Source organism: Sus scrofa, chromosome 13 (assembly GCF_054392235.1).
Source record: "Sus scrofa isolate SSC_HxYL_T2T_F1_AM1 chromosome 13, Sscrofa_HxYL_maternal_Yorkshire_Landrace_v2.0, whole genome shotgun sequence".
In the NCBI taxonomy this organism is placed as follows: domain Eukaryota; kingdom Metazoa; phylum Chordata; class Mammalia; order Artiodactyla; family Suidae; genus Sus; species Sus scrofa.
Window position 1 is genome coordinate 103,970,357 of NC_139395.1, and position 142,608 is coordinate 104,112,964.

The window sequence follows — 142,608 nt, forward strand, 5'->3', positions numbered from 1 at the left end:
TCCGACTAGGAACCATGGGGTTGCGGGTTCAATTCCTGGCCTTGCTCAGTGGGTTAAAGATCCGGCGTTGCCTTGAGCTGTGGCTCGGATCCCGCGTTGCTGTGGCCCTGGTGTAGGCCGGCGGCTGCAGCTCCTATTAGATCCCTAGCCTGGGAACCTCCATATGCCACGGGAGCGGCCCAAGAAATGGCAAAAAGACAAAAATAAATAAATAAATAAATTTAAAAAAATATATATAATTGTCACATTTAGAGTCAACTTATTTTCAAAAAAAGTGCCAAGATAATTCAATGAGGAAACATTGAATAGTCTTTTCAACAAATGGTGCTGGGACAATTTAAGATTCACATGCAAAAGAAAGAAGCTAGACCTCTACTTCTATACCACTCACAAACATTAACTCAAAATGGATTACAGAATTAAATTTAAGAACTAAAACTTTAAACTGCTTACAAGAAAATATGGGAGTAAATATTCCTGACATTGGGTTAGGCAATGGTTTCTTAAATGTGACATCAAAAGTACAAGCAAAAAAATAAAAATGAATAAATTTGACTATGTAGAAATGTAAAACTTTTGCTACAAAATGTACTACAAGAAAGTGAAAAGTAAGCCCACATAATGGGAATAGATAGACAGAAAGCTAGATAGATAAAGGAGTTGTATCCAGAATATATAAAGAATTCTTATAACTCAATAATAAACTCAGTTAAAAATGGATAAAGACATTTCTTCAAAGAAGATATTAAAATGGCCAATAAGCATATGAAAAATGCTCAACATCACTAGTCATTAGCAAGTCAAAACCACAACATGATACCACACCAAATCCACTAGAATAGCCATAATAAAAAAAAAAGATGATAACAAGTATTGGCTAAAAAATGAAGAAATCAGAATCCTTATACTAGTAGGAATGCAAAATGATACCCGCACTTTGGAAAACAGTCTGGAAGTTCTCGAAATGTTAAACACAGAGTCACCGTGTTATCTAGTAATTCTCTTCTTGGTATATATCCAGGAGAAGGAAAAATATATATTCACACAAAAACTCAGAAACAAATATTTACAGTAGCATTATTCATAGTAGCTAAAAAATACATACTACCCAAATGCCCATCAACATGTTTATCCATGAGATGGATAATTAAAATATGGTATAACCATGTAATGAAATATTATTTGGCAATAAAAATGAATGAAATGCTGATAGATGCTACGACATAGAAGAATCATGAAAACATTTTGCTAAGTGAAAGAAGCCAGTACAAAAGACCACATGTAGGCAAATCTCTATAGACAAATCTACAGAGACAGAAAGTATATTAGAAGTGGGCTGAGGAAAAGGGAGAGAATGAGCAGTGATTGCTGATGGGTATACATTTCTTTTTTGGGTGATGAAAATATTCTAAGCTCAGGTTGTGATACTTACACAACTCTCTGAATAAACCAAACACCATTTAATTGTACACTTTAAATGACTGAATTTCATGGTATGTGAGTTATATCTCAGTAAAGATTTTTTTTTTTAAAGCAATGTAACTAGTCACCAGCCCTCACTTGTGGAGTATGGTATTCCAGCTCTCAAGCAAAGAACAGGCTACTTTGAAGTTCGTATTTCAGCTCAGCGGAAATGAGGATGTGGGCCCTGCTCAGAGGGTTAAGGATCCAGCATTGCTGTGAGCTATAGTGTAGGCTGCAGATATGGCTCAGATCTGGCATTGATATGGCTGTGGCATAGGCTGGTAGTTGCAGCTCTGATGTGACCCCTAGCCCAGGAACTTCCATATACTGCAGGTAAGGCCCTAAAACTAAACAAAATAAAACAAAAATGGGCTGCTTTGGGCCTCCAAGGATAATATTTCTGGAAACTAAGTTTCCAGTTAGAAACAGACAGGACTGTGACCACTAGCAACAATTCTGGGTATGGATTTTGTGTGCCGTAAATTAAGGGCAAATTTTTAAGCAGTTAGTTAACTAGGTAGGCCCTATGTCCAGCCAGGTGTGGTATGTCTATTTCATGGACTGCCTGTGGGAACCGTTTGTGTCTTGGGCCAACAAGTTGCCCTCTGCTCTGGAATACATTTCCAGGTCAGTTGCTCTCACCATCAATTGTGTGTGTTCAAGGGAATGCAAACTGATTTCAGCATTATCTTAAACAAAACATAATTATGAAGGTAAGTGTCCTGCCAAAAAATTACATAATGCATTCCAAAGCTAACTAAAAATTCATTCGGACCAACCATGCATTTAGCATAGGTTTAAATGGCTAATGGTTATGTGTAGAGTATAGCTTTCCTTTTTTAATTTAAATCTTTCTTTTAAGAATCAGAAACTCTGCTAGTTTAAATTTCACAGGAAAAAATCAACAAATGGAAGTCTCAAACATTTGTCTCAATACAACATGTATGTCTGTCTACTACCTGCAAAGTTTTATAATCCAGAATATTTGAATACCTTGCTTTTCAAAGTTGGTCCACAACCTGGGCATCACCTGAGATCCACCCCAAACCACTGAGTCAGAATCTGCATTTTAACAAAATCCCCAGGGAATTCATGGTCACATTAAATCCAGAGACGACTTGATCCCATGAAGCTCTATGAAGAACAGCCACAGGAAAACTGGTCAGTGGATCACTATTAGTAATCTCAAGTAAGACAACATGCAAAAGTATATTGTAGCAAACTTGAAACATCTGTTTGATTCAGTGTGGTAAAAGCTATAAACTTTGTGTTTCTGTAAATATACATGAAACACAAGAAAGAAGACTGTGCTAATTGATTTTACTGAACCATGCTAGGGGGTGGGGCAGAAAGGAGTCAGTTCCTAAGGGAAGCTTGCCAGTTCTTGTTGTCCCTAGCCCTTCTTCCAGGCTACACTCTTTTGGCCCCAGAACCATACCCTGCAGAAGCCCCGCCTGGAAAACTAGGCTTACAGCAACATGTGGTTAAGGGTCACTGATGGCAGGAGTGTTCCTGGTTGAAAGATGGAAACCTCATTCATTCAGGTCCACTTCTCAATATGGAAAAGAGCAACTCAGACCTGGAAGCACCACTCTGTTTTTCCCTCCCCACGTAGGTGGAATTCAATATAGCCTTTATATTCCTTAAAGAGCTCCAACTCTTCTAAGCCTACAGGCTTTGAATAAGTGCAAACTCATCCATTGCACCTTCACCCCCACATTTCCACTTCCTGCAAAGGAAGTTTACAATACCCAGAAACCAGGCAGTCTTCCCAAGTGATTCAGTGGTCTCCATGCCATGGTGGGGGTGAGGGAAAAGATTCAAGACAGTTTCCCAAAGGGTGGCATTTAAAATGCTGATTCTTGGGTTCTACATTAAGATTCTGATTCAGGAGTCTGGGCTTGGGACCAAAAAATTCGCATTTTTAATAAGTGCCCCCAAGTGATTCTGATCCAGGCGGTCCAGGCCTACACTTAAAGACACAGTGATAGAATTGGTTTGAGAATGCAATACCACCTTTACAAACAAATCATCTTCTACAGCATTGATTTCATTTTTTCACCTGATTTTGTCAACTTCCTGTTTGGTTTCTATTCAGCATTTACTGAGCAACTATTGTTTGCAGAGAATTGTACCAGCAGCTGCTTTCCCAGTGTGTTTGGGCTGGATGGAAGACATTGGGAGAAAAGTGTAATCACATCAGTGAGCTATTTCTCAACTTCCCGGAAAAAATGACAAATTCACCTTTTCACATTTTGTGAAACAGATAAACCTAAACAACTGTATTACCCAACTACATTTACCATAATTTACTAAGCTTTAGGGTACCAGTCAGTATATGTCAGGGCCTTGCTGTGAGAAGGTCACTTTTGTAAGGAACTGCTATGGTTCAAATCCTACCTTCTCCATGTACATGATATGATCATAGACAAGTAATTTAACTTTTCTGTGCCTGTTTCCTCATCTGTAAAATAAGGCTATAGAACCCAGTTCATTGAATTAACCAGAGAATTAAATGAAACTAAGTGAGGCAGAGGACTCTAAGAATCTAATATACTGAGGATTTATTCTGTTTTTCGGTTAAGGCCTCAAAACCATTGTGAGAACACCAAGAAATGCCCCCAGAGGTTGATTTGGAATTCTAGGTGAAAAAAGTGGAATTAAACTTTATGTTTAACTCAAGCAACTCAGGTGAATTATCCTAACTAGACTGATGTGGAGTTCTTGTTTGTTTTGTAAGATTCCCTAACGCGATTTCTTTGGGATTTCTGTCCCAGTGATGCCACACTCCGCCCCCAAATCCCCCTCCACAAGCCTGGTTCATGTGGGACACGGAAGCCAGTGGTCCTAGGCAGGTGCCCCAGGGGATAAGGACCGGGACCAGGCGGGCTGGGGAGGTGGACCCGGAGCCCAGGCCCAGGGGTGGAAGGGTTTGGTGATGACCTGGGTCGCGCAGCCCAGGGGCCGCCTCTCCCCAGCCGCCCGCTCTTCTGGGAGGATACCAGCGGGCGCCGGGAGCGTGCGCGGCCACGTGACGGCCGCTATAAGAACTCTCCGGGCGGACGCTAGGCTCCAGCCGCGCCTCCTTGCTGGCAGCACTCCCTCTCGGCGCCTGGCTTCTCCAGTCACCAACCTGCGGCTGCGGCGGCCGCCGGCGCGCCCGGGAGCACCATGACAGGTACGCGCCGCGCGGCCCACCGCCGCAGCAGCCCCGGGACCGCGGGCTCCGCGCCCCGCGCGGCCCCTTCACCCCGGACGCCTGCCCCTCCGCCGCGGGGAGCTCCAGGCAGGACGGGGACCGCCGCAAAGTTGCAGGCTGGCCGCAGCCGGGTGTGTCGCTTCCTGCGTCGGCAGCTGCTCCGCACCGCAGGGGCCCGAGCGGCCGTCCAGACCTCGGGGCGCGCCAGGCAGCGCCTGGGCCCTCCGCCGCAGCCCCCGTTCCTGCTTCCGTCTCCTTGCCCTTCCTCCTGCGATCACCGTGAAGGGCGGGTGGAGCAGCTGCAGCGGGGTGCGTGGGGGTGGGGAGCTGGCTTCCTGGGGGCGCCGGTCCCGAGCTCCCGAGCGCACCGGGGTCCTGGGGCGCCGCCCCCACCGCCCGCGGGCAAGGACCCCTGGAAGGGGCGGTGCGAGAAGGGGACTCGGGCGGCCCCGGCTCGGCTCCTCTGCCGCCCGCCCCGGCGCTGGCCGCCACACCGAGCCTATTTTTAGGCCTTTGGGGCTGGGCTGCGGGAAGCCGGAGCCCGGCGAGCGCCCCCGCGAAGCCGACCCTGTGCGGTGGGAGGGCGTCGGCTCACTTGTTGCAAGGTTTCGCTTGGCGAATCTGCCCCCAAGGACCGGGGGGCCCCGAAGTAACTAGTCCTTCCCGTGCTCTTGAGGCTGATAGCGGGGTTATTGCAGCAGTTGAACTGCAGAAGGATTGCAGATGTATCTCAGAGTTCGGCCTTCTCTAAAAAGGTGAACTCCTACTCAGCTGTCATTAGTCTTTCCTGTTCCTTTGCTAGGTCTGGCGATTTAGCTTCTGCTTCTCAGCATTTGTCCTGCTTCATTTGGGCAATCATCCGCATCCCTGGTTCCTGAAATCTTTGAATCCTGCTTACCTTATTAAACTTTTCCCCATGATCTCCTGGAATCAGGACCATTTTTGTATTAAAACATCATTATGCCCCAGATTAAGTACCCTTGGGGCAGGCTGACTGATATGTTGCCATTTTGTGATGGGTTGAAGGAACAAGTACAGGCAGAGGTTGATGGGTATGTCAAGGGACTGATGACCCTGTCCTGAGCTTTCCTCGAGCCGGTGGCCCTCCAGTGTTGGGGAACACCAGTCTTTCTACAGCTCAGCGGAGAGTCCAGTGCTATGCGTGAAGATGGCCCTCATATCCGCAGCTGGGGGTGTGCTGGCCCACTTTGATAACCTCTCACTTCCCTTCACTTCTCAATGGAATTTCCACTGCTTCTAGCCTTCACTTTGGAAAATGGACAAAGAATGAGAAAACCTAAGACAGAGAGTGACTTCATGACAAAATGTCCCAACTCCTGTTTTGGGCAGTGGTACCCCAAATGAGCCCTACCAGAGCTTGATCCTCAGCATCCTGTTCATTTAGATCCTCTCAACTTGCTAACGTTAATGTTTGGAGATGGAGTGTGCCCTAGAATCATCCCAGGGAACGACTAGAGAAATCCTAAAGGCTGGGCTGGTGACCTGGGGAGGGTGGGGTTTGTCCAGGAGGAAGAATAAGCCATGTGTTTGCCTTCAGTTAACTGATTATTGGAGATTGAGTTTTGAGTGTGTGTGTGTGTGTAAGAGAGAGTTAGTTGGCAGGCCCCAGGGTACAGGGTAGGGAGTACTGCTTGCTTCTCCAAGGAGAAGGAGGCTGGCTTGCTAGAGCTTGTGAGGTGCTCCCTGAATCTATTTAACAGCAGTAAACCACTCTTTAGATAGAAGCATCAAGAAGGGAAGACCTCTTGGGGGAGGTGAGGTCTGAGAGAGGCTCAGAGTGACTCTTGAGAGGTGGTTGGGTGGCCATGAAGTCTTTGCTCCAGGTTGATAAAACAGTATAGAGAGCCTGAGGCTTGGCAGATACAAGCACCAGAATGAAGAATATAGCCTCTCCTTTCAGATGCTTTCATTGGAGGCTGTTGGCTGGATTTGTGCTTGGCTGAAAATACTGTCTATGGTACCTTAACAGGAGAAACAGAAAATGCAATTCTTGATCTCTTCATTATTGCCTGTTAATTGCCTGAGGTTCACCCTCTGGGTGTTAAACTACTGTTTAGTCTGAGAATTTAGCATGTCTGGACTCTAAAATGGGTTGAATTTTTATAGCTCAAACACCCTCTTGAAGGTTGCCAAAGATTTCCTGCTAAAGAATGATCTTGAGCCATTCTTAAAATGGGCATTGGGGCTCTCCCTCACCACTCCACCCTCAAGAGGTTGCTCTTCTATTAATGGAGCAAGTGGCTCTAAAAGAGCTGATTTTGCCAAATTCCTGGTTGAAAAGGGTCCTGGAGTGGAGTTTTCTAGGTAGAATAATGTAACGAATGTGTTTTGTTTTGTTTTTTTCCTCCTTGTATTAAGATCAGGCCTTTGTGACACTGACCACAAATGATGCCTATGCCAAAGGAGCTCTGGTCCTGGGCTCATCCCTGAAACAGCACAGGACCTCCAGGAGGCTGGTTGTGCTCATCACCCCACAGGTCTCGGACTCCATGAGGTGAGGACCTCACTGCCTGGCTGTTGGTGGGACTCTAACATCCCTCTCCCTTGTTTCTGGATTCAGCAAGCATGGAGGCCATATCCTTTCCAGCAGTTAAGGGCCTGTGGAGAAAGATGAGAGTTGCTGAGTAAAAGATTCCTGGGTCTGAAACCTCTTCCTGGCTCTTGGGAGATGTTCCCACCAAGCTCTCTCTGAGAGGCAGTGGTCTGGCCCATGTGCTTACTGATTCCACCCAGGAGTGGTGCTCTGCTATAGGCACGTCCTCTCCAGGTGATCCTAGTGAGTGTCTCAGTTGGGCCATTCTCTTTCTGTCCTCCCCCTTCACTTGCATGCCTTTCCTTAAACAGCAGTAGAGCCTGCTTTGTTCCTATTTCCAACCAGGGAAACCTCCCATGACTTTGAAAGTAGCAGTTTTTTCCACTACTGTTGAGATAGTAACCTAAAGATCTTTATTTACAATTTAATAGACTAGAATATTTGCCAAAGGGCTCTCTGAATTAGGGGTCCTGCCTGGAGAACACCGCAGGGGGCACCAGCTGCTCCTTGATTGGATTAGTTCATGTTCATTTGTTGGAATTAAATTTTGAAGAATCTGAATGAACTGCCTCGATTCTAATACTAACTTATTTAAAAATATTTGAGCACACTAGCAGCTCTGTATTGTGTTTTTTGTGTTCTATCCCTTTTGAAATAAAAAATGACCTTTTTGTGACTTTTAAAAAAAATGTAAACACATGCCAAGGACCTCTGAAAAAAGAGGCATTATATATATACATGTAGCTGTATCTCACACTAACAACCTTGTTCCTAAAGGGTTATTTGGGAAAATACTCCCCCCCCCAAAAAAAGTCTCTTCATGTGTAGGTGCTAGTCTATAATCTCTTTAGTGACGATTGTGTAAGAAGGCAGATGTAGTCTTAGAAACCAACCCCCCTTTACTGTAGTAAATAGTACCACTAATGATTTCTTTCAAAAAGATCAAGTTTACTGTGTAAACTGGAACATATTTTTATGTAGCTTTGGAGACAGATAATATCAGTTTTATTATTCAGGCTTGATAACTGTTTTAAACTTTCGATGATTATCTGTCTTTATCATACGTTTTCCTTGTGATGAGTTTAGTGTCTTCTCTAAGTACACTCCACTTACCTCACCTCAGGCTTGCTTTCTAAAATACGTCTTTAGTTAATTCTGGGCATGGAGAAGTATTGTACCTCACAAACTAAAGTGAGTCTCTCATTATGTCAGGAGTGCTAAGCACCTAATAAATGCTAGTTATATTCAGTGCTAAAAAATGGAAACCAAATAATTGAGTTATTTAACTTCTTTTAGGACACACAGCTTCAGAAAGTTCTCTATCAACTGCTTTAGCAAAAATTGTTATAGGCTTCATGGAAGATATTATATGTACTTAACTCAGCATTATTTGTAAAAGTATTCAGAGGTTAACAAGAAATGGTTTCTAATAAAATATTGTTAAAGACATAGGCTGTTGCGAAGATGTATTATCAAAATCAGTCACATTTTTTACAAGCTATTTCACAATTTTCCTGATATTCAGTGGTGCAATATAACTTTGAAAATTTCTTCTATGATAATGTTTTAAGACTAGTTCATCCTCCCCATAAACAGTCATGTTATTTTAGTGAAGTTAACTGCACATGCAAATTAATACAGTTTGTCCTGAAATAAATTAGGACATATTTAAGAGATTGTAATATACAAAAAAAAAAAAAAAAAAAAAAAACCACGGATTGCTCTAGTAATCGCTAGGCTAATAAGAATGCAGTCTCACTTTCAATGGGTCACTTGTTCTGAAGAGACACTGAGAGCTGCTTTCTGGATTCTATTTTGACAGGAAAACTTTAGAGACGGTCTTTGATGAAGTCATCGTGGTAGATGTCTTGGACAGTGGTGATTCTGCTCATCTAACCTTAATGAAGAGGCCTGAGTTGGGTGTTACGTTAACTAAACTCCACTGCTGGTCACTTACACAGTACTCAAAATGTGTATTCATGGATGCAGATACTCTGGTGAGTATGGCTTTGATGGCTAGAAAGATGGATATAGTAACGAGACCAGTTAGGTATTTGAAGAATGCTGTCAAGACTCAACAGTAAAGTTTAGATAAAACCACTGTTGTAAAAAGTGTCAGGTGTTGAAGGAGAGTAGGAGCAGCCTGCCTCACAGCTGTCATCTGCGCAGTTAAGACCAGCAACAGATTGCGTCTTTTGTGGTGGATAACTTAAGGAGAACTTAAGAAGGGTGTGCTGCAGCAGAACAGTTCTGAAATGCTTTCCCTTCTCCCTACCCCGCCCCCTTGCCCTTGAATCAGGTCCTAGCAAATATTGATGATCTTTTTGAGAGAGAAGAATTGTCGGCGGCACCAGACCCAGGGTGGCCTGACTGCTTCAATTCTGGAGTCTTTGTTTATCAGCCTTCAGTTGAAACATACAATCAGCTGTTGCACCTTGCTTCTGAGCAAGGTAGTTTTGATGGTATGTATCTGTTTTCTTTCTATCTGATAAGCTGCTAATAATTTCCAGGGGCTGCCCTTCTCAGGGAGTTGCTATGGTTCCTTGTGCCTGGGAGACAGTGATGCGTGAGATATGGCAAGCAGTTTAAGTTGTGTTGTTCTTGGAAATAGTGCTGTGTGTTTGTGTGTGTACTTGCATCTTTTTCCTGTAGGTACATAGGATGTTTTACAGACTTGCCTTTCATTGGCCTTCCTATGTCCAAATTAGAGTATAATGAATGAACTATGATTACTCAGGAATTCAAAAGAATTAGACAAATCAAAAACTTCAACAATTGTCTTTAAATCTGAGTAAATGTAAGTACAAAAGATAACAGGAGGAACAAGCAATGTCTCCATGGAAATGTTAGAAATAAACTTAGTCTCCCATTCTCTCAGGAGGCATTTAAAAGTAGAAAGACTACATGAATAATCTTTGTCACCAAATTTTCGTTCTCTAAAAGACTCTGCATCACAGAGAGTGGTATCTCTAAGGCCAAAGAGGAGAACATTAGCAAAGTCACCATCCATTTTCCATAATGCATAAGTGTGTTAATAGCTGTACGTTAATACAGAAAAGTTCTGACTATTTGTGATTTAGCACCTCACATCCTCTGGAGAATTTTGGTTAAATTAATTAATAAGTGTGCTTCTATTTTAGGCCAGTCTCTAAAATAATACAAAGCTTTTCTTTTTAAAACAACAACAGCAAACTACACACAAGACAAAACTAGTGTTAGTATGCAAAAGCAGCTCTTTTAAAAATTAATGTTGATGGGTCTTTTGAATCAAAAAAACCCAAAAACCAAAAAACAAACAAAACCCCAGCTCTATCTAGGAAGAAGAATTTGCACTAAGAAGACATCCTCTTGGAGTTCCCATCATGGCTCAGTGGAAACTAATCCAACTAGGAACCATGAGGTTGCAGGTTCGATCCCTGGCCTCGCTGAGTGGGTTAAGGATCTGGCGTTGCTGTGAGCTGTGATGTAGGTCACAGACATGGCTGGGATCTGGCGTTGGCTGTGGCTGTGGTATAGGCCATCAGCTATAGCTTCAATTTGACCCCTAGCCTGGGACCCTCCGTATGCTGCGGGTGTGGCCCTAAAAAGAAAAAAGGGGGGAAAAAAAAAAGACACTCTCTTAGCAGTAACACTATCAGATACTGGACCTTGTGGCAGAAGCCCAGGTTAGGAACATGGGGATGGGCCAGAGCCCTGAACAGTGTAAAGAGAATCCAGTTTCTAATCTAGAAGAGTATTAGATTTATTGTTGTGAGGTGAGCTTTTGGATACCAAACAGGTAGTATGTCATGGTAAATCACCCAGGTCACAATTTCAGAATATAAAATGGATTAACTGGTAGAGACCAATCTGAATCATCTCCCTTGTTCTAGAATCAAGAGGTGTTAGAGGAGTTGATGAATTCATTGTTATGAAGTAAGAATGTATGGAAAAGTGCTCAACTAGAAAGCTCTTTCTGCTTTTTCAGCCAGAATCTGAAACCACCAGGAGTTTCTCTGTGTATCTGCTGGCATATTCATTATTCAGCAGCAGGGTTTCCAGGAGCTGGCCTTTCTGTAAGGGATTCCACTTACTGGCTTATTGGTGGCGAAGGATTAAATTTTTTCTGTTCATAGAAATGCTTAATTGAAGGAGTTGAAAATTCAACTATACGATAGGAACGTAAAGTTATTCTCAGTGTATTGTTTAAATTCAACTGAAGCATAAAGCAGAAGCTCTTAAATGAAAGGTTGTTTCACTTGATGTTACAGATGAACTTTACTTACTCATCAAAGGAGGCTCGCCCCATACGATGGCAGCCTATTCCCCTATGAGGAATTTACTGTCTGTTGAATCCATATTTGAATAATGTAAAGACTTGTTGAACTTAACACTTGATGAAATATTTCTTTATGGGCAACAGCCTTTTCTAATGCTTTGCTTCAGATTCTCAAGGCAGTACCCAGTTTTGTTTAGATGCCACACTGTAGGCACCGAGACAGACACTTTCAGATATTCCCTTTCGCCTTACCACACATTTTCTTATATCCTCAGGTATCTTTCCCACCCCGACCCGCAGCCGCTCCCAAGCCGCCCATCCCCCAGTTTTACTGAACAGGGGTCTTAAGTCCCGGAATATTTAGACTATTAAAGAAAACCTGTTTGCAGATGACTATATCTCAAGCCCTTAGAAGTCCTGCTTAATCTCTTGCATACATTCAGCAAGAACTGATGGGGCTTGGTGTCCACTGACAAGCCACACAGGCCGCTGATGGCTGAGCCTTTGCAGCTGCTTCCACAGCCCTTCTAATGCGAAAGAATGTGGCTGTCAGGCTCCTAATCATCAGCACTCTAATCACACCCCACCCTTGCCTCTGGCCAAGAGAGTAATCCTAATATGGCAAATCGTGTTCCTGCCTTGACGTCTCTTTTCTTCCCCAATATCTAGAGCGAGCATTCAAATTTAGGACTAGTGACTTCATACCTAATTCATGGCTGGCATTTCATTTCCCACCATGAAGTGCCAAACTTCCTATACTGTTAATGTTTGCAAACTGTCTTGGCACTTACTTCATAACTGAAGTTACATGTTTCCTGAACAGTTAGTTGTACAATAGCTGTTGTGAAATACACATACACTAACTTTTTTATAGACTGACCAGATAAGGTCAAATTCAGGACTTAACAGTGAGAAAGGAAGAGGAAGGTCATGATTGCATAGATACTAATCAGGACTTTTGTCTCCACATAACTCATGTACAACAAAGCTGATGCCCTTAACTCTTCATTTGAATAAATCAATCGGAATGTAGGTTGAGATTTATTTCCTTTTATGCCATGACTCCAAAGTATCCTAAATTAAGAATGCTTGTACAGTTGAGAACAAGAGCTCAGTGCTTGAAAATTGCTGTCTATTAAATTTTGTCTCTATATGTTAGTTTCAAAAACAAAACCTAAGTAAAAAATAGAGAGATTCATATTTTCCAAATTGAAGTAACTACTTAAAAAAAAAATCTTGGGATTCATCACCATAACCTAAATACTCTAAACTTTTTTTTTTTTTTTGAAGTAGTGAAATTTTGACCTATAGTGAATTTTAAGAAAAAATAGAAGAAAGTTGGTGATAGAATATTAGGTATGTTTTTCTTTTAGTAGAATCTAATATTTGCTGCGAGGCCATTAAAACTGTGTGTTCTAATTCTAAGAGGTCAGTGAGACCCTTAAACTGAAGATCTTTTTTCCTGCAAGAAAATCAAGAGAGTTCAATAAAGTTTTAAAATAATTTCTAGCAGAAAAGATTTGGTGCTAAGTTCTATTAAAGTGTATTGACAGCAATGCTCCCTTTCCTAATCTTTGTTATTAGTTAGGCTTCAGACTGAACTTGCCCGAAAAAGGAATGAAGGAGAGAGGTATTCTCAGATAGTACTTGTCTTATTCAAACGAAATAAGTTCAGCAGTTCAGGTGTCCCTCACCTGGTTCCCTGACTTGTTAGGATCCACTCTGACAGCTGCCCAAACACTATGCTTTCTCCAGCTGCCCAAACACTAGGCTGCTTGTGGCCCTTAGACTGTTTTATCAATTGCTTTGAAAATTATTCTGTTACCTTGCATTAACATCATCTTGAATAAGATGAAAGTAAAAGTCGTAATGTGTAATGGCAAAATTAATGTGTACACACAGGTTTTTATCTTAAGACCTGTTTTTAATCTCATTGTGCCCATGAGTTTTTTTGGGTTTTTTTGGTTTTTTTTTAACTTAGCCATCTATCTGTTTCTATCCTTGTAACCAGCAGAGATCATGAACCCTGTGAGAAAAAGAGAAGGGGGAAGGACTAACGTGTTACATGGGTACAGGCTCTTAGGCTGGCCATTTTACTTTTTCACTTATTTCTCAGCGGTTCTGTGAAGTAGTCATTCATTCATTCAACTCATTAATGAATTAATTTAACAGATATTTACTGAAGCCCTGCTATGTAGTTAGTACTGGGCACCACAGTTTGCCCAGTGTCCCTGAGCTGGTAGCCGAGCCAGGTCTGAACCAGTCTTTCTTGACACTGCAGCTGGGTTGTGTGAGGATAGTTTTCTCTCTTCTCTCACAATTATCCCACACTGCATGCAACATTCACAAAAATGTATCCTGAGAACAATAACAGGATAGAGGAAAATCTCTATGACCCTGGCTTTATTAGAGATTAATTACTTAAAATGCATCTCCCTGAGTAGAGAGAGCAGCTGATATGGTCCTCATTTTAGAGATGAAGACACAGAGGCTTAAGCCTTCTATCTCTACAGCTGCTGTTCTTCCTCTCTGAACCATAAGATCTAGAAATATTTTGTCTTTTTATATTTTTTATAGTTAAAATATTGGATGCATTTTATTTTATTAATGAAGTAGAGTTGATTTACAATATTATGTAAGTTTCTGGTGTATAACAGTGATTCACAATTTTTTTAAAGGCTGTACTCACTTATAGTTATTATAAAATATTGGCAGTATTCCCTATGCTATGCAGTATATCCTTGTAGCTTTTTTATACGTAGTTTGTACCTCATAATCCCTTATCCCTCTCTTGTTCCTCCCCCTCCCTTCTTCCCAATAGCAGCCACTAGTTTGTTCTCTATATTTGTGAGTTACTTTGTCTTTTTAAATCAGCAGCAAAGTTGATAGTCTTGTATTATTTTGTGGGTCTGGGAGTATTCTTGGAAATGATTATTCTTGCCTACATTTCTATAATACATTCCTGTAGTATTTTTAAAAAACCATTTGAGGGAGTTCCTGCTATGGCTCAGTGAAAACGAATCTGACTAGGAACCATGAGGTTGTAGGTTCGATCCCTGGTCTTGGTCAGTGGTAAGGATCTGGCATTGCCATGAGCTGTGGTGTAGGTTGCAGCGGCTCGGATCTGTTATTGCTATGGCTCTGGTGTACGCTGGCAGCAATAGCTCTGATTAGACCCCTAGCCTGGGAACCTCCATACGCCGTGCATGCGGCCTGAGAAAGACAAAAAGACAAAAAATAAAATCTTTTTTTTTCCGAGGGTGAGAAACAAAAGCTGTAACATGAAATGGTAAAATAAATAAGTTGTTCTTGGCTTAAATGGATTGAGGCCAATGATGCTGGGACTAGAACTCTGGGTTCATGGATTTCCATGAGCTACCTGGGGTTAATCCGATGATCCTGAGTAAACCTCATGGAAATATCCCCAAAAGCTGGGCCATTCACAAACCTTGGCATGCTCACTATAGGAAGTCAGTGTTAAGGAGTGAGTCATGTTTTCATTTCAGCACTTGTCTATACCCCTCTTATAGTAGTAAGCATATTTTGCTTTAAATTATTTGCTTGTTATATGGTCCTCTGCCCCCTTATCAGATTGAGAGCTGGAACCCATCTTATTCATCACCCACTGATGCCTGTACCCAGTTTATATGACCTCAGATATTTTCTGTAGAAATGACCTTTATGAGAGATCTGTTTTCTGATACAGTAAAATAAGAGTCATTCTCTAAAAGACTCAGGTCAGTCTCCCAAAGCAATAGAAATTAGAGCAAAAATAAACCCATGGGACCTAATCAAACTGAAAAGCTTTTGCACAGCAAAGGAAACCAAAAAGAAAACAAAAAGACAACTTTCAGAATGGGAGAAAATAGTTTCAAATGATGCAACCAACAAGGGCTTAATCTCTAGAATATATAAACAACTTATACAACCCAACAGGAAAAAAGCCAATCAATCAATGGAAAAATGGGCAAAAGACCTGAATAGACATTTCTCCAAAGAAGATATACAGATGGCCAGCAAACACATGAAAAAATGCTCAACATCACTGATTATAAGAGAAATGCAAAACCAAATTTTATTTATTTTTTTTATTTTCCCACTGTACAGCAAGGGGATCAAGTTACCCTTACATGTATAAAACATTACAATTACATTTTTTTCCCCACCCTTTGTTCTGTTGCAACATGAGTATCTAGACAAAGTTCTCAGTGCTATTCAGCAGGATCTCCTTGTAAATCTATTCTAAGTTGTGTCTGATAAACCTAAGCTCCCGATCCCTCCCACTCCTTCCCCCTCCCATCAGGCAGCCACAAGTCTTTAATATGTAAGCAGATCACCTGGGGATTCAGTTGTGGGTTCTCACGCTGTAGCTCTGCTTTTGCATTTCCATTGAGCTCTCAGGTGATGCCCCTTGCTTCTGGAAACCTGAATTTTGCTTGAGTAGCATGGTCCTGGGGGAACTTTCCTTGTGGCTGAGCTACTAGGGTTCATGTTTAAACCAACATTGACCTGCCTTCCCTGCTATCCACAGTAAGCAAGCCAGCTGCCCAACAAACTATGGAAAAGCACACACACTACATAAGCATTGGACAAGTGCCCAGATTTAAAAGACAGCACTCCATTTCTGTCTCATAAAATAATGGGCCCAGTTTCTGAAAAATGCTGTGCTATGTCCACGTTTACCAGGTTCATGACTCTGGTCAAAAGACCTGGAAAGTACCGAATGCTTGAAAGGTTATCACTAGCACTTGACCAGCCTGGGGCAAGGAAGATAGGGAACCTGGTTATTTGCTTTTGGTTGCAAAACATGGACCATGTGTCTCTTATTCCATTTCCTTTATCTCACCTGTGTTGCCACACCCTGGCCTGCTGGATCACAGCTGCTGGCAGGTCTGCTAATCATGCTTGTGGTTTCTAAGATGATTGAGATTAAAAATGTCATCACCTGTCAAAATAAATAAAGTTGCCTCCAGAAGTCTGAATGTACTGGACAGAAGTCATAGGGTTTTTGTAGTGAAAATTCAGCAGTCTTCATGGCATCCTTGTATGTTTTGTAGCACAGACATGCTTAGATTTGCATTCTGCTTTCAATTGTGCTCTAATTTAAGGATTTCTAAAAGAGGATATTATAGCACCACACATAGATTTTTCTGGTAAAACTAAAACATTTGCCTGACCTTGAGGTGTGGAATTGTTGGAAAAAAATGGTTAGAATGTTGAATTTAAAATTTGTTTATGAAGGCCCAAGCATCTAGGTGGTATTTAATCGTATTTTTAATCCACAATTTTTGGCTAAAAGGTGACCCTTCATAGTCACATAATGACGTCAGTGGCCATAGAAGATTCATGGTCTATATGGACTGTCCACTCCAGAGGAGTGTTTAAGGACTTGCCAATGGAATGGGTACCCTTGATGCACACGTCAGCTGCTCTGCCTCTTCCACTTCTTGCTTGTTTCCTGTTCTACCGGTGCTTCTCCGCCCTGCTGTGGCGCACGAGAGAGGGAGTGGCAGCATTTGTAGGGTACCTGAGGGTGAATGGAAGCGGCCTTTTGTGGCCAGAGGCAGCCGGCCAGGGGCTCTGAGGGATCAACAGCTCTGGCTCCTGTTTCCCAGACTCACCCGTCAGACTGGGAAGTTCTCCTTTACAGCTGCTATTCCGACCTTCATGGGATTAGATTTCTTCAGTGCATGTAGTTGTCATTTTAAGCTCAAGTGTTTAAAAAAGATTTTTAAAATCAACTATACTTCATTTAAATAAATAAAATAAAGCTGAAGGTCTTTAAATGTGGCATTAAAAAAAACAAGTAGTAAAAAACTACATAGTGTGATACCCAGTTTTGCAAAGTTCAAAAAGAAGTGAAAATACATGCATTGTCTGGAGATACATACATACATGATGACGGAAAGCAAGATAATTACAAAGAAAATCCATGGTACGTAGTTACCTCTTGGGGGGTAGGCAGTGAGATTGGCTTGGGGAACCCACACAGAGAATTTAAACAGTCTTGGTAATGTTTGAGTTTTTAAATGGGTACTGGGTATATTATTTAGTTTTATTATTAGTATATTTTATAATCTACACATATGTGTTTTTGATAATGTTTCATAATGAAAATAAATTAACAAGTTAAAACTGGAAAGAAAAAGCCTTTGTACAGTTCTCATTCCTGCCCCTAATTATATTGTTAATATTTTAGAATTACAAAAAATAATATAACAATATTAAGGGAAATTTGGGGGGGACCATCTCTGACACCCAGTCCACTTAACACAGTTACTGTTTTTTGATTTATTTTCTTCTGGTAGGAATGTTTATGTTCTTAGTTATATTCATGATGTACGTCATTGTATATCTTTATATTACACAGTGGACTGATGATCTTTATAACCACCAGTCTTAATGGCTGAATAATGAATATTCAGTGAGTGATTTGTATCACAGTGTACTAACCATTCCTCCATGGTACAGTATTCAAGTTGTTTCAGCTTTTTCTGCTGCTAACAAACATCTTCAAGGTTCTTGTGTCCATTCTACAAATAACTTGCCTGCGTGTAAGGCATTTCACACTGTGCTATAATTACAGTGGTAAACAAAAAGAGCCATAATCTCTGTCCTTGTGGAATTTAGACTCTAATGCTAACAGTTCCTGGTGGTATTTTACGTTTTAGCCACATTAATCCTTTAGACTTAAATTTTTTTTTTTAATTTTGAGACAATTATAGATGTTACATGCAATTATAAAAACAACAACAAAACAGTATAGAGTAGTCTCATATATGCTTCACCCAGTTTTCCCTGATGGTAACATCTTGTATAACTTTAATTCCACAACAGGAATTGATACAGTGAGGCAGTCCACCAATCTTATTCAGACTTGACCAGTTTTGCATGTATGCATTGGTATGGGTACATGTGTATATGTTTTCTATGCAGTTTTATCAAATATGTAGATCAGTGTAACCACCACCACCATCAGAGTACAGACCAGTTCCATCACATGAGTTCCTCTTGTTCCCTTTTGAAGCCACCACCACCCTTCTCCCTCCCCCGCCCTGCCCCGCCCCACCGCAAACCTTGGCCATCATGGGATCTGTTCTCTGTCTTTATGATTTTGTCATATGAAGGATGGCACATAAATGGAGTCATACAGTATGCAACCTTGTGGGACAGGAGTTTTTCCCTCAGCATAATTCAGAGATCTGTGTAAGTTGCTGCAGTATCAATCGTTTATTCCTTTTTATTGCTGAGTAATATTCAATTGTGTGAAGGTATCACATTCATATACCTGTGGAAGGAAACTTGGATTTTTTCCAGTTTTGCATTATTACAAATAAAGCTGCAATGAATAGTTCCTGAACCTATATTTGATGTTTATGTGTAAAAAGAAATTTTGTAAGACTTTAGGCCTCTGTACCTTAACCGTCAGTTTCTATGATTTGGGGTATCTTCATAGAATCCAAAATAAGCCTTTGATGAATGGTGTGGTGTTTTGGCTTTAATATTTTGTGTCTCAAAATGCATTAGTCTATATAGATAAAATCTTCTCTATAGCTAGAGGATCATATAACAAATAAAGCATGTCCTGATGCCATCTTTATTGTCCTTTAGAGCTTTCTTTTTTTTTTTTTTTTTTTTTTCATTTTTGGCTGCCCCACAGCATATGGAGCGCCCAGGCCAGGGATCAGATCCAAGCTTCAGTCTCGACTGAAGCTGCAGCAACGCTAGATCCTTAACCCACTGTGCCAGGCCAGGGATCAAACCCACGTCCCAGTGCTCTCAAGATGCTGCCAATCCCTTCGGGCCACAGTGGGAGCTCCTGTCCTTTAGAACTTTCAAAGGTGAAACCTTGACTCTATGTTGAGCTGTTTGTCCCTTGAGGAGTGGGGACCTGTCAGAGCCTCTCTACGAAAAGGTTGCCCCATGGACATTTGTTCAGTGAACACCTTTGATCCAGAGAGTTGATCAGGGTATTTAGAAAGGATGAGATACACAGAGGATAGGTAAGGTACATATGGACTTTAAACCTAATGCCCCAAACTTAATACTTATTTAGTTCCAAATATTAAATACATCTCCATCTTTTAAAAGTCTCTTTCAAAACTAAGAAAAATGGATAATAATGACAGCTGCTACATGTTTATTTAAAATTTTTTTTTTAATTATAGTTGATTTACAGTGTTGTGTCAATTTTGCTCTGTATTTAGAAAGGAAACTAGGTGTCAGTCAAGGCAGACCAAGAAGGGAAGTAACTGCCGTGTACCAGCCTCGCACTTTCAAAGGGCAGGATTCTCCTTGACTATCACCCGCCCCCACCCATGCCCATGTGCACACATATGCACACCCACACACCCAAGCTGCTGTTCTGCCGCATGGGAGAATCTGGTCCTGTGTGTGTGTTCTGAAATCTCAAGAGCCTAAGATAGGAAGCACATGGACTCCGATGGTGGGAGGTGTTTTGCGGTGGCTTAGTGACCTATCTGGTTACCTATGTGCTTGTGATTTAGGCCACATACTTAGCTATTTAGATTTTTATTCTTTTTATTGCTTTTGAATGAATGGCCATGGTCCTCACTCTCCAAGGAAAGTGTGAGGGAGTGAAATCCAGGAACCCCAAGGTCTCAGCAAGCACTGTGCTGTGTGGTTGTGGCTGATGTTGGCCCTGTGAGAACCAACCTCCACCTGCCCAGAGGTGTGGCCAGGGCAGGAGGGCAGTGTGGCCTTCTCTCCATGAGCCTTATGTCAGTGTTGGGGGCTCCAGAATCAATTCCATTTTCCCAGTTTGCTCTCTTCTGCTTTTGACTTCTTTTTCTGTTCCATTGCTCTTAACAGAAAGTCTAAAATCTTTCACTGGGAATAAAATCCAAAATCCAAGTCCGGCATGGTCGAGTTGGTGCCTACCTTTTGCAGACTACCATGGTTCCATGCGACCCCTGCCCCACTCTTCAGTATACTTAGCCAGACCACCTTCCAGCTCTTCTTTCTGAAGCTGCATTTCTGCCCACCCCCTCAGGTCTTTGGTGCTGTGTGTTCCACCTGGAATACTATCTGCTCCCCTTCTCTCCACCTGCATTTGTCAAATCGCCTATGTACCCCTTAGCTTAAATACAGCTTCCTCCTGGCACCCTTCCCCAACCCATCAGACCAGGTCTCAAGCCACCTCCACATGCTTCATAGCACCCCATTCATGATGGTGTTATTGCCTCTTGATTTGCTGATAGCTCGAGCTCCACCTCCACCTCACCCAGACCATCATAAAGATGATGACTATATCTCTGTCTATCATTGACACTCCAGCACCTGGTGCACATTTATTGAGGAGCACACAGTAGCTTCTCAATAAATATTTGTTGAGTTAATGAATTAACTCAGGGAAATGGCCATCCCCTAAAATGTCTTTAACATGCAGTTTCTTATTTTAAAAATGAAATTAGTATCAATTTGTAAAAGATCAATTATGTATTCCTATTGAATTATTGACTGTCCTTGAAATCTGACTGTGATTTTTTTTTTTTCTTTCAGGTGGGGACCAGGGTTTACTGAACACATTTTTTAGCAGCTGGGCAACAACAGATATCAGAAAACACCTGCCATTTATTTATAACCTAAGCAGTGTTTCTATATACTCCTACCTCCCAGCATTTAAAGCGTAAGTGCAAATGGTTTAACTCTTGTGGGGAATGGTAAGGGCAGGAGAGTGGGGTTTAAGATTTTGGGGGTGCCTCATTGTCATTTTGAGGGAGACTTTGAGGGAAGTCTTTTGTGGGAAACGTGGCTGTAATGAGTAAAGGCCTTAATGTTACCCATTACTTTGTGTTTGGAATAACCCGGAGGGCACTTAGCTGCTTATGGGAAAAGGTTCCCATTGGTTCTTGCTGTGCCTGGCCCTCTGATGAGTCATCTCTGTGTCACAGTCAAGAGCACTGATTGAGCACAAACCCAACTTCTGCCTCATCCTAGCTGCTGAGCTTCAATTTTCCAAAATGAGGGTGTTAACTGCTCCCTCCGTGGTATTGGTGAGGATTAATTAAGCAAGATGCTGGCAGCAATGTGGTGTCATGGTCAAGAGCAGGGCCTGTGGAACTAGACTACCTCTGTTCACATCCTGGAAAAGCCACTTCCTGGGTGCTTACTAGTTACTGAACTTGTAGTTCAGTAGAAGTTGGGCTTGTTTCTGAAGGTCTCTCTGCCTCAGTGCCCTGCAAAGGTCCCTGTGAGCATGAAGGGAGGCAGTCATGTGAAGAGGTAGGAAGAGGGCCTGGCCTACCCTTCACACTTTGTGAACATGAGGTGCCGAGTCCTCTCTGTTTGGGAGGTGGTCTGGCAGTACGAGCAGTCTCCCAGCCAGAGAGGCCAATGCAGCCTCTTCTGCCCTTTCCTCACTGGGCAGTTAAGGCTCTGGGCTGCAGGTCCAGCATATGCCAAGTGAGAGGGAAGCAATACCTCCCTCGCTGGGCTGTCAGAATGAAGAGAGTTCATACACATAAAGTGCTCGGTGGATGATTGTTGTTTTTGGCAACATGCTTATTTCTCACTTGTTCTGGGGCATTCTGATTCAGTGAGGAATACAGCCTAGTTACAATGCTTGTCTCACTGTGAAGGCCTGGGCCCTATCCTTTGCCTCTGACTCATTTGTGCAAAACCAAGAAAGATGATTCAGGTTTCTTGAGTGGAGGCCAAGCTGTCAGGTTGATCCTGAGACACAGCCGTGAGCAGTGAAGCTCTTCAACTGAGTGGGGCTGGGCTCTCCAGTCTCCATCCGGCACAGGTACTCCTGAGTGAGCAGGAAACAAAGGGCCTTTCACTCCTCATATTTCTTTATCCAAAGTCTCTCTATAAGTCTTGCTCCACTGGTAAGGGTGCGTGTCTGCCTTTTTGTGGCAGAAATGTTTCCTTTTCTGTCCTTTTCTGGGCATACTCTGTCAACATCCCCCAGATAAAGATTACAAGAATCTTGTGTTCTTTCCTCCCTGTTCTCTTGGCATATGTCTCTGACATATTACAGCCTCTTGATTCACTTCCCTTTCTAGAAACAAAACAGGCAAATTCTCAAACATACCAACTGTGGTCTGAGTAAAGCAAAACAGAACAAGATTCCATCCCTTGATATCAAGGGATGGAATATGAGAAGCATTATTTTTGCCACTGATCTTTGGCCTTGTAAAGTACAAGCCTGTCTTGCTTGGAAGTGTATGGCCCTGATTCTTTTTTTTTTTTTTTCCTTTCTTTTTTTTTCTTTTCTTTTTTTCTTTTCCAGTTTTAGGTGTACAGTAAAGTAATTCATTTATTTTGTTTCAGATTATATTCCAATGTTCATTATTATACAATATTGATTTTAATTCCCTGTGCTACACAGTGTATCCTTGTGGCTTATCTTTTTGTGTGTGTGTAGTAGTTTGTACATTAAGTCCATACTCCTAACTTATCCCTCCCTACTCCCTTTCTCCTTTGGTAACCACAAATTTGTTTTCTGTGTCTGTGAGTTTATTTCTGTTTTGAATATAGATTCATTTGTATTATTTTTTAGATTCCACATATGAGTGGTATCATACAGTATTTGTCTTTCTCCATCTGACTTACTTCAGTCAGTATAATATTCTCTGTGGGTCTGATTCCTTATAATCCTCATCGCATCATAACCACCCCTGCCAGTTTGAGCAGTGTTCCTACCAACCATGGTAGCTTGACTCTCTAGAACTGTATTGGTCTGTAAGAGGGCAGTGACTTAATTTCATTGACCAGATTCAACTGAGCAAACAAAAATATGAGTGTGCAAAGGAGAAAGAATCATTAGTGAATGTGAGCAGTTCTGCAGCAGTTCATGTGTAGAGAACATGGGTTCTGAGATGGATACGTTGAGGAGATGTTACTCTGGCATCTTTCCTGTTGACCTTAGTTCCCAAACAGTCCACCTAGAGTTTAAAGACTCACATTCATGTTTTTCATGTAACATGGCCCCTTCTCCCCTTTGGTTCATTCAGACTTCCTCTGAGTCTCACCTTACTACATAAGGTGAAACACACTGTCCCTTTCAGTGATAACCTGATTTGCATTTATTTTATTTTGATAAAGAACAAGAAGCAGGTGGTGCAGAGTTAAGTGATTTGGGGGTTGGGCTGGGCAGGAGATATACTTATTTGCTTGAGCCTCAGCCCCCTCTCCCAGGAACCCAGTTGTTTTTATATCTTTTGAATGAATAGCCCGGAAAAACGGTTTGGGATCTAAATTATCAAAATGGTTAGGATGGTTTCTTCTTTCTGGATCAACAAATGAGTGCTAATTTTGGAAATCTGCTTGATGTATTGCTGTAACCATAGAGTAGATGATGCACTGGGGAAGCTGGGAGCGACCTCATCCATTTAGCTGGACGTCAGCTGGCGTGGGGCCTAACAGGAGGTAAGGCTCCCTCTGTGTATCTTACCCTCAGGGGTGTCAGTCCTACATTTCGGTGATGAGATGCCTCAAAGCACTGCCTTGCCTCACCCCATTGCCGCCTATTTAGGAAAGTGGAAACCAGATCCAGAACTCATTTTCCCCTTCTCTTTGCCAGAGAAAGCTTTTGTTTTTCTTGCAGATAATCCATCTCCACAGACGTTTTTCTTACAATCAGGAAGAGGTGAAAAGGCAGTTCGCATTTCTTTTTTGTTTCAATATAAAATTGTGGCCCAAATCTTTCAAGCTGAAGTGGATGGTCATGAGCATTTGGGCCACCATCGCCACCCAATCAAGCCCCACTATTGGGCTCAGGCTAACCTTGGTGGCCTCCAGGACCAAATGGCTCTGTGGTGTGTTGGCCTTCCCTAAGGGCCACACAGGTGGTAGCAGGTAGAATGGCCACAGAGTAGTTTAGAGGGTTGGTGGAAGAAGGGTTGATAATTTGTCTCACCAGCTTCTAGCAACCATGTGCCATGAGATCACCAAGGCAGTATTTAGATGCCCCAGGATCTTAGTACTTGGACATCTTAGACCAGTATAGCCTTTTGCTATTATGTGATGTTTTTTCAGCTAAGGGATGACCTAGCATGAATCAAAAGTAACAAAATTTGAGCCATGAAGGTAGCATAGCTAATGCTTTTCTCTGCATATCATTTGGATAGAATGAAACACAAAGGAAACACACTTACTGGTTTTACCACTTTCTTTTTTGTAGCAAATTTCATGTATGCAATTTATTATTACTACTGTAGTCACCATCCTGTACATTAGAACATTAGATATCTAAAACTTTGAGATATATATTACACTGTATATAATGGAATTAAGTTTCTTTATTCATTCTTCCACTGACAGACACGTAGGTTGTCTCCATATCTTTAGTTTTACCACTTAGTTTTTGAAAAACAAAATTAGTAATATTTTCTGTAATAAAAGATACTGTTTAACATAGCATAATTGGAGAACTAAAATCCTTGGCTTAGTAGCTTCTTTTAAGTTAATTTGTAATGTATGCATTGAGAAACAAATTTATAAGTGCATTTCGTATGAAATAATATTTCTGAAAGAGCCTAGGATAATGTTTGGGAAATAGCAGGCTCTTAGTATTCATTTCTTTATGTTTTCTCCATCCAGAGGGCCTATTCTAACCGTATAGCATAGAATGTGGCTTGCGCATAGTGCTAGGCAAAGTCTCACTAGCCTTTTTAAAATCAGCCCCTTAGTTCCATTTTAGTTCTCTATTAAATCCACTGACTTAAAGCTGTTTCTGTTATATTGTGCTATATGAAATGGGCCCAAAGCAAAGATAAAAAAGTCTCTGTTGTTGCTTCAAACTGCCATACAATCTAATGGGTCAAATTGACAGACTTCAGAGCTTGATTTACCAAATAATTTCCCAATAAATATTTTAACTTATCCTTTTACTTGAGTTTAGATATGATCTGAGACCTGACCTGGTCTAATCTCAGGAGCTAGATCTAGAAACCCAAAACATTTTTTTTCATTTGTTTACTGCTTTAAACTTTTCTGAGGGTGTTTTCTCATAGGCATTATTTCTTTTCTAGAAATGTGGCTTATTCACTAAGAACTTATCAAACCTCTTTAAAATCAATATTTTCAAAAAGTGAAATTGACCCTTCAGAGTCCTAATTTCTGTTGTTCCTGTGTGTTTCTGATTGATTGTTTTTCCCTGATCTCTGAGCTGCCCTCAGCTGTAGCTCTCCCCGGACCGTTGTCATTGAAGCAATAGTCTTGCTGTGTTCATTCCTTTCCACACTCCTACGTTTTTGCTTAAAACCCCAAGGAGTTGTAGTTTGTGTTGCTCTTGTTTTTCAGCCACTTGTTGGTCCACTCGCCTGTTCATTCAGTGGGCAGGCCTGGGGCACAGAGAAGCCACTTCTCATTCTGCTCACCAAATACCACAAAGATGAAAGAGTAGGCGGTAGTTCCACCTACCTGGCAGATGCTTATGTGTGCAGAGCTTCCTGTGCAGCCTGTGGCACAGCCCATGGCTTGAGTGTTGAAGAAGAGTCAAGTTGCAATTGCAGCCTTTCTGAGTGATAATGATGCTGTAGGGCACCAGGTGCCTTGTTCCTCAGCATGGCCATTGTGTCACTCCAACTTCACCTCTCAGCATTTATCTCTATCTGATGATCTGGCCTAAGAGCTTACTGCTGCTGCCTATCCTGCTGCCCTTCTGGATCCTCATGACTTTTCTCCATGGAGGGGGAAAGCTTCCATGCCAGACCCACCCCAGCCTTCAGAGGCTACTGTGGCAATAGGCACAGAGGGCACAAGGAGTGACATCATGGGCAGAAGCCTGGGTGAGGAATGCCACCTCAGTAGGAGAGGGAGCTCACAGGAGGGGATGCCTGTGGATTAAGTGAAAGCTGCACCCTCCTCCAAGGTCACGAGCTGGTGGGCTGCAGACTGTTATTTGTCACAAGATGTATTTTGTCTTCCTCACAGTTTTCTTTATTCTCTCAGTTGTCAGTGCTTAAAAATTAGGGAACTTCACACGAAATGTAGACTTCCAAGCTCTTTTGAAAAATCAGATGTTTGATGGGATGTGGGAGAAAAATGTCAAAGATGATTGTTACAACTATGGGGCCTAAGCAGCTGAAATAAAGGAGCTGCCATTTTCCTGAGATGGGGAGGATTGTGAGCAAACCAGGTTCACGGGGGCAGGGACTGATCAGAGATGTACTGAGTGTATTACATTTGAGATGGGTATTAAACATCCTAGTGAAAATGTGGAAGATATAAATAGCTGCAAGAGTTGGGAGTTCAGGAGAGAGGTTGGGTGAGATAGCTATGGGAGTGTCAGCATATAAATGATTTTTATAGCTGTGAGACAAGATGATATAACCCAGGAGTTCCCCTTGTGGCTCAGCGGGTTAAGAACCCGACTAGTATCCATGAGGATGAGGGTTTGATCCCTGACCTCACTCAGTGGGTTAAGGATCTGGCATTGCTATGAGCTGTAGTTAGGTCACAGACACGGCTTGAATCCAATGTTGCTGTGGTTGTGGCATAGGCCAGCAGCTCTGATTTGACCCCTAGCCTGAGAACTTACATATGCCGTGGGTGCAGCCCTAAAAAGACCAAAAAAAAAAAGATAATTTAACCCAAAGAGTGATTCCGATAGAAGAGACTGAGCCCTGAGACGGGAAAATGTGGAGCAACAGGAACAAGAGACTGAGAACAGCAAGGCAACAGGAAACCCAGCAAAGTGAGGTGTTGCACAAGCCAAGCAAAGAAACCACTTCAGCTAGGGGGAGTGATCCATCGGTGTCAGATCCTGTGGTCAGAGGACAGCTGAGACCTAGAGCTTGGAGGTCACCGGGAGCTTTAGAAGGGTCACCTCTGATGAAGTGTTGGAGGAGAAAGCCTAATTGCCTTGGATCTAAGAAAATGGAGAATTGGAACTCTTCTGAAGCATGTTCTTTAAAAGGGAAAAGAGAAGTGTATTGGTAGTTGGATGGGGGTGTAGGATCAAGAGAGGACAGTGGTGGTAGTGGTGGTGGTGGTTTTTAAAGATAGGAAAAGTTATAGCATGTTTGTATGCTAATGGAAATATCAGAGAGGGTGCGTGAGCACTAATAATGCAGAAACCTGGAGGGAGACTGGCAGAGTGACAGGATGCGTCCCTGTGTACAAGTGGAGAGGTTGGCTTCAGAGAAGAGGTAGGATGGTTGTGTAAGCACAGATGCAGGTAGGTGGGTGTATTTTTTTATTTTTATTTTTTGGATGAATGAATGAATGAATGAGCAAGCAATCAGCCAGGGAAGACTGAAGGACACACTATCCCCAGTAAAGTCTCCCTAGTGGCCTGGCATCCTGGTGCTGGGCCTGTTACTTTGAGAAGAGAGGCCAAACTAATAGGTGGCATAGTTGACTAGGTCCAAGTTGGGGTTGCTAAAGTCTGGATTTGAGTATTGATGTTCTGACTCCCGGCCCATGATTGGGAGGGTTATTTAGCTTGAAAGGTAGGGAAGAGTCGAGTGGGTCCCTGGTGGCTGCAGTTCCTTGCTGCTGGTGATGGGACCTGCATTTGTCCCATGGACGCCTGCCCTCCCCTTCATCTCTGTGTGACCAGCCCACCCCCTGAGCACTTAGGTTTATGGCACTTGATTTAGACTCTGAGTAGGTAAGAGGAGGAAATTTTTAGTGAGAGAAGATTGATTGGCTGTGGGAGAAGGTTTGTGTAAAAGAGGGAGCCTGAAAAGGTACACAAGTGAGTGGCCACAGACCAGAGAACATGAGTCACTGAAATGGGTGGAGGATGGTTGGCACGGCTGCCACATCTCCCAGGGAAGGGTCTCACCAAAAATGCTGAGTTTCTCTTTCTTGGTACCAGATTGAGTATTGCACACAAAGAGCTTCGTGAGAACCAAAAGTGCTCCTGTGTGCACTGTCATGGATGAGTTTGTTTTCTGCTCTGACCGGTTCTGTCGTCTCATGCACACGTTGCTGGCTACATTTCTCAACTGCTAAACTAGTCATGAAAATTCTATCTGATCTTTTGGTAACACCGGGTCACAGGGATTATTTTAACGGCTAACATAAGCAGTATTATTGCTGGCTCCAGTTCAAACTATGTCTTGTGATCTGGAAGTCTCTTTTGAGATTCTATCAAGTTAAAATTAGAATGCTTATTTTAAGACTTGTATGCAAGCTGAGACAAATCCCCATTAGTGGGTCAGAATGAATGGCTCTCAGTAATTTAGAGACAATTGTGATATGTACCCAACTTTTTTTTTCCTCCCTGGCTGGTAAAGTTTGGAGGATAAATCAGGCAGTGAGTCAGTGAATCTTCTGGTTATCCTCACTGTGAGTGGAGGTCAGTTGAACTTGATCTTCTTGGCCTCAGCATTTCCCCTTCTCGTTCATCGGCTGTTTTGCTTTTACTCAGAGGAATGTAACTTCTGACTATTTTGTTTGTTGCCTTTGGTGAGAGAGAGAGATGCCATCAGAAAATATCTGGAGTTCCCGTCGTGGCGCAGTGGCTAACGAATCCAACTAGGAACCATGAGGTTTCGGGTTCGATCCCTGGCCTTGCTCAGTGGGTTGGGGATCCGGCGTTGCCATGACCTGTGGTGTAGGTTGCAGACACGGCTTGGATCCTGAGTTGCTGTGGCTCTGGTGTAGGCCGGTGGCTACAGCTCTGATTAGACCCCTAACCTGGGAACCTCCATAGGCCGCTGGAGTGGCCCTAGAAAAGGCAAAAAGACAGTGATTGGCCCTTTTCCTTATGACCTCTACTCTTACTTCATTTTGACATGGTTATTTGGGATTTTTCATAAATGACTGAAGAGTAAATTGATAGAAAACGATTTTTTAAAAAAATGTTTCTCAGGGAACATGATTGTGACAAAAATAATTATATGAAATCATATCTAGATTAATTGAAACTCTAGATAGAAAAACAAACCTTTTGCAAACAAAATCAATCTTTCTTTCTTTTCTTTCTTTCTTTCTTTCTTTCTTTCCCCACACCCATGGCATGTGGAAGTTCCTGGGCTGGGGATCAGACTCTCGCCACAGCAGTGACCCAAGCCACTGCAATAACAACTACAGATCCTTAACCCACTGTGCCACAAGAGAACTCTCAAAGTGTTTTATTATGGATGCTAACAGAGCAAGCTTTTTAGACTACTTTGTTGTGTAAATGAACACTGTTCTGTTTGTACCATAAGAACAGAGTTATATAATTTTAACTCTGTAACTCACAAACCTTTGTATGTGGCCACCAGTGTTAGGCCTAATATTAGGCTGCTCTTTACGTGGAGCCCAGGGCAGCCTTAGGTGATTTCCAGGAACATCCTTGTGGGCAGCTCCCATTTGCAAGACTGCTGAGTCTGTCTTTGCTTCTTCCCGCTTTTCAGTCTGAGATCCATGTTTCCTACTCAGCAACTGCCTTTCTCCCCACCCTCAAAGGGCCCTGGGGCTGGCCAAAACCTTCCTCATTCAGTGGCTCACCAGGCCTGCTCTTCTCATAAAGCATCCTTGCTCTAAAACTTATACTCCTCCCACCTCTGTTCATTCCCATAGATCTGTCAGGTGGGTGGCACTTAGATTGAAGTAATACCTCAACACCTAAAAAATGAGTCCCTGTTCCTTACTATACAGAAATTGGGTTGACTGTAGCCTAACCCATGACATCTGGGGCCTCTGCTTATGGCTGTAAACACCAGCATCATCCTTGCTTCCTCTCTCATGCATCTCTCTGCTGTCACATTCGTGAATCCTTCTGAGCTCCTCTGGTCTTCCCCTCATCACCTCAGCGCTAATCATTTTTTTCCAAGACACCTCTCACATTGTACATTTTGCGATTTATTTTGTTACTGGAATTCAGGTAGCTGTTGGGAGGGCCCATCTCACTGTGGATCCTTTGGAGCAGGACCTTCTGCAGTCCTGCTCACCTCTGGACCCTCCCCACCTGCCCCACCCTCCCCCCATCTTACTGGCACTCAAAGAACTCCTTGCCTTTGCGCATCAAGAGCAGTTCTACCCACATTTAGGGCCCTCTGAGATTTCAGTTTCTACCAGAAATAGACTTATCAAGAACCTTCTTAAAATCAGAACTGCTCTGTCTATGAAAGGATTGTCCAGTGGATAGGACTTTTCATGTTGGTGGAGTAGAATGGGTAAGAAGGTAATTTTGAGAAAGGAGGATCTTTCCCCTGCTCACAGAGGGTAACAGTGAGTTAGCATTAAAGAAACATTCAGAACAACCTAACCTACTGTTTAAAAGAATTAGAAAAAGAAAAACAAACAAAACCTAAAGTCAGCAGAAGGAAGGAAATAATGAAGATCAGAGAGGAAATAGAGAGTAAAACAACAACAACAATTGAAAAAAATCAATAAAACCAAGAGCTGGTTCTTTGAAAGGGTAAAAAAAAAATTGACAAACCTCTGGCCAGGCTCACCACCAAAGAAAAGAGAGAGAATCCAAATAAACAATATAAGAAATGAAAAAAAAAAGCTCAATCGATAGCGCAGGAATACAAAAAATCCATGAGAACACTATGAACAATTATATGCCAACAAATTTGACAACCTAGAAGAAATGGACAACTTTCTAGAAACATACAGCCCACGAAAATTGAATCAAAAAGTAATAGATAATTTGAACAGACCATTTACTAGAAATGAAATAGAATCTGTTAAAAAACAAACAAATAAAAAAACAAAAACCCTCCCTACAAACAGAAGTACAGGACAAGATGGCTCCACAGGTGAATTCTGCCAAACATACAAAGAACTTCTCCTGATCTTTCTCAAGCCTTTCCAAAAGAGTGAAGAGGACAGTATTCCCAAAGACATTCTGTGAAGCCATCATCACCCTATTATCAAAACTAGGCAAAGATAACCACCAAAAAGGAACATTATAGGCCAATATCTTTGATGACTGTAGAAGCAAAAATTCTTTTATTAAATTTTTTATTAGAGTTGATTTAAGATTTTTTATTATAGTTGATTTTCAATGTTGTGTCAGTTTCTGCTGAACAGTAAAGTGACCCAGTCGTTCCATCTTTTTCTCATATTATCTTCCATCATGTTCTATCATAAGAGATTGGATATTGTTCTCTGTGCTATACAGCAGGAACTCATTGCTTATCCATCCTAAATGTAATATTTTGCATCTGCTAACCCCAAACTCCCAATCCACCCTACTCCCTCACCCTTGGCAACCACAAGTCTGTTCTCCATGTCTGTGAGTTTGTTTCTGTTCTGTAGATAGGTTCATTTGTGCCACATTTTAGATTCCACCTATAAATGATATCACATGGTGTTTGTCTTTTTCTTTTGGACTTAATTTCACTTAGTATGAGAATCTCTAGTTGCATCCATGTTGCTGCAGGTGGCCTTATTTTGTTCTTTTTATGGCTGAGTAGTATTCCATTGTATATATGTACCACATCTTCTTAATCCATTCATCTCTTCATGGACATTTAGGTTGTTTTCCATGTCTGGGCTATCATGAATAGTGCTGCAATGAACATAGGGGTGCATATATCTTTTTGAATGAATGTTTTGTCTGGATATATGTCCAGGAGTGGGACTGCTGGATCATATGGTAGTTCTACATTTTGTTTTCTAAGATACCTCCATAATGTTTTCCATAGAGGTTGTACCAATTTACATTTCAACCAGCAGTGAAGGAGGGTACACTTTTCTCCACACCCTCCCCAGTATTTGTTATTTGTAGACTTATTAATGATGGCCATACTTACTGGTGTGAAGTGGTACCTCATTGTAGTTTTGATTTAGATGCATACATTTTGTCTTTTTGCCTTTTCTTGAGCCGCTCCCACGGCATATGGAGGTTCCCAGGCTAGAGGTCAAATCGGAGCTGTAGCCACCAGCCTACACCAGAGCCACAGCAACGCAGAATCCAAGCCGCGTCTGTGACCTACACCACAGCTCACGGCAATGTCAGATCCTTAACCCACTGAGCAAGGCCAGGGATCGAACCTGCAATCTCATGGTTCCTAGTTGGATTTGTTAACCACTGAGCCACAACAGGAACTCCAGATGCATAAATTCTTAATAAAATTCTAGCAAACTGAATCTAACAACATATAAAAAAGATCATACTGCCACAACTAAGTGGGATTCATCCCAAGTTCACAAGGATGGTTCAACATACTCAAATCAATGTCATATGCCACATTAACTAAAGGAAAGTTAAAAACCACATTATCATCTCAGTAGATGCAGAGGAAGCATTTGACAAAATTCAATATCATTTCATAATAAAAACTCTTACCAAAGTGGATATAAAGGGAACATACCTCAATATATTAAAAGCCATTTAATAGACAGACCCACAGCCAATATAATACTCAATGGAGAAAAGCTGAAAAGAAAGCCTTTCTGCTTAAATCTGGAACAAGACAGGATTGCCCACTTTTACCACTTACATTCAAATTAATATTAGAAACCCTAGCCACAGCAGTCATACAAGAAAAAGAAATAGGAGTTCCCGTCATGGCTCAGTGGTTCACAAATCTGACTAGGAACCATGAGGTTGTGGGTTCAATCCCTGGCCTTGCTCAGTGGGTTAAGGATCCAGAGTTGCCGTGAGCTGTGTTGTAGGTCGCAGACGTGGCTTAGATATCCCACATTGCTGTGGCTCTGGTGTAGGCCGGCAGCTACATCTCCAATTAGACCCCTAGCCTGGAAACCTCCATATGCCATGGGTGCAGCCCTAGGGAAAAAAAAAAAAAAAAAGAAAGAAAAAGAAATAAAGCGTATACTAAATTGGAAGGGAAGAGGTAAAATTGTCACTGGAAACAGATGACATGATACTATATATAGAAAACTCTAAGGACTCCACACAAAAACTACTTTAGCTGATAAAGGAATTCAGAAAAGTAACAGGATAAAATATTAACATTCAGAAATCAGTTGCATTTCCATACACTAACAATGAAATATTAGAAAAGGAATATAAAAAAATACCTTTTAAAATTGCACCAAAAATAAAATACCTAGGCATAGAGCAGACCCAGGAGGTGAAAGACTTATACACTGAGAACTATAAAACATAAATAAGGAAAATTAAAGAGGATTCAAAGAAATGAAAAGATATCCCATGATCTTGGATTGGAAGAATTAATATTGTTAAAATGGCAATACTACCCAAAGCAATTTACATATTTAATACAATCCCTATCAAATTACCCATGCTATTTTTCACAGAACCAAAATAATCCAAAATTTTATATAGGATCATAAAAGACCCAGAATTGCCAAAGCAATCCTGAGGGGAAAAAAGAAAGCTACCGTAATCAAAACAGTGTGGTATTGGTATAAAAACAGATACACAATGAATGGAACAGAACAGAGAGCCCATAAATAAACATACACACCGATGGTAAGTTAATCTTTGACAGATGAGGCAAGAATATAAAATGGGAAAAAGATAGTCTTTTCAGCAAATTATGCTGCAAAAATTGGTCAGCTGCATGTAAATCAATTAAATTAGAACACACCCTCACACCATGCACAGAAATAAACTCAAAATGGCTTAAAGACTTAAACGTAAGACATGACAACATAAAACTCGTAGAAGAAAACATAGGCAAAGCATTCTCTGATATAAATCGTACCAGTGTTTTCTTAGGTCAGTCTCTCAAAGCAATAGAAATAAAAACAAAAATAAACAAATAGGACTTTAACTTATAAGCTTTTGCACAGCAAAGGAAACCATAAAAAAAAACAACTTGCAGAATGGGAGAAAATATTTGCAAAAAATGCAACTGACAAGGACTTAACCTCCAAAATATACAAACAACTCATACAACTCAACAACAAAAAAATAAACAACCCACCCAAAAAATGGGCAGAAGACCAAAATAGACATTTCTCCAAAGAAGATATACAGTTGGCCAGTAGGTACATGAAAAGATGTTCAGCATCACCAATTATTGGAGAAATGCAAATCAGAAATGCAATGAGGTAACTTGTCACACCTGTCAGAAAGGCCATCATTAATAATCTATAAATAGCAAAGTCTGGGGAGGGTGTGGAGAAAAGGGAACCCTCCTTCACTTTTGGTGTGAATGTAAGTTGGTGCAACCACTATGGAAAACAGTATGGAGGTTCCTCAGAAAATTAAAACTAAAGTTATCATATGATCCAGTAATCCTAGTCCTGGGAATATATCTGGATAAAACTATAATTCAGAAAGGTACATGTACCCTATGTTCATAGCAGTACTATTTATAATAGACAAGATGTAGGAACAACCTAAATGTCCATGAACAGATGAATGGATTAAGATGTGGTACATATATACAATGAAATATTACTCAGCCATAAAGAAGAATGAAATAATGCCAGTTGCAGCAACATAGATGCAACTAGAGATTCTCATACTAAGTGAAGTAAGTCAGAAAGAGAAAGACAAATACCATATGATATCACTTATGGATGGAATCTAAAATATGACATAAAGGAACCTATTTACAAAGGAGAAACAAACTCATAGACATAGAGAACAGACTTGTGATTGCCAAGGTGCAGCCCCAGGGAGGGAAAGGGAAGAACTGGGAGTTTGGGGTCTGGGAGTTTGGGGGTAGTATATGCAAATTATTAGAATGGATAAGCATCAGGGTCCTATCGTTTAGCACAGGGAACTATATCCAATCTCATGGGATAGACCATGATGGAAAAGAATATAAAAAGAATGTGTGTGTATATGTATATAGACATATATTATATACATATAATGGAGTAGCTTTGCTATACGGCAGAAGTTGGCATAATATTGTAAGTCTACTATAATTTAAACATTTTTTTAAAAGCAGAAATACTTAGGCATCCTGGATTCCTGAAGGTAGAGTGCAGGCTGCAGCCACAGATTGTCCCCAGTGGCATTCCTATTGACATACAAGGAGAAAGCCATGGCCACATGGGGAAGAATCCAGCTGGCATGAGGCCGGTATCCAGGGATATGGCAGAGGTCCCTGAGCCACCTCGGGGCGCAGACAAAGCCAGAGAGGAATGCTCCTGCCTCACGCAGAGACTGGACACTCTCACAGTGTAGGCACTTCTGCTGTGTAGTGGTATTCTGCTGTGGATCTGACTGTTGCCCCCTTCTATATGGGCTCCGAAGGCCCAGCTCATGGAGTGAGGTGCTGGGGAGCATAGTCTAACTGTGGGTCCTAAGAAGCACTGTCCAATTCTTGCTCTTGTTTTCCCCCTTACATCCTTCTGGGAACAATCTTCATACAGGGCTAAGTTGCTTGCTTGTAGCTTTCTTTCCTATTGATTACTTTCTGTTGTTCTGTTCATGAGGTGTTTCCAGGGCTCATAAGTGAGGCACACCTTTTCCAACTTTGCTGTTAATCCATGGAGTAGCAATGACACTCTCAGATGATGTCCTTAGAGTTCTCAGAGTGTCTTACAGTTATAGCCTGGTTGTGGTTAAGAACCTTGGCTCTGGAACCAGACTGCTTGGGCAGAATCCTAGCCCTGTCACTCACCAGCCCTGTGATCCTCTACAGGTTAGTTAACATCTTCCTGCCTTGGTTTCCTCACATAGTTGTTTTGGAGCTTAACCAAGGTCAACCATGCAGATGTGAACCAGTGCTGGGCACACGTGTATAGGTTAGCTATTCCTATGACTGCTACTTAAGCACTTGTGAACTGTCAGGAGAGTGGGTTAGAAAGGAATAGAGTTTATGCTATGTTCATATTTCAATTTTCATTAATGTCTCTCATATAATGAGTGCATGTGACATTTACATCAAGCTCAGCAGATTATGAGTTGAGACTTCTGATCAGTTAATAAAAGAGAAGCAAACAAGTGCTCTCAGTCCAAGGCAGGGAAGTCGGAGCTAGAAGACTGGATGTCTGAGGATGTGGAAGTGTCACCTCCTCTTTCACGAGTGCTCTATTCTGGTTTTAGGCTTAAGTGTACCACTAGTATGAGGCAGTGCCGGTTGTCCCTGCCTGTCCTGTCCTCTACACCGGCCCCCCCCCCATCTCAGCATACAAATAAGTATCAGGTCTCTAGGATGGGTTCCCTCATTATTGTTTGAAGGCACTTCTCTTAACTCCACTCATCTTTCTCAGGCCTTGTCCAAAGCCTCTTCCAAAAACCCCCACCTGCAGTAATTGCTTTGGAACGTCCGTAGCACTTAATGTCAGCACTCCTCTGCTGGCCCTGACTTGTTGCCTTGCTTGGGCTATTGTTTCTTATTTTTATGTAAATGACTCATCCCTGTTTAGATAGAGCCTCTTAGGGCTGCACACTGACTGTAGTATAGTGCCTTAAATGTAAAAGTTGCTTGTATAATTGATAGCCATATCTATGCACAAATTTGAGCATTATGATTTATCTATCCTTTTAAGGATAAAATTGAGAGTTCTTGTGTTTATAAGTGCACTAGTATGTGTGTACCTGTAAAATATACCATGAGTATAAAATAAAGAGTAAGCATGGGGATATCAAGTATTTACTTCATCTTTAGAAGAAATGCTCTGAAGGATTGTTAGTAACCCTTACAAGGAAATTTCCAATAGGCTTTCTTTTTCTTGCAGGGTTTTGGAGTAGCAGTGTGGTAGGGATGGTAAGAGCTTAGGCTTAAGAGAGGCAGAGCTGTGCTGAATCTCATTTCTCCCACTAAATAGCTGTGTGGCTCTGGGCAACTCAGCATCTAGGAGCCTCCTAAATTTACACATTAGTAAAATTTACCTGGCAGGACTACTATTATACCCAAATGTGTTCTAAAAGAATTTTGACCTTAAACATAGTAAACTATCAGATAATGAGAGCTATATAACAGGTCTCTGACATAACAAAACTTTAGGAGATAATAAAGGTTATATGAATATAACCTTTTGATCTGTACAGCATGCTCAAATACTTTAGTTGCCTGTAGGATAAGCCCACTAAAATTTAGCACTTGAGCCTAACTCCCAGGGATCTGTCCCATTTTACCTTCTCTCAAAGTTTCCTCTTTGCCTCTAATTGGAGGACACTCAGTCTTGCACACACCTGATACCTGCATCCCCCTGCCTAGAATTCCCTGTGTTAGCACCAACTACCCAGCTCCTATCTGTTGTACAAGTTATAAATCACATAACTTAGCTCTTAGTGACCTCCCTGCCTCAGAATTCCTGGGGCACTCACTGTTCCTATCTTCCTTTGGGCACTTGAGTTTACCTTTATTGTTATTTCTATTTTACATGTATAGATTTCCTCCCTGCCAGAATAGGGCCACCCTTAAACTTTTTATATTATGGTATTACGGTATAATATAGTGTATATACAAGAGTATATACAAAAAAGTCTGGTTTAAGTATCCACCACCCAAATTAAGAAATGGACCATAACTGGTATCTTAGAAGCCCATTTTTGTCCCTTTCCCATCAAAGCTTCTCCTCTCCTCCCAAGATAACCAATATCATGGAATTTATACCAGTTACAGTTTTCTAATCTTTAAAAGGTATTTTGTTTTGTCCTTATGTAAATTGATTCATACTGTGTATTTCTGTTTAAATTTGCATGTTTTTCTTTTTTTTCATATTTTAAAAAGTCATCTATTTGAAGTTCCCTGGTGGCTCAGTGGGTTAGGGATCCAGCATTATCACTGGTGTGGCTTGGGTCTCTGCTGTGACATGGGTTCAGTTCCTGGCCCAGGAAATGTCCCCAGGCATGGCCGAAAAAAAAAAAAAAGATCATCTATTTGCTACATGATGTTTGTGGCTGTAGTTCATTCACTTTCACTCCTATATTGTATTCCATAATATGATATGAACTTACCAGAAGTTGTCCTTTCAAAAAATAGAATGGATAAATAACCATTGAATCTCAGTGACATTCCACAATCAAGCATACATTTCTTGGTCATATGTTGGTGAATAGGCTGGAATAGCTCTGATCATCTCAGCTGAGTTTGGGGCCAAGCCACAGTTTTGATCCACATCTATTGCAATTTTCTCATTCTTCTGGAACCAGCAGGCTCCCCAGGGCACATTCTTCTGCTGGCAGAAATTGCAGCTTCTCAGGGAGGGTGAACAGAAACAAACAGGGCTTTTCTAAGGCTCACTGTCACGTCTGCCCACATTCCACTGGCGAAAACAAGTCATATGAACACCCCAATATCAGTGAGGCAGGAAACCCTACTCCCCCTTTGAAGACTGGGAAAAGGAGGACAGTAATCTAACCTTCTGTGTGTTCATTTCAGTTGTTTCCAGTTTATGACTATTTTAAACAGTGCTGCCACTATGAAAATTTTGATTATGTCTCCTGTTGCACATGTATAAGTGTTTCGTCAGGGTTTGGGTCTAAGAGCTGAGCTTCCTTTTGGGGTGTAGAAGATAATATCAAATGGTTTTCCAAGTGGTTCTACCTTTTCTTTTAAATTATAGTTAATGGTTTTACCTTTTATATCCACAGTGGATCAGTGCTTGGTTATTGCACTAATCCACTGCTACTTTTGAATTTTGTGTATATTTAACACAGAATTGAATAGTTTTAGAAGTATGTCTAAATTTTTTTCTTCCAACCACTCCACAGAATGGAAGGTGCTGTCAGTGCTCAGGATCCACTAACCGGTTCAACTTATGTTCACTTGGCAGATTTGGTGCAAATGCCAAAGTTGTGCATTTCCTAGGACAAATCAAACCGTGGAATTATACTTACGATCCTAAAACAAAAAGTGTCAAAAGTGAGTCCCATGATCCCAGTATGAGTCATCCAGAGTTCCTCAGCCTGTGGTGGGACATCTTCACTACCAACATCTTACCTCTGCTTCAACAGTTCGGCCTTGTCAAAGACACTCCCTCATACGTACACGTGGTAGGTTCTGTTTTTTTCTTTCAGGTAATTTAACGCTGTATTTTTTAAAACTTGGTAGACAAGTAGAGATGGAATATTTAGTGTTATTTTGAACAAAGAGATAAGTAAAACTTTGTAGAAAGAAAAAAGTCCTTTTATGGGGGAGGAATATTACCAGTAAAGATTAAATCAGAAGTAGATTTTATGGCAAATTTTATTAGATCTGAGAGCATGAGACAGGTTTTCAGAGGCATTTAAGATATATATAGGCACATTTAGAGGCATATGTAGATATATATATATAGTTAGAAGATATATAGAGGTATATCTTATAACTATAAAATTCTTAGCCCACTGTCCTGCCTGAAAAGAGATATTAAGATTATTCCTAAAGTAGTGGTTTACAAAAACAAAGGATGCCCTTTTCATGTTTTAGAAACTGCAAATATTTAAATATACCTGTTTAATTTTTGCCATCCTGCTTAGAAGAGTGCATTTCCTTTGAAAACTACAATAACATGAACACACAACAATTTTCTAGAATTATTCTGATTTGCCATGTTGTACTCCTGTGGTTATAAGATCTTGAAAAATAAATATCTTTATAAGAGGAAGATGACATATTAACATTTATAGTAACAACCTGCTTAGCATCTTTTCTTAATGTAAAGCTTTTCCTCTGAGGTTCTATTGGAAGAGGATGAGAAATTAAAGTTTCAGGTTACATATTAATATACAAAGAATAAAACTGAATGGGTGAATTGTAGCAAGTCTAACATCAGTTAATTACCTTGCTGTAATTACAAGCAACTATAAGAGATCCTTCTCTTTGCTCTGGTATAGATTTTACCCATTTCACTTATGAGCACTTGTGCCAAAATATAAAAAAAGAGAAAGCTAAAGTAACACATGCTTATATTAATCGCTGTATATGGATCATGCAATAATACTTAACACAATACCTGGAACATTGCCTGGCACATAGTAAGTACTTAAGAAAAGTAATCTTTTTTTTTTTTTTTTTTTTTTTGTGTCTTTTTAGGGCCACACCCACAGCATGGAAGTTCCCAGGCTAAGGGTTGAATTGGAGCTGTAGCCACTGGCCTACACCACAGCCACAGCAATGCCAGATCCCAGCCGCTTCTGCAACCATGTTACACCACAACTCACAGCACCTCTGGATTTTCAACCCACTGAGCAAAGCCAGGGATGGAACCTGCATCCTCATAGATGCCAGTCAGACTGGTTTCCGCTGAGCAACAACAGGAACTCCCAAGTTACCTATTCTCATTTAACCCTTACAACCACTCTGTTAAGCAAGTATTATTTTTGTTAATATCCCCTTTTTATATATTAAAATTAACTGAGGCTCAAAGAAGTTACCTAACTTGTTAGTTATGTAACAGATTAGTTAGTGGCAGAACTGGGACTCATATCCAGGTCTAAGAGACAGTTATCCTTATGAAGAGTATTGTGAGCAGAGGGCTCTTAAAGAGTCCCCTTGTATTACTCCTGTAGCAAGTGGAAGGTAGAGGCAGGACTAATCCAAAGGAAGGACTTATGTTGCCTCAGCTATAATATAATATAATCTCATAGAACCTACCCAAATACCTTGGAGTTCCAGGATATTTAAATATGTACATATAGACTTGTACTTTCACACATATATAGCAACAAAAACAGGTGATTAGAGTTCCCGTCATGGCTCAGTAGTTAACGAATCTGACTAGGAACCATGAGGTTGCAGGTTCAATCCCTGACCTTGCTCAGTGGGTTAAGGATCCAGCATTGCCGTGAGCTGTGGTGTAGGTCGCAGACTCAGCTCCGACCTGGCGTTGCTGTGGCTGTGGCACAGGCTGGCAGCTGCAGCTTCGATTTGATCCCTAGCCTGGGAACTTCTATATGCTGTTGGGTGTGGCCCTAGAAAAAGAAAAAAAAAATCAAAAAAAAAAAAAAAAAAGCAAGTGATCAAACATTTTTTTCTACCATTTTTTCTGTTAAATGCAATACCCGTATGTATTCATATGGCTTCCTTTTTCCTCTAAGATTTCTGGTACTGTCACACCTAGAGCGTTTTAAAGGATAGCTTTGATACTGTTTCAGGATACAATTGAATTTAATTGCCCGCCTATACGTAACAAGAATTGAATGTAATATAGCGTAGGTTTGCTCCATTTCCTACACATTTACCTTGTTCCTTCTACGACCCAGGGACTGAGGGTTACAAACCAAGGGAAGGTGAAGATGGGACGTTCAAAACTAAGCAAAGTAAATTAACAGAAACCATCAGAATAGATGCTTCTTGGTAATAAGCTTGAATAGGCAGATAAGTTTGGTGTATAGTCTCAAGTTGTTTAGCTCTTGCTTTTATACTGTGACAGTTATGTGGTGCGGCTCTCTGCTTAGGTTCTTTCTGAAGTGTAGCCTCTGAGGTATCACTTTGTTTAAGTTCTCAACCTTTCTGAGCCCACGCAGATCAAGAACTTATCGTGAGACTTGTGTTCCCTTGTCCATCAATCTTACACTTTCTAATGAACTGTTGCAGCTTTCAGACTTGGTCTATACACTGGCTTTCTCTTGTGGCTTCTGTAGAAAGGTATGCAGAACTTAAACATTAACCCTACCCAATTAATTTGTTCTCCCAATGTTTTCACCAAGTCAAGAAGTCTTCATTTTGTTAGGAAAAAAAAATCATACGATCCTTGTATTTCTGTGTCTTTTATTGTTTGTTTTGTTTCATGTAATACTTTTTAGTTTTTGCTACTTTGCATGATAATTCATCCTGGCTTTTCTCACCTTCAATTTATTGCAGTCTTTAAAATGATCTTTCAGCTCTAAAGGAGTCTCTGGTTATCCTCTCCTTTCTAGGAAAATGTCTCAGGAGCCGTATCACAGCTGTCCCTTGGGGAGGTCCCAGCTACCACACAGCCTTTTGTATCCTCAGAAGAACGGAAGGAGCGGTGGGAACAGGGCCAGGCTGATTACATGGGAGCAGATTCCTTTGACAACATCAAGAGAAAACTTGACACTTACCTCCAGTAGAAACACTGCCATTTTCCCGTGGACACAGGCACTTGTCTCTGATACTTAGTTTCTTAAGCTGGGTTAAGAAAGGTCTGTTAGAGTTGCTAGAGGCTTTCACTAAAATTCATCAGATGTGGGGATTTTGCAGGACAGCTGGTGAGATCTGGGCAAAAGTTGTCAGGTAGCAGTTCTGTTAAATGCACGACAATGTTCTGCTTTTTAACCCTAGGCTAATATGTCAGAAAATCTCATTTATGTAGATTGCCAACATATGTGTAAGGGAAACTCAATCTTAAGCTGTTAAGATGGCTCTATCAGCTCTTAAAATGTGCCAAGCCGGGCTCCAAATCACTCTCCCTTCAGAAGGAGACACGGTATCTGTCTCTTGCTTGCTTGTTGTACTCTTCACTAGACCTGTATTTTAGAACTGCCCAGAGGCTGCCAGAGTGATTGTAATTCTGCTTTCAGGTAAAGACAGCCTACAGTAACACTGCTGAGTGATTCATAAACATCAACAAATGGTGTTGACCCATTTTATTTACTATTCTTAGTATCTGAAGATGTTCACCAGTTTTGTGTACAGTAAGACGGCATGCTAAAATGCATTTGTTCAGTTCTGTATATCTGAAAACAACAGTGTGTTCCCTGATGCTTACCTGCAATGGCACCTTGTATGAAAAATAAAGACTTATTGACATATCATAGTTGTCTAATTAAATTAATGACTCCCACTCCTCTTGGCCAAAAAAAAAAGCATTGGGGAATTTTTCATAATTTGTGAATTTGTGTTTTAAAAACCAGTGTAGGAGTTATTTTGTAGTGTAGTGGGTTGGGGATCCAGTGTTGTCACTGTAGGGTCTTGGGTTGCTGCTGTGGCACAGGTTCGATCCCTGGCCTGGGAACTTCTGCATGCTGTGGTCATGGCCAAAAAAAAAAAAAAAAAAAAAAAAAAAAAGTGTAAAACTTGACACTGGGATATATGCTTTAAAAGTTGGTTTCTGGGAGTTCCCGTCGTGGTGCAGTGGTTAACGAATCCGACTAGGAACCATGAGGTTGCGGTTTCAGTCCCTGCCCTTGCTCAGTGGGTTAAGGATCTGGAGTTGCCGTGAGCTGTGGTGTAGGTTGCAGACGTGGCTTGGATCCCTAGTAGCTGTGGCTCTGGCGTAGGCTGGCGGCTACAGCTCCAATTCAACCCCTAGCCTGGGAACCTCCATATGCCGTGGGAGCGGCCCAAGAAATGGCAAAAAGACAAAAAAAAAAAAAAAAAAAAAAAGTTGGTTTCTGGATATCTAGAGATATCTGTATCTAGTGTTCTCCAGTGATGGTGACGGATCTGATCTGATATATAGAGAAAAGGGGGATCAAATTTATCTTCACCCACGTTTCATGTCAGTATTACATAGGTATTCAAATTTTAGAATATTGTAACCTTAAAACCATCATAGGTCCAGTCTCTAAACATACTCAATAATCTTTCAGAACTATTAGAATCAGTACCTGAACCATTGTCTTGTAGTGTTTTTTTTTCCCATGACCTAAGATGATAGAAGTATAAAGCATATTTATTAAATTGTTCAGATGATTCTAGATTGCAAGGATGGTAAGCTAGCAAAGGGTAGATCTAAAAATGACTTCTTAGTTGGGTAATCAGAAATCATTCTATTGAAGAAAACAGGAGAGAAGACCATGACAAGAAGAAACCTTAGAGGTTTAGTTGGCCAGAAGCTGCAATGGCTTTTATCACCTAGCCTTCAAGGTCACCTTCCTTTATTTCCACAATATCCTATTGGTTACACAAGTCAGCCCTATTCAATAAGAGTGTGAATGAATACACAGGGGTATGAAAACCTGGAGGTCATAATGGATGGAGGCCACCTTGGAGGCAGGCTACTGGAAGTGCTTAAGAAGAATCAGGATTTACCTAAAATTGTAAACTGAAATGATAAATGATTTCTGAAGATAAAGTAAGCTACAATTATTTGGACTGGTGGAGAATGAGTTGCTATGATCTTCAAGTGCATGAGGCACTGCTAAAAACAAAGATTTAAATGCCTCCATGTGTCAGATGCTGTGGTACAAAGACCCCTCAAGATACTCCTAGTTCAAGGACCTCTGCATCGAGGGATAAGAGCTGAACTCTTTCCATGAGAATTCAATGCATAGAAAACTAACTAAACTGAAATTAAATTTATTAGTGTAATTTGCAAGTCATACAAATGAGTATTTCTGGATAATCTGTGCCCAGTTTCAAACTTCATTTCAGCCCTATGTTGCTTTCACAGCCTTAGTCATAAATATATGTTTGGTTTCAAGGAAATACTTGAGCTTAGTCCAGAAATTACATCTACCAAAACATTTATTCAGTTATCTTAGTTTCACATCAAACACAATTTGGGTTGACATACGTATTTAAGACAGATAACACTGAGTAATTTATTCAACAAGCACTTATTAGGTACCAACCATATCACATATGTGACAGGCATTAGAAATATAGGAATGTGCAAGACACGTAGTTCCTTAATCTAGCAGGAAACAAGACTGAAAGAGAAACTGACAAATATAATTGTGAAGTATGCTAAATAAAGTACACTGACAACAGGGAAAGTCCAACCTTAGGGTGGTCAGGAAAGACCTCCTATAAGATGCTGATTAAGCCAGAGAGAGAGGCTGTGGGATCACCAGAAGGGAGTGAGGGCAAAGAAGAATATTTCCTTCAGAGGAAATTGTGTGCACAGGGTGCCTGGAGCAGGTGAGAACTTGGTGGAAATAAAGGTTTTCAAGAATGGAGAGGTACACCCTGGTTTCATAGGCCAAGGTATGGGCTTTGGATTTTATTCTAAATTCTATAGAAATTGATGAAAGTTTTATTAATTTATATTTAACTTTTATTAATGGGAACTTATATACACATAAAAAGGTAAGCAGAATAGTATAAAGAATCCCCATCATCCAGCTTCAACAATTGTTTCACCTATATCCCCACTAAACTATTTGAGAGCAAATCCGTTAAAAAATTTTATAAGAAATATTCCCATATTTATCATAAAACATAAGGATAACAAGTAATCACACCAAAAAAAAACCCTATTAATTCCAAATGTCCTTTGATTATTTTGTTTTATTTCTACCTTGATCTTATCAGGATTCAAGGCCCATACAGTGCAATTGGTTTATATGTAACTGATTCACTTTGTGTTTCCTTGCCCTCCCTTCTTATTTGTTGTTTCCTTGCAGCTTATTTATTGAAGAAACAAGATTGTTTGTCCTGAAGTCTCCCATGTTCTACATTTTACTGATTGCAATTTGATGTTTCCTTGTATTCTGTATTTCTTAAAAACCAATCAGATTAAGGTATGCTATTTTTTGGCAATACTTTATAGTGTTATTAGGTACTTCCAAATCTCTGGTTGTCTTGTGATGTTAACTGCCATTGATGATCACTGCCTAGATACATTATCTCATTGGGGTTGCAAAATGCAAATCTGCAAAATGGTGATACTCTCACTTATTAGCTGAAATATTTCTATATATTTTCATTCATCAATAGTTCAATTATTCTAATGTTAAGTTTCTACTAAAAGGGCAGGATAAATGCTTCTTTCCCTTCACTCACTAATTAGTATGTAAAGTAAGGAATTGGCTTTTAGCATCCTCCAAAGGTGGTTTGTTCTAGTACCATTATGAATTGATGAATTTTAATATAATTTGTTTCAATCTGTTGCAGTCCTTCTTAAAGAGGGTCTGAATGTCTTTTGTGATTTATATTTTAAGAATACTGCTTTTCAGCTGATGGAAAATTAAATGAGGACCAGAGTTGATAGGAGGGCAAGTTAGTTTACCATAGTGGTCCTGGAGAGACAGTGGCAATCCAACATACCTTCCACCAGGGTGAAGGCACTCAAATTGCTGATGGATTGGATATGAAGAGAGAGGAAAAGGGAGTTAATTGAAAACCAGAGGCTTGAGCAACTAAGTCTCCAACCCAGCTGCTCTTGAAAATACTGGAGACTTAATTAAGTAGTTTCTTGGGCCTCATCACAGTATCTCTACCCCAGTAACTATCAAACAATGACCGTGACCCAAATGACATTTCAAAACCACCTGATACGTCCAGAAAGTATTTATACTAAATACAACAGGGAGTCAGTCTTTAGCAGAAGATGCATGGAAAGGTCAGGTGTTTGTTACACAGCAGAGGATTCAACTTCTAATTAGTAAAGGCTTTCCCGAAGATAATCTCAGCTTCTCGAGTGATATAGGAAATATTATCATAAAATCTCTAGATATAAATATATTTACCTCTTTAATGTTACTGAGACTTGGAGCATTAAGCTAAGTAAGACTTGGCTTCTCCTTAAATAAAAGTATGTCTCAGTTTGCTTTTTTCTCTGCTTACTATTACAAATAGATTACAATTTACTTTTATACTTGGGTATGTTATTTGATAACTTATTTTTCTGAGTTTCTGATGCTGAAATTCAATCTCCTTTAAGTGAAAGCAATCTGTAAGAAAGCAAAAAGAGGAAAGACAGTATTTATTAGGTATTTGTATCTCAATTTTCATATCAGTCCTATAATGTATATATTCTCATTTTGCAGATAACCAGAGAATAAGAAAAATAAATAATCTGCAAAAACCTTTGATTCAGATTTGTGTATGCTCTAACTCTAAAACTATGCCCTAACTCTAAAGCTATGCCCTGAATGAAACAATGTATGATCAAAACAAAGGAGATCAGAGAAATGGGCAGACATCAGAGTAACCTCCATATATGACCAGAAATATAAATGCCAGAAATCTAGGAAGTAACAAAATTACATCATAGAAAAGCTTTCATATTGCTTGCTATGAAGATAAGGACAGTGGCCTTTAAATAGAACTTGGAAAATACTTTTTTACAGAGCCTTTCCTAAATAGGTTGCCTGAAATTGTAATACAAAAATAAAGTTAAGAAAATCCAGGGATAGAATTAAGTCATGAATTTTGGTTTGGATGCAGTTCAGCTTCACAACATAGACTTTGTATCATAAAAGCCTATACAGAATTACCCTGTTTTCTCAAATATTTTATTGGCTCAGAAGAGGCAAAACTTCTGTGACTATACTCTTACTGTGATGTATTCATGGTCAACATTCCCATAGAGGTAAGGGTTCCTTATACCTATACTAAGCTGCTTGATTCTTCTGATTTATTCCCTGTTCACTTTTAAGTTTCTGAGGTGACTTTGTTGATGTCCAGTCTATCAGCTACTTCTCACTACTGTTTGCCTAAAACAAAAATAGGAAAAAAGTCAAATGTTCAATAGTAGGGCCTTTGAACACTAGTCTTTCTCTACTGAGCCAAGTATATGGACTTACTGAAATCCATAAATCTAATTTTGGCTTCTGGGCCCGTTGAGATGAACAGAAACCTAGTCTTCCGATAACAAATGCTGCCTTATTGTTGTGGCCATGTAATATGCAATCTGAATAATTAAGTGTATTATATGGAACTCTTCATCTGTATCATAAGAGATCACAAGATTCAAAGCTTTTTTTTAAACAATTGAGGAAAGGTATCAAAGCATCAAACTGGGGGAGGGGTGGGGAGAATTAATCATATCACCTGGTGTTAACTGTTTACTTACTCCCTTCGGTTTTCTAATTTTTAATACAATATAAGAAAGGAAAGCGCCACAGTGAAAAGGCTTTATTTTAAATAGTATATAGCAAAGGCTACTAACTTTTGGAATCAGAGTGACAAGTTTACCATAGGAATAAGTACATAATGTGCACAAAAGTCAGTGAATTAGACTAACAGATTTCCTTTCCTTCCCTGAACTTCCAAGGAGATGCCTTAATTAAGGTGAAGTATTAATAAGCAAAGTTGTGTAATTATACTGCAAAATCTTTTCTAGGGAGCCCAAAATACTAGGCCACTTAGTAAGATGTGTAAATAGACAACTCAGATTATAAGAACATACATTTGTGGAGGAGATCATTGTATCAATTTGCTTACACAAAGGTCAGATCCACAGCTTTGGAGGTTAGCTCCAAGTTGTAATCAAGGTCTATGATTAATGCATAAAGTGAATGTTTATCTAAATTCCTGTTTTCACCTGTATCTGCAAGAAACATATTAAGTGTCCTTCATTAGACCATTTCTCATATATACTTACCTTTATCAATATATTGATACCAATGCAAAACTTCTTCCAAAAAATCTACCATAAAGGAATAACTCTTTTCTGCCCTAACAAAAAGAGTAAATTATCTTAAACATTTGGGAAACTGTATCCTAATTAAGTTTATCTGCCTTTATTTTTTAAAATAAATTTTATTGTAGCTGACTTAGAAAGTTGTGTTAATATCAGGTATACAGCAAAGTAAATCATTTATACATATAAATATATCCATTCCTTTCAGATTTTCCCATACAGGTTATTACATAGTATTGAGTAGATTACCCTGTGCTGTACAGTAGGTCCTTGTTGCCTGCTTTTACTTTTAATAAATTAAAATGCTCACAGGACAGCAAACTTATTTCAGACTTCCCTAAAAGATCAGTCCCATCTCTGCTTTAGCAAATAGAGCAATATATACATATAACAATATATAATCTCTTTGATGACTTTGAATATCACATCTGATCACATTAAATGAAATACCTCTTGGAATAGATAGACTGGGTTTCAAATATACAAAGACATGGCCTTGAGTTTGTTTTATCTAACAATCCAAGAAATCATTTTGACATTTGCTTATCCTTCTAAATGAAGTCCCAATGTAGCCTAGTTACTATAACTTTGGTTCAGGTGTCTTATTCCATGTACATTAAATTGTGTATATTATGAAAACTGTACTGTTTTCACAGAGAAATCAATTTTCATACTCAAAGATAGAAACAGGATTATATTTGTCAGAAAATTCTTATTCAGGAAGGCTGAGAGCTGGGAAAGAGGTATTTTTTAAATCTCATTTTAACCATTAAGAGGTCTGATTAGGAAGAAGATGTCATTTACCCTTTCGAAAGCAGTAAATTATTTTGTCTTCATCTAGAAGACTGTTCTCCCTTACCACTCTCCTGTGAGTATTTTAACATGGAAGAAACATTATGTCTGCTTACAGGGTTTCTAATCAGCAGAGCTCCCCCTCTGAAGTAGACATTACTGCAGGGAAGCATCCCAACCATCATTAACAGCTATCAGTATTTTGGGGTCATAAGTACCAAATTCCAGAATGTAGAACCTATAAAGTTACTACATAGTTATTGATGACTTAAATGAAGGAAAACTGTTGCAAATACTTTGTAAGGTAAAGCATTTGAATTCTTATTTATAAGCCAAACATAAAATGTGTCCTTATGGTGTTTGCTCTTTTTTTTTGTTTTTTAGGACTGCACCTATGGCATAGGAAGTTCCCAGGTGAAAAGCTGACTCAGAGCTACAGCTGCAGGCCTACACCATAGCCATAACACAGGATCTGAGCCGCATCTGCGACCTACATCACGGCTTATGGCAAAGCCAGATCCTTAACCCACTGAGCAAGGCCAGGGATCGAACTCTCATCCTCATGGGTACTAGTCGGTTCATTACCACTAACTCACAAGAGGAATTCCAACATCCTTATGTTCTTAATGAATCTTCCTTCAAATACTCATGAACAGAACTTTGGCAAGCACTATAAATGCCTTTGGTATCCCCCAAGAGAAAACATACACTGCCTGAACATAATTCTATTGTTACTCTCTGGTATTAAATATGATTATTTTATTTCCAATCCTGAAGCTGTAATTTAGGGCAAAACCTACAATCCAGAATCTTATTAGTATACCCCTATACTTAGCTATTATTACAACTCTTCTTTTCTCTGGCAGATGAGAAAATAAAAATACTTTAAAACAATATTTAAGACTAAGACATTTAACATAAGATTAAAAATATATTCATTTATTTCTAAATAAAAAAGTCAACCACTTAAATTAAAATTGAGTAAAATTATAAAGAGGTAAGGAGTTCTTATTGTGGCTCAGTGGGTTTAGAACCTGACACATTGTCTGTCCATGAGGATGTGGGTCTGATCCCTGGCCTTGCTAAGTGGGTTAAGGATCCCATGTTGCCGAAAGCTGTGGTATAGGTCACAGAAGCAGCTTGAATCTCGTGTTGCTGTGGCTGTGATGCAGGCCAGCAGGTGCAGCTCTGATTTTACGCCTAGCTTGGGAACTTCCATATGCCACATGTGCAGTTGTAAAAAGGAAAAACAAAAACAAGAGAGAAAAAGAAAAGGAGAAAAAGACAAAAAGACAAAAGAGAAAATGGGTAGGAATATGAATCAATTATTCTTAGTTACTCATAGTACTTTTTATGTACTGTGAGTAAAAAATAATTATATAATCTAGACATTTTACAGAATTGTTATAAATATTAAATGTTCTTTAAAGAAAAAGTACTCATTAAAATTATGGCACTGAGCAAACTATTAATTTTTGAAACTTTTATTGATTTTAAATTTAAAACAAAATCCAGTTTGAACCACAAGTGGAAATACAATGTTTTCAAGATATTCCTAAAGCTATTACTCTACATAATAATGAAACAGAGTTAAGAGCATAAATATAATGTGAACTTTTCATTCCAATGGTTTATATCTTCTTAGGATGAATTTGTTGCTTTCTATTTAATACCAAATTTGTTGTCTTTTATTTAACACCATTTAATATAACTGTACAAAAACAGAAAGGTATTTTCTAAATAACCTGCCAAATTTGTCATTATGAATGTGTTTAAAAACACAAGACTGCAAATGTTTGGGTAAAGCAGCAAAGTCTTCTTTATAGTGAGTTTGCAAGGCTCTGCCTTTGTAAGGGCAGACTGTGGGTTTTTTGTTGTGTTTTGTTTTTTGTTTTTTGCTGCAAACTCTTTCAATACTTAATCTCACTGGAGTATTGATATATAGAAAATTCACGTACTATATTTTATGAAACTCGATCAACCTGATATTTTGTGTAATGCTAGTCCTACAGGGTTAAGAACTTCCCTATTGTTCTTTATGCTAGCAGACCAACCTCAAGTTATTATTCTACTCATCCCTGCAGAAGGGTCTGTTGGTCCTTTTCATCAGCCCTCTGCCTTACCTGCTGTAGAAGAGAAAAGGGACTGGGAAGATTCCTGCTATCTAATCCACTGTTCCCTTGGAGTGAAGGACAAGGCACAGAGAGGGAAGGATTTAGCTGCTGATAAGGTATGTGCTAAATCTAAGATGTGTGCCCTACCCTATAATACGATACTGCCTCCAATTTACTCTTATCTTTCAGTCAAGTCACTTCTAATACTATAAGTAAAATATAAGGTGTTCTTTAATCTGTATAATCAAACATGAAGCTCCTCCTGTTACAGTAATCAGTTTCTTCTTTCTCTGTATTTAAAAAAAAAAAAGTTTCCCTTCAGGAAAAAATAACAGACTTACCTAACCTGATTGATAAATTTCAGCTTTAAATGTGACTAAAAGAGTCATCCAGAATTTTGTGGCAACTACTTTGAGTTTGATTAACAAAAAAAGTAGGGAAAAAATGACTACTTATATAGATAGATATAAGGATGAGTTACTGAAGTTCCAAAATCAAATTCTGATTCTAAACACAACACAAAGAAAATTTTCCATTTAGGGATTAAGATGTCTTTAAAAGTTGAAACAATTTTGGAGGTTATCCAGCCCAACTTCCATCCAGATATCATGCCTCTCACATATATAGTAGTCTTCTGAATTATAAAAATTTATACTTATTTTTTAAAAAACTACATAAATAAAAATTATCTATATATAGAAATATCTATTCAGCAATACCATAATTTAAATATTCAAATCAAATTGGGTAGAATTGGCTCCTTCTCACCCCCACAGACTATATTTACATACTAACACATCGAGTTACATTTAACAAAAACAACAGTACCCACCTGACCAAAATGAATAGTGCTGCAACACAGTCCCTAATTTTTTTTCATGAACATAAAATTGCAAGTCACTTCTGGAAATTTTATCTCAATGAAACTGTAAAAACAACAACAACCCAAGAAACTTGCTAACTTGGACTTTGGTCTTTCAAGATTCTGAATTGTAAATATGGTTTTTGAAGAACCAATAAAATCAATCTCTTCTATAGTCTGTGCACATATTAATCATTCCCAAGGACTGTGAATCCCTTGCATCACAAATGGGGGGCTTTGGTGAATAACCAAATGTGTCCAACATAGAAAATAATTATTTGGTCAAAAGTATAAAAGGTTTGACCTTATTTGAAGTATGAAAAAGCTGAGTACTTGGAAGATATATGAAAATACTCAGCAGAGATAGTATGAAAAGCTGAATAATAAAGTAACTTTTTTTTCCTCAAAAAATTATTTTAGGCCACAGCATATAACAGAACTTATTGCTATTTGAAGTATCATTAAAAATACCTTCATATATAAAAGGAGATTATGTATTAGTAATACTTCTTCACTAATATAAAATGTTATGGCCCCTTTTAGAAGACATACTCTAGACCTCATTTCTAAAATGGCATTTTTCTCATTTCCAAAATTTCTGTATATATCTGATCAAATTGACCTTACCACAAATTATAAATCAATTAGAGTTCTGATTTCATTAATTTTAGCCTGTTTCATTTCACTAGCATTAGTTTTTTTAGTTCCAAAGGCTCCAGCTGCAAGTTCTCGCTTTGTGTTTTGTATTTTCAGCATATTTTCTTCAACAGAGTCCTTCACAATGAACTTTAAAAAGAAAAAAAAAATTAAATTGGTTAAATACTTTTTAGGTAACAATACTTTATTTAATGTTAAAAAAAATTAAGACAATGAAAATGATGTACTATTAAAAAGGATCTGCTTTCTTATAATGTAGCTTTCAAAAATGGTCAATAATAATCTATGAGAAACTGTTTAGCTCTCCTTTTTTTCTCAACAGATAGTGTGAATATTTAGAACATTATATAATAGCTAGAGATGAGCACCACTTTCCCTTATCACTCAATATAGTTTTCCTGTAAAGAATACAGCTGTAAGGACCTAAGTTACATATTACAACTCCAACATCAGATAAGAATAGCACAGGCAGGGAGTTCCCATTGTGGTACAGCAGAAATGAATCCAACTAGTATCCATGAGGATGCAGGTTCAATCCCTGGCCTTGCTCAGCATGTCAGGAATCCAGTGTTGCTGTGAGCTGTGATGTAGGTCACAGATGTGGCTTGGGTCCTGTGTTGCTGTGGCTGTGTCATAGGCCAGCAGCTGTAGCTTCAACTTGACCCCTAGCCTCCTTGGAACTTCCATATGCCTCAAGTGTGGCCCTAAAGAGCAAAAAACAAAACAAAACAAAAAAACAACACAGGCAAAAGTCAAACTTTATAGATAACTGTGTAGCTGGAATATTAACAAAATTACTTCAGCATATTTAAAAAGCCGAACAAGATTTTTCCCAGAAATGCAACAATAAAACTTCATCTAGTATAATTCATAACATTAAAAACTAAAGAGAAAAAAAATCATCTCAATAGATGATAAAGAAGCATTCAATAAAATTCAACATTATTCCTGATAAAAACTTTGATTAAAAAAAATACTGGCATTTTTTGTGGTACAGTAAGTTAAGACACTGTCACTGCAGCAGCTTGAATCGCTGCTGTGGTACAGGTCCAATCTCTGGCCCAAGAATTTCCATATGCCATGGGCACAGCTAAAAAAAGAAAAAAAAAATCCTAATTAATGCAGACACATATGTCCTCCACCTTATTAAGGGCACGTACTAGAAACTTACCAAGAACAACACTTAATGTAAAACAAAATATTCCCAATGAAGATAGGAGCAAGTCAAGAATGATTACTATCACTACTACTATCCAACATTGTCCAAGACGTCCCAGTTACTATAATAACAGGTTGTGTTATAAAATGCTACTAATATACACAAAAGACCTAAGTAAATAGAGAGAGATATTAAGTTCTTACATGAGAACATTCCTTATTTATAGAGAAGACAGTTCTCAAATTAATCATAAATTCGATAAATCCCAAAAAAGATTTCTTAAATGAGATTTGGTAACCTGAATCCAAAGTTCAATTCAAAAGTAAATAATAATAACACAGTTTTCAAAAAGACAAGCAATAAAAGCATTCTGCTCTACTAGATACCAAAGCATACTTTATAAAACCATAGTAATTATGAAAGTAATATTTCTCTGGGAATAGGAAAAGAGATCAATGGAAAAGAACAGAGTCCAAAAAGAGACCCATGTAATATATATAAATTAGTTTATGATAAAGTTACATTTCAAATCAGTTTTTATAAAACACCACTCCCAGTTTACATAATTTATAGGAGATTTATTTTTAAAATTTGAAGATAAAGCCTTCTGTTCTAAGCAAGGCCTCAAAATCCAGATGGTATAAAGAAAAAGGCTGACATGATTTAAGTTATAAAAAAATCACAGAAAGTTCAAAGATAAGCAAGAGTCTGGAACAAAAAATTTCAAATATATATAACAAAACATTTAAAATCAGAATTTTATACTATATTTGTACTATAGAACTACATTTGTACTTCTGAAAACTGGGCAAAAGATATAAACAAGCAATTCACAGAAAAATTATTCATGAATAAGAGATATATGAAATATGTTAAAGTTTCTAGTTAAATGAAAATTAGAAGGGTGCTTTTTTGACCACCTCATATGCATAAATTTACATTAGTCTCATATATCATAAGCCTATTTTAAAAACAACTTGAGGGAGTTCCCATTGTGGCTAAGTGGTAACGAACCAGACTAGTATCCATGAGAATGTGGGTTCAATTTCTGGATCCACTCAGTGGGTTAAGGATCCACCACTGCTGTGAGCTTGGGTGTAGGTCACAGAAGTGGCTCACATCTGGTGTTGCTGTGGCTGTGGTGGCCACGGGCCAGCAGCTACAGCTCCAATTGTACCCTTAGCCTGGGAACTTCCATGTGCTGCTAGTGCACCCCTAAAAAATAAATAAATAAATAAATACAACACAACTTGACATTTATCTAATAAGATTATAAATCCAGAATTCTAGTTTTCTTAACCTATCCTGAAGAAATACCTCTATACAGGCACAAAGATGCATATAATATAATGCTTATTGCGGCATTATTTTTATTAGCAAAACCTCATCTGGTTAAATAAATTAGATGTAACTATAAGTAAGTGTTAAAAAGAATGGATTTGTAGAGTAGTCAAATTCACAGAGACAGAAAATAGAAAGGTGGTTGCCAAGTGCCGGGAGAAGGAAGGAATGCAGGTTATTGTTCAATGGGTACAGAATTTCAGTTTGAGATGAAAAAGTACTGGAGATGGACAGTGGTGATGACTGCACAACAATGTGTACTTACTGCCACTGAACTAAAAACAGTTTAAGTGTAATGGTAAATATTATGTATATTTATCATGATAGGAAAAAAAAGTTTTATCTATGTGTTTTTATATGGTAGTCTCCAGCATATACTGAAAGGGGTGGGGGGGGTGAAATACAGGTTCAAAATAACAAAGTATGATCCCATTTATCCTAGAAGAAAAAAAAATTTTTTTTTAAATTTACACATACACATTAAGTATGAATGTATGTAACCATAGAGAAAGAAACTTTGAAAAGCATACGTTAAATTACTGACGATGGTTTCCTTCTAAACAGCAGAATAAAGATGACCTTTATATTTTGCTCTACATAATTCTATTTCAATCTTTTACAATAATATGGTCATGTGTTATTTGTATAACTTTTAAAACTATATCAACCTAATTTTAAAATAGATGTCTTAAAAACTCACTTTTGTGATAATAACTTCTTGCTTCTGGCCGAGTCTATGGCATCTGTCAAAGCACTGATCTTCAGCAGCTGGATTCCAGGCCTAATAACAATGAATTGCATTATTACCAGCCAGATCAGTGAGTGTTCTGCACAAGTCCTTTTGCTGCAGTATTATTCACCTTTTACTGACTGAAATCTTTCTGAATAAGTTCAGATACTGACACTTTAAATGCTCTGGGAGGAAGTTCCTGTAAGGTACAACGGGGTAAGGATAAGGCATTGCCACTTCTATGGCACAGGTACCAACTGCTGCATGGGTTTCATCCCAGGCCTAGCAACTTGAACAGGCCAAGAATGTGGCAAAAAAAAAAAGGCTCTGGGCAAAAAATATGCACATACCTCCTGACCACCTCCCTTAATCATTACTATGATAGGTATTCTCTCCACTGTCATTTCACTCCACCGCCTCTAGTGTCTAATACAGGGCCTCATATATAGAAAGCACACAATATAAATGATTACATATTAATACAATAATATCTTTCTAGGCCCCCTCCATTTTAAAGTCAAACTACCATCTGCTTAACAGAGGAAAATAAGTTTACACACACTCTTAAATGACTTAATTTACATCAGAAAAGAAAGGTAATTGAGTCCATTTATGAAAAATTTTTCTCCCTTTTTGGTGGTCTTTGGTTCTTTTTCTTTCATTTTCCCCCATTCATTAAGTGAAAGCACAAAATGATTTCACGGAGTTCTTTTGTGGCACAGCGGGTTAAGAATCCTGCATTGCCACTACAGAGGCTCAGGTCACTGGTGTGGGTTTGATCCCTGGCCCAGGAACTTCCATATGCCATGGGTACAGGGGAAAAAAAAAATTCAGGAGTAATCAAAAGTCCCCCAAATTATTTAGGACTTCATTGATACAATTTCCAGTATCTGTATTTGAAATCGGTTTGACTTCAAAACTGAACTAAAAAAGTAACATCAGCTAATTAATACAGCCATTATCATGGAAACTGTCTTAAGATAAAGAATAAAACAATGAAGCACTGAAAAGGAAAGAATAAGCAAAAAGGTATAGAGCTCTTCAGTCTAGAATGATAGGAGTCAAAAATGGTTTTGAAATAATATCATGAACTGTTAGGGTAGGGATCATTAAATTTTAAACTATGGGATGATTCTTGAAGCTGAAAACAGGGTGATTCAGAGAAAGGAACATTTATACAGAAAAGTACCACATGAAAATAGAAACAAAATTGTAAATGCATATGTAGATGACAAGTTTATAGCATGACTTATATACTCAGGCAGTTTTTTTTTCTTTTCAAAGTTCCTTTGAGAGCTAGAGAAAAAGAGATTTTATTATTGCCATAATTTGATTTGGGAATGTTTTCAGTATAGAAGCTTAAGTACTTATTTAACTTACAATTTTTTAAAACTAAAAGTTGTATTCTGTGACTATTTCCTATTCTACAACTGGACACATTTTGAAACCATTACACCAAAATCAGATAAAATCCTAGAAAAATAAGATTCAGTCAAAAAAAATGCTCATGGAGTTCCCATCATGGCTCAGCAGAAACGAATTTGACTAGCATCCATGAGGACACAGATTCGACCCCTGCCCTCGCTCAGTGGGTTAAGGATCTGGTGTTGCCGTGAGCCGTAGTGTAGGTCGCAGACGTGGCTGGGATCTGACATTGCTGTGGCTGTGGTGTAGGCCAGCAGCTGCATTTCCAATTGACCCCTAACCTGGGAATCTCCATATTCCTCGGATAAGGCCCTAAAAAGACAAAAATAATAATAATTGCTCATGAAAATCTTTTACCTCTTCATAGAGTATTACATAAAAATTAAGGTATATTTTGATATTCCATTATGAGCTTCTGATAAAGCGAACTGCTTCCTTCATTACTACATATGAGAATGGGAGCTATCAGTTTTATGCTATTATGAAATGTTATTATACATCTAGTCATATTTAATGTATGCTGCCAGCTCACCAAAAGGTTCCTAGACAGAAGAGAGAACATTTTTTTTGACAGAATCTTATTTTTCTAGAGCCTGGCTTTTGTTATAAATTTAGAAGCAATATCTGAAAGCTTGAAATGTCAATGAAAAACAATTTAAACTGCTAAAAAATTCTGTAAGTTTTCTAAAAGTATAATTATTACTGAGTCACTTTGTACAGCAGAAATTATCACAATATTGTAAATCAACTATATTTCAATAAAACTTTAAAAGATGGAAAAAAGTTTAGTTTGATTAACTTTATAATACTAATTAAATTACTGTACTTGGTATTAATATCTTCTTTTTTTATCAAGTCTAAGATTATAACCAAAGAAAAAAATACTGAGGGTCTGTTCCAAAAATCAACTTCTAGAATAATCACTAGGTTAGCTAGCACGTGACTTAATCTGTAGTTACAATGAATATTTTTCAACCATACTACTAAACTCTAAAATAACAACCATACCATTTAAACTCAAGCAAAGATTTAAAACTTCATCCACAGAACTAAGGTAAGAAGACAGACCATTGCCATCTATCACCGTGGCATTAATGTGAAATCCATGAATATGTAAGTATGGCTCTGGTTAAAACATTACAGGAAAGGTTACCCTCAGGTGAGGAAAAAAAGCCTAGGTAACAGGTACATGCTTCAACTAGACAGCCTAACCATAGTAACTTGAAATCTGTATTTCAGTAATCTCTTTATGTTATGAATTTTCTGAGTTTCAAGCAAACTAAAACCACAAATCTTAAATCACTGAATACATAGAAAGAGCACAAGGTTGCCTGCCTCTGCCCCAAACAGTACCTAGTACAAATTAGAAACTGAATTAATTCAGAATGCTTCTAGTCCAAAAAGCCCCTTTTTACAATTACAAAAAAGTGCTTCTATGTGGCTGTAGCTCTAAGTCACACAGTTTGATGAGTGAGTCAAGTTCACAGTGAATCTGAGCTCCCATTCTATGACCAGGCCTGTGTTGCACACAGTGCTTGCACTGTATTAGACCCTAAATTTTACCCCAAACATTCAATTAATGATATTTGTTTAAAAAATTGTGATGCTGGACCACCTGCAGCTGTATTACCTATGGTCTATATGCAACTTCCTGAACTTATATAAAAACTCCTAAATCTGAGGACTGAGATCAGAAATTTCATTTACCTGGTTCTTATGCATATTAAAGCTTGAAACCATTAGCACCATGATAGTGGCTATCTATCTTGTTTATAGCCAAATTTCCAGTGCGTGTAAAATTCCTTGATACCAAACAGGATCTCATTATTCATTGGCAGAATCAATGAAAACACTTCCCTAGAGCATGAGAGTTCATAGAAACTTATTCTGTATATGGAAGAGCAGTAGAAAAGCACAGCATAATACTTATGAATGTGGACTCTGATTCTAGTTTGTATATTACTAGCTGTGTGATGAGACAAGTTATTTCACTTCTTCATGTTTTAGTTTCCTCACCTATAAAATATGGATAGTAACAAAATCTCTCATAGAGATGTTGTATTTCAGTTGATGTATGTAAAGCATTTAAGAGAAAGTCCTGAATACATTTTTACTAAGTTATTATCTATTTCTAAAGTTTGCCTAAAAATGTTCACAACTAGAGTTCCTGTCGTGGCCCAGTGGTTAACGAATCCGACTAGGAACCATGAGGTTGCAGGTTCGATCCCTGGCCTTGCTCAGTGGGTTAAGGATCCGGCATTGCCATAAGCTGTGGTGTAGGTCACAGACACGGCTCGGTTCTGGCATTGCTGTGGCTGTGATGTGATGTAGCCCAGCGGCTACAGCTCCAATGAGACCCCCAGCCTGGGAACCTCCATATGCTGCAGGAGCGGCCCTAGAAAAGGCAAAAAGACAAAAAAAAAAAAAAAAAAAAAAAAAAAAAAAAAAAAAAAATGTTCACAATCAGTTATAACTATAAAGGTATTTACCAAATAGCTTTTGGGTTTTATTTTTATTTTTTAAGAGGAATTAACATACCAAAAAGTCTACAAAACTACTTACTGGATCCATTAAAAATACTCGAGAAGCTGCAGAAAGATTCAAACCAACTCCACCTGCTTTTAAAGACAGAAGCATTATAGTTGGAGATCCTGCTTCAGTGTTTTGAAAACACTGAATTGATTCAACTCTTTTCTTTTGGGCCATGGAACCATCCAAACGAGTAAATACAAATCCGGAGGCTCTAATGGAGGGGACAAAAGAAACAACACTACAATATAAAAACATGTTAAGTAATTGTAAATCTTTTCATTCAACCAACTCTACCACTCATTCTGACAAATATTCACTAATCATCTACTAATATGTTAGGATCTGCAGTCAAATTTTTCCCTATAAATTCAGGACTTAACCTTTACAATTCTAAGTTCCCAGGAATATCTTTATTGTAATTGTTATTTTAGATAGACAAAATAAAACTGGTAAGACATAAGAAAGTTTTGCTATCCAAATTAAAACATTTATATGAAATCCTTTCGCTCAAAGTGAGAAACACTATTGAACTTACCTGAGTGGTGTTTCTATTAAAGACAGGAATGTTGTAAACTGAGAAACAACTAAACTTTTTATGTTGGGGTTCTTCTTTCTTAAGTCAATCAATGCATGCATTAAGGCATTAATCTGAAAAGAATTAGGATACCCATTAGATCCCATTTTGAATTGGAAGAGAAAAGTCCTGCCATATTACTTCCCTAAAATGCAAATGTAAAAGATCACTAGGTTTTTTTTAAATTAAGACTAAAAGAATATTATCATAATCTGAACCCTTTCTCTTTCCTCTCAAATTCACCACTAGAAATAAACAAAAAGCCAGTAACCACTAATAGAGTATAATACTTGAATGACAGGATTAAAAGCAGAATTATTATTTCTTATGGTATTTCTTTATATAAATGTAAAGCAAATACTCAAACATTTGTACATAAATATTTTACCTTCGAACTGGATGTCCACTCCATGTTAGATTTCTTCTCAGTGTCACATGCCAATTCTTCTGGAGGACATTCTAACAAATTGTCTCCATGTATATCATTTCTGCATAAAGGGCATTTTGCATGTGGCTATATGAGAAAAACCAAAGTAGGAGTGACACTCAACAAAGTAACAAAAATATAAATTTGCTTAAAATTTTTAAAAAGCATGATAAATTCTGTATCCTAATAGCCACCATTTTATTAATAAGACTTTTATTTGATTCATCCATTTGAGATAAATCTGTACATGCTAAACTCCAAGCAGATATAATATTCTAAGGTAGTAAAGAGAATGGGTAAAAAAAGAAAGCAAAAGTATATGATCTTGACTAGTGGCAAAAGCTTGAAACAATAAATATTATATGCAGACAAGTAAAGAAACCATGAATGACATTTTCTTGAACCTAATAACTACAATATAGCATATTAGTTGGAACTATTCTTTAGAAGAAAAAAAAAAATCTCAATAGCTTATAAAGTAGTTGAGTCCTATCAGGTTCATTCAAAGCAATTATCTATTATGTCCATTTTGTACTGAGGCATATTAATATGATTATCTCTAAAATAACTACATACCAAATACCATTACAATAAAAAAGATTCTGAAACTCAAACAGTGTTATAAGTCAGTATAGTGGAGTTACCTTTAGAGAGGACGGAGAGAGTAGTGACTGGATGGAACACAGGAAGATCTGGGTATGTGGATGTGCTTACTTCATAATTCACTAAGCAGTACAATCATGACGTGCATTTTTTCTTATATATATATGTATCTCAATAAAAATGTTTTAAAAAGTATACCTCAGAAGAACTGCTTAAAGGATTATTCCACTTCACATGAATCTCTTTCTCTATCAAGAAATTCTATCTGGAATCTAATACATGGCACAAAGAACCTTTCCACAGAAAAGAAAATCATGGGCTTGGAGAATAGTCTTGTGGTTGCCAAGGGGGAGGGAAGAGAGTGGGATGGATTGGGAGCTTAGGGTTAATAGATGTAGACTATTGCCTTTGGAAAGGATTAGCAATGAGATCCTGCTGTGTAGCACTGGAAACTATGTCTGATCACTTATGATGGAGCATGATAATGTGAGAATAAAGAATGAATACATGCATGTGTAACTGGGTCACCATGCAGTAGAGTAGAAAACTGACAGAGAACACTGTTAACCAGCTATAATGGAAAAAAATAAAAATCATTATTAAAAAAAAAACTGCTTAAAGGATTACTCCACTTCACATGAATCTAGATCTACGTAAACACAACAGCCAATAGCCATACATGGCAATTATGCACTTGAAATATGGCAAAGCCAAATTGAAATATGTTAATAAGTGTACAATACTAATGAAATTTGAACACTTAAGTTTAAAAAAAAATGTAAAGTATCCCAATAATTTTTGTATTTTAGGTATACTGGATAAATAAAAATGTAAAGTAAGAATTATCTTCATCTGTTTTACTAGAAAATTTTAAATCATCTTTATGTCTCACTTAACAATCTATTTCTTGGACAGAGATGATCTAAAGAGTTAGTGGAACTAGAATACTGACTATGAAAAGTACCTCCAAAAATATGTCTTTTTTATGTTAAAAGGGCTTAATTCTAAGAAATATATCTATTGGAAGTTCCCGTAGTGGCTCAGTGGTAACAAGCCCACTAATATCCATGAGGATTCAGGTTTGATCCCTAGACTTGCTCGGTGGGTTAAAGGATCCAGTGTTGCTGTGAGCTGTGGTATAGGTCACAGATGTGGCTCAGATCTGACACTGCTGTGGCCGGCAGCTGTAGCTCTGATCCGACCCCTAGCAAGGGAACTTCTGTATGCCGCAGGCTTCAGCCCTAAAAAGCAAAAAATAAAAAATAAAAAAATAAAATAAAAAAGAAATATATCTATTTAAACACTGATATAATTAACTATAAAGGTACACTACTAAATACAAGTGCAAAACTCTGCTGGACTTGGGTTTTCATTATACTCAATACTGGAACACCACTCCATCAAACATTGAATCTGTACTCAGCTTAAACTAACCTGCTCATTCTGAATGACTTGGCAAATACAGGGTTTACAAAAGACGTGTGCACAGTGTGTTATGACAGGAACTGTTAAAGAATCCAAGCAGATTGCACATTCTTCATCAGAACCTGAGCTCAGAATTAACTTCATCTTCTTTATTAACTTCTTTCGTAGTTCCTCAGGTGTATCATTTCCTAGAGAAAAGGCTGAAAACTTAATCTCAGGGCAAGATTTGTACTATGATTAGACAAGTTCATCTTCCTTATATAGGGAAAAGTTTTGCTTGGGTGGTCTGTAGTCTTTTTTTTAACCGCAGGAAAAAAACATGATTTAAATTTGAAATTTTAAGAAAAAGTCACAGGAGTTTCTGGTCAGTGAGTTAAGAACCCAACTAATATCCATGAAGATGCCAGTTCAATCCCTGGTCTCACTCAGTAGGTTAAAGATCTGGCATTGCTGCAAGCTGCAGTGCAGGTCAGAGATGCGGCTCAGATCTAGTGTGGCTGTGGCTGTGCTGTAGGCCAGCAGCTATGGCTCCCATTCAACCCCTAGCCTGGGAAACTCCATATGCTGTGGGTATGGCCCTAAGAAGACAAAAATAAAAATTCCAAAGCTCTACATAACATACCTTACAGAAGCATATCATCAGAACACAAAGTGCAGATACTACTATAGAATAAAAGGCTTATCCAATGTGAACCTATCATCTAAGACTACCAGTGGAAATCTTGGAAGACCTTATTTCCATTTCATTAAGATATTCTTGAGTGTAGTCCTAGTCGAGTCCTATACTACAAACAATGTCCATTTGACAAACTAAATTTACATCATATGAAAAATTTCTCATTTTGATTTATAATATCTCTAGTAAATATGATATGTAAGCCAATCACAGTTACCTACCTGAGGGACCACTGGAAGACACTGCATTTGTAAGAAGGTGAGTATGACAACAAATCTGCCGCAGTCTAAGCAAAAGACCCAGGACATCTGCATAATGTGCAAGGACCGTCCCTTCATTAAAATACCTAGAGGTAAAAATGTTAAATGTTATGAAGCCTCTAAACAGTAACATTTCCTATTCTACAACAGTGGAATAAAAATGGCATTGGTCTCTTCTTTGGAAATCACTTCAAAAACAAGAATGGAAAACAGAAAAGTAAAAACTCTAATGAAACCAGGAGAGATTTGTAACAGGAAAGCAAAGTATATGAGAAATGGCTTGCCAACTGCAGTAAAAGTCAAACAGAAAGATGCTGAGAGATACAACTGGAGATCTCAAGCAGACTTGCCAGAGCACAATTTTTCAATAAACAGTATGCCCTGAGGAGAAAATCACCATCTCTTACATGCAGAAACAAAATCAGGGTGCATGGCTCATGGCTTGAACGTCCCTGGGCAAGTTTTTATCAAGAAAGAAAGAAGGCAAGCGGAATAGGGAAACACATGGAAAAGACTATGAGGACAGTGTTCCATACTGTAAGGAAGCCTAAAGCTTCTGATCTCTGTTTTATGAGCACAAGTAAAACCTGAAAGAACCCATATGTTGTAACCCTAAGTCATAATTAAATAGGGATATATTTCCTGCTGGTTGGGGATATAGCTATGACCCCTATCCCTTCATATGACTCTCTTAGAAATAGCTAGTCCCACAAGAACTCAAGACATTCATATTTGAGTAACAATCAACAAAAAGCAAAGGAGAGAACAAATGGCAAAGAAAGAAACCTCACCAGAAAAATGTTTCTTAGAGCAAATAAATAAAAATTACGGCCAAGAATACTGCCATGATTCAACACCACTCAATAAAATAGTTCCTCCTAAAAAATCCAATAGCTTAAAGCAGAGACAAAATTTTGAAAAGCTATGGCAAAACAAAATAGAAATCAAAGATGCGCTGGTACTACTAAGAAGTGTGAAAGAGTAAAGTGAACTATTAGAGAAAGCCACCAGGAAACTAACATAAAGGGAACTAGTCACTGATTAAAAATGTAGGAAAGAATGTGAAAAAAGATTGAGAAAAGCAAAACTAAAGATGTAAAGGATTAGAATAAAATGATACCTATGGAAAACAAAGAATATCCAACATAAATAGAAATAAAATAATGGAAAAGAAAACAGTATTTTAAGAAAACTTTCCAAAAAGGTATTTGAAGAGAAGCCTGGCATCTACAGATTTTACTGCATGTTTTAGGGGAAAAAAAATCAACAGAAGTCTTGGTCAAATTGCTGGACTTAAATACTATTATTTTTTTCTTTTGGCCACCCCGCAGTATATGGAGCTCCAGGGCCACAGCCGCCAACTAAGCCACAGCTGCAGCAATGCCAAATCCTTAACCCACTGTGGCAGGCCAGAGATCGAAACAGCGTCCCAGACAATGTCAATCCTGTTGTGCCACAGTGGGAGCTCCAAATTACTAGACTTTAAAAGAATAAAATAAGAGCTTCTATAGGAATATTCAATATAAAATACAGTAGAAGAAAAACAAGTTCTGAAGGAAGAATGGGTGATCCAAAAATTATATATGAGGCAATCTAATATTCAAGTATTAATGCAATAGAAGAAATACAGCATATGGTTAAGAGCACAGACTCTAAAACTAGACTGAATTCAAAACCTAGCTCTGCCAATTTAACTGTCAAATCCTGAGCAAGTTTCTCAACCAATACCTTGAGCTTCCTTAGCTGTAACAGAGGCATAATATGTACCTCACAGGACTGTGGTATCAAAAAAGTTAATACATGCAAAGCATTTAGAATAGTGCCTAGACTATGGTAAATATCTATCTGCTAATAGTAAGGGTAGTATGATGATAAACAAATGCTGCTCGGTATTCAAGCATGCAAGGAAAATAAACAATAAGGTCCTAACCTACAGCAAAGGGAACTATAGCCAATCTCCTGGGATAAGTCATAATGGAAAATAATATTAAAAAAGAATGTATACATGTGTATAACTGAGTCACTTTGCTGTACAGCAGAAATTAGCACAACACTGTAAATCAACTGTAATTTTAAAAAAGAATAAGTAACATAAAGATTATACTTACAAGTTCTAGAACCAAATTGCCTGAGTTTAAATACTAGCTCTGTTATTCAGGAGCTGTGTTACACAGTACCTAACTGCTCTGTGCCTCAGATCTGTCATCTGTAAAATGTAAGTAATCCCTGTATTGACTTAAATAAGGACTGTTGTAAATTAATATACATAAAGCACTTAGATGAATGCACAACACCTAGTAAGTGCCCAATAAATGTTTTAGTAAATGTATTACTTATTAAACTATTTTTAAAGTAATTTTTCCTCTGAGAACAGTTTCAATAAAGTTATTCTTTTTCAATCTTTTCAAACAGAGTAACACTTACCAACAGTCTAATTATTCCCTGTCATGATCATTTCCTACACTACTAAGCAGCATTTCAGTTTAAGAAATTTCTTTTGGGTGCTAAATATTGAAATAGAAGCCTCCTCTTACCTCATCAGCTACTCCTGTCTTGCTAAAATCCTTCTCTAACTTTGCTCACTCTCTTAGTGATCTTATCCAGTCTCCTGGATTTAGTTACCATTTACACACGGGTGCCTTTCAATTTTACATTAAACCAAGAACATTCCCATGAACTCTATCTCACATCCATCTGACTGTGACATCTCCACTTGGAAATTGCACAGGCATCACACAATGAGTCCAAAGCTGAATTTCTCATCTTCTCTGGAAAAAACTCTGCTTTTCCCATAGTCCTAATTCTGCAAATGGCAATTCTACCTTTCTAGTCACTCATGTGAAAAACCTTGAAATTATCTTTCACTCCTTTCTCTCACATCTCAAACTATAGCAACAACCAAGTTCTGCTGGTTCTACCTTCAAAATATAACAGAATCCAGGCATTTCTCATGCCCTTCATCACTACTATTGATCCTTATCTACCAGTCTCACCTTTTTCTTCCTTTTAAAGACAAACTTCATGAGAAATGGTCTTACCCATACTGCTGCTACTTCTTTGCAATCCCCTTGATCCTACAATTTGGCTACATATCTCATTATTCTGGTGAAACTATTTTGGAAGTTTAAACCAGGAGCTTTTGAATCACCGAATTAAATAGTCTTTACTAAGTATGTCACTATGTGACACTACTGACCACTCTTTCTTACTGTCTTTACTGGAATTCTATATAGTTTTCTCTACTCTCTTCATACTTCTCAACTTAACAGAATCTCTTCCAATGGCTCCTCTTTATTTTTCCTATGTCCTAAATGTAGATGTTCCCCCAAGTTTTGGTTCTTAAAAGATTTTATCTATATATACTTCTCTCAATGTTTTTAATCTTCTCCCATGACACAAACAGGAGTTCCCGTTGTGGCTCAGTGGGTTAAGAATCCAACTAATATCCATGATCCCTGGCCTCACTCAGTGGGTTGAAGGATGCAGCACTGCTGCGAGCTACAGCTTAGGTCACAGCTGCAGCTCCAATTCAACCCCTAGCAAAGTCTATGACTAGCAATTCAAAACTTGCCGTTTCATATAAAATTTTAACTATTTCCTAACTTAATTACTTACCTGGTGAATTATAATATTGTTTCACTCACTTCAACTGTTAATTCATAAAAAGCAGTTTAAATAATGAAAAAAAACTTCAATGTACTTAAAACTTCATTTCTAACATATCTAAAAAATGCTATCTAATTAAATGTTAATAAAGAAAATAAAAATTAATTTCTAAAATGATTTTCTTTCTCCATACCTTCCAATAGTAGCTCTGCCATCATTCTTCACAGATTGATAAATCTTTCTCTCTTCATCAGAAAGTGTAATATGCTGAATAAATACTTTACGTTCTGGTAGCTCCAAAACAGGTTTTCCTTTAATTTTGCTTGTCTTTGTTCTTCTAAGTGTAATATTTTTAATTAGGGACTGTAAACGCCTAGTCAAAATAAAACAAATAATTATATAACTTATTTCTATATGAACTGATTTAACTAGAACAAAAAAAGAATATTTTAATCTATTACTGTTTTAACACCTTTCAAAAAAATCCCTTATATGGTGTTTTGTCCAATCTTGTAATGGATAGACATATACTACAAAGATAAAAGTACAGCAACAAAATGCATTTAAATTTTCCCTCAATCCAGTATCTGTCAAAGTTTAATCTTTTATCCTTTTCTTATTTTTAAGCTCTTTTTCTAATTACTCACCTTTTTACCTCTCAATTTTGTCAAGCTACAACACCCAGTGTCTGACACTGAAATTCTTAATAAGCATCTATTAAATGTAAGGCATTATACTTAATACCATGAAAACATAAATATGAGTAAGATCTTACCTTTGAAAAGTCTCTCCAATAATATAAAAATCAAAGTACATAAGTTAAGTAATTTTTATAAAATAATGAGTGCCAAAAAAATAAATAAAAACATGATATGACAATTCAGAAGACAGAGAAATGTCTTCTGGGTTCTACAGCCTTTACATTCCCTTTTCTCAATAGCAGAAAAAAAGGATACCAACTCTTTTAGAAAAGATTCTTCCTAATGATGAAGTATAAATACAATTTCTTAGATTAGAATTTAAACTTTTCCACTATAACCCTACAGTAAGAAAAACCTTTTACTCTATCCAACAACCATGTATACAAACACATGCACATATAACAGAAACAAACATTTCACAAAATAATACTATGTGTGATACACTCTGCTGTTTTTTCAATCTTCTACTGTTTCATTTTCTTTAATGAACAGCTATAATGCTAGCTGTCATCTTTATAATTTCACAACCCACTAATAAATCCTAAACCCTTTGTTTGAAAACCACTGCTCTAGGCAAAAAAATCTGAACTACATTAGCTTAGTACCTTGCAAAATGGCTATCACCAAGTTGACTTTTATTTACGTTCTCAACTTTTATCTATCTCCACCAGAAACAACTTTCTCTTATAAAGCTTTTGTTGATGCCACTGTATTATCATATTATTCAATTGTCACTATCTAAAACTATATAAGTTATGAAAATTTAATGCATATTGGATTCTATGAGCATATGTTTTTCCTGCCACTGGTAGTTTTGAGAGTAAAACCAAAAGACAAAGACCTAAAGCTCTGCTTTTCCTTCAGTTTTGACTAAAATCAGGGTAAAGGAGAGTTAACCTTTTTGTGGTTAGAAATTTTTATTCCCCCCAAGCAAGAATCATTAGATTTTTGACAGTCAAAAGCATTAACCCGTAAACACTTTTTGGAGAAGAAAACCAACAGTCAGGTTAAAATGGTAACACAAGCGGCAACTGGTTCAAGCTGCTAACAATTATTTGTGGCTAATATTGGGAGTTCTCATTATGGCGCAGTAGAAACTGACTAGTAACCATGAGAATGCAGATTCGATCCCTGGCCTCGCTCAGTGGCTTAAGGATCCAGGGTTGCCATTTGCTGTGGTGTAGGTTGCACACTCGGCTTGGATTCTGCGTTGCTGTGGCTGTGCTGCAGGCCAGCAGCTACAGCTCCAATTTGACCCCTAGCCTGGGGACCTCCCTATGCTGCGAATGGAGCCCTAAAAAGCAAAAAAAAAAAAAAAAAAAAATCCAAACAAACGAAAACAATTATTTGGGGCTAATATTAATCAATTGTCATGAAATTACTTACCTAAGTCCTCCTTCATCTCCCATTGTCACAGGACGCTGTATTGTTCTATGCCACCATTCTCTATCAATAAATGGTTTAAGTTTTAAAAAGGAAAGGAGAGACCACAAGTCTTTTAAAGAATTCTGGATTGGAGTGCCTAAAAAGAAGAGAATCTATTACAATTCTGCAGCCAGAGTACATAATCAGAATATCCATCTGGCCAACCAATGGAGACAACAGTTGAAAATGGGCATTTCATTCTAAGCACACTACTAAGTTGTGACTGTAATTCTCTGTTACACATATACACAATTTCAAAATATAATCTGGCTCTTGGGTTTTAGCTCTCACTTGCCATACCAGCAAAAAGACTACAGACTCCATAAACTCAGCTTTCCCCTTATCAAGAACATTTGCTTACTTGATTTTTAAATCAGCAGCATTAGTAAGAAGGAAACAATCTAAGTTTTGTTTTGCTTTTGGCTACACCTGTGGCATGTGGAAGTTCCTGGGCCAGGAACTGAACCCAAGCCACAGCAAGCAACCCGAGCTACTGCATTGACAACACCAGATCCTAACCCTCTGCACCACAAGAGAACGCTGAATCTTAGTTTATATTCTCTTCCCCATCTTCCAGTAAAGGTTCACGAGTAGCATATAGGTTCCAAGATGAGAATTAGAGAAATCAAGATTCTCACTGGAGGACTGAAGTGTCTAGAGTTTTTAAAGTTCAAAAAAAGTCTGTTGACTATTCCATAAATGAACTATAATTCAAATGTTGCCATATCATGGACAGTTATGGAAAAAAATCAAAATATTTTATTAAATGATTTAGATGACTAATTTGGGAAAGATTTTATATCCACTTGAAGTATACAAAGATACCTTATAACTTACTTAATGATACATATTATGGGGATTAATTTTTTAAAATATATGCTATCATTACCTGTCAATACCCATCTTCTTTCTGCTTCTAAATCAAGTACAGCTTTTGTCTGCTGAGCATTTGGATTTCGTATGGCATGTCCTTCATCCAGGATCACTCTTAGCCACCTTATGCTATGTAATGGACTATCACCTTTAGTCTAAAATAAATGTTTCATATGAATTAAAAACACAGGAAAGTAAAATAGTACTTTATATAACCTGATAAGTAATATTTGAGTTATTATTCTTTAATATCAACACTTACTATATGGTACATACTGCTTTAAGCAAAACATACATTAAATTATTGAATGTTCACAAACTTATGAAGTATTATTACAATGAGAAAACCCAAGCACCAAGGTGTGAAGTATGTTGCTCAAAGTACCACAGCTAGGAAGTGCAGAGCTAGCATTCAAACCCAGGTTGCCTAGCCCTCTACTGAGACCTAGTTCAATACACTGAACTATTCGCCTCAGATTCAAACATATGATGATATTTGAATATAACATAATCACTTTCTTCTGTATAAAATTTATTGTTTTTACTTGAAAACTAAAATTTTTACAATAAAGTATCTTAGAAAATATTTTAACAACTGGAATTACAGGCAAACAACAATTAAGATTCTAAATAAATCAAGAAACTCCCAAGTTTTCAGATACAAAACAGCTTATTTTTAAACTGAGATAATCAATTATCAAATCATTGTGATAGAAAATAATATTCCAAAATATAAGAAAAAATAAGAATTCATTTATACATTGCTATATACACTTAATTACAATTCAAATTTTAAAATTTAAGTGTTATAAATGGAAAATATTCCTAAATTCTTATCTAAAGGAAGTCCAACATTTTTTTGCAAAATATTTCAAAAAATTCCTTTTCCCCCACCTGCTTTTTAGGGCCACACTGGCAGCATATGGAATTTCCTGGCCTAGGGGTCAAATTGGAGCTGCAGCTGCCGGCCTACACCACAGCCACACAGGATCCAAGCCATGTCTGCAACCTATACCACAGCTCACAGCAACACCAGATCTTTAACCCACTAAGCAAGGCCAGGGATCAAACCTGCATTCTCATGGATACCAGTCAGATACATTTCTGCTTAGCCACAATGGGAACTCCCCAATTTCCTATTTATTTCTAATATATTAAATATTTAAAAAGAAAAAAGGGAAAAGTACAAAGTCTGAATTTTAGAACACTTTAGAAACCTGAAGCAATTTCTTAAATTCAACTTCTGAAACCCTTGAGTATCAACATACTTACTCCATAGTCATGAGTTAAAATATTGTATGTAGTCAAAACAATATCCTGTTTTGAAAGCAAGGCTGGGTCTCTAACACGATCAGGACCATAGTAAACATAAAAATTCAAGTGCACATCTGATTTTATATGTTGTCCAAACTGGTCCTAAAAGAAAATTAGAAATATTTTAATAATAAGTAAATTAATGTCAAGTTTAATATGTGTATAAAATGTACTGTTTTGGAGTTTCTGCTGTGGTACAGTGGGTTAAGAATCTGACTGCAGTGGCTCGGGACACTGCAGAGGTGTGGGTTCAACCCCCAGCCCTGCACAGTGGGTTAAAGGATCAGGTGTTGCCACAGTTGTGGTGTAGGTTGCAGCTATGGCTCAGATTCAGCCCCTGGCCCTGGAATTTCCATACACTGTGGGTACAGCCATTAAAAAAAAAAAAAAAAAAAAAAAAAAAAAAAAAAAAAAACTACTGTCACAAATTAAACTACTAAAATTGCATAAAAATCAGTTTCATATAATCCAAACTAAAATAACCATATAATAACAGTGGTAATTATTATTTTGGCAGGGAAATATATATATGTATACATTATATAAATTTTGCCTGGCCCTACTGCTTCATTTTTACTGTGGATTTTTTTAGGGGGCCACAACCAATGCATGTGGAAGTTCTGGGCTAGGGATCAAACCCAAGTCACAGCAGTGATGACATCAAACTTAACCAATAAGCTACTAGGGAACTCCAGCTGCTTCATTTTCAGAAGGAAAAAGCAACCAAAACTAAAAAAAAGAGTAATCATTTTTTTTAAATTTAGTATTTTAACAAAAAGAATCTCTAATGCTTCCAGTTAGTGACTTAATAATATCAAAATTAAACAGTAAAAAACAATAAGCAATATTTTCATAAATGTAGGCAGAGACTCAAACACTTGAATCTTATCTACTTTCATTTATTTATAACAGGCCTACTACTTCCCAGGTATCAACCAGAAAGGTGGTACAGCTAAAAAGAAAAATAAGACCTGGTACCTGCCCTCCTTAAGAACAAAATCAGTTTAAAAAACTTGAAAACAACAGATCTGGGAGATTCTGAGCAGAAATAAATATCATGATTAAATTGGAGGCAGAACATTCTAGGAACACACAGCTGTGAAAATATTAAGTGAAAGATGAAGACCTAAACTAGAATGGCAGAGGTAAGAATAGACTGGAAAGAACTGGTATGAAAGAAAGGGGCTAATGGGACTTGAGGACTAATTAAATATAGGATGCGATAAGAAGGGAGAAGACAAGAGAAGCCTCTGATACTTAAAATAACTGTCTAGAGGAAGTATGTGATAAAGATATAGGGAAGGTTTTAAAAGAAGGAGAAAGCAGGCATAAAGATGTGAAAGAAATAATAAATATTATTATTTTAGACATTTACAATTTTTGGTCACTAGAGAATATCTGACTAGAGAAATATACTACAAAAATTTAAATACTGGCCTGTAATGCAAGTGTAAATATGGACTTGAGAAAGTTATCAGTAGACAATATATGAAGCTATAAAAATGAGTAAGATTTTCTAAGGAGAACAAATACAGTGAGAAAAGGGGGTAGGGGAAGAAAATACAGAACAGCAAAATTTAAAGAGCATGTTTATCATCTATTGGGAGGTAAGACATGTCTGAGATATGACTTAAAATATTTCAGGAGTTCCCACTGTGCTGTAAAGGGATTGGCAACATCTCTGGAGCACTGAGACACAGGTTTGATCCCCTGCCTAACCCAATGGATTGGGGATCTGGCATTGTTGCAGCTATGGCATAGATTGCAATTGTGGCTCAGCTCTGATCCCTGGCTCAGGAATTCCATAAGTCACAGGGTGGCCAAAAATGAAAGAAAAAAAAAATTCCAGCAAAGAAAAAAAAAAATAAAACAAATGTGGTGAACTTCTAGATGCCTAAATGGACATCTCACTACAAATTTTTATAATACTAAAAAAAAAAAAATGCTTTAAGGGAAAAAAGGACAGATTCTAGGAAGCGTGGAAAAAAAACAAAGAAAAACAATGGTCAGAAAGTTGGGATAGCAAAAAAAAATCTTGGCCAAGGGATCAAAGAACACCAAAGTTTGAAGAATGAATGTAAGATTGATTTTTTTTAATATGGAATTTATGTTCATTCCCCCTCTTCACCAAAAAGATTAAAGACGATTTACAAAATAAGACGTGATTAAAAGGAAACAAAGTCAGGGCAGAGGAAAAGAAAAAAGGAACACACTGGACATGGCAACAATGAAGTCATGGAAGGCCTTCACAAAGAGAGTTTCCATGGAGGGTGGGAGCAAAAACTGGATTTACTGTGGGCTAGAGAGAGAGTAAAATCTAAAACAGTAAAGGCAAAAATTCAGAAAAGAGAGGATAAAACATGAAAGAGTATAGGTGAAAATGCAGAGAATTTTATCAAGAATTCTCGTGGGAAAAGAAAGGAGAAAGAAAACAATGTGAGATAAATTAATCAACAGGTTGCCTTGAAATGTAAACAGTGTATTTGTGGAAAGATTAGGCTTGATACAGGAGAAAATTAAATCTTCTGGAGAAAGAGAACTATAATTTCTAATCACTATGCTAGGTTTTGTGTATGTGTCTGTTTGTGTCAATGAAATAGGTGTTATTTCACTTTCCATTGGGAGTATAAATAATCAGTCTAAATATCCAGAAAAATTATGTGGTGGAAGTGGAATTTACTCCTTTATCGGGATTATTTCCCATGTTTGAGGACAAAGAAGGGGAGATAAGATAGTTCTGGCCTGCTTATTAGGGTACCAGGTTATGTTACTTTGGGGCATGGAAGAGGGCAGCTTGTTGACTGCAACATTCTAATTCTTACATCTACATGTTCGAATATCACTCATTCCCTTAAAAATCAGTTTTTCTATAACTTCAGTAGGTACGATTTTGCTTTGCTTTCTGAAATTTATATATTACTAAACTTTGTTGTTATCCAAATATAAAATTATAATGAAATACTGATTACATATTTTAAAAATACACATTGTAGTTCCTATTGTGGCTCACCAGGTTAAGAACCTGACATAGTGTCTCTGAGGATGGAGGTGAGATCCCTGGCCTAAGGGGGTTAAGGATCTGTGTAGGGATCTGCATAGGTCACAGATGTGGCCTGAATCCAGTGTGGCTGTGGTATAGGCCACATAGAATATCTACTGAACCTGGCAGAAGACTTCAGATTTCCAAAAAGGCAAGAAACCCTCCACATAACTTGGTAGAACAAAAGGAAAAAAACAGAGAGAGAGAAAGAGAAAAAAGAATCAGGGCAGGACCAGCACTCCTGAGAGGGAGATATGAAAGAAGAAAGGAATCTGCATCTTGTGAGGACACCTGACTGGGAGATCATCCAGGACAGAAGGGGAACCTCAAAGCCTCAGAGAAAACCAGCCATACTTAAGAGAACTACACAGATCATCAATACCACGGCCAAGGACACCAGAGTCTAAGACACTCTGCTGGGGGCTGGGTGCTGAGACTCGGACTCTGGAAGTCAGTTCTGGGAGAGGACTAGGGTTGGCTGTGTGGAAAGAGCCTGAGGGGCTAGGGAGCAGTGCGCCAATGGCTGGGGAGCAGAGTGCCTGAGCCAAGAGAGTATGGGAGCAGGCCTAGGCCTGCAGGAGAAGCAAGGAACCTTTGTTTGGGAAGAAAAGAGAAAAAGAGACAGGACCACCATAGGAACATTTTTCTCTGTGCATGTGCAGGCTCTCAAGCAGAAGGGCACCTCTTATGAGGGTGATGTGGGTGGGTGCAAACCACTGCAGCCATCTCAGAACTTTCCAATACTAAAGGTGCCATGAACAGGCACTGCCTGCAACCCCAGTCACCTCAGGGGTCCCCAGTGAGGAAGGCCCTGCAACTGAGTGCTACCTGTTGCCCTCACTCCCATAGGAGCACACACATGTGCCCCACCAAAGGCTCTGGGCACCACCTCCACCTCCTTGAGGGTAACTGCCACTGCCCAGGGCCTAGTAACCAGGCAGTGGCTACAGGCCCTGCCCATTGCCCCCATCTCCCTGGAAGCATGCCCACACCATTTTATTAAGGAGATAACAGCCAGCACACGTTGAGGAAAGAAACAGCAAGCATCCAAAGTAAAAGTAGGCCTCACACCAAAAAAAAAAAGTAAGCCCTCACAAACTCCCGTATATAAATAGTCCTCCAAGACTACAGCAGGTAATTGTTTTCCCTAAACTCAAAGAATAAGAAAAATGTAAGCATAATGAAGAAGCATAGGAACCATATCCAGGTAAAAAGGACAGAATTCCCCACAAAGAGAAAACAATGTAACAGACCCTCTTCAGTCTAACAGACACCAAATTCAAAAAGGAGGAAATAAAAACACTAAAGAAGGAGTCCCTATTGTGGCTTAGTGGGTTAAGAACCCAACTAGTACGCATGAGGATGGGGGTTTGTTCCCTGGTCTTATTCAGTAGGTTAAAGATCCAGTGTTGCCTCAAGCAGCAGCATATGCTGCAGATGCATTTTGAATCTGGCATTGCTCTGGCTGTGGCATGGGCTGACAGCTGCAGCTCTGATTTGACTCCTAGCCTAGGAACTTCCATATGCTGCAGAGGTGGCCCTAAAAATAAAAAAAAAAGGGCAAAAAAGAGAAAATACTGAAGAAATTAAGAACAGATATCAATAGTAATGTAGATTACTTTAGAAAGTAACTAGAAACCATGAAGAGCCAAGAAAAATTAGAAAATTCACTTGCAGAGACACAGGTTGAGGTAAAGGTATTGAAGTGCAGTATGAATAATGCAGAGGAATGAATAAGTGACCTGGAAGACAGAATAATGGAAACAATTCAATCAGGACAGCACTCAGAAAACCAAATTAAAAAAAAAGAATATGGGGTAATATAAAGCAGACCAATCTACACATAACAGAGATTTCAGAAGGAAGAGAAAAAGAAAAGGGAATTGAAAATATACTTGAAGAAATTATGGCTGAAAACTTTATAAATCTAAAGGAAACAGATATCAAGATGCAAGAAGCACAGAGGGCCCCCAACAAGTTGAACCCAAAGAGACCTACAGCAGGATGTGGATTCAAAGGCAGCATGAGAAAAAACAAAGTTAATTATAAGGGAACCCCTATAAGGTTACCAGCTGATTTCTCTACAGAAACTTTACAGGCCAGAACAGAGTGGTAAGATATATTCAAAGTTCAAAACTCATATGATCACCTCAACAGATGCAGAAAAAGCATTTGACAAAATCCAACATACCTTAACATAATAAAGCCATTTATGAAAAACCCACAGCCAATATAATACTCAACAAAGAAAAGCTAAAACCCTTCCCACTAAAATCTGGAACAAGACAAGGATACCCACTCTCACCACTTTTATGCAATGTAGTTAAGTGTTGGAAGTCCTAGCCACAGCAATCAGACAAACAAAAGAAATAAAGTGTATCCAAACTGAAAGAGGTAAAATTGTCACTTTATGCAGATGACATGATACTATACATAGAAAACCCTAAAATCTCCAGACAAAAACTACTCAATCTGATCAACAAATTCAGAAACATAGCAGGATACAAGATTAATATTCAGAAATCGACTGCATTTCTGTATACTATCAATGAAATATCAAAAAAGGAATATTAAAAATATCTTAAAATCATACCTCAAAAAAATCTTAAAGAAAATAAGAACAAAAAATAAAATCAAAAAAAAAAAAAAAAAAAAAAAAAGGAGTTCCTGTCGTGGCGCAGTGGTTAACGAATCCGACTAGGAACCATGAGGTTGCGGGTTGGGTCCCTGCCCTTGCTCAGTGGGTTAACGATCCGGCGTTGCCGTGAGCTGTGGTGTAGGTTGCAAACGTGGCTCGGATCCCGCGTTGCTGTGGCTCTGGCGTAGGCCGGTGGCTACAGCTCTGATTCAACCCCTAGCCTGGGAACCTCCATATGCCGCGGGAGCGGCCCAAGAAATAGCAACAACAACAACAAAAGACAAAAAGACAAAAAAAAAAAAAAGACAAAAAGACAAAAAATAAATAAATAAATAAAAATAAAATAAAATCATGCCCCCAAAAATTAAATACCTAGGAATAAACCTGACCAATAAGGTGAAAGTCTCATATGCTGAGAACCATAAAACGTTACAGGGAAATTAAAGAGGATTCAAAGAAATGCAAAGAGATCCTATGCTCTGTTAAGATGGCAATACTACCCAAAGCAATCTATAGATTTAAGGCAATCCCTATCAAATTTACCCATGAAATTTTTCACAGAACTAGAACAAATAATCCAAAAATTTATATGGAACCACAAAAGACCCAAAATTGCCAAAGATATCTTGAGGAACAAAAGCTAAGCAGGAGGCATAATTCTCCCAGACTTGAGACAGTGTTACAAAGCTACAGTAAACAAGACAGTGTGGTACTAGAACAAGAACAGACATACAGATCAATGGAAGGAAATAGAGCCCAGAAATTCACCTACAGTCAATTAATCTTCAACAATTAATCTTCAACGAAAGACAGCCTCTTCAGCAAGTGGTGCTGGGAAAACTGGACAGCTTGCATGTAAATCAATGAAACTAGAACACATTCTCACACCATGCACAAAAATAAACTCAAAACGGCTTAAAGACTTAAACATAAGATATGACACCATAAAACTCCTAGAAGAGAATATAGGCAAAACATTCTCTGTTATAAATCATACCAATGTTTTCTTAAGTCAGTCGCTCAAAGCAATACAAATAAAAACAAAAATAAACAAAATGAAACTTAAACTTACAAGCTTTTGCATAGCAAAGGAAACCATAAGAAAAATGAAAAAAACAACCTACAGAATAGGAGAAAGTATTTGCAAACAACACAGTGGACAAGGGCTTAATCTCCAAAACATATGAACAACTCATGCAACTCAACAACAAAAAAACCAGGAGGTCCCACTGTGGCTGAGTAGTAATGAACCAACCAACTATTATCCATGAGGATGCAGGTTCAATCTTCAGCCCTACTCAGTGGGTTAAGGATCCTGCATTGCTGTGGCTGTGGCATAGGCCTGCAGTTACAGCTCCAATTCAACCCCTGGCCTGGGATCTTCCATATGCCACAGGTGTAGCCCTAAAAAAAAGGAAAAATCAAACAAACAAAAAAAAACCAACCCAACTAAAAAATGGGCAGAAAGACCTAAACAGACATTTCTCCAAAGAAGACATACAGATGGCCAGCAGGCACTTGAAAAAATGCTCAACATCACTAATTATTAGATAAATGCAAATCAAATCTACAATGAGGTACCACCTCACGCCTATCAGAATGGCTATCATAAATAAGTCTACAAAAAACAAAAGCTGGAGAGGGTGTGGAGAAGAGAAAACCCTCCTACACTGTTGGTTGGAATGTAAATTGGTACAAGCACTATATAAAACAGTTTTCTCAGAAAACTAAATGCAGAACTACCATATGATCTAGCAATCCTACTCCTGGGTATATATCCAGACAAAACTACAAATTCAAAAAGATACATGCACCCCTATGTTCACAACAACATTACTCACAATACTCAAGACACGGAAACAACATAAATGTCCACAGTTGAACGGATTAAGAAAACGTGGAACACATACACAACGGAATACTACTCAGCCATAAAAAAGAACAAAATAATACCATTTGCAGCAACATGGATGCAACTAAAGATTCTCATACTAAGTGAAGTAAGTCAGAAAGAAGAAGACAAAAACCATATGATATCACATATATGGAATCTATAATATGGCACAAATGAACCTATCTATAGAACAGAAACAGACTCACGGACATGGAGAACATACTAGTGGTTGCCAAGGGGTGGGGGGGAGTGGGACAGATCGGGAGTTGGGGATTAGTAAATACAAAATATTACATTTAGAATGGATAAGCAATGAGGTCCTATTTTATAGCACAGAGAACTATATCCAGTCTCTTGTGATAGAACATGATGGAAGATACTATGAGAAAAAGAATGTATATATATATATGAATGAGTGGGTCACTTTGCTGTTCAGCAGAAAATGACACAACATTGTAAATCAACTATACTTCAAAAATTTTTTTAAGAAAAGCAAGAAAGAAGTTCTCTTGTGGCACAGTGGGTTAAGGATCTGGAGTTGTCACTGAAGTAGCTTGGATTGCTGCTGTAGCACTGATTCAATCTCTAGCCTGAGAATTTCATATGCCATGGGGACAGCCAAAACTAAAACTCATTTTGGACCTAAGAGGAAAAATGACACAAATCAGAAGGTGTAATTAAAAAAAAATAATACACCAAAAACTTATAATAAAAATATAAGAACCAAAGAAGGAAAGGCTACATAAAAGTAAAGAAGATATGAAAGAGGTCACAGAATTTGACAATTAGACAATAAATACTAACCTTTTTAAATGAAATTTAGAGAACTGGTGGCAGAAACCAAATTACAATGAGCTAAGGTGTTAGTAAGTAGAAGCACAGAGTAAAATCAAACTCCAAGAGGTACGAAAGTGAAGGAAAGAAGAGTAGCAACTTAGAGGTGATACATAATCAACATAACGTATATAAAAATGAAAAAGATCTGAGCCATTGGGGAGAGACTGAATAACCAGGCAAAAGGAAAAAAATAACAGACAAAATGCAAAGGAAGGAGTTCCCATAGAGGCACAGTGGAAACAAATCCGCCTAGAAGCCATGAGGTTGCGGGTTCGATCCCTGGCCTTGTTCAGTGGGTTGAAGATCCAGCATGGCCATGAGCTGTGGTGTAGGTCACAGATGCGGCTCAGATCTAGCATTGCTGTGGCTATGGCATAGGCCAGCAGGTGTAGCTCCAATTAGACCCCTACCCTGGGAAACCTCCATATGCCATGAGTGAGGTCCCGGAAAGAAAAAAAAAAAAAATGCAAAGGCAGAAAGAGATAGAGTCTAATATACAGACTAAGGTATTGCTCTTACAAAGAACAGACCTCTTCCACCTCTGAGATTAAAAGAGGAAAGGCCAAGAGAAGCAGATAATCCTGGAGGTGGCAAGAATGGAAATTCACATCCAGTGGTCTTTATGTTCACAATGCTACCAAAAGAGTCATTATTTCATAACAACATGTAGCATGAAGCTCAAACTGGCAAGGCAACAGAACCAAGCTGCTCTTTATACATAACATATAAAGAGGTTCCATTCCAGTGCTATGTTTTAGAACAGAAAAGCAATCTGGAAGAAAAAAAAAAAGAAGACAACAAAATTTTCTGGTAGGTAGCCTTAAAAGCATAGGCTCTAGAGTCAGAATGTTGGAGACTATATCCTAGCTCCATCATTTACTAGCTAGATGACCTTAGCCAAGTTAATTTCTGTGTTTCAATTTGGTCACCTGGAAAATGAGAATAATACTTTTGAGGATTAAATGAGAAATCTATGAAAATAACTTAAGGAAAAACTGAGCACACAGGAGCTCACTAAATGTTATAAACTGCTATAAAAACAAAAATCATCATCATTAATGGTATTCTCAGAAAAGAGATTCCAACAGTTCATAAATATGGTGTAGTCTTAAATATACATCTTGCTTACCTTGGGGGGGAAGAACTGGAAGAGGCAGAAGTTTACACCAAATCTTATTACAGCAACTGACAGTGTTTCTCTCTCTACTATAAACTTTCAAAGAAAAATTACTTCAATTCAGCAAATATAACCCTAATTCACTTAATTATGTGAATTCCAGTATAAAACGCTGACCAAGCATATTTCTTCCCATGAATGATTCTTTAACATAATACTTTTTATAATGTAAGACAAACATAAATTACATCGCATTTTTAAAGGGCTGTGAAAACTTACAATCCAGTTGCTTAACACAGAAAGTGGACAGATGATCAATGTTGTTCTTGGTCTCTCTTCAACATCAGTCTTCTTAGAACCCTCTACTGCAGATGCTCCTGAAAGAATCAATCAGTGACAGAGCTATCTTTCTTTTTTTTTCTCGAATAGAAATGAACTCAATAAAGTGACGATAAAAATGTGCCTCTATGAAATTACAAAGAAATTAAAATGAAGGACTTGTGTTTCTAGCCATAATGAAGTAAGAGGAACTAGATTTTACCTTGCCACTTTATACAACTTAAAACCTAGGTAGGTGATTATTTATCGGGGGGGGGGGAGGTAGAGGACTGTGACAGGAGGGGGCACAAGGAGGAAGTTTCAAAAATCTCCTGATACTCATTAGGTTATTCATAGTTTTTAGGGTGAATGGTTTTATGCAATATTCTGAATTTATATTAGAGTTAGTATGATGAACTGCAAGATGACCCCCAACAATATCTGCTTACAACCTTGTGTAGTCCCCTCCCACATTCAACCAATGTTGCTCTATGTAACCAATAGGATATAGCAGAAAGGATGATGTACCACTTCTGAGGTTAAATTCTAGAAGATGCAGCCAGTCTCAGGGGTTCTCTCCCTCTCTCTAGTCGGGCTCTCTCTGATTACTCTCTCAAGGGGAAGCCAGCTGCCATGTTGTGAGGACACTCAGGCAGCTTATAGAAAGACACACTACAATTTTATTTTCTACTCCCCTACCAGACAGTATTTACATTATTTCCTATGTATCACTAAAATAATGTGGCAACAAAAAGTATTTTTTCACATCTCCTTGTACATACCTAGAGTTCTTGGTGATTTATCTTTGGCTTCATTATTTTTGGCCTACTTGCTCTCTATGGTAATTTACACTCCCATCTAGCATGTGTTCCTGCTATTGCACAACCTTGCCTACACTCGACACTGATATTTTTAAATATTTATAAACATGATGGGTTAGATGGTATCTCACTATTCCTTTAATTTGTATTTCCCCAATGACTGATGACTGAGTCTGCCTATCTTTCTCTATGTTTACTGGTTATTTGGGTTTCCTTTCCATGGACTATACATTTATATTGTCAATGTTTATTCTATTTGGATGTCTTTTTCTAATTAACTTGTAAAGGATTCTTTATATATTCTAGATACTAATCCTTTCTAAGTTACACTTATCCCAAATTTTTCTTAAGACTTATCATTCTTCACTATGTTTATAGTGACTTTATTTATTTATTTATTTTATTTTGGCTGCTCCATGGCACATGGACCTCCTGGGCCAGGGATCAGATCTGAGCCGCAGTTGTAACTTATGCCACACCTATGCCTGGGTGGGGAACAAACCTGCGTCCTGGCAATTCAGAGATGCTGCCAATCCCATTGAACCACAGCAGGAGCTCCTACGGTCCTTTCAATGCATGGAAATTTTATATGCAGACAATTTAATCAACCTTTTTCTTCCTTTTGTCTTAAATTTAAGAAATCACTATCTACCCAACAAGATATAGCTTCCATCTTCACTAACTGATTTTTGTTTCTATTCTGCTTCTCTTCCATAAATATGGTATTTTGGTTCTATTTCATCTATGATTTTTCAAGTTTCTTGTGTTATAGCTATGTGTCTGTAACAGAAAGGAACTTTTTTCCTGTGAATTTAATTCTATCTCAATTAAAAATTTCACTTTCCAGAATTCCCACTGTGGTGCAACGGGACTGACAGTGTCTTAGGAGCACTGGAATACACAGGTTCAATCAGCAGCCCAGCACAATGGATTGGGGATTAGGCGTTGCCACAGCTGCAGCTTAGGTGGAGACTGTGGCTCGGATCTGATTCCTGCTCAGGGAACTCCAAATGCTGCTGCAGGGTGACCCCCCCCAAAAAAAGAAAAGAAAGAAAAAAATTACACTTTTCTTGAAATTTCTAAAGTTAAGGTCAAGAGTGATCTAAAACCTGGATTTTCCTATTCATAATTGTCGAATTTTTATTATTTTTTATTTATTTATTTCTTGTCTTTTTTTTTTTTGCCATTTCTTGGGCTGCTCCCATGACATATGGGGGTTCCCAGGCTAGGGGTCAAATCGGAGCTGTAGCCACTGGCCTACACCAGAGCCACAGCAACGCGGGATCCGAGCCGCATCTGCGATCTACACCACAGCTCACGGTAACGCCGGATCCTTAACCCACTGAGCAAGGCCACGGATCGAACCCACAACCTCATGGTTCCTAGTCAGATTTGTTAACCACTGAGCCTCAATGGGAACTCCCACATAATTGTTTGATTTTTAGACCAAAGTTAGCTCTCATTATCAGCTCAAATATCACTTTCTTAAATAGGCACCTTCGATCAATCTTTATTTCATAATCCTCCTTTATTTTCTTTAGAGCACTTATTTAATTAAAGTTATGACATATATTTAGGTGCTCCTAGGTTGGGTGCATATATTTACCATTGATTTATATCTTCTTCTTGGATTGATTCCTCAATCATTATGTAGTGACCTTCTCTATCTCTTGTAACAGTCTGTACTTTAAAGTTTATCTCATAAAAGTACTGATACTCCAGCTTTCTTTTCATTTCCATTTGCAGGAAATATATTTTTCCATCCCCTCACTTTTAGTCTGTCTGTGTACTTCCCTAGATCTGAAGTAAGTCTTTTTTAGGTAGCACATATATGGGTCTTGTTTTTGTATCCATTCAGCTACTCTATATCTTTTGGTTTAAGCATTTAGTCCATTTATATTTAAGGTATTATTGATATGTATGCTCTTACTGCCATTTTGTTAACTGTTTTGGATTTGGTTTTGCAGGTCATTTTTCCCCATTTCTTTGTCTTTTGTTCTCTTGTGATTTGATAGCTATCTTTAGTGTTACGTCTGGACTCCTTTTCTTTTTAGTGTGTATTCCTATTATAGATTTTTGGTTTGCAGTTACCATGAGGTTCTGTAGAGCAGTCTAGATAGATACATACGTGACTGTTTTAAGTTGCTGATTTCTTACATGCATGACTTCCTACCTTTACTGTATATTTGCCTTTACTGGTGAGCTTTTTCATTTTGTAATTTTCTTGTTTCTAGTTGTGACTTTTTCTTTTTTGCCTAGAGAAATTCCTTTAACATTTGTTGTAAAGCTGGTTTGGTGGTATAGAATTCTTTTAGCTTTTGCTTGTTTATAAGACTTTAGGTTCCTCCATCAAATTTAAAGAAGACACATGCTGGAGTATTCTTGGCTGAGAACACTTGTTCCCTTTCATCATTTTAAATATGTCATACCACTCCCTTCTGCCCCAAACAGTTTCTGCTGAAGAAACAGCTGGTAGCCTTACAAAAGTTCCCTTGTATATTACTTGTTGCTTTTTCCTTGCTATATTAAATATTCTCTTTACCTTTAACTTCTGTCATTTTAATTACAATATGTCTTGGTGTTTTCCTTTTGGGATCATACTGTAAGGGACCCTCTGCTTTCTGGATTTGGGTGACTGTTTCTTTTCCAAGATTAGAGAAGTTTCCAGCTATTATGTCTCAGGCCCTTTTTCTCTCTTCTCCTCCTGGGACACCATAATGCAAATAGTCGTGGGCTTGATATTCTCCCAGAAGTCTCTTAAAATGTCCTCATTTCTTTTCATTCTTTTTTCTGTTCAGCAGCAGTGATTTTCACAGAGCTAGAGGAATCAGGTTCCCTGACTTCAGACTATAGTACAAAGCCACAGTAATCAAAACAGTATAGTACTAGGAGTTCCCATTGTGGCTCAGCAGTAATGAACCCAAATAGTATCCATGAGGATTCGGGTCTGATCCCTGACTCTGCTCAGTGGGTTAAAAATCCAGTGTTGCTGTGAACTGTGGTATAGGTCACAGACACAGCTTGGATCTGGCGTTGCTGCTGAGGCACAGGCCGGCAGCTGCAATTCCAGTTCAACCCCTAGCCTAGGACTTCCACATGCTGAGGGTGCCACCCTAAAAAGCAAAAAAAAAAAAAAAAAAAAAAAAAGAAATTCACAAAATAGCATAGTACCATCACAAAACAGTCAGATAGATCAGGGGAACAAGACAGAGTCTAGAAATAAACCCACAGACTTATGGTCAATTAATCTATGATAAAGAAGGCTAGACTATACAATAGAGAAAAGACAATCTCTTCAATAAGTGGTTCTGGGACAACTGGACAACTACATATATATTAAGAATGAAATTAGAACATTCACTAATACCACATACGAAAACTCAAAATGGATTAAAGATCTAAATGTAAGGCTGGATGCTATAAAACTCCTAGAGGAAAATATACACAGAACATGTTTTGACATAAATTTCAGCAAATTTTTTTTGGATCTGTCTCCTAAAGAAAGTAAAGGGAATAAAAGCAATAATAAACAAATAGAACCTAATTAAACTTAAAAGCTTTTGGACAGCAAAAGAAAACATTGATAAAATGAAAAAAGAAGCTACTGAATGGGAGAAAATATTTGCAAATGATAAGACAGATAAGACATTAGATCCAACACATATAAACAGCTCATACATCAAAACAATTCAACATCAAAATCACAGATAACCCAATTATAAAATAGGCAGAAGACCTGAATAGATATTTCCAAAGAAATACAGATGAACAAGAAGCACATGAAGAGATGCTCAATATCATTAATCATAAGGGAAATGCAAATCAAAATCACCATGAGATATCACCTTACACCTCTCAGAATGGTTAACATTCTGATAAGTACTGGTGAGGATGTGAAGGAAAGGGAAACCCTCCTACACTGTTAGTGGGAATGTAAACTGGTGTAGCCACTGTGGAAAACAGTATGAACATTTCTCAAAAAACTAAAAATACAACTACCACGTGACCCAGCAATTCCATTCTTGAATATATATCTGAAGACCAAAAAACACTCATTTGAAAAGATGTATGCACCCCAATGTTCAGGGCATTATTTACAACAGCCAAGATATGGAAGCAATCTAAGTGTCCATCAACAGATGAATGCATAAAGAATATGCATACACACACACATATAATGGAATATTATATATATTACATACATAACAGTATACACACACACACACACACACACACTCACACACACATATATAATGGAATATTACACAGCCTTTAAAAAGAGATGAAATTTTGCCATTTACAGCAACATGGATGGACTTGGAGGGTATTATGCTAAGTGAAATAAGTCAAAGAAAACAAATACTGTATGATATCACATATATGTGGAATCTAAAAAATACAACAAACTAGGGAATATAACAAAAAAGAAAAAGGCTCACAGAAATAGAAAACAAACTAGTGGTTACCAACGGAGAAAGGAAGAAGCGAGGGGCAATATAGGAATAAGAAAGTAGAGGTACAAACTAGTAAGTATAAAATAAGCAACAAGGATATACTGTACAACCCAAGGAATATCACAAATATTTTATAAAACCATAAATGGAGTATAACCTTTAAAAATTGTGAATCACTATACTGTACACCTATAACTTATATAATACTGTTCAGCAACTATACTTCAATTAAAAAATGTTTTAAATTATGTGTTTATGTTTCCCTCCCACCCCCCCGACAGCACTAGATAAGCTCCATGAAAACAGTCTTTGGTTTGCTATACCCTCAACATGTAAAACAGGAACTAAGATAAAGAAATACAGTAACTTGTTACAGATCACCTTAACCACAGTCTCTTTCCATTTGAAATATTCAGAATCTTAAGCACTGTCATTTTCCTATGAATTACAAAATATAAAGTTATAATGGGGGAGTTCCCGACATGGCTCAGTGGTTAATGAATCTGACTAGGAACCATGAGATTGCAGGTTCGATCCCTGGCCTCTCTCAGTGGGTTAAGGATCCGGCGTTGCCGTGATCTGTGGTGTAGGTCACAAATGCGGCTCAGATCCCACGTTGATGTGGCTCTGGTATAGGCCGGCAGATACATCTCCAACTAGACCCCTAGCCTGGGAACCTCCAGATGCCATGAGTGTGGCCCTTAGAAAAGACAAAAAAAAAAATTTATAATGAAGATCACTGACATTTTTAAATTGAAAATCAAATTCTTATACCAAGAATTAAAATTGTATTATAATTCTAATTAATCCAAATGAAATTAAGTTTTAAAGTAGCCATAAATTGTTCTATGCCTTTACTAGGAAAAACATCTCTGCTACTCAAACAAGTAATAGTCCCCCTTCCCATCATATTTTTGACCAAACTAAAACATACAGAATAGGAAAATACATCAAAGTGCACTTTTAAAAATGAGATTTTTTTTTTCTTTTCACTACTTAAATTTCTTTTAATATGGTTTTATAACTTTTGTCATTAAAATCTTTTTCTTTGAAAAATACAAAAAACAAACCAAACAAAAGCTAAAAATCCAGAAGATTTACTAACCCTTTTTCAACATTTTCTTTTTCATTGTAGGGGTAGATGAAGTAAGTGCACATGCAAACTCTGCATCTTCTTTAACCTTAGATGATCCTGCTGAGGTAAAAACCAGAGAATCATTAAGATAGTTAAAAACTAATTCTCTCCTGTACTTAGGTACAGGTACTTTCAAAGGACAGGAAATATAATACCACTTCCAAACTCTCTTAGGAGCGTATATCATTAAATAAAAATAAAATAGTAACCAAATTGCGTCTTCTAAGCATATTCTTCTAGCTCAGAGAAGAAAGGCAAAAAATGTAGTCATTTATGATAAATTTTTGCTTCTCTTGAGGAAGAGAAGTAAAAACAGAAGTAACCATATGCAGAGTGACTCAGCTCCCAGGTGGAAGGAGAATTTTCAGTGAAACAGGTGATTAACATTTAATGAAAAGGCTGCCAAATTTTCAGATCAGTCAATGGTGATGAGTTACTTTCCAAAAGTAATACAGTTTCTTACTAAGAATATAATATGATCTGGAGTTCCCGTTGTGGCACAGTGGTTAACGAATTCGACTAGGAACCATGAGGTTGCAGGTTCGGTCCCTGGCCTTGCTCAGGGGGTTGAGGACCCAGCATTGCCGTGAGCTGTGGTGTAGATTGCAGACGCAGCTCGGATCCTGTGCTGCTGTGGCTCTGGTGTAGGCCGGCGGCTGCGGCTCCAATCAGACCCCTAGCCTGGGAACCTCCATATGCCACAGAAACAGCCCTAGCAAAGGCAAAAAGACAAAAAGTCTACAAACAATAAGTGCTGGAGAGGATGTGGAGAAAAAGGAACACTAGTACACTGCTGGTGGGATTGTAAATTGGTGCAACCACTGTGGAAAGCAGTATGGAGATTCCTCAGAAAACTAAACAGAACTACCATCTGATCCAGCAATCCCACTCCTGGGCATCTATCCAGAGAAAACCACGACTCACAAAGACACATGTACTCCAATGTTTACTGTGGCACTATTTACAATAGCCAAGACATGGAAACAACCTAAATGTCCATCGACAGAGGAGTGGATCCAAAAGATGTGGTACATATACACAATGGAATATTACTCAGCCATTAAAAAGAACGAAATACAAGCATTTTTTGCAACATGGATGGACCTAGAAACTATCATACTAAGTGAAGTCAGCCATACAATGAGACACCAACATCAAATGCTTTCACTGACATGCGGAATCTGAAAAAAGGACAGACTGAACTTCTTTGCAGAACAGATGCTGACTCACAGACACTGAAAAACTTATGGTCTCTGGAGGAGACAGTTTGGGGGGTGGGGGGATGTGCCTGGGCTGTGGGATGGAAATCCTGTGAAATCAGATTGTTATGATCATTATACAACCACAGATGTGATAAATTCATTTGAGTAATAAAAAAAATGGGAAAAAAAGAATATAATATGATCTGATTAAGAGGAAAAGAAAATAAAGTGAATGTTTTAAAGATAAAGGAAAAAGTAAAGATACTCACTGAATACTTGTAAATTTGTCTAATGCTCACAATAATAATAGTATTACAATGCTAACAAGGCACTCTCACCCTACTTTTGTAACTATAATTCATACTTATATGAAAAAGGCTTTATTAAAGTCATTTTATAAATAGTAATTTTATTTAAAGTTGGTTTAAATATTTTCTCTTAGGTTTTAATTTGCACCTATTCCTTCAATTTGCCTCATTCATTGAACCCTTGGTAAACTCCATAATAGTTCAAATGTAAAAAGCAGTCCAATTCAAGACCTATTACTAAAGAATTCCAAGCTAGACAGATACAAATCAATAAGGTTTTATTTTAAAAATCTCCAAGTGTAGATTAGAGATATTGAGAGATATATACATACCTCTGACTCTGATTTTAGTCTCTGATTGTGTATTTTTCAGTTTGCCTAAAAACAAAACCAAATATAAAATGGTCACACTAAGAAGTTAAAATATAGGATACATTATCAAGTCAAACTCATTTCATATTACCTTTCATTTTCTGTGGCAAGTCACTTGTGTCAATGTCCTCTGAATCGCTGCTTTCAGTGTACTGTACAACAGTTTTCCTTCTAAAATTAAGTATACACAAATTTTTAAGCAACCCGAAACAAAAATGGGATATAAAAAATCATGTTTCACAAATGCAGTACAAATGCTTTGATCTTGCCCTTTTATTTTTTGAAAAAATTTCAAGAGAAAGTATTTTCATTTGACAAATGAAAGTCAAATTTGCTAAAAGCATTTTCCTTTCACAGATGCATTCACTATACAAAATACAAGTATCACTACTATTAAATTAAATTTGAGGAAGTAAATCATTCTAAATTAGCAATTACTTGACTACTTTAATATCTGATAATTCAATTAAAACACATAAAACTAGAAAAAAACTAGACTATCAAAAAAAAAAAAAACCTCTCCAATATAATGAAGCAAACAGATTAAGGGACAAAAATATAATTCACAAAAAAATTTTTATAAATTTCATGTAAAACTGGTACAATATGGTGGTTAAGTGCCTAAGAACAATGGACTCTGAACTGAGACTCTATGCCACCATTTATTTGCTATGTGACTTTGGGCAAGTCACCTAATATTCTTCTAAGCTTCAGTTTCCTCACTTGGAAAATAGGAAGAAAGATACAATCCACTTCACAGGATAAAAATGTATTACCATAGGAAGTTCCCACTGTGGCTCAGTGGTAATGAGCCCGTCTAGTACCAGTGAGGATGCAGGTTTGACCCCTGGCCTTGCTCAGTGGGTTCAGGATCCGGCACTGCTGTGAGCTGTGGTGAAGGTCACAGACGTGGCTCCTTGGATCCTCTGTTGCTGTGGCTGTGACACAGGCTGGCAGCTGTAGCTCCATTTCAACCTCTAGCCAGGGAACTTCCATATGCCGCAGGTGCAGCCCTAAAAAGCAAAAAAAAACAAAAAAAGGTATTACTATATGCAAAGCCCCTACAATAATGCCTGTTGTACTGTAAGTATCTATGTATCAGTTATACTATGTGTATCAGTCGTTATTGTTAGTTTGCCCCATGTCATTATTATCTCCACACCCTCTATCTGATCTTGCCTACCTACAGTGCTCTGTAACCCACACCCACGGTCAGTTCAGAGTTATAAGATTTGAGATATAGATGAAAGGGAAACATGAGTTCTGGTTTTGTGCTCAGTTCAGAGAGGTATTAAAGAATGAGAAAAATTAACAAAGCTTCAGTTTTGAGATCTCTACAGGTGGAACAGCTATCAGGTGGAACAGCTATCAGGGACACACTTGAAGTCCCACCTGTAGATATCGATGGTGGACAATAAAACACAAAAGCCAATGCTGCAGGAGTGGCCCTAGAAAAAGCAAAAAGACAAAAAACAAAAAACAAACAAAAAAAAACACCCCACAAAAGCCAAGTATTTAGATCTACCCCAGAATATAAATAAAATTTATAAAGTTAATAGATTCAAGAGGAGGTCAGGAGGGCCTTATGCCCTGTATTCAAATTCTCTCCCTAGCCTACCTAAATATCTTCATAATAATTTTATAATGTCTTATTTCCACTAAAGATGAAGTGAGAAAGAACCAAGATGAGCAAAGAATGCTTTTGTCAAGCCATCCAAGCCATCATCAGTTCTCAGCTCCTCCAATTTATAAAGAAAACTCTTCTAAAGTCTCAACAAGAACAGAAACCCAATGGCTAGATCTTAGTTGAAAGAAACAGGAAAACAGCAGAAATGCAAGTGATTACTAAAAATTACCAATTCACCGCTTTCATATATTAATATTACTTTTTTTCACCTATAAAATGAAAACAGGAGTTCCTGCCGTGGTACAGTGGGTTAAGAACCCAACTGCAGTAGTTCAGGTAGCTGTGGAGGTGTGGTTTGATCCCTGGCCCTGCACAGAAGGTTAAAGGATCTGGCAGTGCTGCAGATGTAGCTCAGATTCACATTCCTGGCCTGGGAACTTCCATATGCTGCAAGTACAGCCATTAATAAGATAATAATAACACATGAAGTAAAATGAGTACAGCCTTCCCAATATATGAAATAAAATGAGAACAGTGATTTTAGCAGTTTCAAATTAAAAAATATATTTGAAAGAACTATGTGACTGAATAATGGTCCTATCTCTCTCCTACATGTAAGAGAATGGAGAAAGAGTTTAAACATGTTATATAAAATCAAACCATAATGGAGTTTACCTTTTGGGGCGGGAGCTAGACAATTCTGACTTGGGATATTTATTCTTTCCCTTGACATCTGAAATACTGGGTTCTCCACTACATCTAGATCCTTCCATTTCAAAGAAAAGGACAAATATACAGAGTATTAGTAAATTGTTTTAGACTATATTATCCTTAAAACCTTAGTTTTCCAACTCAATAGTTCAACTTTCTTAATACCATCATTCCACTTTTCTTTCCAGTAAACCAGCCAGCTATCCTCTCTACAGTTTCCTAATCTAGTATTTTCTCACCAAAAAGTACCTGAAGTTTTTTTTGTACAGTCTTTCCCCTGTAGTTATCCAGCCAACCCCCACATGGGCTTAATTTCCTGCTGTACCAAGGCTGCTGAGAGCTGCTGGGGGAAAAAATGAATAAATAGGAGATATTAAAAATGTCCATTTTCCAAAGTTCTCTGGGGGCTCGGTAGGTTCAAGATTTGGCATTGTCACTGATGTGACTTTAGCAGCTGCTGTGGCACAGGTCTGATTCCTGGCCTGGGAATCTCCATATACAGCGGGTGCACTGTCCCTGGCCAAATGTCTATTCTACAACCTCAGCAGTCACCTTGTGTCACTTAGCAACTCTTTTAGCTCACACAGCCTCCCTACCCATTCACGAGAATGATCTATATTACACTAGATCCTCTGCCAAGATTTTTAACTCCTTTTACTCCAAGAGGATGACCTACTTCATTTTACAAAAGAAAATCAGATATCTTCATCTATAAGCTATCAATTTTCCTTTCCTATGTTTTTATTCCCTCAATTATCTGTATTTTCCCTCAACCCTACTTCCTTTCCCTCTAATGCTAACTCATCTGTTTTCTTGATCTCATTTCCTCCCACAGGCCAACAACTTATTCTCTCCATTATATCCTATCTTTTCCTATCCATGAATTTCTTTCTTAACCCCCCACCAAAAGCCCTCAATTCTGCCTCCCTCTCCAAGTATTTTTCTCCTATATCAAATAGCAAAATATATAACAGCATACAGTTATTTCCAATTCTTCATCCACTAGTCTTAATTTAAAATATTTTCACATTGCTGTGGCTGTGGCATAAGCCAGTGGCTACAGCTCTGATTCAAACCCTGGCCTGGGAACCTCCATATGCCACAGGTGTGGCCCTAAAATATATAATTTTTTTTCAACGTTGCTCTGGTCTAACCAATCTTCAAAAATTAATTTTGTGGTCACTGGTTGCAAAATCCAGCCATATAACTGTTAAATCCATAGACCCCTCTTCATTTCTCCTCTGACTTCAGAATTCGGCTCTAACCTGTTTCTATCCTGACCTGCTGTTGTTCCTGCACATAGCATTATGAATACCGTAAACTACTCTGAGACCCCAGAACAATATGCTCTCTCTTTTGTTTTGAGCTTCCCTTTCACGGAATTTTTTTCTCAACCAAAAATGCTCTTTCTCAGTTTCTCTGATTTACATACTACCACCCAATTCCATTATCGCCTCCTTGATGAAAAACTTCCTGATTACTAGTCCTCATGAGAATCTTTAGGAAAAGAGATCTGAAATTTTTGTATAGTACTAAGCCAGAGTGGGAATTATATCATTAAGTTGGAAAAAATCTAAATGAAACATGGGGTCATGTTCAAAATTAAAGTTTACCTTTGGTTAGTCCATCTGCCTTTTCACTGGTATTGTTCCCTCCAAGTTGCACAGATTCATCGTAAACATTACATTCCTGGATGAAAACGCATATTTCTTACATAACTACTGTCAGTTTAAAAATGCATCTCATTTTATATTGATTTACCTTACATAATAAGGACCACCTAAATTGCTACCCCATTCTATAGCAATGGGAGAAGATGCATTAAGAGGAAAAATGTACAAACTGATGAAAAAAATTTTCACAGGTACCTCAAAAAAGAAAACTAGTCCATCTTAACCTTTTCAAAGGGAATACAAAAAGCAAACCACAATTATAAACTGCACATTAGTTACTGTGAGAAACATTCATAAATGGGATTTTAGAATTAAAAGGAATTCTAAGACTAAAAACTCAATAACTCAAAAGTCCCTGCTCAGTAAATAATAGATCTTAAGTGAGGCTGCCACTGACATCCTGTTTTTCTGGAATTCCCAGAGTGGATAGGGGAACAGTCAGGTTTCAGAGTGCCTCCTCTCTTACTGACTTTTTCCTTTTCCTTTCACATGTTCTCCATTGTTTCAAAATACAAAATCCAATCAAAACCTAGGTATTCATGAGCATAAAATTTCTATAGAAGTAAAATTTTATAGTTTTTTGTGAAAATCTTTTCAACTGAGTCTAGTAGGGCAAGGTTCCTCCAATCTTATTTTTAATTCTTGACTTGGTTCTACAGTAGGCATGACAAAGGATTTAATTAATTCTTTCAGTTTAAAAGGGAGCTCATACTGTAAAAGTCAGATCATTTTTTAATCAAAACCTGAGAGTGGTGTTCAAGATTGATTGGCAGGAGTACAAAGTAATCTCTGCCTAGAATTAGTGCTAATAAAGGATAATTGATTTTAATTTTTAAAAAAGAATTTTATTTTTTTATTATTATTATAGTTGATTTACAATGTTTCATCAAGTTCTGCTGTACAACAAAGTGACCCAATCACACACATTTCCCTGTGCTATACAGTAGGATCTCATTGCCAAAAAACAGAATTTTAAACGTTTTATAAAATCCTATTAGAGTGTAAGTTTTACTAAAAACGTTGTTGAAAAGATAATCTATCCCCTTTCAATGGTATAGTCTAAATAAATTAAAAATCCAAGATGTTCCATTTTTAGAGATAATCAGTAGTATGTATTATTTAGATAACTAACTTTTTAAAACATTAACTCTAAGAAACTGACGTTAAAAATGCCATTCATCAAACATTCTACCCAGCCTTCAGTAATCAGTATAATCATTTATATTATATTAAGTAGTATGCAAAAAATAATTCAAGGAGTTTCTGTCATGGCTCAGCGGAAACAAATCCGACTAGGAACCATGAGGTTGCGGGTTCAATCCCTGGCCTCGCTCAGTGGGTTAAGGATCCGGCGTTGCCGTGAGCTGTGGTGTAGGTCACAGATGCGGCTCAGATCTGGCATTGCTGTGACTCTGGTGTAGGCTGGCAGCTGCAGCTCTGATTAGATCCCTAGCCTGGGAACCTCCATATGCTGTGGGTGTGGCCCTAAAAGGACAAAAGACAAAAGAAAAAAAAAAGGAAAAAAAAGAATTCAGAAGTTTATCTACAAATAAAGGATATCCTCTACATTATTCTTGTTATATTAAATAGTTTTGCTTAGTAAGCCTTTTCTTCATAAAGTTCAAAGACATAAAGACCAACCTATTAAATTATAAATACTCCAATATCATAGAATTTAAATTAACATTTTACTCTGTAAGCTTGGACTAGCCAAATCTATTTGAAATAATGAAAATTTTGTTGCAATAAATGCTTAGCTAGAAATCACATTTTCAGCCTCAATTTCAACAAATATAGCAAAATAAATACCCTAAAAACTTCCTACTACATGATACCTTATATGCATGGCTGATCTTGGGGAATAAAGGGAAAGCTTTACTGAAAACAGATAATTTTTAAATTGATAATTGACAATGAAGCTATAAGTAGTCTTAAGTGCTATTCTTCAGTTTTAAAAACTAAATGTAGAAAGAAAAGGACATAGGCATTGAACTATCAGGGTAGGGAACTGAATCCAAATGTTAACAACACTAAACTCCCCATCAAAGTACAAAGAAGGAAATGTAACTAAGTGCAAAAATTAATAAAACAGAATCTTAATAAACAGTGGCAGGGAAGTGATGTGCAGCATCTTTGAAACCTAAAAAAATCAGAAGAACAGCAGTAGAGAAAATTCCAATAAAGAGATATATTTACATATACTTTGCATTTAGTTATTTCCTACTTTAAGTTGTTTGGATTTTCAGCTGAGAATGAAGAGTAACTGTTTCACACCAATAACATTTATTTTCCCCACAAAACTAAATAATTATTAATTCTTAGAAACTGAATATAATACATTGTGTATGTATGCTATATACAAAAACATACATTATCAAAAACAGTCACTCATATCTTATAACTCAGATATAGTTATCATTATTAACATTTTGGTACATACAGTGTGTGTGACTACACTTATATATAAATAAGTATTTACAAAATGAAAACTCAAACTCTATACACAAATGTGCACCTGTTTTTTTTCTTAACTAAAAAATATCATGAAAGTAAACACTCTTCAAAAATAGGATTTTGTAGTTATATAACATTAAATTTTATTGTTATATTGTAATTTAACTGTTACCTCATTGAGAAGTGTTTCTTTTCTGCCTTTAAAATATTCTGGGGGAAAAATACTTATATTTTTCTCTTTGGAAAAAAATGCATTTCTGATCACTTCTTTAATTTCTTGAAATAGCATTACTGAGTCAAAGATTATAAACCCTTCAAAGGCTTTTGATACACATTACTAAACTGCCTTCCAGAATGTGCCTTCATTCTTACCAGCAACATACAAGAAAGGCCATTCATCAAATCTCTAAAAATCTGGTATTATCAATACCAAATGGCAATAATTTTTAAAAGACAATAGATTTTATAATAAATCAGAGACATCAGAAAAAAACTCACATACTTTACCTTCTTCAGTTGATTTTTTTTAATTCTTTCAAAAGGAAGAGGTTTGCCATCATGGAAGTTGGTAAGAATCACTGCAATGGCTGTCAGAGTTTTACCCTTTAAATAAATGTTTTATAAAAACAAATGGTCAGACTCTGAAACCCAGCCCACCAGAGAACATTCCAAAACCACATTTAATGAAAAAAATATTTCATTAAGTTAGTAAATGCTTTACCACATTGTATTACCAAGAATTATTAAATAAAATATTATAAGCATCTCTGAGAAGTGTCATTTTATTGAATGACTGTTTTAAAATTTTATGTCTAAACCTGAACTATAAAAACTTTATAATTAAACTACAACTATTTGCTTGCCATGTAATTCAGATCTAACATAAAATGATTAGTAATTCCAATATAAAAATAAGATATTTTATTTAAAAATAAAAGCTTAAAAGCTACCATACCAATAACACATAAAGGATATATTTCTTGTGCATTTTTCTTAAATATAAACATTATTTTCCATAGCTTAATTTATAATTAGCAACACAGAAATAAATCTCTGTCAATTTTAAAGCAGTGTAAAGCAGCAGTTTACAGAGTGCTGTCCACAGGTCCTAGAAGTTCTCCAGGACCCTTTCAGGAGTATGTGCTGTCAAAACTATTTTAGTAATACTACTGGGACTTCATTTGTGTTGATATATGAAGTAATTCCACAAAAGCAACGGTGGGTAAAACTGCTGCTGCCTTAGAATGAAACAGAGCTGTTGGCACTACATTGTACCAGTGGTCATTATATTTGGAACCATCACATAAGTAAAAAACAAAGTTTCACTTTAAGAATGTTCTTGATGAAGCAGTACACATTCATTTATCAAATCTTACCTCTTAAGTACATCTTTTGAATATTTTGTATCACAAGATAAGAGGTATAGAAAATACTTCTTTTGCACAACAAAATATGAAGGTTATCTAGAGCAAAGTCCCTTGAGACTAAACTGAAGTTCAACTAGCTACCATGCATCATCATGCATTATCACTTCCAAGTATTAACCTTGTAACTGAAAGAACTGACAACTAGTTATTTATGACTGAGTGCCAGACATTTTCTTGAAAAATGAATAAAGTGAGCCTATCAACTCCAAGGAAAACTGACAGTATTTGTTGCTAATGATAAAATTTGAGCTTTCAAGTAAAAATTTGAATATTAGAAAACTTGTATCCAATGCTGAAAGCACAGAAGCTTCCCAAATGTAAATATCTTTCTTTTTTTTTTTTTTTTTTTTTTGCCTTTTCTAGGACCGCTCCCACAGCATATGGAGGTTCCCAGGCTAGAGGTCTAATCAGAGCTGTAGCTGCCGGCCTAAGCCACAGCCACAGCAACGCTGGACCCTTAACCCACTGAGCAAGGCCAGGGATCGGACCCGCAACCTCATGGTTCCTAGTTGGCCAGGGATCGAACCCGCAACCTCATGGTTCCTAGTTGGATTCGTTAACCACTGTGCCACGACAGGAACTCCGTAAATATCTTTCTAATAAGATCAGCGGTAGTATCAATGAATGTAAATTCTTTAATACTGCATAATGAAATGCATCAACATTTGGCATTTCTGTGTAACTCGGAGAACCAATCTTTTCCAAATGAGCAATACTTTGTTACAAAATCATGCATGGGTAAAATATCCACTCAATGTGCCAGCTACACTAGTGGATATTAATGGAACAAAGTATAAAAAGTTCACTGATAAGATTTTTAGGTTCTAAGTTATAACTATTAACCTTTAATAAATTAATACTTGTTTAATCTTATCGTTGTATCTAGTTATCTAAAAAAGCTATTAAAATACTCCCTTTTACAACTGGATAGCTGTGTGAGGACTAATTTTCTTTATATACTTCAACCAAAATAACATATTATAACAGTATGAATGAAAAAACAGATTATAATTTAGCTGTCAACTATCAGGCCAGACATTAAAGAAATCTGCAAAAATGAGGAGTTCCTGTCATGGCTCAGCAGTAACAAACCAGACTAGTATCCATGAGGATGTGGGTTTCATCTCTGGCCTTGCTCAGCAGGTTAAGGATCCGGTGTTGCCATGAGCTGTAAAGTGGGTCACAGATGCACCTTGGATCCTATGTAGCTGTGGTGTAGGCCAGCAGCTATAGCTCTGATTCGACCCCTAGCCTGGGAATTTCTATAGGCATGGGTGTAGCCCTAAAAAAAAAAAACCAAAAAATCTGCAAAAATGTCAAATGTAAATGCCAGCCTTATCAAAATTGCTTTTCTTTTAGAGTACTTTTCATTTTAAATACGCTATTTCTGTTTACAAGTAATGAGTTTTGTTAACTATTATTTTAAAAACAATCAGAAAAATTTAATATCTAAATCATAAATATTAAGACATATTAATATAGAAAACTCACAAAAACAAAAGCTCTTTGAGATTCTCAATAATTTTCAAGAATGTAAAGCGTTGCTGAGACCAAAAAGAATAAAAACTGCTGGTGTAAGGAATCATATCTTCCTATTAGAAAGCCCGTGAGGAATTCCTGTTGTGGCTCAGCACGTTAAGGACCCAACATTGTCTCTGTGAGAATGCGGGTTCGATTGCTGGCCTCAGTCAGTGGGTTAAGGATCTGGTATAGCCATAAGCTGCAGAGTTAGTTGCATATGCGGTTTGGATCTGGTGTAGCTGGGGCTGTGGCATGGGACCCAGCTGCAGCTCTGATTCAACCCCTGGCCTAAGAACTTCCGTATGCTGCAGGTGCAGCTGTAAAAAGAAAAAAAAAAAAAATGAAAGATAAGCTACCTTGAAATTCAAAAGAAAATTCAGAAATGTATGTTCTTATCATTACTAATTACTTTAACTGTACTTTAGGCAAATGAACCAAAAGAAAAAAAAAAAAGCTTAGCATTAGTTTAAGTAAAAACCATGAGAGAAACTATATTCTAATCCCAACTGGCACCAACATCTTCCCATCTATATCTACTTCAAAAATTACTTTCTATAAAATCATAGTTACAAGGAAAATGTTATTAACTCAAGAAAAAATAAAATTACCAAACCCATATCATCAGCTAAAATTCCTCCATGAACATTTTCTGGTCGGTCCTTCTCAGAAAAATTAGTTATTGTGTTATAGTATAAGTCACTTCGCTGTTCCCAGAACGGTGGAAGTTCTTTACTATTTTCCCGTGAAACCATCCAAGCTAAAGCTTGTTTTTGATGTGGAAGTAATGGTGTTTCAACAGCCTATAAATAAAGGAAATATCATAAACAGAAATACAATAAACCTTTTCTTTTTCCCCATGCAGAATCTAGAAAACAATTGATCTTGTCATAAAAATGTATAGATTAACGGAGTTCCCCTATGATGTAGCAGATTACGGATCTGGCGTTGTTACTGCTGTGACTCAGATCCCTGCTGTGGGTTTGATCCCTGGCTCTGGAACTTCCACATGGCCATGGGCACGGCCAAAAAAATTTAATGTATAGATTAACACTGTATCTTAAAATCCAAATATTTTTAAATAGAAAGCATTGGCTCAATACCTCAGCTGGTTCCATTTCATGAGTTTTATCATCTTCTTTTAAATCTTCAAACAATTTGTCAAATTCTGTCTTAAGCTACAACAAAGAACAACAAGAAACATTATGAAGCAAACCAATTAAAATAATAATTGCATGTAATTCAGAGATTTCAAATCATTTAATTAACCAAAAGAGATGAATACCAAAAGGTATGTAAAATAAATTATTTGTGATAATACACTGCTCGATAAAGGCAGAATAAATAGGTCCTGTAACTGTTACAGTCAAAGGAATACAGAATGGAGTTTTAAGTCCTGAGTTTCAGTCACAGCTCTGTCACAAATAACCTATATATAACTTTGGGCAAAATACTTTACCTTTACGGCCCTGTTATCTTATGCCTACAAAATGAGTATCTCTAAAGTTTAGAGTATTTCTAAAGTTTCTTTTGTCATTTAAATTATGTGATTCTATTAACTGTATTCAAACCATTTTGGCAGATCCTACCATGTATATTTGACTTTTTCAAGTAAATGACATCTCACTTAGTATTACTGCAATCATCCTGCTATGTGCTGAAAAACATTAGGATAATTTCAATCTTATGCTAATTTGATCTAGTTGGTTCTTTAATTTGATTTACTCCAATTTTATAATAACATATATATGCTAAAATTACTTTTGTAAATTGGCAAATAAATACACAGCAGCAGCCCAGAACAAATCGGGCTAAGTCTAATAATTGAGGAGAGGTAATCTGGGGTTTACCCACTGGGCACAAGCTTAAGTCCTTCTAATCATGAGCAGGGAAAATACAGTAACTATAATTAGAATATAAAAAGGCTAAAAGTATGGCATTCTCATTGTGGCTCAGCAGGATAAGAAGTCAACATAACATCTGTAAGGATACGGGTTTGATCCCTAGCCTTGCTCAGTGGGTTAAAGATCCAGCATTGCCACAAGCTGTGGCATAGGTCGCAGATGCAGCTTGGATGAAGTGCTGAGGTGGCTGTGTCGTAAGGTGGCAGCTGCAGCTCCAATTCCACCCCAGCCTGAGAACTTCCATATGCCTCAGGTGGGACAGTAAAAAGGAAAAAAAAAAAAAAAAAAGAAAAAGTTAAAAATAGAAACAAAAAATTTCAATGTAATTGGCAGACTGATATGCATTAATTTATTTTTTATCATTTATCCCCAAACTAACCTAGTATAACTGCATCCTTGATCACAAAGTAGACAAAGTAAGAAATAACTAAGGTCAAAGATTTGGAACTAATTTTTTAGTACCTCATCTGCAAAAGGAGTAGGATTCAAGCTTAAATTTTTTTTTAATTATGAACATTAAATTTCAAATAATACAAAAACATCAAGACATAGTAAAATATCCCAAGCATATATAGCAATATGTGTGTTTCAATATATGTGTGAACGAATATGTGTGCACATATTCCTTAGCATTGCTTTCTTTCCATATAAGTGCTTGCAATATATACTTTACCTAAACATTTGGTAACTTATACCTCTAAAGATCACTAATACTAGCACATACATATTTATCCTATACTTTTAAATATCAATCTTCAACATTTAAAATTCACTTTTAGATTACAAAACAAAAGAGAAGTATACCTGTTCAGTTGTCATTTGTACTGCAGCGTGAACTGGCATACTATAGCTTGGTCCAGCTCTTCCAGAGCCCCAACCACTTTCCAAACTGAATCCTAAAGCTATAATTTACAAAATGAAAAGAATAAAATCACCAAACAAAATAAATTATCTTTAAGTAAATAGCTTTTAAAGCTTACGTAAAGCTGAATTTAAAATTCCCTTAATATAATTTTTGAAAAATTTGTTTTCTTTTTGCTTTCTGGGGCCACACCTACGGCATATGAAGTTCCCAGGCTAGGGGTGGAATCAGAGATGCAGTCATCAGCCTAAGCCACAGCCACAGCAATGCAGGATCCAAGCTATGTCTGCAATCTACACCACAGCTCACGGCAATGATGGATCCTTAACCCACTGAGCAAGGCCAGGTATCAAACCTGTGTCTTCGTGGATACTAGCAAGGTTCATAACCCACTGAGCCACAACAGGAACTCCCTAAAAAATTTAAAAGCATATACATCTTCTAAATCATTCAAAAAATACATTAAAATAATTCCGCAGGGTTTCAACAACTCTTGCAAAACAAATTAATATTTTTCTTTCTCTAGTGGGAGATTCTTTTTGTCTGTAATTTATTAAAGAGAATAGTTAAAATCAGCGGTTTCTAGATATTATCATTGGGAGAAATTAGGAGAGGGATCTCCTTGTACATTTTTCTGTGTATCTATGCAACTATAATCTATAGTTATTTCAAAATAAAGAGGAAAAATTTTGAAGGATTTGTTTTAAAAGATTCCTGAAAAAAAGAACTTGGAGCCTTTAGCACCAATTGGTTCAGCCAACCAAATTCAAAGTATTATTTAAGAGAATAAAGATTTTACAATTCCCATACCTTATGATACCAAAATAATAGGTTAAATCCTAAACTTACTTTTTGGTGCAGGACCCAATTTAAATCCATGTTTCTTCAACTGATCTAAAACCGCTTTTTTATTTTCTTCTTTTCCCCAAAAAGTCATATGTAGAGGCATGGTAAAAGCATTATTTGCACCAAAAGGAACTACCCTATTGTAATTCAAAGGAAAAGAAAATTAGAAGTTATTTTTTACATTTAAGTCCATTTAGAATCTGCTAAATAATTGTCACATTCAAATTTTGCATGCAAACAAAATAGAAAGAACTGGGCAGACTAGAAAGACAGAAAAAGGACATGGACTAGGACCAGCAACAATGAGAAGAAACAGATGGATTTTAGGACCAGAATGCCAGAAAAAATGGAGATGACATAAAAGTGTTTAAAAATATAGAGAGCATATTACAAAGATCATAAGATAAGTAAGATGGTAAGTTTAACTGAGAAGGTAGAGCTTTCACTAACAGAACCACCGAGTGCAGAAATCCACTCTGGGAGAATGAGGAATAATTTTCAAGAACTATTTCTGATCCAGGATTCACTAAAAGTTTACTCTCAGTAGCTGAAAAACTTGAACTGAGCACTGCTGAGTGCTCAGTTCTAAGTAACAAAAGCCAAGGGGCTCCAAGTGACAAGTACTGCTGAGTATTTCTCCTCAAAACTCACATTTTAATATCCTAAACACCCTATATTTAAATTGAGATCACAAACACAAATGCATGAAAGAGAAAACATAACCAAAGAGACAAAGTTTTAAAAAAGGAACAGGTGGTACAACTAAGAAGGTATATACCTAGTTAATGCAACTGCTGCTACTCAGCTCCAGTCAACTGATGTTATATGGAAATAAGTATCCTGCATTACCAGATCATCCATTTGTCAAGAGAAATCTTTGCAAATAGATGTATAACATGTAAAATATCCAGATATTTAAATATTGGAAATAAATGAAAAAACATTTAAACACTGTGTAGACAAAGTATGTATAAAATGTAAAATATCCAGATACTCAAATATTGGAAATAAATGAAAAAACATTTAAACATTGTGTAGACAAAAATCACACTCATCTACACCTCATCACAAGCTATCAGCTTACAACCTCTGATCTAAATAAGCACTTCCAGATTTCCCAAATCAATGCACCAAAAGGTTTTTTTAAAAGGATTTTTTCTTAAAAGATGGTATGGACTAATATTTGAACCAAAGTCTATTTTTCTCCATGATGATAATCTACCAGGAAAGTGAGAGAATAGCTTATTTGATGGATTAGGGTAGTGGAGGCAGATGAAAGAAGAATTAAAACATTCACTGAAACATGCTAAAGGCATAGTGACAAAAATTTTCAGGGAAACTATGCATACCCCTAAATTCAAAGATCACTACAACTATAAAACTAAACTCCAAAAGCTCATTACCCTTCAACTTGTGCCAATTTGTTGTCCATGATATAGGCCAAAGCAGCTGCAAGATCTTTCTTTAAATGGCCAACCTGATTTCCATTCACATTGTTTACTTTAATTGCATTCTTATCATAGGGGTTATTAGGCTCTCGTTGTAATGCAACCATTTCATTATTATTAACCTAATAAAAATAATAAGCAGATATTATTATAAATAATAAACATATAATGACAGTTTTCTTCATACTTTATCTGGGATTTTCATTCATTTTTAATGCTTAATGAATAACACCACATATAGGAAATGTACATTTTCTTGGACTCCAATTTCTATAGAAATATTAAAGAATATATCTTATGATTCTTTTTTTTTTGGCCTTTTTTTTTTTAGGGCCGCATCCACAGCACATGAAGGTTCCCAGGCTAGGGGTCAAATCAGAGCTACAAATGCCAGCCTATGCCTCCGCCACAGCAACACAGGATTTGAGCTATATCTGCAACCTACAGCACAGCTCACGGCCATGCCAGATCCTTAACCCATTGAGGGAGGCCAGGGATTGAACGCACATCCTCATGGATCCTAGTTGTGTTCGTTAACTGCTGAGCCACGAAGGGAACTCCTACTATGATTTTTTTATAGTATTTTCCAGGTTACGTTCATTGGTAAGTTAAAAATCCTTGGTAATATAGAAGATACAATCAAAACTAAGAGATTCATACTATTTAAAATTTTCAACATTATAACTTCTGAAAACAGGTAATCTCTTGAGCTTGCCATGTGCCAAACATTATTCTAAGCATATTACATAGATAGACTATTAAAGATTGTCATAACTCTATTGGTAGGTACTATTATCTCCATTTTACAAATGAGGACACTAAAGGACAGAAAAGTTAAGTAACTTGACCAAAGTCATAAAGCTAATGAAGTAGCAGAGCTAGGATCTGAACCCAGGCAGGCTGGTTCCTAAGCCTAAATTCTCCAGAATCTGTAAAGGGTAAAAAGGCATTAATTATAAGTTGGAATGGAACAGGAATAAGAAAACCCATCCAGCCTTCAACTCATATCATTATCTAATTCCATTTGATTAAAAACTGCCTAAGGGTGACATAACTGAAAGTGAAGAGTAAAGGCTTCCAAAAATTTTCTCTTCCATAAAAGCAATGAAAAAACTGGCAAAAATTGTCAGAATCAACTTTTTCAGAAGTCTGGAAACTAACCAAAGAATTGCAGAAACCCAGACTTTCTTTTTCCTTCTTTTTATGACCATACCTGCAGCATATGGAAGTTCCCAGGCTAGAGGTCAAACTGGAGCAGCAGCTGAGGCCTATGCCAGGGCCACAGCAACAGCGGATCCAAGCCGCCTCTGCAACCTAGGCTTCAGCTTGTGGCATTGCCAGATCCTTAACCCACTGAGCAAGGCCAAGGATTGAACCTGAATCCTCATAGAGACAATATCCGGTCCTTGAACTACAATGGGACTCCCCTGGGTAGTCTTAATTCAAGAAAATAGCTAAGTATCATTGCCTCAGTCCTATCTAGCTCTTGGCTACACAATAGCTTTTAAAAATAACAACCTGCTGGAGTCCCCTAGTAGCTCAACAGGTTAAGGATTTGGTGTTGTCACTGCTGTGACACGGGTTCAATTCCTGGTCCGGGAACTTCCACACGCTGCAGGCACAGCCAAAATTAAATAAGTAAATAAACAAATGAATGAATTAATGAATAAAACAACCTGGAATTCTTGGTACAGCCTGGCAGTTATCAGAGGAAGCACACTGGAGCAAAATCTTTCAAAATTCATTCCTACTGAATTGTCATTTTGCCACTATTTGTCACTATAGTGGTTTCCTAGAGGAACCCCACCTATAAAGATATTTCTATTTGACCTGTGAGCTTACCCAATACAAAAAACCTTCTCCCTTAGGTGGGTGTTTGTCAAAAACAATTTTATAGGCAGTGAGTAATAGCTAAGGCAAACAAAACAATAAGGGCTTAAAAGGAAAAGCTGGAGAAAAGATGGCCAAAGGGGCTTTGAAAAGCTCCAACATATTCTTGGGAATCTAGAAGGGCAAATGTAAGCACAGGGTTATATGCATGCCCAGGGCTGTGTGTACACTCAGGAAAGGACGTGAGAAGGCCTTAAGTTTTCACCTCTGGCTGAACTTGAGGCTCTGAACAGACAGGAAATAAAGGTTAAGGGAGAGTTGTCAACTACCTGTCTTGAAAGAGTGCCCCAAATGCACACAGATCCTCTCAAGTAAAGAATGGAAAACTTACTGGCTCTAGTACAGTCATTAGCTGGCCACTAAGCTAACCAAATATAGACATCAGTAGCCAGACCAAAAAAAAAAAAGAATAGATTTTAGGAGTTCCTTTGGTGGTACAGCAGGTTAAAGATCTGGCATTGTCACTACTGTGGCTCAACTATGGTATGGGTTCAATCCCAGCCCCAGAATTTCTGTATGCCGCTGGCATGACCAAAAAACAAACAAAAAAGAATGGACTTTACAAGGTTAATTTAGAAAAGTTACTAAACAAACAACAATTAGCAAAATCAACAACAACAAACCTTGGAAAGAAAGGAACAATGATGGAAGAGGGTAGAACACGATGGAAGATAGTATGAGAAAAAGAACATGTGCATGTGCGTGTGCGTGTGTGTGTGTGTAAAACCAGATCACTATGCTGTGCAGCAGAAATTAACACACACTATAAATCAACTATAATTTTTTAAAAAACAAAAATAAACTGACAATCTCGATTATGCTTTTGGGTAGAAAAAAAATTTTGTTAAAATTAAAAAAAAAAAGAATCTGATTTCTAGAGCTGCCACATTATTAAGTCAACTATGGTCAACTAATCTCTGACACAGGAGGTAAGAACAAACAGTGGAGGAAAGACAGTCTCTTCAATAAGTGGTACTGGGAAAACTGCACAGCCACATGTAAAAGAATGAAATTAGAACATTCTCTAATACCATATATAAAAATAAACTCAAAATGGATTAAAGACCTAAATGCAAGGCCAGATACTATAAAAATCCTAGAGGAAAACATAGGCAGAATGCTCTTTGACATAAATCACAGCAACACTCTATCTGATCCACCTCCCAGAATAAGCACAATAAAAATAAAAATAAACAAATGCGACCAAATTAAATTCAAAAGCTTCTGCACAGCAAAAGAAACCATTAAAAAAATGAAAAGACAACCCATAGAATGGGAGAAAATCTTTGCAAATGATGCAACAGACAAGGGCCTAATCTCCAAAATATATAACAACTCAACAGCAAAAAAAACAAACAACCCATTCAAAAAATGGGCAGAAGACCAAATAGACAATTCTCCAAAGAAGACATATGTATGGCCAATAAGCACATGAAAAAATACTAGAGAAACGGAAACCATAACTATAATGAGGTACCACCTCACAGCCATCAGAATGGCTATCATTAAATCTACAAAAACAAAAGCTGGAGAGGGTGTGGAGAAAAGGGAACCCTCCTGAACTGTTGGTGGAAATGTAAATTGGTACAACCACTATGGAAAACAGTATGGCAGTTCCTCAGAAAACTAAATGTAGAACTACCATATGATACAGCAATCCTATTCCTGGACATATATCCAGACAAGACATTCATTCAAAAAGATACATGCACTCCTATGCTCACTGCAGAACTATGCACAATAGCCCAGACATGGAAACAACCTAAATGTCTATCAACAGATGAATGGATAAAGAAGATATGGTACAGAGATATACATTGGAATACTACTCAGCCATAAAAAAGAACAAAATAATGCCATCTGCTGCAACAAGGATGCAACTAGATTCTCATACTAAGTAAGTCAGAAAGACAAAGACAAATACCATATGATATCACCTACATGTGGAATATAATATGGCACAAATGATCCTGTTTACAAAACAGAAACAGATCACAGCACTGGAGAGCAGACTTGTGGTTGCCAGGGGAAGGGAGGAGGGAGTAGGATGGCTGGGGAGTTCTGGGGTTGGTAGATGCAAACTATTACATTTAGAATGGATAAGCAATGGGGTCCTCCTATACAGCACAAGGAACTATGTCCAGTCTCTTGGGTTAGAACATAATGGAAGACAGTGTAAGAAAAGAATGTATATATACGTATGACTGGGTCACTTTGCTGTACAGCGGAAATTGAAGGAACATTGTAAATCAGTTACACTTCAATAAAAAAAAAAAATTTTAAGTTAGTCAACTTTTTAACAACAACAACAAAAAGAAATGCAAAGAAACAAGAAAGTACAGTTCATGCATGGAAGAAGTAAGCTATCAATCATCTATCCCTAAGGAAGCACAGATGTTTGACTTACAAGAAAAATTTCAAGTTCTAAATTTAAGTATGTTCAAAAATCTAAAGCAAACCATATCTAAAAAACTAAAGGATCAGGGATCCAGTGTAGCTATGAGTTGTGGTATAGGTTGCAGATGCAGCTCAGATCCCTTGTTGCTGTGACTGTGGTGTAGGCTGGCAGCTGTGGCTCCGATTCAGTCCCTAGCCTGGGAACTTCCATATGCTGCAGCTGTGCTCCTATTAAGCCAAATAAATAAATAAAATTTTAAAAATTTAAAAATAAAGGAAAGAATGAAAACTGTCTCATCAAATAGAAATTCTGGAGTCAATAAAGTACAAAGTTAACCAAAGTCTAAAATTCACTAGAGAGGCTCAAACAGCAGATATGAGCAGGCAGAAGAATCAATCAATGAAGTTTAAGATAGATAAACTGACACTACCACCTCTGAAGAACATTTAAAGAGTGAGGATCAGAAAGAAAAAAGAATGAAAGGGATTTCCCACTGTGTTGCAATGGAATTGGCAGCATCTCTGGAGTGCTGGGATGCAAGTTTGATTCCCAGCCTGGCACAATGGGTTAAAGGATCTGGTGTTGCTGCAGCTGCAGCACAGACTGCAACTGTGGCTCGGATCTGATCCCCAGCCTGGAAACTCCATATGCCTAGGGGGAGCCAAAACAGAAAAAGAAAAAAAAAAATGAAGTAACATCAACCAGTCCTGTGGAATGACAGCAAGGATACCAACATACACATAATGAGAATCTCAGAAGGAAAGGATAAAAGGAGGTAGAGAGAACATTAGAAGAAATAATAGCTGAAAACTTCAAAAATTTAATGAAAAAAAATCAATCTACATATTTAAGGAGCTTATCAAACTCCAAGTTAAAAAAAACTCAGAGATTCAAACCCGAACACATCAGAATCGAACTGTGGAGAGAACACTGAAGAAACAGAATTCATACAGGGATTCTCACTAAGATTAACATCTGGGAGTTCCCGTCATGGCACAGCTGAAAGGAATCCGACTAGGAACCAAAAGGTTTCAGGTTCAATCCCTGGCCTTACTCAGTGGGTTAAGGATGCAGCATTGCCGTGAGCTGTGGTGTAGGTCGCAGATGTGGCTTGGACCTGGTGTTGCTGTGGCACAGGCCAGAAGCTATAGCTCCGATTAGACCCCTAGCCTGGGAACCTCCATATGCCTCAAGTGTGGCCCTAGAAAGACCAAAAAAAAAGACACACACACAAAAACTAATATCTGATTTCTCATCATAAACCATGAAAGCAAGAATACAGTAGGATAATTTTCAAAGTGCTAAATGAAAGAAATTTCAACTAAGAATTCTACATCTTGCATAACTATCATTCAAAGATAAAAAAGAAATTAAGATACTCCCAGATTAACAGAAACAGAGTGAATCTATCACTAGCCAACCTGCCCTACAAGAAATATTAAAAGCAGACCTTCAGGCTGAAATCAAAGGCACTAAACAGTTAACTTGAATCTACATAAAGAAATTTTTAAAAAAAGAAATAAAGAGCACAGTATGAAACTTTTGGTTGTAACTTTTTCTTCCTATCTAACCTAAAAGGATATAAAACAATCATTATATATCTATGTTGATGAACATACAACATATAGAAAATAGAATTAATCTATATGACAACAGCACAAAGGAGTGGGGAGGAAAACAATGGAACTATCTAAAAGCAAATTTTTTATAAATAATTGAGATTAAGAAATAGTTTGGCGCTAATCCAAACTAGATTCTTATGAATTAAGATGTTAATTGTAATTCCCAGGGTAATTACTAAGAAAACAAAATGTATAATATATAATATATACAGTACATATATAACAAAATACATAGTAAAAGAAATTACGAGGGAACTATTGCGGTACACTAGAAAACATTTAACAGAAAAGAAAGAAGTAATGAAGGCCAAACCCAAGGGACACATTGTAAGATTCCATTTATATGAAATGGCTAAAGTAGGTAAATCCATAGAAACCTACTGTAGAACGGTTATAAATTAATGGATGCCATAGGTTAAGGGCAAGGAGCAACATGCACTGATTACTACTGTAGACAGGGTTTTTGCAAATGATGAAAATGTTCTGGAACTAGACAATGGGTTTTGCAATCTTGTGAATATCTTTAAGAAAACACTGAATTGTACAATTAAAAATGGTAAATTTTATGGTGTATGAATTGCCTCAATTTTTTAACTGCCTGAAAAATAAACCAAAAAGCTGCTTTAAACCTCTCCCAGCATGTCTACTGACCCAAGAGACTAAAGGCCTTACCAACCAGAACATTAAATATTCCTCTCTAACTCTTTGAGGATATTCTGTGACACATAGCTCTGTCCTCATCTTTTTTTTTTTTTTTTTTTTTTTTTTGTCTTTTGGCTGTGCCTGCAACATGTGGAAGTTCCCAGGCCAGGGACAGAACTCATGCCACAGCAATGACCTGAGCTGCTGCAGTGACAATGCTGGATCATTAACTTGCTGCATCATAAGATAACCCCAGACATAGCTCTGTTCTCCACTGGCCCCCTGCCCCTGTGCCACTGCTTATAACATGATCTCTTTAAACCAGATTATGCAAATTCCAGAAAATATATAACCAAAAACGGAGGGCAAAATATGGAGACTATAAAAACATGATCCAAGTACAAGACAAAAAAGGACATGTTAAAAAAAAAAAGATTAAGATGACAAGTAGAATTAGAACTAATTATAACTGTATTCTTAGAATAGAAAATAATCTACTTTATCATAAAAAAAGACTTTGATGGGTAAAGAAATAAAAAATTTAAACATGAGCAAATTGAAAACACTTCTAAAATGTTAAAAAATGAACAATGCCAATACCATGTAACAAAATTTAGGAGATATACCCAATGTTTACATTGGAAGAATGTTTACAAGATAAAAAGCTTTTATTAAAATTAAAATTAAGTGTTCAAATCAAGAATCCAAAAACGAAATAAAATGGACCTAAGGAAAATGGAATAACGGAACATAAAAATCAATGAACATAGATGATGATAAAAAAAATACCCCAGGGAGTTCCCATTGTGGCTCAGTGGCAACAAACTTGACTAGTATCCATGAGGATGCCAGTTCAATCCCTTCTATCTATCTATCTATATATATGAAAGAAATAGGAGTTCCCATTGTGGCACAGTAGAAACGAATCTGACTTGGAACCATGAGGTTGTGGGTTCGATCCTTGACCTCGCTCAGATCTGTTGTGGCTGTGGCTGTGGCTCCGATTTGACCCCTAGTCTGGGAAACTTCATATGCTGCGGATGTGGCCCTAAAATGCAAAAAAAAAAAAAAAAAAAAAAAAGGAAAGGATATCCATTTGGAGTTCCCGTCGTGGCGCAGTGGTTAACGAATCCGACTAGGAACCATGAGGTTGCGGGTTTGGTCCCTGCCCTTGCTCAGTGGGTTAACGATCCGGCGTTGCCGTGAGCTGTGGTGTAGGTTGCAGATGCGACTCGGATCCCGCGTTGCTGTGGCTCTGGCGTAGGCCGGTGGCTACAGCTCCAATTCGACCCCTAGCCTGGGAACCTCCATATGCCGCGGGAGCGGCCCAAGAAACAGCAACAACAACAACAACAACAACAAAAAAAAAAAAAAAAAAAAAAAAAATACCCCAGGGAGTTCCCATTGCGGCTCAGTGGCAACAAACTTGACTAGTATCCATGAGGATGCCAGTTCAATCCCTTCTATCTATCTATCTATATATATGAAAGAAATAAACAAAAAGGTCCTACTGTATAGCACACAGAACTATATCCATTCTCCTGGAATAGACCATGAAGGAAAAGAATATTAAAAAAGAATGTATATACACATATGACTGAGTTGCTTTGCTGCACAGAAGAAAGTGGCACAATACTGTAAATCAACTATATTTTAAAATTCTGAAATAGAAGAAAATTAAGTTACAGAACAGTCAACACTAAGACATCACCAAATGAAACTACTGGACTTTCAACATAAGCGAAATAATCTTCAGTTATCCAAGCAAGGTAAGTCCGATTCACTTATGTAGGAGAGAATCACATTGGCATCAGAATTTTCACCAGCAATATTTTATACAATATCAACATATCATGGAGATGGAGTTCCCATTGTAGCTCAGGGGAAACAAATCTGATTAGCATCCATGAGGATGCAGGTTTGATCCCTGGCCCTGCAAAGGATCTGGCATTGCTGTGAGCTGTGGTATAGGTCGCAGATGTGGCTTGGATCTAGCATTGCTGTGGCTGTGGTATAGGCCAGTGGCTACAGCTCTGATATGACCCTTAGCCTGGGAACCTCCATATGCCATGGGTGCAGCCCAAAAAAGACCAAAAAAAAAAAGATATCATGGAGAAAAAAACATGGGTCAAGGATTTTATATTCAACCTAACTGCCCTTGAAGCATAAATATCCCAATTATGAACATTTAAAAAAATCAGGAAATGGTGTTCCTTCCTAAGGATGTCCTAGACACCACATTTCAGCACATTTCAGACAATTACAAAATAATCTGAGAAATGCAGTACTATAAAGAAAATATGGGAAAATAAAACACTAAACAAATCTAGATCATAGAATTCTTTCGCAAGGTGTCTCCTTCAAAACATGCTTCAGACAATCAAAAAATGATTTGAGAAGCTTAAACATAAGAAAAATATTGAGGAATAGAAGAACTAACAAGTCCAACTTCCCATAGAACAACACATGCAGTTTCTGCAATAAATCAATGACGTGAAACAAAGGGTGACTTATGAAACATAACAACCAAAGGGATATTAACTTGTTTTGGTTCTGATTTTTAAAAAATTAATTATAAAAAGGCATTTGTAAACAATCAAGATAAGTTATTATGGATTAGTTATTAGGTGTAATAGAAACTAGTATTATTTTGTTAAATATAACAATGAGAAAGAAAATTTCTAAATTTTTTAGGTACACACTTAAATGTTGTAAAGTGATGCAGCTGGAATTTTTAGTACCAAAGAAAAAGAAAGTGATGAGCAAATGTGCAAAAAACTTGTCTAACTGCTGAATATGGATCATAAGTATATGAAAATTCATTGTATCATTCTAATTCTATGCATGTTTGAAATTTTTCATAATTAAAAAAAAAAAGTAGGAGTTCTCGTTGTGGTGCACTGGAAATGAATCTGACTAGGAACCATGAGGTTGCGGGTTCAGTCCCTAGCCTCATTCAGTGGGTTAAGGATCTGGCGCTGCTGTGAACTGTGGCGTAGGTCGCAGACGTGGCTCCGATCTGGGCTTTGCTGTGGCTGTGTAGTAGGCCAGCAGCTACAACTCTCATTCGACCCCTAGCCTGGAACCACCATATGCTGCAGGTGCCCTAAAAGACGAATAAATAAATAAATAAATAAATAAAAATAAAAGTAGATATATCATCCAAATAACACAGAGCATACTAGACAACCATAACAAAGACAACTGCTTTCTCTTTGTCTCTGTTTTCTCTCTCTCACATACAGAGAGCAGAAAACAGAGATACAGAAACATAAACGCAGGAAGAAAAATTGGAAATAGTTTTACTATAGAAAGGAAAAAAAGACCTAAAAGTAGACAATTCTCTTGTCTAGTACTTCCTACATTAAAAATACTAAAATGTAAAAATGTGCTGAAGGATAGGAAAGGAGAAAGCAAGAGACTTGGAAGTTATTTTGCAAATTTACCACATAGTATCTGTACTTTCTATGCAAATCATTTAACCATCCTGAGCTACCTTTACTCAGTTCTAGAAAGGGATAATAGATGTCCTACTACCTCAGAGACACTCTAGTGATCAAATGAGACCATACAGGAAACAGTGCTTTGTATATTGTGACCATGATATAAATGTAAAAGAATGTAAGTAATTAGGTATTTGTTATCTCTTCCCTAGATATATTTCAATTACTTAAATTAAGATATTTACTGCACATATCACCTTCTCACTCCTATTTTCTACATTAATAGATGACATCATATAAACTTAGTATCTAATATTATACTCACTACTCCTGTGTAATAGCGTAGTCCAACTACATGACCTCTCAAAGTACCAAATAAAACTGAATCTAGCTCTTCATCACTCGTTAGGAAGTCATCTGGAGGAATAATATCTTGGAATTCAAAACGTGGAAAGAAAGTTGGATATGAGAGGCGTGGAAAATTTCCATGGACTCCATACTGGACAGTTTGCAAGTACTTCCAAACAGGATCTCTTAAAACAAAACAAAACAAAAACAAAAAACAGGAAAACAATACAATATTTAACCAAATATTTCTCAAAGACTATACCACACTTAAAGGCCAATTGTTTTCTCACACTTCATTTCAAAAAATTAAATCTCATGTGGGAAGGGCTATATGAAGATTAATATATATAGTTCCTCTGGTTAAAGCAGGGATTAAAGTGAGTACAGGTTTCTAGAAACCCTACCTACCTGTTCAATAATGTCTCTTCTGCCCACAGGTACTCAAAGTGAAAACCCCAATAAGGGTTCACAAACCTCTTTCCTAGTGATGATCACCTATTTAAAGTAAAATGTGTGTGATGTCTGCAAATAATTATATGCCAAAATTTCAATAGAGAATGAGCTGGAAGAGACTTGCAAATAAAGGACTATCTATACATGAAGCCATTTATAACTTTACAAGTAATACATCCAACATCCATTACGTGAATTCTCCTCGAAGAGACCCCGCATTTTATTCAGGTATCCAAACCATGTCACAATGGGAAGCTGACATCAAGCCTCCCCTCCCTTGGTTTAAGGGTAACCTCAATTCCCCCATAGATAATTGGAGAGCTGTTTCTGGAACGGGTATGTAACCCAATTTGGACAATGAAGAGAGGAAGCAGGAGAGGGGGCTTTCAGGAAGCTTCTATTATCCTAAGAACGGACTGACGCTATTTCCCCAGCGCTTGGCTTGCACGTCGCGCATACTGCTTCTGGCTCCCCTGCAGATAGATATTTGCACGTCTGTGCACGCACATCAACGGTGAGCTCCTTGAGGATACGGGCTGTCTTATCCGGCCCTTTCTGCCGAGCACAATGCCGAGGGCACAGTGGGTATCTGATGAGTGTCTTGCAGGTCACAATCCCGGCCTAAGAGTGTGGCTTTGAGCCAGGCCCCCTTACAGCCCTTGACAGAAATTTCCCCAAGCCCTGGCATGAGATTCGCCTGAGGAGCCTCCCCTCGCCAGTCAAAACTGTGCATTTCTTTCTCCCGCAGCTATTAAAAGCCGCCAGCAGGACGAACACTGGCTGCACAGCTCGCACGGGTAACGCGAAGGAAACGCGGGGAAGGTCAGGTTCATCTAGGGACGCCGCCAGGCCGTTACCCCCGGTGCCCAACCCCCTCCGCCCCCTTCACCTCTTAAACATCCAGGACATGGCGCTGGGTGGGTGACGAGGGGAACGCTTGGGCGCCCGGGATCGTTCTCGAGCGGCCTCGATAAGTCTCCTTCCAGGGCCCGCGGCCGAGAAGCCGGGGACAGGTTTCTAGAGCCGCGAGCAAGAGCGCACTCCAGAAAGGTGAGACGCCGGGAGCCTAGTCAGACGTCGACGCCGACCCCTTCCAGCAACAATCTGAGAGACAAGTGACGCTTTGTGACTGGCACCGCCTACCTCCAATCCCGAGGAGGAGTTTACGCAGACGAACCAATCAGGGCACGGAGGGGTGGGCAGCTCCGCCCCGCGCAGCGATTCAAAGACTTGGGGGGCTGTCCCCGCTGCAGGGGCGGTTCCATCCGGGTTCTCCCTCAACCCCAAGCTAGTCGCGCGGGAAAGCCACGCGGCCCCAGCAGGCGGACTACGGTGCTTACGGTGTTCGCGTTTCTGATTGATTCCCCGCCTCAAGCAGAGGGCGACCACTATCTTTTGCACTGTTTCCCTCAAGCCCTAAGCCTCAGCCCCATTCTTCAGGCTCTACCTCAGCCTACCTCGAATTTTCTCTTCATCTGATGTGACATATAGTAGGGTATTCCACTGAATAAGCTCCCGGCTTTAAGAGCCCTGGAGCTACCAACGAGATCCTGTCCTTCATCTTCTGTGGTGAACCCGTGTAGTTGCCCTTAAAATGTGCATTTTAAACCCCGCTAGCTAACCAATGAGACAGACCGGCCTCAGAGAGCATAATTGCAGTTTCGATTTATGGAGTCCCTACCCCCCACCTCTTTTTTAAGAGAAATTTTTCATTCTACTAGAGGAAAGCCATAAAATGAGATGACAGCACAAGAGCTTTATTGGTGACTGCTGGAAGTGGCCAAGTTTCCCCTGGGGGTAAGCTGCTGTCCCTGCGGGGCAGGAAGAAGTTGGTTTTCCGTGGGGAACTGTAGGGGGCACTCCCAAGGGCTCTGTCGCCCTCTTTTGAGAGTCTGAGGAGACTCAGGAGAATTCGGCTTTGAGTGGGTGGGCGAGTGGGCCGGCTGCAGCGCAGGTGCTGTCAGGGCTGGTTCTCTGTCCCCTGGGAGCCTTTTAACTTGTGCAGCAGCAGCCCTAGGGTAACAAGCTGGTGGTGGCCCTGACCTGTGCTTTGGACTTGATATAACTGTAACACAACTGCTTGTGGACCAAAGAGGAAATGTATTTGAGAAAGGGGTTAGTGTTGACCCGTGCCCTTCGAAGAGTGGTCCATTTTACACGTCCATCAGCAGGGTATGACAGGCAGTCAATGAAACAGTTTTTCAAGAGGCATTTGTTGATTAACTTAAACTATCACAATCTGTAAATATGAACCTACAGTAGAATGAGAAAAGAAACTTGCAGCAACTTATTCATTTCACTAAATAGAAGGAAGATGAAGAGAATGGCATTTCAAATTATTTTAGTTATTTTACTTTCTTCTGGAAGTAGTATGAGGCAAAAGGCAATATTGTTCAGTTTTTGATGTGCCAGATCTAAATAACCGATCTATTGGAAAATACGGCAGTAAATGCCTAAATTGAAAATGATTTATGTGTAAAGTTAATAAATTATGTTCGTCAGACTGAAAGATAAAATTGCAAATGTACCAATATAGGTAAACCTTACTCATTCAAGACTTGACACCTGTTAGGAAAGGCCATCCCACAGGTAAAGAATATGGATTGAATGCAGTAAAAACACCTATTTAAAGTCAACGTTTGTGTTTATATTGTCACTATTTTACATCTCAGACCTAGCAGCTGAACTTACTTGAACACTTTCACTTAATCATTCTTTATTATTTTTAGTTTTAAAAAAGGGTAATTTGTACTAGTTTGATTAAAATGTCACAACACTTACAAATTCAGAACTATCACACCAGATAATGTTTTCTGAAAAATGAACATTTATAACTGAAAAAAGAGAATTGGACAATGTCTTGTGTGTTGGACTGATGGATAAGGAGGAGATTGTCACAAAGAGGACAGCAAAGAAGATAAGGGCCAGATAACATACAAATTTATAGTCTATGATAGAGTTTTATTTTAAATGCAATAGAAAGTCACTAAATGTTTTTAGCAGGAGAATGACAAATCTAAAAATAGGCTTTAAAAAATTCACTCTGGCAGCTCTGTGGAAAATGGGAACAAAAACAGAAACAGAGAGACTGGTTAGTTGATAATCAGGAAATGATTGTGTCCAGGAGAGAAATGATGATAGCGTGGAATGGGGAGGTGATGAAACTAAGACAAACCAAAGGGTTTGCTAATGGATTTGGATATGGGTGCTGAGGAAGGGGAAAGAGTAAAAAATTCCTCCAGCTACCCACCTCCTAGTCACAAACATGCTTTCTCATCCTCTCTTCCACTTTATGCAAATTAAACATGTCCCTTCCCTGTTTGATGCTATGAGCATGAAGTCAAAGAATGGCATGTGTGCCCCCCCCCCTTTTTTTTTGTCTTTTTAGGGCCACAACTGCAGCATATGGACATTCCCAGCCTAGGGGTCGAATCAGAGCTGCAGCTTCCAGCCTACACCACATCCATAGCAACACCAGATCCTTAACCCACTGAGTGAGGCCAGGGATCGAACCTGAATCCTCATGGATACTTGTCGGGTTTGTAGCCGCCTGAGACACAACAGGAACTCTCATGTGTGGCTTTTTATAATCTGTCCCCTACTTCTCACCCCTGTCACTTCCCAACACACCCTGCCTATAATGGCCTTCATATGCATAACCATAAGGACATTCTCACACCCAAAGAAAGTAATAACAAATCAAGAGTTCCTGTTATGGCTCAGCAGTAACCAACCTGAATAGGATCCATGAGGATGTGGGCTTGATCCCTGGCCTCACTCCATGAGTTAAGGATCAGCATTGTTGTGAGCTGTGGTGTAGCTCAAAGACGGACCTCAGATCCCGAGTTACTGTAGCTATGGCTGTGGCTGGTGGCTTCAGCTCCAATTTGACCCCTAGCCTGGGAACTTCCGTGTGCCAAGGGTGCAGCCCTAAAAAGACAGAAAGAAAAGAAAACAACCTGAGTTTCCAAACATCTGGCTTCAATACAAAAACTTCCAAGTTTATGTCATAGCTAATAGATTCCAGAAGAATATATGATGTAAGAACTTGTGTTTTCCTCTTCATTCTCCCAAAAGGAGATAGAGAAAAAGTTCAGTGGAAGAGGAGAATTTGGGGGAATGGCATAGGAGAGTTCACAAAGCAAATCTCTAAGTGGGTCTTAGGCAAAGGGCCTTGAATGCCATCACCCTGGACCAAGCATCACAGAAGGAGGGGTGATAGACTGCCTAGCAAAGTTTCTGGAGGTCCTCTGAGAAAAGGAAACTGTGTGTCATTTACCAGAGAGTAGCCTCAAGCATCTACAGATCTTAGAGAGATCAGATGTGCCAGGCCAGTAAAGAAATAAAAGCTAATGTAGTAGCTCTGTTAAGGGGCCCAAGGGTAGCCTTGGAAATCCTACAGGAGTCTCTGGTGAGTCTCTAGGATCACGGTTCTGGCAAGCAGAAGTGGCAAACTGGTGCCTAGAGATGAGTTGGGATCAGTTATACCAGTAGTGGGTGGTTGTAGAATATGAATAAAGTCCAAACATAAGCTGCCTAAAGGGTTAGAGAAAAGAAACTAAATTTGAAACCTCAATTTAATTGACTTTAAGTCTTAATTTTACTGAACTACCTAGAAGTGACTAAGTTAATTTACCTCCCATTAGGCAAACTGAAGATTTAAGACAAATTAAATTCAATAAAAAATTATATTTTTGTCTTCACAAACAGTAATTTAAATTAATACATGCTATGAATACATCTCAATGAATTTACATATAGATATTTATACCAGATACCTCTAATTGGTTGTATTAAGGGATTTAAATTTTCTTTTTGTTTATATGCATGTAAAATGTTCTCTATATTAAACACATATTGCTTTTTTGCTATAAGAAAATAATAAAAGATACAAACTAAATTGTCAAAGAAATAGTTTTTCGGAATTCCCATCGTGGCACAGCAGAAACGAATCTGACTAGGAACTATGAGGTTGCAGGTTCGATCCCTGGCCTCTCTCAGTGGGTTAAGGATCTGGCATTGCCGTAAGCTGTGGTGTAGGTAACAGACATGGCTACGATCCTGCGTTGCTGTGGCTCTGATGTTAGCCGGCAGCAACAGCTCCAACTAGACCCCTAGCCTGGGAACCTCCATATGCCATGGGTGCAGCCCTATAAAGACAAAAAAGACCAAAAAAAAAAAAAAAGAAAAAAAAGAAATAGTTGTTCTACTTTCCACTTTATTTTGAAAGGGAAAACATTTTAAACTTTTAAGTGATGAAGACATGCATTTGAGGGTGGGTGGACAGAAGTTCTCATTTGTGTTTTAAAATTCAAAATTAATGAGCATGATAAACTTATTGCTGGCACTGGCTTTACCCGAAGTGGCCAAATGGCACTAACTCTCTACTCTTAGTCCTTGGCGGGTCCCATCAACCCTCCTCTAACCTCTACTCTTTCCCTTCCCATTGACTTGGGACAGCCCTTGTAGACGTGCCAATCACAGTGGAAATGGGGAGAAGGGAGGTCACAGTGCACGCGGTTCAAGGGCACAGTGGGCGGAGCGAAGGGGATCACAGTGCAGGGAAGTCAGGTCTTTCCCTCTGCTCAAGTCCAGCTGTCTACCATGGCTGTGGGACCCGCAGCGGACGACCCAGGAGGTGGTGAAGGCGGCGGCATCCTTTCCGGCCCGCATTCACCTGCGCTGTTTGAAGCCTTGTGACCCATCAGGACCGGAAGGCTGTCTGATCACATTGTTGGGCTGCCTGCTATTTTCAGGTTGGGAGATCCTGGTTGGCCTGTTGAGGATGGGTTTCTCTTGCTGCTTGTCGGTGCTGGCAATGCCCAAGATCTGCTTACAAGCCTAAAAGTACTCCGTCTCCCGCTATGCTGGGGACTTGACGGAAGGGCTGGCCTGCTGGTGGAATTGGGGCTCCTAAACACAGCACTGCTGGTGGACCGCTTGAGGATGCGGATCTGTGGAAAGGGCCCCGTGGGAAGGCTATCGTCCTGAATCACAATGGGCACTTTGGGAGGAAATTTGGATTTCCTGCCTGCTATCTGCAGCCTCCTCCCAGCTCTTAGCAACTTCCTCATTTTACTTTCCCGCTTTTCCCTTCTCTCCCACCCCCTCCCCGCGCCTGCGTCCTGAAGCGCTTCTCCATCGCCCAACTTTCTATTTAAATGCATCTTAGACTTACAGAAAAATTGCAAAATTAGTACAAAAGGTTTCCTCGTGGAGTTCCTGCTGTGGCACAGTGGGGTAGGAATCGGTCTGTAGTGGTGGGCCACTGCAGAGACACAGGTTCAGTCCCTGGCCCTGTGCAGAGGAGTTAAAGGATCTGGTGTTGCCACAGCTGTGGCATAGGTCTCAGCTGCGGTGGGATTAAATCCCTGACCCAGGAACTTCCATATGCCCTGGGTGAGGCCATTAAAAAAAGTTTCCTAATATCTCTTTACCCCATTTATTTTAACAATATATATAATCACAGTACAATTATCAAAATCAGGAAATTAACTTAGGTACAATAATATTTCTGAACCATTTTTAAAAGTAAGACAAGGCAGAGGAAATAATAGAAAATAAAATCCAGATTTAATACTTATTTATAACTGAATTTTCTTACACTTAATTGGGACCCCTACAGATTTTGGGGCAGATCAATGGGTATAACAGCTGATTGGGTAGAGGAAGTAATGTAAAATGAATGCCAAGTAAAATTCTTCTTAATTAAATAATGCAATGAAAATCAAGTGCCTGCCTTGAAGTAAACACTCAATAAATGCTTATTATTATTATTATTATTGCAATAGAGTTATTATCTAATGAGTCTTCTAGCACTTAACAAGGAATAGAGTTGATTGAGACTAATTTCCCAGTGCTCATCAGCAAGTTGTTCCTAAATACAGAATAACACTGTTTCCAGAAGCCAGTCTGTTTTCCCAGGTGCAAGTCCTTGAAACAGACTGAAATGTTTCATAGAGAACCAGTTGACACTGGGATCCCAACTCCCACTCTGAGAAATCTGTGGTGTTCCAGATTACAGAGGCCTTTCCCAGGAGATAATTGCTGCTTCCTCCTTTAGTCCTTGGCTCAGTTCTGCCTACATGGCAGAAGACCAGAGTTATTGAAACATTAAGCCTGCCTGGGATCTGTCCCCTCCTTTACCTCCTGCCCAGGATCCTTGTCTCAGGTTCAGGAAAGTGCCACTGTGGTCTGTTAAGAAGAAAACTGCAATCCCAAAATGGCATCCCTCATGCTAAAAGCCCATGATACCAAACCCAGATTTAATACTTGATCTCATTGCAGTTTCAACTTCTCCCAGAAATGTAATCTTAATGGACTAGTCTGGAATTTTCTGGTAAAGCACCAGTAAACCTGTCACTTGGGCCTCTCAATCCCCCAGAGGAAAAAGAGGCAATCTGCATGATGAAACTCTTACAGTTCCCTGTCCACCTCCTCCCTAAAGAAGATATCCTGGCCCCCAAATAATCCTTTCTTTTCTTTTGCTAATAGCTCCCTTGCCACCCACCTTTTTTCCTACAAAAACTTTCCATTTTGTACAGCCCCTCAGAGTACTCTTCCCATTGCTAGATGAGAGGTTGGCATATTCACGAATTCCTGAATAAAGCCAATTAGATCTTCACATTTACTGGGTTGAATTTTTTTAATAGATTCATTAAATTATTTAGGGTTCTAATAACCTATAATGGAAGAGTCTGAAAGAGAATATGTAAATGTATAACTGAATCATTTTGCTATACACCTGAAACTAATACAACATTATAAATTAACTATACTTCAATTTTAAAAATGGTTAAAAAGGAGTTCATTGGTGGCCTAGCAGTTAAGGATTTTGTGTTGTCACTGCTGTGGATCAGGTTCGATCCCAGGCTCAGGAACTTCTGCATGCTGCAGGCAAGGCCAAAAGATTTTTTTATTTTAATTTAAAAAAATACTTAGAATTATTTAGGGTTCTTGTCAAGGCCATTAGCCAAAGCTCTTTTTATTTTAATGAATACTAAAAGGATTAGTAAACATTTTCTGCCATTTTTCTGTATCCTTTATGTCTAAAAAATTAAAAGACTAAAACTTAACTCAAAATGCACTTTTGATAATATCAAAAACACTTTTTTATGTGAGAAACTATATTGTATTCGAAAATCAGTTTTTAGTCATCATCACAACTCACCAAATTACTGCAACTTATAGCTATACCTATGCTCACCCTAAAATTAAGGTTTAATTTGTCATTTCAAAAATTTTTAAAAACTCTTCAAAAAAATCAAAAGTATTTCTTAACTTTGAAAAAAATAAGAAAGCATTCAAATAGATTTTTAGAGCAACTTAATCTTCTGACCTAATAGAAGTAGAAACTCCAAGAGATTCAATTCAGAAAGAGATGAAGTTTTAGGGTCAGAATATATTAGTATCCTACTTATACTGCTAATTTTGTAATATTCGCAAATAAAATTTCCATTTCTCAGAGTTCTCTTATGGTACCATAGTTAAGGATCCGGTGTTGTCACTGTAGCAGCTTGGCTTGTTGCTGTAGCACAAGTTCTGTCCCTGGCCTGGGAACTTCTACTTGCTGCAATCACAGCCAAAAAGAAATAAAAATTTTCCATTTCTCAGATATTTTTAGGTAAGGTGTTAGGTTAAAGAGAAATAAGGTAAGATGTACCCCCAGATGAATAGTAAAGCATTGATGACCTAGGTTAGCATACCACAGGTGACAGAGCTGACTGTAAATATTAAGAAAATTGGAGCTTCTCAGGAAACAAATAATTGACTATTCATGTCAACTATTTATGTTGACATATATAATAAAGTTGAATATAATATAAATTTGTGGAAAATATAATTAAAAGTACAAGAAAGGCATACTTTTTTTACCCATAAAATTAATTTTTTTAATGGCTGCACCCACAGCATATGGGAATTCTCAGGCCAGGGATAGGGTTCAAGCTGAAGCTGCGAATTACGCCACAGCTGTGGCAACACTGGATCCTTTAACCCAGTGTACTGGGCTTCAGATTAAACTTGCATCTCCACAGCAACCCAAGCCACTACAGTCAGATTCTTTTTTTTTTTTTTTTTTTTTTGGTCTTTTTAGGGCCGCACCCGAGGCACATGGAAGTTCCCAGGCCAGGGGATTGAATCAGAGCTGTAGCTGCCAGCCACAGCCACAGCCACAGCCACAACAACGTCAGATTCAAGCTGAGTCTGAGACCCACACCAGGGCTCATGGCAATGCCGGATTCTTAAGCTACTGAGTGATGCCAGCTATCAAACCTTCATCCTCATGGACACTAGTCGGTTGGGTTCATTACCACTGAGCCACGACAGAAACTCCTGCAGGCAGATTCTCAACCCACTGCACCACAGCAGGAACTCCCGAAGTTTTTTTAAAAGGTTGAGAAACAGCTAGCCTGGTATTCTGAGAGGGGCTGTTTCAGATATTTCTGGTAAGAGATAAATCACTGTACATTTGTTTAAAAATTACTATTTATTGGAAAGAAATTTTGAATATAGGAAAGAAATGTCAGTAACTAATACATACATTAAAAAAAATTTTTTTACTAAGTACCAAAGTGAATGTCCTCAGTCTTTTCCCCAAAACCCCTTTATCATGATAACATTGTCTAAAATTTAATATGCTTACCAGGCTTTCAGTGAAGTGTTTCTTATTAGCTTTAACAATCTTGAAATGATATATTTTGAGCAAAATTAATTTTATTGTATATTTTAATTGAGGGAATGTTTATTTTTTTATACCCAAAATAGGTGAAAAGATACTATAATCTTTGCCAGGGGCTCCTGGCTACAGGCTGGGAATTACAAAGGTCTACATGCCAGACACTATGTACACATAAAATCAAAAATGAAGAGTACACATGTCCACTGTAACTATAAAAGGTAAGTGAAATATAGTCTCTAAATATACAAAAGAAGAGTTCCTGTCATGGTGCAGTGGAAACAAATCCGACTAGGAACGATGAGGTTGCAGGTTTGATTCCTGGCCTCACTCAGTGGGTTAAGGATCTGGTGTTGCCGTGAGCTGTGGTGTAGGTCGCAGACGCAGCTCAGATCTGGCATTGCTGTGGCTATGGCTTATGTCGGCAGCTGTAGCTCGGATTAGACCCCTATACGCTTCTATATGCCTCGGGTGCAGCCCTAAAAAGCAAATAAACAAACAAAAGAAAGGAACGCATAACTTGCATGGCCTTATAAAGCAACAAGGTACACACACAAAAAAAGGTACAAATCACTAAACTACAAGGGAGATTAACAAAGCGGGGTAATAGAGATAAAATCTTATGCTCTGGGAACTAGGGAAAGGTGCTCAGGGGCTTCAAGGACTAGGTAGCAACTAAATCAGAGGGAAATAATAAGTGAATTTCAATGGGTGTGTTGCAAAGGAGTTTTCAAATCTGGAGAAAAAGGCATCAAGTCACAGAGAAGCATTCTATTCAAAGGACCTATGGAGTGTTCACTTTGAGTAAAAGGATGTCCAAGAGAGATTATATAAAACAGAGGAATAAATATCTCACCCAGTTAAAGCCAGAAGGAATATAGTTCTGTACCTCTCGATACCAATTCAATATAGACTGTGAGGTGGCCTACAAAAATAACAAGAGGGTGTTTTCCTAAACACTAAGGCTGACATGTTTTTTGTTGATGTTAATTAGCCAAGGCTTGTTCTGCTATTCACCACCAACCCCATTAGTCCCTTGTAATCAATGCTACACTTAGCAAGAATCTTACTTAATGGATGTTTTCTCTGCCCCCAAGCAAACTAAAACTAAAAATAAACAAAAATCCAAAACAAAACTAAAAGAGACCATCACAGCAAGCTATAACCCCTTGTACTTGACCTGTGCGAGAACATATTTCCTTTCCTACACATCCCCACATTAAACACCATATGAACAATAAAATAAAACTTCACATCAGACTAAAAATTCTTCTCTAATACTACTGTATGACTAGGATGTTGTTTTCCTAATAGAATTTTATAATATATAATTAGGTAACTATTTGCAAAAATCCTGATTCAAAGAGGAAGTAAAGCATCACACTTACTGCTGCTTTAGATTTCTATCCTTGAGCTGGTTGAGCGTCCCAAAACAAACACAACAAAATTATATATTTTTCTTCATCATCCCTGAGGATTAATTATCCCGAAAGGCTTCCAATCTAAAACCTCATTCCTGACTCCTAGACTAATGTAATGTTTTCCCTCAGAATATACAATTTAATCTCATGATTGAAAATATACACAGAGTAGTTTCCGTTGTGGCAGAGCAGTAACAAACCCAACTAGTAACCATGAGGATGTGAGTTCGATCCCTGGACTCACTCAGTGGGTTAAGTATCTGGCGTTGCCATGAGTTATGGTGTAGATCACTGACTCTGCTTCGATCTAGCCTTGATGTGGCTGTAGTTTAGGCTGGGGGCTGCAGCTCCAATTCCAGCCCTAGTCTGGTAACTTCCATATGCTACACATGCAGCCCTATAAAGTAAAAAAAAGAAAAGAAAATGAAAGAAAAAGGAGAGGACAGGAGAGGAGAGGAGAGGAAAGGAAAGGAAAAATATATACACAGAGATATTAAAAGTTACATAAAAATCAAAGTTCTAAAAATGGAAAAATAAAGGAATCTATAAGTGGCATCACACTAACAGATTAAACTTAGCTAAAAACACATTTACTAAAACTATAGGTATTGTAGAAAGTACTTGAGAAATTAAGTTTATAAAAATAGAGTAAAAATTTCAAGTGGGAGCAGAAAATTAAAACCATGTCATACTTTGGAAAAGACTTCTTACAAAATGACATGTCCTTAAAAATTAATGTCTTCTAAAACTGAAAATCATAATTTTCAAGCCATTTCAGAAACTTTGCCTTTTTCCTCATGCTGGCTTCAAAGCTTTCCCTGGCATGCAAAGTCATTTTCAGTTAAGAACTGTTGCCATACATGATTCTACCTATATGTGACTTAAAATGCTATGTACATGCTGATCACTCCCAAATGTGTAACTCTAACCTTGGCTTCTATGAGCTCCAGACTCATATACTAAACATCCTAAATCTTCAAACCTAAAACAGGACTCTTCATTCCACCTCTCCCCTTGCTCAACATGCCTATTCCTCTGGTTTCCTCCATTTCAGTAAACAGCACACCAAAAAAATTTGTAGTCACCCTTGATTCTTCTCTCACACCACAAAACTGTGTTCCAATAAAACTTTATTTACAGGAAGTTCCCTTTGTGGCTCGGTGGTAAATAGCCCACCTAGTATACTTAGTGGGTTAAGGATCCAGCATTGCCATGAGTTCTGGTATAGGTCACAGACTTGGCTCAGATCCTGTAATGCTGTGGCTGTGGCTCTGGCTGGCAGCTATAGCTCTGATTTGACCCCTAGCCTGGGGACTTCCATATGCAGCAAGTGCGGCCATAAAAAGCAAAACAACAACAAAAAACACCCCACAAAACTTTATTGACAAAAGAGGTGGCAGGCCATGCCAGGCCATGGTTTGCCTGCTCCAACTCTATCACATTATCCTGCTGTATCATCTTCATGGAGCTTACAACTAACTGGAATTACCTTGTTTGTTTAGCTTTTTCTTTTCTTTCCTTCTTTTTTTTTTTTTTTTTTTTTTGTGTGTGTGTGTGTCTTTTTAAGGCCGCACTTGTGGCATATGGATGTTCCCAGGCTAGGAGTCCGATTGGAGCTGTAGCCACCAGCCTACACCACAGCCAGAGCAATGCTGGATCCTTAACCCACTGAGCGAGTCCAGGGATCGAACACCCATTGTCATGGATGCTAGTCGGGTCCATTAACTGCTGAGCCACGAGGGGAACTCCTCTTTCTTTTTTTTTTAATGGCTGTACCACAGCATATGGAAATTCCCAGGCCAGGAATTGAATGAATCTGAGTCTCAGCTGAGACCTGCCCTACCGCTGTGGCAATGCTGGACTCTTTAATCTACTTTACCACAGTGAGAAATCCACCTTATTTGTTTTCTTGATTATTTCCTGTCTCCCTCCCCTAGATAAGCTCCATACACACACAAAAAAGGATCTTATATTTTTCACAATTTAGGTATTTTGCAATACCTAGAAAACAGTCACTTTGTTGATTGAATAAATGAAGTAAATAAGCTTTCCTTGCATTTGATGTAATTTATGAAATAATTTAAAAACCAAATTCTATTCTACATAAAAGATGCTTTCTTGGAAATTCCCTGATGGCCTAGTGGTTAAGGATCCAGCACTGTCACTGCTGTAGCTCAGGTTCAGTCCTTCGCTTGGGAACTTCTGCATGCCTTGGGCTAGATCAAAAGAAAGAAAGGAGGAAGGAAGGAAGGAAGTGCTTTCTCTTGTAGATGCTTACATTAACAGAACTGAAATAAGGTAATTGGTAACTTCCCTAAAAATTTCTCAGAAACTTTTTTTAGGTATCTCAGATAATCTATCCAAATCACTTCTGCTTCCAATCAGAAATTTGTTATAATTTTATACAAAATACATACATATTTTTACTTTTAAAGAAAATAAAGTCATGTAAATCTGACAACTTTGACAAAAATTATATGCCTAGAGGAGAGCAAGGGAAGTCTCCTTCACCAGAGAACCTTTGAGATAAATCACATCTCTTTCTCATGCCTTAACCAATTAGTCTCCCAGTTCACATTCTTCTTTCCTTCTCCTCCTTCTGCCATTCCCTAGGCTTTGGCACCTAGAATTTGTACATTCCTTATATGGAGCCATCACAATCAGCTTTCTGCTTATTCTGTGGGCAGGTGATGCTTTTTTCCTGATGCTTTTAACTTTCTTGGGGACATTTTTAGTATTCTTTAAAGTGTTCCTGGAACTAAACTTTTCATGGAACATGGAATTTTTGAATAGAAATCCTTGTGTAATTAGCAGTAAGTTTTCAGACATAAGAGTTTTGCGTCTTTTAGGTAAAGGAAGTTGTAAGGTGGTTTTTGAAATTTACATCTAAAATTCATTCCACGTGTCTTCCAATTGAAAATTTATACAACTCTTTTTTTTTTTTTGGCCACACCTACAGCACGTGGAAGTTCCTCAGCCACTACTGAACCCCCACCACAGCAGCAACCTAAGCCACAGCAGTGACAACACCAGATCCTTAACTTGCTGCACCAAAGAACTCCCTAAACAACTCTTAAACTAGGCATTGAATGCTACTGTCTTTTTATCTTTTGAAACTGGAGGCAGGAAAACCTGAGAAGACACACTAAAGAAAGAAGTAATAAGAAACATTAATCAAAAGAGAGCAGGAGTGACCGTACTAATAAGTAGACTTCAGAACAAAGAAGATTATTAGAGACATAGAGGGACATTATATAGTGATAAAAGGGTTTATCCACCAAAAAGAGATACAAATCCTGAATGTGTATTCTCCAAAGGCTGGGATTAAAAATTATGTGAGGCAAAAATTGAAAGTGCTGAAAGAAGAAATAGACAAATTCACACTTATTCAAACTTAATGTTGTAAAGGGATAACATAAGGGAGATGTTTGTGGTGATGGATCATTTCTGTATTTTGACTGCAATGGTGCAATGCTAATTTACATCCGTGATAAAATGACTCAGAAGAATACACACGCAGTGCACCAATGTCAACTTGGTCTTGACATTGCACTATAGTTAGGCAAAAAGTTACCATGAGGGAAACTGGGTGAATGGTTCTAGAGACTTCTCTGTACTATGGTAACTTCTGGTGACTCTATAATTATTTTAAAATAAAAAGTTAAAAAAAGTGTCTACACTTATCCTATTAAAAAAATATTGCCAGAAGCATAATGGATGGTTTAAGTATGTCTCTTAGTCTAGGATTTGTCAAAATCAGGGAGGTCTCTTTTCTCTGGGCAGGAACATACCTTGATTTCTCCCTCTAGCCTCTTTATTTTACTGCATTAGCTAAGACAGTACTGTGGTCATTTGAAAAATATTTATTGGTCCCCTCCGAAGTAACAGAGCCTTCTACTAAAGACCCTTCAGATGTCAATCTAGCTTATGTGTGGAGGTTATAATACTCAGACAGATTCAATTCCCTTCTGCTTGTCACAAAAAAAGAGACTGGGCTGCCCTATTGACAGTCACTGGGGAGAAGGACACTTTAGAATAATAATTGCTCTGAGGCAATAATGCCTCTCAGGTATTGGCTATATGGGAGGTTCTGCTGAATGACATCCCTCTCTCCTTCCACTGCCCCAAAAAGCCTCTATCTGTCCTTTCCCCGGTATCCCTAATACTGGTAAGGAAGCAGCTTGTTTCCCCTGGTTAGAGCTGAGAAACTAAGTAACAGAAGGCCTTCTCTATCTGGGAAGATTGCTCCAGGTATGGAAATCCCCCAGGAACTTAAAAACTTCATATAATCCTAGAGAAAACCCATCCCTCTACCACCCTCTCCTCCAAGCCAAGAGGCCAAGCTTTGCCCTACTCTAAGCCCCCTTCAGATACCGCACATCTGGGAGCCAGCCCAGAGGGAGCTGGAGACTCAGGGCTTTTTCTGAAATGGAAGTCTCCTCTCTCTGCTCAACTCTACTCCTCTGTACTCTTTTCTGCTTTCAACTGGAATAAAACCATTAGCCTATTTTTCACTTCTCTGTCCCTGTGGGTAAACTAGGTCCTTTCTACCTTTCTCCTATCAAGGACATGTGCCACAAGCCCTGTGGAGCCTCTCTTCAGCCTGGCCAACAAGAATCTGCCTAACAGGGCCCTTTCCTGCCTTGGTTCAGTCTGGCATTGGCTGTGGCCCCATTCTACTTCTGGGAGATCCAGAGAAGAAAATGACTTTTTGGTTTCCCTGTCATTTCCCAGTTTTGTCTCTCCCAATCTCTCCCCTCAAATATGAATCCTGACAGGCCTGTGGTTAGATGGAAGCTGTGTTTAATTTCTTCACCATAATCTCCATCTGGTTAAATCAATAGGAGTGAATCCTGACCTCCCTGCCCCCTAAACCCACTTCCATATTTGCATTTCCAAAGTCCGGAAGATGTGTTATTTCAATCCTTCTTTCTACTTCTCCTTAAACTGGGTTCCTCTCTCTCTCTCTCTCCTCTTTTTCTTTTTGGCCATGCCCAAGTTCCTAGGCCAAGGATCTAATCCGTGCCTTGGCAGCAACCTGACCCCCAGCAGTGACAATGCCAGATCCTTAACTCCACTGAGCCACAAAGGAACTCCTGGGTTCCTCTCTTCTAAGGAAGCTTCCCTTATCTCCATGTGCCTTCATCTGCAGTATTTAAGATTCATGCTTAAAGTGTCACATCCTCACTACAAAGTCATTCCCTAAGCAGTTGCCTTTTGGAAACTGAACTAAGAGAGGTTAAATCACTTGCACTAAAACACACAGTGAAAAGAAAGAGATCTTGCTGTAAGGGGAGGGGTGAAAAGCTTAGATCCCAAGCAGGGACTTAAGTTTGATTCTTTGTGCTCTTCCCAGTCTAACACAACATGTGTATTTGTGTGAATATTTGTATGTCTATTTATCAGGACATTGCAAATTATGAGTCCACACGTACATGTTGTATAAGTGGCTAGGAATCTCCTTTCACTTTATGATGAGATAATTTATAAAAAAGGACATCACTGTATAAGAATGTTTGAGTACACCTGTGTGAATTTCCCTATCATGAAAATGGCACCTTCAAACCCTAGAACAGCCCAAAGTAATCCATCAATAACACTTCTTTTTCTAACCCATCTCCTACATATATCTCATTGCCATAATAACTCCTATCTCCATTGTTCCTTCTCTAGCCTCGATCACTATCATTTCTTCCCAAGAATTCCTGACTCCAACTTCAACCCCTCTAATCAGCTTCACCGTGGTGCCAAATTTTTCCAATATCTGATTCAGAGCAGGTAAGGCCTCAACCGAGCTCTCTAATGTTGCCACTCTAGCCTGGGGATAACATTCACCATTCACATTGCTCAATCCCCCTTTAGGTGTCTTTCTCCCCCATCCCTGAACACTTCTCTTTTACCCTCATCCCTCGCCCTACAAAATGGTTAAGTTCTATTGATTACCTCCACTCTGTTCTCTGGGTCTCTGGGTGAGTTCCTCCTCCAGGGACGTTGGCCTTGGTCGTATTGCTTACTAGACTCTTTCCTATTGGTCCTTCAGGTTTCGGCTAGAATCCCAGTTGTTTAGGGAAACCTTCCTTGCCCACTGTGCTTCTGCCCAATGAAGCAATTAAAATACTTGCCCTTTATTTATATTGTTTTGTCAGTTTTCTTGTTAGCTCTTTCCAGAGTGTGAACTTTGGAAGGAATAAATCCCACCTGTAGGAGGTCAGACAGAACCTTGATTAAGAAGCAGAGGAAAAAGCATGAGTTGCTGGCTTCCACAGGACTGCCTTCAGGCTGCACCAATTCATGATTCAGGGGACAAGCAAAAAACTACTACTCCTAGAACCCTCTGGGAATGCATCTTATTTATCCAGACTATAGTTCCCAGAAGGCCAGCAGGGCTTTGCTCAGAGTTTGAAAGCCTTTCTTTCATGTGGAATCAAAAGGGTGGGGTTGGAGTTCTCTCTGTGGCACAGTGGGTTAAGAACCTGACTGCAGCACCTGGGGTTGCTGTGGAGGCAGAGGTTGGATCCCCAGCCTGGCAGTGGATTAAATGATCTAGCATCACTGCAGCTGTGGTGTAGGTGGCAGCTGTGGCTTCTATTCAATCCCTGGCTCAGGAACTTCCATATACCACAGGGCCATCCATGTTAAAAAAAAAAAAGGCAAGACTAACCCACATCTTTCCCTGTGCCCTGGGAACTGACCAGTCCCTACATTCCCTGGGATGGCGTCTGTGAAGCCTTATTTAGACTCGCAACAGTTTGTTGGATACAGTGTCATTAGAAGTTTCAAGAAGTGGAGATTGGGGAGGGAGCAGAAGGGGTTGGGATTGCCACAGCTGTACCTGAAACTGCCTAGTGCCAACCAGATGCATGTGGCTGGGTTACTTCTCCAACTCCTACCAGCCTGGAAGGTCTCTTGGTTACCAAGGGTCCCAGTGCCCTGGGAGTCATGTTTTCATGGCCCCTGGGCATCTGCTACAGAAGGAGAGGTAGAGGCAGTGGAGCTGCTGGCTGTTCTCAGTCTCCTTCTCCAGGGAAGCTACCTTGAATGCAGCCCCAGAGTCACCTTTTCCCTTGCTTCTGATCTTTGATCTCAAATTCCTCTCCGTTCCTGCTTCAGACACTCACCTCTGCCGATCTAAGTGCAAGAATTCTCCCCAGCCCCACCCTGAAGTCCCTAAATCTTTAACCTCTACTGAATACCCTAGCTTCTTCTTTCAGATCCTAGGACCCCACACTTTGCCCTTGTACTCCAGCGTCACTCATGGTTACCTCATATTGAGAATGTCATACCTCTAGTGTCCCATTAGTGCTAGGGCTACAGGGACTTTCAGAAACTTGCCTGGAGAGGACAGTTCTGTACTTGAGAGGCAGAATATTAACTCAGGTAGTCAGTGTAGGAGCATGGGCTTCTTTGATATGGCTATTGATTAACATTTGTGGCTTAACGGCTCCAGGGAGTAACATCCCCACAGGCTTGTTTACTTTAAGGGGTGTTCCTACATCCAGATGGACATTAATCCCTAATCCCTTGTGACTCAGTTTACAGGAAGAAAAGGGCAAAGAAACCGTGAGACCTACAGGCCATCTTTACCCCTAAAACCCCTATTGGATAAGGACTCATACAGGTACTTGAGCAAGGCCAATGGGAGAAAACCACATCTTCCTGGACCCCACATTGGTACTCTCCCCATCTTTAAGGGATAAAAACCCTTATAGGACAATAGAGAATGGTGGCTCTTCTCCTCCTTCCCAGCAGCCCTGGAAGCTATTTGCTTTCCCGTAATAAAGACTTTGCTAGCTTGCTGCCTGTGGGTTTGCGGAGTTCATTCTTCTACTGCATGAACAAGAACCCAGATTCCAGTAACATCTTTCCAGCATCATTTGAGCCTCAGGTCCCCAACCTGATATGAAGTGCCTTGGATTCAGGACAGAGAGAAGGGATGTGTTGAGATGGATAGTCTAAGGCAATATCTTAGGCTGCACCCATGGAATATGGAAGTTCCCAGGTCAGAGATTGAATCTGAGCCACGGCTGTGTTAACAGTAAATGCTTTAGCCTACTGCACCTGGCAAGGAATGGACCCCACGCCTCCCCAGCAACCCAAGTGGTCAGATGCTTACCCCCCTGCGCCACAGCAGAAACTCCCGCAATATCTTTCCTCGACCCTTATTCTTCTCATTTGTAAAATGGTTAACTTTAATGACAAGGCCCAGTCAGTCAGACTTCCCTTTCCTTTGCCTTCTACCCCACAAGAGAAATCAAAACCATAGAGCATGGAGAAGAGAGAGATCACCACTCTGGTCCAGGTACTTCTGGCTCAGTAACTGTGTTTGGCATTTTTAAGAATCAAGGTCATGCTTAGGAGCTAGAAATAGAACTCAGAAGCTACTGATGCATACTGATGGTGTTCCTGAGAAGTTGTGAAGATAAGGCTACTCTCAGGGAGGGTGACCTTGAGAGGATGGAGAAGTTGAAAGGCTGGGCAAGTTTCAATTCTGCAGCTATCAGTGATGCTTGTGTTATCCTGGTCAAGTTACTTTCTAGGTCTCAGCTTCCCTTTCTGGGTAATACGCGTATGTGGCAGAAGGGCATGTATGTGGTGAGTGGTCTTCAACAACTTTTCCCTGTGTTAAGAGCATTCCTGCAGGGACAAAACTTAGATTGTTAGTTTAGGTTCTCATCACACCACCAGAGGTCACTATTGACTATTTGTCTGAAGAGTCGTTTAGTTCACATTTTGACGACAGCTCTGTTACTTCCAGAGTTAATACATTTTACTTAGAAAAATAGAGCAATGTCTCAGGTAAAGGCTTCAATTTATATAGCACCCTAAACATAGAAGGGAAAGGAGTCTTTTAAGCCAGTGCTTTGTAAATTTTGTTGCACACTGGTATCTTTAAAAGATATGATGCCTGGCATTCTCTGGTGGCCCAGCTGGTTAAGGATCTGGTGTTGTCACTGCTGTGACATAAGTTCAATCCCTGGTCCAAGAACTTTTGCATGCTACAGGCACAGCCAAAAGAAAAAAAAATTACTAATGCTTGTGAAAAGATGCTTAGCATCACTAATTATTAGAGAAATGTAAATCAAAACTACGGCAAGGTGCCATCTCACACTGGTCAGAATGGCTATCACCAAAAAGTTTACAAATAATAAATGTTGGAGGGGGTGTGGAGAAAAGTGAACCCTTCTACACTGCTGGTGGGAATGTGAATTGTTGCAGCCACTATAAAAAAACAGTATGGCATTTCCTTTAAAAAACAATGGAGTTCCCATTGTGGCACAGTAGAAATGAATCCAACTAGTATCCATGAGGATGTGGGTTCAATCCCTGGCCTCACTCAGTGGGTTGGGGATCTGGTGTTTCCATTAGCTGTAGTGTAGGTCATGGAAGTGGCTTGGATCCTGTGTTGTGTGGCTGTGGTATAGGCTGGCAGCTGCAGCTCCGAATTAACCCCTAGGCTGGGAACTTCCATATGCTGCAGGTGTAGCCCTAAAAAGAGAGGGGAAAAAACCCCTAAAAACAGGGTTACCATATGATCCAGTAATCCCATTCCTGGGCATATATCTGGACAAAAGCATTATTCAAAAAGATACATGCACCCCTATGTTCATGGCAGCACTATTTACAATAGCCAAGACATGGAAGCAACCTAAATGTCCATTGACATATGAATGAATAAAGAAGATGTGGTATATATACATAATGAAATATTAGCCATAAAAAAGAATGAAATAATGCCATTTGCAGCAACATGGATAGACCTAGAGGATGGAGAAATAGAAGGGCTGTGTGGGCAGCCTCTCAAGGCCATAGGTGACAATGGGAGAACACATCTATAGGGCCGTTTTGATGGCAACTTGGACATGGGTGCAATTGCTACCTGGCATTCTAAATTATCTTCCTTCCTTCCTTCCTTCCTTTTTAAAGCCCAGGACATCAATATACTTTTGGTTGCTGCAGTAATCCACAAGGTCCACTTCGATAACATTTGTTGTTTTAAACTTCTGAAATGGTTTGCTCACCTTGCCTTTTGCCTTAATGAGTTGGTCTCTTTAATCAGAAAACTGAAAAAAGACATGGGGTGATGCATTAGTAAGTAATTCTGAGCTAGTATTTCACCCCTTTAAATATGTTTCCTAGGTGAAGGGTCTCCAAGATGCTCCGAATGTTCATGATTTTAAAACACAAACAATATGCTTTGATTTCTATATTTTTAAAATTAGTAAATAGAATAATTATTGAAATAAAACATGGAGTTCCTGTTTTAGTGCAATGGGATCGGCAGCCCCTCTGCAGTGCCAAGGTGAAGGTTTGATCCCTGGCCTGGCACAGTGGGCTAAAGGATCTGGTGTTGCCACAGCTGTGGCATAGGCCACAACTACAGCTTGGATCTGATTACTGGCCTGGGAACTCCATATGCCACAGGGTGTTCAAAAAAGAAAAAAAAAATATATAAAAAATGTCCCATTAGAGAAAAACAATATAAAAGATGCTAATTTTTTTTTCAGTGAGGAATTGGGGGATTAGAGGAAATCAAATGAACATTTGCTATGGTTATCCATCTTTGTTGCACACTCAACCCTGTGGTCAGTGGGTTGGGGTATGTTACTAGGAAAAGGAGGAAAGACAGGGAGGTCAAAGATGGAGGCGAGCTTTCTGCTACAGCAGAGTTTTCAAAGGATTGCATGCTGTATGGGAGGGGCTCAAGAGTGAGAACAATGCAAAGAGGTTGCTCTGGATTCCTCCTGATCTCTGGAGGAATCTAGAGCAAGATGCCTTGATATTTGTCCCCAGGCTTGTTATACTCGCCAATCAATGCTGCCAATGCAGCCACCAGCCCCAAATTTTTCTCCAGCTGAAGGACGGCCAGTTCAATTTGACTGTCCCTTCCCAGTCTGTTAACAAGGGGTGGGGCACTCATAGCACAACTGTGGGTTGATCAATGACTTGGGCTGGTATGATTGTGAGAGCCAGTCTCCATTTCTGTAGAAGCTATCAAATTGATCTAAATACTAAAAGTAGTAAGATTTACTTGAGTAAGAACTTAAGGAGTTCCTGTTGGGCCAAAGCTGAAATGAATCCAACTAGGAACCTTGAGGTTGCAAGGTTGCGGATTGGGTATCTGGCCTTGATCAGTGGGTTAAAGATCCATTGTTACCATGACCTGTGGTGCAGTTCACAGATGTGGCTTGGATCTCACATTGCTGTGGCTGTGGTGTAGGCCTGAAGCTGTAGCTCCGATTCGACCCCTAGCCCCTAGCCTGGGAACCTCCATATGCCTCAGGTGCGGCCCTACAAAGCAAAAAAAGCAAAAAAAAAAAAAAAGAACTTAAGATCTTTGTGTCAACTTATTGTCCAAGTGCCAGCCCCTCAGTGGAGGTGAGGGGTTCCCATTGAGTCCCTGATGGTTTGAGATCTCCACAACTGGAACCCAATTCTGCCTGAGGCCTCTAAAATTCCTATTAATAGCAAGGGTTCTATTAAACTAACATGTCTCTGCATTAACCCACTGATCAAGGACAGAATTAATGATAAAAAGGTTCTCACAGAGTTCCCGTCGTGGCTCAGTGGTTAACGAATCCAACTAAGAACTATGAGGTCGCTGGTTCGATCCCTGTCTTTGCTCAGTGGGTTAAGGATCTGGCGTTGCCATGAGCTATGGTGTAGGTCACAGACACAGCTTGGATCTGGCACTGCTGTGGCTCTGGTGTAAGCCAGCAGTACAGCTCAGATTGGACCCCTAGCCTGGGAACCTCCATATGCCTCGAGTGTGGCCCTAGAAAAGGCAAAAAGACAAATAAATAAATAAATAAATAAATAAACTAACATGTCTCCTAGAGTTTCAGTTGTGATTACTACTCTTGCTTTCGGCAAACCCATAAAGAAGAAAAGTGAGTCTATAGGGTCTGTCATCTCTCCAGGCTCGTATCTGCCAAGATGTTTGTTTTCCTTATTGATTTTCCATAGTCAGTCTTCTCCTTGTGACTACAAGACTTTTCTGATGCTATTTACTTCCTTTATCTTCCCCCCCAGTCTAGGACTTTGGGAAACCAGAGGGCCTATGTCTGGCCCCCACCTCCTCACTCTCCTTGGCTTCTCTGGGGTGCATAGGGAGTTGTGAGACTGCTCACACCCCATGGGCTGTCCATCCTCACCTCAGGGCCACTTCTGCAGGGCCTTTGGCATCTCTGCCTGCCAGCTCTTTGTTTTGTTGTCATTGTTTTTACCTGAACCTTGGCTCTTGGATTCTTCAAATCTAACTGAGATTTTTGTCATTTCATCCTCCCCTGGGCCCCCTCTTGCCCTCTTGTGTGATGGTGGGAAGCCTGGATTTGGGCAGAGCCGGGACCCCTTCTCAAGGACACATATCTTGCTTTTCATTCCTTTGCTCCCCTCAAACCCATTCTTTCTCACCTCAATTTAGCACATTTTAGATAATCTATTGTTTGGGAGGCAACTGGTGCCACCTAATGGCATAATTTCCCAAATCTCTTTGTCCTATAAATCCATCTAAACTTTTTTTTTCCTTTGGCCATACCTGTGGCATGTGGAAGTTCCTAAGCCAGGGATCCAACCTAAGCCACAGCAGTGACCAAAGCTGCTGCAGTGATAACACCATATCCTTAACTTTATGCACCATAGAACTCCAAACTTTTGAAAGTTAAAAACAAAAAATAGATTCTCTGGTTCTGCTCTGCTAGCCTTTCCCTGAGGACAGGGAGTATATAATTTCTTGGCTCCTGCTGTTAAACTGGGGGAAAGAATCATAGGTCACAGAAAAATGGCAGAAATAACAGTTAAGATATCAATAAATAAAAGAATAAGAGATTTTGTGAGCCATGTGCCATGTGCCAAGCATTGTGCTAAATGTTTTGTGTCTTTTTTTTGTCTTTTTTTTTTTAGCTATTTCTTGGGCCGCTCCCACGGCATATGGAGGTTCCCAGGCTAGGGGTCAAATTGGAGCTGTAGCCACCGGTCTATGCCAGAGCCACAGCAATGTGGGATCCGAGCCGCGTCTGCAACCTACACCACAGCTCACGGCAATGCCGGATCGTTAACCCACTGAGCAAGGGCAGGGACTGAACCCGCAACCTCATGGTTCCTAGTCGGATTCGTTAACCACTGCGCCACGACGGGAACTCCCTTTCTTTTTTTTTTTTTGTCTTTTTTTTTTTGTGCTAAATGTTTTAAATGAATAATCTCATTTAATCCTCTCAATCGTCCTTTAAAGTAAAAAATGAGGAAACTGAGGTTGTGAGATATTAGATAACTATGACTGTACAAGTAAGTATGAGGGTCCCATTTAACTGGATCCAAGCTTATTCATTCACTAAATACTTATCAAGCACCTACTACATGTCAGGCGATGTCCTAGGTACTGGGGATATTGCTGTTAAAAGTCCTTCTTTTCTAGTGGAGGAGAAAGACAGAAAGCAAACAAATATATGATGTGTATACTACGGTGTCAGATAATGATAAAAGCTAAAAAGGAATGAGAAACATAAGAGAGAGAGGTGAGTGTACCAGAAGTCTGGGGTGGACTTGTGTTACCAAACTGTCAGGGAAGTAACATTAGAAAGGACCTAAAAAGAAGCAAGGCAGTAAGTCATGGGAAGACCTGGGAGTAAGTTCTAGGCACAGGGAACAGTAAGTGCTAAGATCTTGAGAAGGGAATGAACAGGGGATGTTTAAGAAACAGGGAGAGGGTGTCTATGTGTGGGGTGCAATGAAAGAGAGTGGTAGGAAATGAGGTTGGAGAGAGAGATAATGAGGTTGGACAGTTAATGTAGGGTGTTTGAGACCAAGCTAAGAAATTTAGTTTTAATCCAAATATCATGGAAAGCCATTAAAATGTCTTCAGTATGAAAGTAATGCTTTCTTTTTTTTAATATAAAAATTAAAGTATATAAACTTATATATATATATATATATATATAACATATATATAAGTTACAGGTGTGTAGAGTGTAGAGATCCACAATTTTTTTGTGCGTGTGTCTTTTTGCATTTTCTAGGGCCACTCCTGTGGCATATGGAGATTCCCAGGCTAGGGGTCTAATCAGAGCTGTAGCTGCTCTGATTAGAAACATATCCATCATTTCCAAAAGTTTACTTGTGCCACAGCAACACCAGATCTGAGCTGCATCTGCAACCTACACAACAGCTCATGGCAACACTAGATCCTTAACCCACTAAGCAAGGGCAGGGATTGAACCTGCAACCTCATGGTTCCTAGTCAGATTTGTTAACCACTGTATCACAATGGGAACTCCAAGGGAACTCCAATTTTTAAAGGTTATACTCCATTTACTGTTCTTATAAAATACTAGTTATATTCTCTGTGTTGTACAATATATCCCTGTGGCTTATTTTGTAACTAACAGTTTGCATCTCTTAATCCTCTATCCCATATTGCCTCATCATTCTTTCTTTTTTTCCTTTTTTTTTTTTTTTGGCCACACCCATGGCATGCAGAAGTTCCTGAGCTAGGGAATCTAACCCAGGCCACTGCAGTACCCAGAGCCACTAGAGTGACAACACCAGATCTTTAACCTGCTGAGCTACGAGGGAATTCCTGCCCCATCATTCTTATTTTAAATGTTTGAAGAAATGTTTATGAAGTACCTACCATGTAATAAATGATCTTTGCTTTGCCTCTAAGTAGTAATGTGATTTGGGGTAAGTCTCCTAGTCATTATATGTCTTGTGGTCTTTAAAAAAATTCCACATATTCAAAGTATACAATCTGATAAGTTATGACTTTACATACCCATAAACTCATTACCCAAATCAAGATAATAAACATATCCATCATTTCCAAAAGTTTACTTGTGCTCCTTTGTAATCTCTCCCTCACATCTCTGCACCCTACTCAGACCCAGGCAACCAGTGCCCTCTTTTACTATAGATTAGTATGCATTTTCTAGAATTTTATATAAACATATTAATTTATATAAATAATAGTAAGTGCTATTTTTGTCTAGATTCTTTCACTCAGCCAAATTATTTTGAGATCTACCTATATGGCAGCATGTATCAAGAGTTGAGTCTTGGAGTTTCCATTGTGGCTCAGCAGTTAATGAACCCGACGAGTATCCATGAGGACACAGGTTTGATCCCTGGCCTTGCTAAATGGGTTAAGGATCCAGTGTTTCCGTGAGCTGTGGTCTATGTTGAAAACATGGCTCGGATCCAGCATTGCTGTGGCTCTGGCATAGGCTGGTGGTTGCAGCTCTGATTGAACCCCTGGCCTTGGAACCTCCATATGCCATGGGTGCAGCCCTAAAAAGACAAAAAGACAAAAAAAAAAGAGTTCAGTCCTTTTCATTGCTGAAAAAGTTCATTCTTTTTCGTCTTTTTTTTTTTTTTTTTTTCTTTTTGCCTTTTCTAGGGCCGCACTCGTGGCGTATGGAGATTCCCAGGCTAGGGATCTAATTAGAGCTGTAGCCACTGGCCTACATCAGAGCCACAGCAACGAGGAATCCCAGCCGCGTCTGCAACCTACACCACAGCTCACGGCAATGCCAGATCCTTAACCCACTGAGCAAGGCCAGGGATCAAACCCACAACCTCATGGTTCCTAGTTGGATTCGTTAACCACTGCACCACGATGGGAACTCCCCTTTTTCATCTTTTATGTATGAGTAAAACAAAATTTGTTTAACCCATTTATTTGATGGGTATTTGCGTTTTTCCAGTTTTTTACCTTTACACATAAAGCTGCTATGAAAATGTATGTACGAGTCTTTTTTTAGGATATACACCTTCAATTCTCTTGGATAAACAATTAGGAGTATATGGCAGGTATATGTTTAGCTTTCGACGAGACAGCCAAACTGTTTCAAAAGTTAATGTACCATTGACATCCACACCAGTTTATCCATATCCTCACCAACAGTTACTATGATGGGTCTTTTAAATTTTAGTCATTATAGTAAATGTGTGATGGTCTCTAACAGTGGTTTTCACTCATATTTCTCTACTGACTAATGATGCTGAGAATATACTGGGATCCTAACGCCCAACATGATGGCATTGGGAGGTGATTAGGTCTTGAATGGTGGAGCCCTCATGAATTAAATTAGTGCTCTTGTAAAAGAGATCCCACAGAGCTCTCTAGCACTTTCCAGCAATTGAGTACAGAGCAAGAAGTCAGCAGTCTGCAAATCTGAAGGGGACCCT

At 38.5% G+C, this 142,608-nt stretch overlaps 2 protein-coding genes across 19 annotated transcripts; one reads left to right on the plus strand and one right to left on the minus strand.

Moving 5' to 3' along the window:
• Positions 1–4,509: 4,509 nt before the first annotated feature.
• On the plus strand, positions 4,510–42,937 carry GYG1 (glycogenin 1). Of its 11 annotated transcripts, none has more exons than XM_021069595.2 (8): positions 4,510–4,642; positions 7,043–7,178; positions 9,040–9,214; positions 9,517–9,679; positions 20,998–21,124; positions 39,013–39,232; positions 41,757–41,807; positions 42,080–42,937. In XM_021069595.2, the coding sequence occupies exons 1-8, from the start codon at positions 4,636–4,638 to the stop codon at positions 42,251–42,253; spliced, it is 1,053 nt and encodes a 350-aa protein (XP_020925254.1). In that variant the 5' UTR covers positions 4,510–4,635; the 3' UTR covers positions 42,254–42,937. The 11 variants fall into 11 exon arrangements, with proteins under 11 accessions (XP_020925254.1, XP_020925257.1, XP_020925256.1 ...); XM_021069598.2 differs by having other exon boundaries at positions 7,048–7,178; XM_021069597.2 differs by lacking the exon at positions 41,757–41,807.
• Positions 42,938–44,573: 1,636 nt separating this feature from the next.
• On the minus strand, positions 44,574–116,438 carry HLTF (helicase like transcription factor). Of its 8 annotated transcripts, none has more exons than XM_084990017.1 (26): positions 116,222–116,438; positions 114,857–115,064; positions 104,492–104,658; positions 103,092–103,225; positions 102,185–102,282; positions 100,580–100,654; positions 100,088–100,279; positions 97,039–97,134; positions 94,018–94,093; positions 92,369–92,459; positions 90,158–90,237; positions 90,028–90,072; positions 88,156–88,242; positions 81,737–81,834; positions 71,890–72,033; positions 70,634–70,772; positions 69,706–69,841; positions 67,812–67,991; positions 63,974–64,098; positions 63,086–63,264; positions 61,010–61,135; positions 60,583–60,695; positions 60,078–60,258; positions 56,061–56,141; positions 52,831–52,989; positions 44,574–46,741 (listed from the first exon to the last, which is right to left on the minus strand). In XM_084990017.1, exons 1-25 carry the CDS (start codon positions 116,239–116,241, stop codon positions 52,837–52,839), a joined length of 3,024 nt encoding a protein of 1,007 aa, XP_084846143.1. In that variant the 5' UTR covers positions 116,242–116,438; the 3' UTR covers positions 44,574–46,741; positions 52,831–52,836. The 8 variants fall into 8 exon arrangements, with proteins under 8 accessions (XP_084846143.1, XP_003358653.2, XP_084846147.1 ...); XM_003358605.6 differs by having other exon boundaries at positions 88,156–88,245; XM_084990021.1 differs by lacking the exon at positions 71,890–72,033.
• Positions 116,439–142,608: the final 26,170 nt, after the last annotated feature.

Bases quoted from the DNA above. Each gene is read 5' to 3' on its own strand.
- GYG1 (XM_021069595.2), top strand. The intron at 7,179-9,039 runs GTGAGGACCTCA...CTATTTTGACAG, and splicing joins CAGGTCTCGGACTCCATGAG to GAAAACTTTAGAGACGGTCT. The intron at 39,233-41,756 runs GTAGGTTCTGTT...GAACTGTTGCAG, and splicing joins CTCCCTCATACGTACACGTG to CTTTCAGACTTGGTCTATAC.
- HLTF (XM_003358605.6), bottom strand. From the start codon at position 116,241: ATGTCCTGGATGTTTAAGAG. The intron at 100,655-102,184 runs GTATACTTCTCT...TCTTTGTTGTAG, and splicing joins TACAAATGACAACTGAACAG to CTTAAGACAGAATTTGACAA. The intron at 60,259-60,582 runs GTAAGTTCAATA...CCCCTCCATTAG, and splicing joins TTAATAGAAACACCACTCAG to AGCCTCCGGATTTGTATTTA.